This window comes from Gobius niger (genome assembly GCF_951799975.1).
Source record: "Gobius niger genome assembly, chromosome: 6".
NCBI lineage: Eukaryota > Metazoa > Chordata > Actinopteri > Gobiiformes > Gobiidae > Gobius > Gobius niger.
Window position 1 is genome coordinate 27,861,161 of NC_136857.1, and position 144,179 is coordinate 28,005,339.

The 144,179-nt window shown below is 40.8% G+C and overlaps 6 protein-coding genes across 8 annotated transcripts; 1 reads left to right on the forward strand and 5 right to left on the reverse strand.

The window, feature by feature from the left end:
• Window positions 1-11,282: 11,282 nt before the first annotated feature.
• LOC306965032 (microtubule-associated protein RP/EB family member 1-like) lies at window positions 11,283-18,814 on the reverse strand. Of its 2 annotated transcripts, none has more exons than XM_079559245.1 (7): window positions 18,648-18,814; window positions 16,313-16,446; window positions 14,859-15,004; window positions 14,118-14,316; window positions 13,692-13,795; window positions 13,414-13,563; window positions 11,283-12,219 (listed from the first exon to the last, which is right to left on the reverse strand). In XM_079559245.1, exons 2-7 carry the CDS (start codon window positions 16,431-16,433, stop codon window positions 12,166-12,168), a joined length of 774 nt encoding a protein of 257 aa, XP_079415371.1. In that variant the 5' UTR covers window positions 16,434-16,446; window positions 18,648-18,814; the 3' UTR covers window positions 11,283-12,165. The 2 variants fall into 2 exon arrangements, with proteins under 2 accessions (XP_079415371.1, XP_079415370.1); XM_079559244.1 differs by having other exon boundaries at window positions 11,284-12,219; window positions 16,313-16,443.
• Window positions 18,815-23,248: 4,434 nt separating this feature from the next.
• Window positions 23,249-43,157, reverse strand: LOC306964849 (uncharacterized protein; the record flags this gene model as incomplete). The annotated part of the gene is made up of 20 exons (XM_079559018.1): window positions 23,249-23,498; window positions 24,576-24,697; window positions 26,529-26,598; window positions 26,737-26,822; window positions 26,909-27,057; window positions 27,885-27,975; window positions 28,133-28,278; window positions 29,395-29,479; window positions 30,147-30,330; window positions 30,676-30,788; window positions 30,868-30,947; window positions 31,020-31,064; window positions 31,316-31,642; window positions 32,935-33,070; window positions 33,133-33,240; window positions 33,334-33,471; window positions 34,328-34,455; window positions 38,966-39,185; window positions 41,344-41,514; window positions 41,934-43,157. The coding sequence occupies 20 exons, from the start codon at window positions 43,155-43,157 to the stop codon at window positions 23,249-23,251; spliced, it is 3,873 nt and encodes a 1,290-aa protein (XP_079415144.1).
• Window positions 43,158-49,044: 5,887 nt separating this feature from the next.
• Window positions 49,045-108,357, reverse strand: LOC306964110 (DNA (cytosine-5)-methyltransferase 3B-like). 2 transcript variants are annotated; one of them, XM_079558012.1, is made up of 21 exons: window positions 108,075-108,357; window positions 92,757-92,862; window positions 82,302-82,452; window positions 80,133-80,212; window positions 79,881-80,015; window positions 78,455-78,589; window positions 73,658-73,816; window positions 71,771-71,878; window positions 63,241-63,382; window positions 62,951-63,073; window positions 62,633-62,677; window positions 62,466-62,545; window positions 60,171-60,283; window positions 57,450-57,633; window positions 57,264-57,366; window positions 54,503-54,648; window positions 53,267-53,357; window positions 53,028-53,176; window positions 51,675-51,830; window positions 51,474-51,592; window positions 49,045-50,006 (listed from the first exon to the last, which is right to left on the reverse strand). In XM_079558012.1, exons 1-21 carry the CDS (start codon window positions 108,080-108,082, stop codon window positions 49,865-49,867), a joined length of 2,475 nt encoding a protein of 824 aa, XP_079414138.1. In that variant the 5' UTR covers window positions 108,083-108,357; the 3' UTR covers window positions 49,045-49,864. The 2 variants fall into 2 exon arrangements, with proteins under 2 accessions (XP_079414138.1, XP_079414139.1); XM_079558013.1 differs by having other exon boundaries at window positions 49,046-50,006; window positions 57,264-57,348.
• A 1,913-nt stretch (window positions 108,358-110,270) lies between these two features.
• Window positions 110,271-119,854, forward strand: commd7 (COMM domain containing 7). Its single transcript, XM_079558110.1, has 8 exons — window positions 110,271-110,435; window positions 111,470-111,527; window positions 113,215-113,313; window positions 114,213-114,269; window positions 114,366-114,403; window positions 115,935-116,025; window positions 118,660-118,758; window positions 119,531-119,854. The coding sequence occupies exons 1-8, from the start codon at window positions 110,355-110,357 to the stop codon at window positions 119,605-119,607; spliced, it is 600 nt and encodes a 199-aa protein (XP_079414236.1). The 5' UTR covers window positions 110,271-110,354; the 3' UTR covers window positions 119,608-119,854.
• Window positions 119,855-127,795: 7,941 nt separating this feature from the next.
• LOC306964850 (tripartite motif-containing protein 16-like) lies at window positions 127,796-129,095 on the reverse strand (the record flags this gene model as incomplete). The annotated part of the gene is made up of 2 exons (XM_079559019.1): window positions 127,796-127,867; window positions 127,941-129,095. The coding sequence occupies 2 exons, from the start codon at window positions 129,093-129,095 to the stop codon at window positions 127,796-127,798; spliced, it is 1,227 nt and encodes a 408-aa protein (XP_079415145.1).
• Window positions 129,096-130,925: 1,830 nt separating this feature from the next.
• On the reverse strand, window positions 130,926-137,692 carry LOC306964851 (uncharacterized protein; the record flags this gene model as incomplete). Its single annotated transcript, XM_079559020.1, has 3 exons — window positions 137,648-137,692; window positions 135,591-137,147; window positions 130,926-132,556 (listed from the first exon to the last, which is right to left on the reverse strand). The coding sequence occupies exons 2-3, from the start codon at window positions 137,143-137,145 to the stop codon at window positions 130,926-130,928; spliced, it is 3,186 nt and encodes a 1,061-aa protein (XP_079415146.1). The 5' UTR covers window positions 137,146-137,147; window positions 137,648-137,692.
• Window positions 137,693-144,179: the final 6,487 nt, after the last annotated feature.

Here is a 144,179-nt window from a genome sequence, read left to right on the forward strand (position 1 = left end):
GTGGCTTTCATGCAACTCTGACAGTAACCTGTTTTCCGCTTTTCTGGGATAACCACTCATTTTCCATGGTTAGGTCAAACTTGCGCTGTAGGCTGTAGATTGTCATCAGGAACATGTTTAGGCCAACCCGTCATAACATAATGTTTAACTTTTGAAAGCACTGGGTCCCTGTCCGTTTCCTGACTTATTGGTTAATTGTCTAAATAAGAAACTCTGAACACTAGATTTGACGTTGGAAAGCTTTTGTCTGCCAATATGAGAGCCCACCTCTGCATCCTAGCCGCAGCTAAGGGAGGTACCCCTGTTTTTGGACCTAAAATCTTCAGTAAAGGTTTGTGGTCTGTTATCAAAGTAAACCTCCGACCAAACAGATACTCATGAAACTTGATTACTCCAAAGACTAAGCCCAGTGCTTCTTTTTCGATTTGCGAGTAATTTTTCTCTGCTTTGGTTAACATGTGAGAAGCAAAAACTATTGTTTTTTCACTGCCATCAGGCATTTTGTGTGAGATCACTGCGCCTATCCCTACAGGGGATGCGAATATAAGAGGTAAATCTGGATCATAATGCACAAAAACTTTGCTTGAGAGCAGCTGCTTTTTAGCTCCCTCAAATGCCCTTTGACATGGCACTGACCACTCCCATTTTACATCTTTTTGTAACAATGTTGTCATAGGTGCGATTATGGTCGACAGGTTTGGGGTAAACTTGCCATAGTAACTCAAAAGTGACAAGAATGACTTAAGTTCAGTCGTATTCGTTGGAATGGCTGCATTAGCAATAGCCTCACATTTCTCCTGTATTGGGTGTATACAGTACCCTCTGCATCAATAACATGTCCCAAGTAAGACACACTGTGCTGAAAGAAAGCACACTTCTCCTTTTTTACTCTGAGGTTGTGAGCTTTTAATCGTTTCAGAACCTCTTCCAAATGACTCATGTGGGAATCTGTGTCCTGTCCCATAATCAGAATATCATCTAAGTAACAGATGACACCATCAATGCCCTGTAGCACTTGATCCATTAACTTTTGGAATTTTGCATGGGCACTGGCCACACCATATGGAAGTCTGTTCCCTTGTTAGAGTCCCTTATGTGTGTTGATTGTCAGGTACTGCTTGGAACCATCATCTAGCTCTACTTGCTGGTTCGCTTGTGACAAGTCCAGTTTGGTAAATCTCTCACCTCCTGCAAGCTTTGTGAATAGATCCTGTGGTCTAGGTGTAGGGTACTGATCTACCCCAAGCCATGGGTTGATAAACACTTTGTAGTCCCCAGAAATCCTGGTGTGATAACTCCATCAGCTTCTATTTTCTTTGACTGTCCTTCAACTGCTTCTCTGAGAGCATAAGGCACAGTGCGATGCTTACAAAACTTTGGAATGGCCCCTGGCACTACATGTAGTTTTGCTTTGATTCCTTTTACTTTACCCAGGCTTGGCTCAAATACTTCTGTGTATTTTTCACAAAGTTCTTCACAACTCTGGGGTGCTACCCTGTTCACAAATTACCAATTCAGTTTTAACCTTTTTATCCAGTCTCTTCCCAATAAAGCTGGACCGTTGCCCTTAACCACAAGTAGATTACGTACCTGAGTGATCAACATTTAGCAGTAACAGAAATACTCCCTCTCAGTCTCAGAGACTGCTTACTGTATGTTCTCAGCACAGTTTCAAGGCATCAACCTTTGCTTCCTGAACCTACGTTTGTACAGACTTTCAGAAATCACAGATACAGCTGCTCCTGTGTCTACTTCCATTTTTAAACGTTTGTCATTCACCCTAAAAAACACATACTGTAATAAGGTTTTACAATGTCTCCTTCAGAGTCACTGTCCTCACCGTCTGCTTTCACTGAAAACAGCTCTACATCTTTGATGTTACCTGCCCAGTACTCTGTGGCAAACCCCGGCTTGGGCTTGGCCTTCTCTTTCCTGGCTGTAGGCTGTGGCTCTGCAGGTGAGGTGGAAGCCTCCCTCTCTGAAGAGTTGATGTTTGCAGGCTGATCTTCCGGCGGTCTGGTCCTCCCGGACTGGATCTTGCTGTCTTCATCCTGTCGATCGCGGTCACTCTGCTTCATGGCATCCAGGTGCTTTGTCCACTTCGTTGGTTTGTCCTTTTTATCATCTTGCTGGGACCTGCAGGCTTTTGCAATGTGTCCCTTCTTCTTACACATCCGACATTCCACGTCTCTGAATCTGCAATAAGATGGCGCGTGTCCATGGTTTCCCTCACTCTTCTTTATTGCTTGTGCTCGTCTTAGAAATAGCGTTAGATTTGTACGTTTTCTGGGACCACTACTGGGCATTTTGCTTTGTTACCTTGTAAGACAGTCCCATGTCGTATGCTGCTGCAAACGTTAGGTCTTTAGCGTGAGCAGAACCCAACAAGCGGTCATGGAGCTCATTACTGTTGACCCTGCACACAAATATATCTCGGAACGCGTCATCTAGGAAATTCCCAAATTTACACGTGGCTGCTAGCTTCCGTAGGCTTGCCATGTACTCACCTATAGATTCGTTGTCTCACTGATTTCTTGTATTGAACTTGTATCTTTCTGCAATAAAAAAAAAAAAAGTTGGTCTTCGGCACAAAATGTGTCTTCATGAGCTCAATTAGCTCCGCGAGTTTCTTCTCCGACGGCCTTAACGGTGCACACAAGTCCATTAGCAGCGTGTGGTTCTTTTTACCAACCACTGTCAAAAACACTGCCCTTGTTTTGTCATCGTCTATTTTCAGGTCATTCGCCATGAAGTACTGTTCTAACCTTTCAAAATAGGCGTCGAAGTTTTCTTCGTTTTCACCAAAGCTAAGGTCTTCACCTTTCCTGAATGCCATCGCCATTTTTTATGCACTTTTTCTTTTGTCTCGAAGGAGTTTTTCAGCAAAAGGTGTGTTCGAGATGCTGTTGCGGCTCGCCTGGATGATCGGCGAGAGTAGCCGACGCAACGGGGGGCGGAGAAAAAAGTCTGACGCCGGGCTCACACCAAGCGGAATAAAACGCTTTCCGTCGCTCAGCTTGCTCTACTTCCTTCGCCAGCCCCCCTTGTGCAGGAGCGCGTGGAGGTGGGTTTGAGACGCAGCTTTTGCGCATGAGCCAATTACGCACAGGTGTCTGTCAGATCTTGTTCTGTGGTCGGTGGTCGCTGCTGGAAATGGCTCTGTCATTGCATAGCGCTGACATTTTTTTAACACTCGTCTCCGCTCCGGTCGCCCGTATCTCGCCGCTCTCCTGTGGATTTCCGGAGGCTTCTTTCCGGTCGCCAGGCAGAGGGAATGAATGGAAGCTCGCCACTCTCCTCTCTTCCGACGCTCTACTCTGCGTTCCAAATTATTATGCAAATGCCATTTTTCTAAGATTTTCTAAATTGTCAACTCAAATGAGAGTCAGCATAATTTTTAAGTCTTTAACTGGTAGAGGATCATTTAAATGTGGTGGGGGGAAAATTCCTAGTGATAACAGTATTTTTTTTTTTAAATAAATATAGTAAAAACCTCAAAATCCACTGTTAACCAAGTTATTAAGCAACTCATCGTTTCAATACATTTTAAAGCTTGTAATTAACTGAAAATGGTCATTTGTTGTATTTGTAGCATTAGGAGGTCATATTTACAGAAACCAAAAGCTATTTCAATCAAAAAAATATTAACAGGTCTAGTTATATTTTACCATAGGAGCCCTTGTGTGATAGCAGCTTCAAAATTCTTAAATCCATTAAAATTGTGAGTTTTTGTAGAGTTTCTGCTTGGATTTCTTTGCAGGATGTCAGAATAGCCTCCCAGAGCTGCCGTTTGGATGAAAACTGCCTCCCACCCTCATATAAGTTTTTTTTGTTGAGGCTCCAAATGTTCTCAACAGGGTTGAGGTCAGGAAAGGAGGGGGTCCACATCATGAGTTTCTCTCCTTTTATGCCCATAGCAGCCAGTGATGCAGAGGTGTTCTTTACAGCAGCACATGGTGCGTTGTCATGCATGAAGAGGATTTTGTTAGGGAAAGCACGGCTCTTCTTTTTGTAGCATAGAAGACAGTGGTCAGTCAGAAACTCCACATATTTTTCAAAGGTCATTTTCACACCTTCAGGGAGCCTAAAAGGGCCTAATGGGGCCGACCAGCTCTCTCACCATGATTCTGGCCCAAAACATGACTCCGCCACCTCTTTACTGACGTCACAGCCTTGTTGGGACATTGTGGTCATTCACCAACCATTCACTACCCCATTGATTTGACCATCCAGGGCTACACGGCGCTCATCAGTGAACAAGACTGTTTGAAAATGAGTCCTCATGTATTTCTGATCCACTGCAGCCGTTTCTGTTCATCAGCTTCAATTAACAGTTTAGGGGAGGCCCGGATAGAAGGTTTCTGCACAACTGCAGCCTCTGGAGGGTCCTACACTTTGATGTTTGGGGGACTCCAGAGGCACCAGCAGCTTCAAATACCTGTATGCTGTATGCTTTGTGGCATCTGTTCTCCTAATTTGATGTGTTTGTCTGGCAGAAACCGTCCATATTGTGCCTTTATCGGCACAAACCGGAGTGTGCTCTGAATCATCCACAAATCTCTTATCAGTATGATGATTACGCTTAATCTTTCATGAAATATCGAAGGTTTTCATACCTAGACCAAGGCATTCAACTATTTCACGCTTTTCATCAGCAGAAAGACCCTTTTTCTTTCCAATATTGCTTGAAAATGATGATCTGCGTAATAAAGTGGAACACCCTTTTTCAGTAGTTTTTCCCTTAACTGGACTTAACCCGACAACTAATCATCCCAGGTCTCTGAGATTAATGTCAGTGATTCATAGAGCCCCGAGACACGATACCATCCATGAGTTTCATTATTATTGCTTTTTTTTTTACCTTTTTGACACAAAAATCCAATTTGCATAATAATTTGGAACGCAGTGTAGGTGTAGGCCCGGCGTCATTCATCGCCTCATCAGCAAACTTCACTAATCATCCAATCACGGCCCCAGCTCAAGCCGCACCTTCACGTCAGCCAATCATCGCAGCTGCTTATTATATTCCTGCTTCAGCCATTCATCGGTCAGGGTCCCCTTCTTAAGCCTGCGCTGCAACCCTCTAATAATAGGTGTGTTCGAGATGAGCCAGACGGGCTCTGATGTCACGGGCACGTGGGGCACAGAAAGATCGTGAGATCCCAACAAGACCAGCCGACTTGATCAGCCGCTGCATCTCTCCAGAGGCAACTGCAGTGGCTCCACGGCCCCGTGCATGATGGGAAAACGCCCACCTGTCCGCGGCTCACGCTCAGGTGATTGGATACGAGTCTGCTGTGATCAGAAACGTGCTCCTCGCCCCCTCCTCTCTCCTCTATAGAGGAGGAGACAAATAAACTATGCCTGAAAGTTATGTATCGCCCCTAAAATAGAGCTCATGATTGATGCTCTTACAGAACAATGCCTATGGCAAAACGATACCATAGGCATTCATAAAAAACACATTTTGCCTGACGAAGGCCACTGGCCGAAACATTACCTGAATAAAGGAACACTGGTGTTGCAAGTATACAGTGTGCAAGAGATTGTTCTATGTTTGGCCTTTATGCCTTCTCTTAGGCACACAAGAGATGTACGAAGTAAACCGTCTTTGATGAATGTTCCTTGAAATGTCTTTAGCAGACATGACACAGACCAAATTTAGCCCTACACATGTTTCCATTGCTGAGCTACAGCTCTTTCAAAGCGCACACAAACACAAAAGGCACCCGGGAGCAGAAAAGGTGGGACTTACACATGTGGACAGACTGTGTAATGATCCAAATCTGAGAGGGTCCTGGGAATATTTTGAGAATTTGGGTGGCACTGAATTTGGCACTGAATGACCCTGAAGTGTGATAAAAGTGTGATAAAAAGTGACAAAAATGCAACAAAAATGTGATAACAACGTGGCAAAAATTTGAGACCAAAGCAAAGAAAACATGATAAAAACGCAAAATCAGTTTTGTAGGTCTTAGCTTTCAAATGAGGCGTGACTCTGGCCTATAGGCTCTAAGCTCCAGTTGTGAAGCGTTTACATTTCGTTAGCCACATAGCATAACTGCCTAAGTCATTTTGTATTGTTAAAATGGCAATAAGAGAAAAACAATGTGTTTCCTATAAAACGTCTTTTTACATGTTTTCCAAAATCAAAAAAAATATGAGTTAGGCAATTATGCTATGTGGCAAACGATTTGGGAAAAACTGAGCTGGAGAAAATGCGCTCGGTGAAGGCAGGAGATAAGAGTTTAAAAAAAATAGCCCAACGTTGTATTGTTCCAATAGTTTCCCAGGAGCCTAGTTGGGTTATTTTTACCCAGCATTTTTTTGTGTGTATGTGTATAGAGATATTCCCAAGCGTAGTTTATTCAATGGCACTTATCTTATCTGTTCTGATCAAATCAACTCTTCAAATGTACTTTTACACTTAAAATGGCTCATATTTTCTACTGGAGATGAGATAACCTTTAACTTTTCTTCATGACAGAGTCTTCAGCCGTTTTATCTGATTCTTATGAAGCCGACACAGTTTAGTCACGTAACGCGTCATTTCCCTTTCCTCTGGGTCATGTACAAAACACTGGTGGAACCGAGTATTAGACTAAAAAGTATAGCCTGTTGATCTTTCTAATCCACTACATTACTGAATATGCGTGAAGGTATACAGTAATATTGGTTTAAACACAGTTATTTACTTTGTGATGAACAACTGTTGAATCTAAAGCTGTTACTTTTTACTCTGAAGTCAATCTGTTGCCCCATATCCAGACTTTCACTCAAGTATTTCTTCCACCACTGCAGAAGTATAATATTAATATTAACAAAGTCACTCACCGGCTACGTCTTCATCAGACACTCACTTCAGCAAAGTTGATGACATGAAGTGTATGCATCTGTAACGGTGAGGTTGAAGGAGTGAGTGAGCGGGCGGAAAGTGCGAGTGTGTGTTAGAGAGATAGAAAGATATGAGCGTGCATGCAGAGTGCAGGCATCAGCAAAATCAGCAAATCAACAGTGGCATCAGCAAACACAGTGGCGGAAAGTAACAAAGTAACAAGAATACATTTTAGGTAGTTTTACTTGTGAGGAGTAGTATTTCCATCTGATACTTTTTTGAGTAAATGTGTTGCCCCCCTGATGTCTCCATCAGACTCCAGTAAAGTTTTACTCGCCCTGTGCTCCTCTTGTCCACAGTCCGTGATCCAGCGTTGTATTCTCTGAAGGAAAATCTTTAGCTTCTCAAAACCACATGACTCCAGACCTCACCAAGGTAAGTAATATTGTAGGAGCCATTTATTATTGCTAGGGCTGGGGAAATTTGATTTAAAAATCGAGTTGGTAGGTCAAATCGATTATAAATTATAAATTAAATAAATTATTAATAAATTATATATATACACTCTTCAACTGCAATGATGAAATGTGTGATCTCTCAATTACCACAAATCCATGAGCAGGAATAAGGTTAAATCTGACATCTAGTGGATGTCGACTGAAAGTACATGTTGACAAGAATATCCCTACATTTGTGACAAGCGTGCAAAACTACCACGGAAAGTTATTTTAAAAAATAAACAGCTGAACAGTGCAGTTACAGGCAACACACCAACCAGAGAGACAAACCAAATCAGACCCTACAACTTGGCGCAGAAGAGGATTGCAAACCCTTGAGTGAATCAATCTGTTTCGATCTATATGTGCTGCTATGGGCACTGGGAGAGCAAGCATGACTAAAAAGTTGCACTGTCTTATTAACCCTCGTGTCGCCTTCGCGGGTCTTTTAGACCCGCTGTCATGTTCCGGGCATTTGGATGCAAGGTGACACAAGGGGGCGCCCTTCCAACCTTCTCAGTATAAATGTGAGTTGACTTTCTTCAGAGTGAGACTTTAGGTCAGACACCATGAGTGACAGTAACATGACGCTAAATACAGTGAGCTCTTTGTTTCCAGTAAAAAGGCTGAGGCCTCATTGCTCGTCAGTCACAGACTGAGAAGAGAAGAAGGAAGTCATGGAGCTTCTGCTTTAGACAGAACTTCTGCTGCATGTAGCGGTCATATTACATCATATCAAATGTTTGTAATCTGTAAAGCACTTCGTGATACCTTTTGGTATGAAAAGTGCTTTATAAAGTTTGATTGATTGATTGATCATATTCTGAAACTAAAATCTTTAGTAGAAACAAAATATGTGGAAAATTATTATTACAATTACAAAAAGAAAAATATTTGAAAATCATGTATCTAATCAAAAAAATTGTTTTTTTTTTATTTACCCTCATTCTAAAAAAAAACAGAAAAACAAACCCAGGTCATTTGTATCTGCTGTAGAGTCATGTTTGTCCCAGTTCCTCTGAGTCGTGCTGCAGCAGGACTGATGTGGACAGATGTTGCAGAAGAAGCTCGTGAGGTTCATTTCTTCAACAGTTACTGTAGTAACTATTTTCTCCAAAGTAAAAGTAGATCTACCACAGTCCTGTCCCCATCTGTCATGGTCCACCATGACCCACCATGACTCAGAGGAACTGGACAAAACATGACTTTACAGCAGATACAAATGGTTAGGGTTTGTTTGGGTTTTCTTTTTTAGAATGAGAGCAAATAAAATAAAATAAAAGCTTTATTTGATTAGATACAGGATTTTCAAATATTCTTCTTTTTGTAATTGTAATAATAATTTTCCATATATTATGTTTTTACTACAGATTTGAGTTTCAGAAAATAATATGACTCTTAGATGCAGAAGAAGCCTGAAGTTCTGTCTAAAGCAGAAGCTCCATGACTTCCTTCTTCACTTCTCAGTCTGTGACTGAAGCCTTTTTTACTGGAAACAAAGAGCTCACTGTATTTAGCGTCATGTTACTGTCACTCATGGTGTCTGACTTAAAGTCTAACTCTGAAGAAAGTCAACTCACGTTTCCACTGAGAAGGTTGGAAGAGCGCCCCCTTGTGTTTCCTTGCATCCAAATGCCAGGAACATACCAGCGGGTCTAAAAGACCCGCGAAGGCAACACGAGGGTTAAACAGAGTCCGGATACTGCGAGCTGCAATTTACCAATTGTACAGATGAATTCAGAGAGTCATTAAGGTAGTAACCCTGAAGTATAGAACCTGGTATTTGGAGACAAAAGGTTTTACAGCAAGTTGATCATGTGGCATCTATATCAGTGTTGGGTAGTAACTGAATACTTGTATTCAGAATATGCATTAAGAATACTCATTTTGAGCAACTGTATTCTGGTAAAGCTGGTAAGCTACGCAGCGGCGGAGTGATCTGCTAGAAAATGCTGTAATTCCAATGGCCGCTGGCTGCTCTGCTTTATGCCCATGACACTAGAGGCCGCCATTGCTGTAGTACCTCCATATCGCCGCTAGTCACCCATTGAAAAGCATTGGACTTTAAGACACATTAAAAACAACTTAAACGCCGTGTTTCTATTTTTTCAACACTAGCCTAGGCTAGATATTCCTTCTGAGATAACGCTGGGTTAGTCACAATTAAAGAAACCAGGCTGGTTTTCGTAAGAAGAATATTACAAATCTCGTACTTAAGGCGAGACACTGCAGGTGAATAGGGCAAAAATGTATATTCACAGATATCAATTTGAACCTTTTGCTGTAGATCACCGGCATAAATGTGAGAAAAAAATACATTGCAAGTTTTCTGTTATTTTGTCTTTTCATATAAGAACAAGGTGTTTTATGCCTAAAAATGCCCCAAATTTCCCATCTTTTCGGCGACGAAATCTGAATAATGGATTGAGCTACATTCAAATTTATGATTTCATTTTATTGATAAATGAGTTACCAAGACTTTCTCAGAGGGGATTTAGGATTTCTTGTTTAGTTTTAAAATAAGCTGTTTTTAGTGGGAAAATGTGTAAAAAATGTCATTTTCGCCTTATTTTTTGACATTCAAAACTCAATAAATGGGGCTAAGGATTAAATAATAAAAAAACATTCTGAAAAAATCTTCCAAATATTGTTCAGTCCAAGGCTGGAAAATTTGAAGTCTTTAGGTCCGACTGACGTGGACATAGTGTCGCCACAATGACAGAAAAATGTGTTTTGAGAAAAAGGCCCTTGAAATTGCATTGTCCCATGTAAGTCTATGGGGGAACATTGAATCAGCGCAATATTTAAACATGTTATTGTGAAGATTAGGCATATTTTCTGTTTCCGGGTGAAAGCTTGTATGTTCAGAGATCAATTTGGCCCAAAACCTGAAAACTGAAAAAATTGAATTTTGCCTGTAGTGTCTCCCCTTAATGAGGGTCGAACTGTTAGCATTGGAGCAGCGTGAGCTACACGTCACACAAGGGCCGAGCCTAGAGTGAAGATCCCGCCCTTATGTCCTTTATAAGAACATGCCTCGTCAGAGCTGGGGAGGGAGGAGTGAGCAGAAGCTGTCCATTATATATACAGTCTATGGGTAATTCATGTGATGCAAGGTTAGTTATATTTAAAAAATTATCGACAGACATTTATATGGTTAGTCTGGCGTTTTAAGTGATTTGGCTCAGGTGCACTGTGCTTGGGTCAGACTGGCAACTAGTAGCCTGCTTTAAAAACAAAGGCATGCGCTAGCACCACTAAACTCTTCAAATACAAGGAATGCATGAATTAATAAATACAAATCTCCAGAAAACAACACCACTCTGGATAACTAGAAATATCCCTTTAATGTGTCTGACACTCTTGGTTTAATCCTTGTGTTTTATGCTCATCCATACAAACTTGAAGAAAGGAAACTGGATTATGTATATTATAAGAAAGTTATTTTAATTTATCAATATATCCCATCCCACTGGGGTAGCCACAGGCACCGAGCTGTAACACCGTAAAAAAAAAAAATGTAGGTAAAAAACAAAAAGCATCATCACATTGGGCCAATCTAAAACAGTACAGTCCATGTACCCCTGGCCTGTTTGAGGAATGGTTAAACCCACGAAAGTGCGCACCAGCACGGGAGACAAAATCTAAACTTTCGATAGCCTGTCGCGGCGGCCATTTAATGTGATGATCAAGTTCATATTTAGCATTTCTATTTACGCAAATGTACGTTGTTACACACATCCACATTTTCTGCGGCACCGCCAAAGCTTAAATTCTGCCTACACCACTGCGTCCCAGGCAACATGCATAACTCCAAAATCTCTGCAGAAACTCCCAACGTTGAAGCCTAAATATAAATGAAAAACAATAAAAGATTACTCATGATTCTGTGCCCACACACATCTGAAACTTGGGCCCAAAAATACTTCTTATTTTGTTTATTTTAACACATTAAAAGTTACATTACAAACATTCGCCCAAAATATGAAAACACATACAGTATAATAAAAAGAGTGAAGTTCAGATTAAGGCCATTGCAGAAGAGCAGTGTGCACTTTTGACAGGAAAAAAAAAATGCTTTCAATCAAAAAAACAGTTAATTTACTTTTATATTAAACACACAGTCGGAGTTTAAAATTGTTCAGTGGCAGTAGGTGACGACTGATAATAGGACACCGGTCTTGACATCCCCTATTTTTAGGCAATAAAAAAAGAAAAGAAAAAGGCAAACAATCACAGTGTACCATGACTAGTCTGGTGAGCCCAGTCAGTTCAAAGACTTAAGGACCACTGGTGTAGACAGTGCAAAGGATTACCCGCGTTCGGAAAGCTCGCTGGGAATCTTTTTTTTTTTCAAACAGACGAAGCCGTTTTGGAGCACTTTACATTGACCTTTTCTGGGGGAGAATTACTTTTTTGTTGTTGTTTCGTTTGGACAATCCCAGCCACGCTTGCACTCACACTCTCACTCACACACAAAAAAGAAATGTCATTTCGCTGCGTTATCAAACCGGAGTCCATTTCCAAAAAGAAAAAAAAAGCCGGGGTCTGGTCTCAGAGGTTAAGGCAAAGACATTAGATGTAGGAGAAGCCAGACTTGTGACCATTGTTATATCTAAAAACTGGATGTGGCCCGTTTTTTTTTTTTTTGCGTCGTTTTTTTTATGCTACAAATGAAGGCTAGCGAATAAGAGTCTGAACGGATTGAGGGTTTGGAGCGAGGGTGCACCGGTCAAGAAAGGATTTGAATTGTGTTGGGACAGTCCTCACTCGAGCCGTGTGTGAAAACGGGGCATACCGGGGAGGGGACAAAAAAAAAAAGTTGATATAACATTAATATTCCTCCTGCTCTTCTTGGCCCTCGTCTCCTGGTATGACAAAGCCCTCCTGGAAAAGAGAAAGATCAGTGTTGTAATCCTGCATTCAGTCAAACTTCTGATGTTATGTCAAAAAAAATGTCAAGAGAAGCTTCTGAAACTACTGCGGACACCTCAGCTCTATCATATCTAAGACTACTGTTCATTTAGCAGTGATATTTGCCATGACTTTCCGATGACAATGCACCAGCCTGGTTCAAAAGTCCAGTGTCCTATAGTGAGCAGAGTGACATTACTGCACAGGAATTTAACAAGGCACTGGCAGTTGTTAGCAGCCGGCCCATGGCTTCACCCATGTTCACATTCAGGATATGCAGTTACAAGGGAGATGCGACACGATCTTTGCAAATAATCACTTGAATCACCAACGCAGATATTTGAGGGCTTTTCCATCAAGACCTGCTTTAAAGACAAACTGTAGCTCTTTTGTTCTCATCATTTGTGTTTGATGGATTCTATTAGTCTTAGTTTTACATCATTATCTTAATTGGGTAATGAGATTTAAAATAAAAAAACTAGAATTTGAGAGGTATAAAGATCAAGTGGACATAGATACATACAGTGGGGAGAAGAACTGCTTTTTCACCTTCTACTACCTTGACAAATGCTGAATTAATGATGCATTTTCTGCCAAATAAAGATAGAGTAATGGAGAGGGGAAAAGTGGTTCAACAGCCCATAAATACATAAAGCACGGAGAATGCTAACCATGATGCTAACATTAGCTGCATGCTAACCGGCTAGCTTCAAGTGCCAGTTTTTTTTTTACTTATCCCGGAAAACTGTCTCCTTTTCTAATGCAAGAATGAGATAAAACATTTGTGTCACATTCATAACAAACTTCCTTCCCTCTCATTATCAAATGTTCATCAAATGGAGACATTTTGTCCAGCCCTACATTGGTACAGTAATGTCACATGGCAAATCTACCTCACCCTGTGCTCAAGGATCTATAATGAATCAGTTAAAAAGGTAAAAACTAAGTCAAACATGTATTTCAACATAGACCTTTTTGTAGGTTTTTATTTTTACTTATTTTTAATGTTGTGACTTAAAAGAACTCCATACAATTATACTGCACGTGTTCCCCAATGACCCTACCAACAAACTATGATTAATACTTATCCTTTCAAACTTCTAAAAAAAAAAACCCCACCATAGGCACTGTGTTATCTAAATATGAATTTGTCACGGCTGCACTCACGTCTGTTGCGTAGAGGATGTCCATGATCATGCGTATTGTGCCGTCGTCCTCTCCTTTTTCCTGACAAAGCACCTCGATTTTTCTCAGCTTATCAAAATAAAAGTCTCTCTCCTTCTCCATGTCGTCGATGGTTGTTTGCAGCTGATCCACCTGTAAAGAAAACAAAAAAAACAAAACAATGAAGTTTGGAACGTGTGACATTGATGTAATGGATATGCCTGCCCCTCCATTAAAAATCATCATGGTCACCAAAGTTTGATTTATGTGGACGTGCTGACCTTGACTTTCAGCACATCTCGATCCTCGTCTCCCCCCGCCGTTTTCCTTGCACCGGGGGAAGCCATTTTGGGGGCGACTTTGGCAACAGGTGGCCTCTGGGGAGCTAAGATACAGCAGCATTATTTTTCAGCATCATTCTCCACTTTAAGACAAGGGCGCCCTCTGCTGGCATTTTGAATAACTGCATTTAGTCACAGCAGGATATTTTTGAGATTATCTATCACTTTAAAAAAAACCAAGCAACATGAGGACCTTTAAACTGCTTTTTGACGTTTTAACCTTGATATTTTTGTAGCATTACTTGGAAAATACTCCTGGTACTACAGATGTTATAAAATGTATTTTCACAAAACACCAACAGAGGGCTAAATAAACCTCCACAACAAAGTAACAGCTCAGAAACCCCCAACATGTGAAGCACAAACCTTGACTGACGGCCTTTTTGGGGGGCTTGTTCAGCGCGGAGGCGGGGTTACCGGAAACGGGGGGTTCCTGGCCCTGTCGCGCACCCTCCGGGTCGTATTCTGCTCCGTCATAGTTGGCGTCGAAGAACTTCTTGAACCACTGCACGAACTCAAAGTTGTCCTGGAACTTGCCCTTTACCAGTTTGTCCACCGGGATATTCTTTAGAAGAGAGAAAGGAAAAAAAAAAGATCAGACTGAAGACAAGTGCTACAGAAGTGTTCATAGCGTCACTTTAGGGACTTGACTTTGGGGCTCTTTGACTGACAAGGCATTCAATTTGAAGCAATGTCTATGTAAAGAAAAGATTGTGAAGATTTAGAGAGGTAGCAGTGGGAATGTCATTATTAAACAGTAAAAACTTTCAGCTTGCGTCATGCTAGCAAATCGAGGGCGCCGTAATGAACACACTTAGAGCGCATAACTGCTCAGTATGGCCAGTCCTCTTTCCAAATGTGTAGGACAGTTTTGAGCTCCATGAAATAGAGAATCCCAGCTTTGATGAATAAAAACTGTAGTTTCCCTGGTGGCCCCGGCATTTTCCAAGATGACAATGTCAGGATTCATGGGGCTCAAATTTCTCATGTATCCGGAAAGTAATTCAGGACACATGAAACCAGACTGCTTCATGAAATACTAATTCTCATCATTTTTCAACTTTTACCATTATGTAACATCCTTTAAGCAACTTGTGCGGTGCTTACCTTATCAACCCCGATTTTTTTAAAGGCAACTTGTAAAAGCTTGAAGTTCTGGATGAACTCGTGCTCCAACTTGGCAGCAAACTTGACTTTCTTCAAAGGCAGTGAGTTGGGGAACAGCATGTCCATGAATTGACAGTAGGCAGCCCCTAAAAAGTAAAGCATGTGTTAGCAGGTCATACTGAACTTATGAAGAACACTTTTCTTATGTCGCGGACAGAAAAGGAGAGTGGACTTTTGGACACTACAAAACAAAAAGAGGACAGCACTTTCCCAAAACACTGTTTCCCCGAATCACATCATTGGTTTTTAATGATCACAATGAACATCACACAGTCATGCTGAATTTCTCCCGAGTTCACTTCATTTTATCAAACTGAACATAGTGTACCAAGTCTCCCACGATTCTGATGGCAACAAAAATAATGATGCACAACATTAGAAAATTGAAAAGTGAATCACTTTCAAAAATTGCTCTGCTCATTTCTGCGTCCAATAGATTTTTAAACTATTATTTTTCTGTCCCAATTATAATCATTCCCTTTTGATTTTTCTTTCTGCTGATTTTATGAAAAGTATTAATTCACACTAGAGTAAAGACTCTTGAAGTAGAGACCAAGTGGAGAACAACATCTAATCAAACGCACTGCTTCACTGCCTTGTGCAGCAAAGACAACTGCAACTGCAACTTCATTTATAAGACACTTTAAAAACAGCCAGGCACAAAGTACAAATACCTTAAAATATTTAAAACATATTTAAAACCGTTAAAGCTACACTCAAAGCAGATTTTAAAACGTCAACTTCTTAGGGTGGACCAAACGCCAACTTAAAAAGCAACGTTTTAAGAAGAGATTCAAAAACAGGTACAGACGGCCCCTGTCTTATAAACAAAGGCAAGTCATTCCACAACTTAGGTCCTGCCACTGCAAAAGCTTGAGACAAAGTGAGAGGGAAGTAATCTCATATCAGCGACTGTTCAAAAGATTAAAGTTTGCATGTCATGTGACTGGGAGACAGCTGCCCACTTCCGCAATGGGCTGGTTTGTGCAAATCCCAGCTTTGTTTGGCCAAAAACAAAAACTGCACATGGTTGGTGAACTGGCTTGTATCTAGCTTCTCATTGATGCCCAGCTCCTCTCGCTCCTCACAGACTCCGGGGCTATCCATCTTTATTTGGCGTTAGTGCACTCAATTTACAGGAGAGCCAGTGGGGTGTCCGCAGTAGAGTTGTATTTTGTCATTTGTTTTTGTTTTATTCTTTCCTTCACAGGGAGCAGTTACAGCATTGTTCACTTTTCAGCAAAACATGTGCAGAAGTCCACTTGGGGAGAAAAGCAGCAGCTTCGTAATGTAATAAACAGATCAATATGATTCTGTATAAATCATGTCAGCTGAAAATGATCTGTGGTCTTTATTGTGCACCATAAGAAAAGTAAATAGAAAGGAACAGGTACCTGAGCACAGCTGTTCTATTTTGGTGAAGTTCATATGCAGCGACTCGTTGATCCAGGTCAGCATGTCGTGGCGGCTCAGGTTGTCGCTGGTCACTGAGGTGGAGTACACGTTCACAGCCATGTTTGGTCACCTGCTTAAACAGAGGTGAGCAGTTAAGATCAGAGAGGTGCTTGGTAGGGAAAGCTATTTGACTTTCGGAAAAGGTGCACGGACAATAGAAATCATGTGCGTGTGGACTAGTGTAATAATAATAAAGTGCTCGACAACGATGTTTCCAGATTATACCATCAATTCCAAAAAAGATACACTCAAATGGTAAATGGTCTCAACTTGTAAAGCGCTTTTCCACCCACTCAAAGCGCTTTACAGCAGGACCCATTCACTCTCTCATTCATACACCAATGTACGCAGACACTGGTGGCAAGAAGGGTGAAGGGTCTCGCCCGAGGACACAACAACAATGTGCAGCTTAGGAGGCGTGATTCGAACCCCCAACCATCTCCACCGCTCTACCATCTGCGCCACTGTTGCCCGGGAGAAAGGAATTAGGGAAGGCCAATCCATAATGTCAGATGGAGGGCGGGGCTAATACAACTCAATGGGAGAAATACATTTTTTGTAAGAAATCTCCAAAGCGAAAATTAACAAATGTTTTTCCTCTTCAGTATTTGATCGTGATCGGATTCACAAACCTGTGATATTATTGTTATGTCTGAAAGTCCTTCCTATTGGCCAACATCACGCTCTTGTTTTTGAATATTGTCTCCACTTTTGGACGCCTTTATGAGGAAATAATTGGACATTGGTTTACGTGTGTGGAAAGAGGAGACAGTGAACTTTGAAACAGTTTTTGTTTCATGTGGATTCTTCCAGTGATGACTTAGATATTTGCCAAAAACGAAGAGAAAAATATCTGCAATTCGTGAGTTACCACAGTTACCACAATGGAATTTTCAGTTGCCCTCCACGTCAGTGTTAAACTATAGGCTCTTCAGAATGTTGTGATGTCACGTGAACGCAGCCTATTGTTACTAAAGTGGTTGACTTTGTAGTAGTCTACTCTTAAGAATATCTGACTTGGATATTTAACAAAACCATAGAGCCGTGTGTTGTTTTGTCACATGAGAGGTCAAACCGAGGCCTGACTTTCGGAACAAGGCATGACTACAGCTGCACAATATAGACAGCTTTCAGTTTAACTGGGCCATATAGTGATAAAAATCTAATAATGATTAGAGGTTGGCAAGGTTTGTCATAATTTTGCCTGCTTCCTGTCCTGACTTGTTAAACCGTAGATGTGCCCATGGGCTGTGCAATACAAGGGAAATACTCCCAAGACTCTCTTGAACATAGCGAATTTGTGATATTACTACATTTTAACAAACCGTTTCAACACAGTGTTACAATACCCAAGAACAAACATGGTAAGTATTAACAACACATATTAACCTCTTAACCGAGAGCATTTTCTCCAGTTCAGTTTTACCCAAATCTAAAAACTTACAGCCTAGTATAGGCCAGAGTGACGCCTCATTTGAAAGCTAAGACCTACAAAACTGAGCTTTTAGATTGGGATATGCTCAGTTCAGGTGGGCTTAAGAGGTTAAAATTGGTTGCTTTTTTTGTTAAGATGTGTTTATGTTTAGCGCTATTATTAGGTAAATACACTGTATTGAGCAAATTTAACCACCTTTTATATTCGATCAAATTGTGGCAAAAATAAAACTTGACAAAAAATACTGAAAACAGCTTAAAGAAGAAAATCTTGGCTGGAGCTAAACTTTTGCACATTAGTATCTGTTTAGGGCTGTATTAGAAGAGCATGTACAAATCTCTGTCAGATGGGCGTCCTCAGTCATTTTGCGACATGTTGTGGCTTCCTGCGACATAGAAAATGTGTAACCTGATAGTTGAGAATTTGACGATAGCTACATTAGTCCTCCCCAACCAGAATGAGTCACTAATCCGTCACTTGGTGCACACGCACGGCTAAAGTAGTGCAGGCAGTCTCCCGGGGAATGCGGAGTCTCCCCGCCCTGAACTGCTCCTGCCTGGTACACTAGCCTCGGTCGGCTAACGTTAGCACACATAGCGACTGTGACGTACAAACTTTTAAATTAGCGTTTTGGCTGGACACTGTGGCGTTTAAACCGGCGTCTGCGCTGCGTATTGTCCAGGGGCATAAACGGGTGCACTGTTTTATTCATAATTAGCAAAATAATGGAAGATACACCACTTTAAAGAGTGCTGAAAGACCGGCTAACAGGACTGGACCGTGCTAGCTAACCGCCGTTTCGCACGCCGTAAATGGGTTGGAGACGTTTTTTAGCTTACCTGATATTAACTTGTCTGCGGGACTTGGGGCTTGCCTGGTGTCTTGTCGTATCGGCGTTTCAACAAAAGGCCACTGAAACCTGTCGGTGTATTCGCTGCTTCTGCTTTTTTTCTAGACTTCTTTTTGGCACTTCACGATCAGTTACCGGCAGCGGAAGGAGCGGCGCGCTGACGTCACACGTATAGGCTCGACGTAATAGGCATGACACACACACGCGCACAAAAACGTATTCAGGACAATCACGCGTTTTATTATTTAGTAACCGCTTATCCCCACACCTGAACATAGTACTTTTCTCCAGTTTGGTTTCACCCAAATCTAAAAGCTTCTTGAAAAAAAGCGATTAAAACGAGGATAAGAATGCGATTAAGAAAATGACAAAAGAGCGACAAAAACGTGCCGGTAAACGCAACAATAATTTTAAAAAAATCAACAAAAACACAACAAAAACGTGACGAAAAACGAAAAAAAAACGAAAACCCCGCAACATGTGAATTAGCCCAGAAATTACAGAGAAAATAGCAATAAACTAAAACTAGAAATTTGCATTTTGGCATTTACTATAGTTAGACCGTGGAATTTTCAGCTGCCCTCCATAAGTAACACTCCACCTCAATTTTAAAGAGGGGGTATTATGCTTTTTTCAATCACATAGCACCAGTCTATAGCACACTACAATGATGACGCAACCTTCTGTTGGTCTGTAAATGCAGTAAATTAGAATAACTGCCTTGTATAAAATTGCTCTCTCAAAATGGCTGTAGCAAATGTCTTGAAATAGGCCCCTGTCTCTTTAAGAACCTCTGACCCTTTCCGACACGCCCCCTCCACACGCTGTCTGTGGCATCAGTGGGGAGGGGGTTCTGCTGAGGAGCAGTGGTTGGTTACTCGGCTGGTGACGAAAGCTCGGAGGCGTCTCCAGGAGGCGGGGGCGTTCCTAGGAGGACTCAGGCAAACCTATCCCTAAAATGGCTGCCATCAGAGTTTTTACAGATTACTCAAAAATACGTGAATGTGCCAAGGCAACACTTCAGGCATGTTATCAATGAGGGAATGACATAATAACATGATGTAAAGCTTGAAAAAGTCGATTTTGCATAATACCCCCCCTTTAAACTATCTAGTTCAGGACTGTGATCTCATTGCTAAGCAACATGGGATTTGCAGCAATAATAAGCTAATGGAGATTTTAAAAGTTAAAGTATGTAAGTAATTGTTAACATTAGATCAGTTGGACACTTCAGTAGTAATGGGCTAAATGAGCCGAGGTATCGACACATGTATCGACACATCAAGCACAGTGTGTTAGATGTATTTATCAGTAGTGACTCAACAGCTAACAGAGTTGTTCCATGGCTTTTCTCTCCAATTTTTATACAGTTTTCAGCTAATGTAGCTGTAGTCTACAGAAAATGGCAACAGCCACAAACATGGCGGATCTCCATGGTAACAGAAGGTGTCACGTGAACGCAACCCCCTACTTTGGGAACCACTGGACTAAAGGAAGCAAAATAGGACATCTAAATAACTTAGGTCCTCATCCAAACAGATTCTTTCTGATTTTTCACTGCAAAAATATATGCATAATTATCATTTTATTTCAGTGAAGCAGCAATTTTCAATGAAGAAATGTTGGGCAGAAAAGTAATTTTTATTTGAGCTTTTTTTAAGCTGACAGGAAGTGACATAAAGGTAAAGTTCCAGAGCAGTTTGACTCATTTCCCATTGACTTAACATGCGCGGCAACAGTTTACAATTGTTTGCCTTCATCTATGTCACTTCCTGTTGGTGTCTAATAAGAAAGTGAAACTATGAACATCACCAAAGCCGCCAAACTCAAGAAAGCTGAGTACAATCTTTTGCAAAATCTTAAATATAATTGTGCTATGCTTGTACTATGTTTTAGCAAAAAATTGTGACTCATGTGTCATAGGCACTTTAAGTTCTGCATCTTCAATAACAGTTTGAGAAACATAACCACTCACATCCACAGTTAAGATTTAGTTTTATTTCATATTCAAGAGTACTTTTTCAGTTCCAATGACAGTTCCAATCTCCCAAAACAATATATACACATTAGGAAGAATAGATTAGTCATGACTTATGTTGGCTCATGTGCAAAGGAGGTTGTGCGTGATTCAGTATGAGCACCGTATACAGTAAAACAGGGAAAGTTTAACATTTCACTTTTCCAAAATTCCAGAAATGCCAAGTTTTCTGCACATTCACAAAGTCAATATAAAGAAAAACAAAATGCAGTAAAGGTAATAAAACTGGACTTTCTCCTCGACAAATTATCATGTTTTTGTCATGATTGTTTTAACGTTATTTATCACAAAATCCTAAAAATCCAAAGATTATATTTGGTTAAGAAAAGTATTTAAAAAAAAAGAAATAAAAGTGGCAAAGAGCACACAATTGCAACAAAAAGTACAAATTATGTAAACAAACATAAAAAAAAACAAAGGTAAAACAAAAAACGTATAGCAGCGACTGCCTGAAAATAATTTCTCTCTTACCAGTCAGTGATGTATAATCCATCATTTGAAGTGGTTAAAATTAAAATTGTGCCACACTTTTCCTATTGTCTTCTATGGTCACAGGTTGCATTTTACACGCTGTTCAAGCTTTTTACAATTTAAAAATACAAAATCTAAAAAAAAGAAAGAAAGTATTCCTATCGCATGAAGCAAAAGTCACAAAGATTTACACAAAAATATGACACGGTTCAGTTTAAACCATGAATTTCCTAATGCAGTCCCATTTTTGAGATTGTTTTTGGTGGAGATTTTGTATTTTTTTTTCTTGTCTTGTTTTGACAGAAGTTGATGAGAAAAAACTGTAATATATGATTTTTTGTTTAAATTTAAAGTAACATACTTTTGCAGTTTTCCCTCATACTGTGCTGCCCTAGTTATAAAACATAAAACACAACTTTTAAAAGCCAATCTTAATTACATTTCTGAATTTAAAAACGCACATAATTCATTGCTGCTAAGTAATATTGCACACTGGTGGTTAATGGTTGGTAGCAGCGCTGTGGAAAATACAAAAGAGGCAGTCTTTTCCATTGACAATGCAAAGTGTCTGTAGTGGCAGCAGTGAATTCGCAGTGGACTTGAGAAACATATGTCACTTAGGCCATGGCTGTGTAGAGGACAGAGCGCCCAGTGTGCGCTGAGCGGAGAGTCACCAAAGCATGTCTGCCTCTTCCGTGCAAAAAGAGGCCAATTGTGCTTTATACAACATTCTTATATAAAACAGTCATACATGGTGTTTAAAGTAATAGTCATCTATAGGGCTGTAGTATACAAATTACAATCAGAAAGTATTAAGGTTACCATCTGTGAAGAGTCCTGACTCTATTGCAGTTCATACCACTGAAGGCGAGAGACACTGCAGGTGAATGAAAAAATGTACACAGCTTTTGGCTCATGTTATGCATTAAAATGGCCAAAATGGTTAGTTTAAATTTATGGTTTTATTTTTATGGCATATTAATTAAAAGATTATTTTCAGAGGGGAATTTGGATCTTGATCAGTCAGAACTTTGGGGGGTTCAAAGGTCAATAAATGGGTGATTCCTTTGAAAAAAAAAAACTTAATATATTGTAATATGTCCAAGAATAGACATTTTGGAGTCTGTAGCTACTAAAGTGGATATTTTGTTATAAGACTTGAATGATTCATTTTGAGAAAATGGGGCCTAAAGTTTTATTTGCACATTCCTGTATATTTCTCATGTGTTGAAATGACCATATTTGGACGACAGCGTCATCTCGGCCGCCCTTTGCAAAAAACACGGATACAAACTATGTCAATATTTGTGAATGAATACGAGTGGGAAACCGGCCATTGCGACAGGATGCTGTAGTTCCTGGGAATTTCTGGCTCACTAGCAGAAATGTCATAATTTAAGCCTTGCAAAGGGTAAGTTTTGTCTTTTTAAAAACTCTGACAACTGAGAAAACTAAAAAATCTCAGCAATGGTCACTGCGTGAAAAATCAATGTTTTCACCTGCAGTGTCTCGCCTTCTAACAAATTTTGTATTTGTTGCTTTCCAGATATTCCCTCAATTTTCTATCATTCATGATTAAAATATGCATGTCGTGAATTAAAAAATATGAAATGTAAATATCTAATCCATGGGCTCTTTTATATAAACCTGCTAACCCTGAAAGTCTGCAATGACTCATTCACTCAAGTTGACTATTGACAATAATCCACCGCTATAGTAATCGATCATTGTTTTTTGTCGTAATAATGTCAAAATTGCATTAAGAAACACTTCGACTGAGAAGCACGATATTACTTCTCTTTAAAAATGGCTAAAATTTGATGAGTAACTTTGAAGGCGCATTAAAAAAGAATAGTTTGCATGTCAAAGTTTGACTCGTCGACTATTAAAAGATTGGGTTGCAGCCCTGTCGTTTAGGCCTCTAGAAACAAGCTCCGAAATGCATGTGATTCTTGTATGATTTCAGCAGTTAGTATCTCAGTCTTTTGTCATATTTGTTTTGCTAAAGCTCTTTTCCAATCGTTTTCCCACAGAGCTGAAGAAGCATATTAAATGTCTTCAAAGCCATGTTTTTCTGCAGATCATCTGAGCTGGTGTTTCTCCGGAGTGGCTGGGGAGCCACAGGGGGAGCTGCTGGACGCTCCGGAGACGTCGGAGGTGGACGCGTTAGACGTGCTCAGCGGAGGCAGTTCTTCGCAGGCGAAATAGTCCTTGAGAGGAGCGAAGAGGTGGCGGATGACGGGCACGCTCCAGGCCTTGCCGAGAACCTTCTGCCTCTGCTGTCGGTTCATGTTCCGCACGTCCGTGTAGTGTTTGGGGAAGCCGAAGATCCTGAAATGGAGCGAGGAGAGTCAATTACAGTGGGTAGTAACTCTGACCCCAGAGGCCATAAGCGCAACTGCAGATGTTGTAGCATGTTGCGATTTTTTTACTTATTAATTGTCCGTGAGAGTAAATACTATGCTGACAGAAAAGACCAAGGGAGAGAGGGATATTGTACATCCAATTACACAATGGAAATACTTTTTTACACTCAAACCTGGTTGTAAATACTGTTTAATGTGGCGCGAGCCCGCAGTTAGCTTTGTCCGTTAGCCTGTTAGCTTTTTCTTCATGATTCTATTAGTGTGTATTGGTGGCTCCGGTCCAGTGGCAGTCAAGTTGCAATTGTGGTTTTCTGGCCAGAGACACCAGGGGGAGATAGTAATGCAGGAGGAGGTGACTATTGCCAGTGTCATAATATGAGGTAAGGCACGGCCGTAATCTTCATGGAAAATGCGATGATTTAGCCACAGCACAAGGTGAACACGAGCCACGCATTGAATCAGACTGGATCAATGGCAGTAATGTAGTGCTCTCTAGTGGTCACGCAACTAAACAGTAGCTGATAAATTTTACATTTCTCAGAGTGAAGAAGCAGATCTTACGCCATAGACGCAAACATTCATATTTTTCAAGACCCTGTAAAGGACTATTATTATTAGTATGTTTTTTAAATATAATAATGTGGTGTAATTTTTGTTATTTGAGGATGATTAGTTGAGTTCAGACTGCTACGTGATCAAGTAAAAGCATAAATGGAGAATATAAAACATTATTTTGTTAATCACTCAGGTGCTTTCAAACTTTTTTCCAATTAATCAATTAAAACCAAACAGCAAACGACCAGCAGAGGGCAGCTGAGAGCAATTCTGTAATTCTGAGAACACAGTGTGCTTAAGTTAATAAGCACACCCCCTGCCAATTGTCTAATCAGAAGTCCCTCAGGTAGGCTGTAAGCTAAACAGTATTTAGAATTCTATATATAACCCAATTTTAATCAACGTATATGACAATCAATGAACAACATGCCCTGATTTTATGTGCTCCATGTACATGGGAGTATAAAAATATACATCAAATGCTTACTTTTCTATTTCAGTTATCCACAGCGTGTCTTCTATGCCATTTTGGACAACAGGGAGCAGGGACACATTTTTACCCTGCTTTAGTGAGTTGGAGTTGGTGGTGATGGTCCTTACTTTGGTCATCTGAAAAACAAAACAAAACTGTTGATACTGTCCCCCAAAGTTATGAAATGTGCGTTAAAACCTATCTCTGTGGAAAATATGGGATGTTTGGAATGTCGGAAAAGGAAGGATTGAGTTTGGATAATATAAAACAGAGTCTAACCCGAACCGCAATATTGTTTCTATCTTTCCAACCCGCCGTGCTAACACTAAAAAGTAATGCATTCTAAATATGGTTTGAATGAACCACGGCTTTAATTACGTCCAAAAAGGTTCTTGGAAGTTGCCTGAATCGAGCAATGACATGCAAATCTGCAAGAGGCAACAGTATTTGGAGTAATCGGGAAAAATGTATCTTTAGTTTTGACCACGAGCAGGTGGAGCAGAGGGGACGCAAACTTACACTGGAATAAATAATCATTCTGTGACCTGAACTGTTATGCAAGCAACTTGCGTGTCATTACCAGCTATAGCTTTGTCATGGTGTAAACACAGGGAAAACTGGATGCATCCTTCTGCCATGTCATAAAGTTTCCAATGGGTTTTGTCACCCTGTGGGACTAAAACCAATCCGGCTTCACTGTAGTTGTTCTGATCATCTCAGCACTCAAACTATCTCCACTACAAGGCCTGTCTGGTGAATCAAATCCATTGTTTTTTAGTGCTCTAATGGTGCTTTACTCTTCTCTGTGCCAGTAAAGAACAAGGCAGAGTTCATTTTCTGGGTGTATGGGTTTGAGACTGGACTGGCACCAAACCCTGAGAGAGTGCTGCAATAGAGGTCAACGGATATTATTATTATAACATTTGGGGATTTTACAATATCGGCTATTGGTGATAGAGACTTTCATATTTGGACGACAGCGTCATCTTGAAGCCAGGGCTCTAAAAAGAGCCCTCCCACAAGTCCCTTGGCCTCAGGGGAACAGAGAAACATCGCAATGAAAATTGGTTAGCTACAAGTTTGTTAAATACGAGTTTTACTAAACCTCAGTGAATATGGACATGCTGCATGAAGCACAGAACCAGGAGAATTCAATCTCTAAGTTAGTTATTAATGCTAATGCTAACGGCAACTAATCCGAGCTGGGACATAAACTATGATTGAATCACCTGACGCAGGGGTCTACAACAGGTGGCCCGCGAGCCAGAGATCCAGCCCCTCACTTGTAGTGAACAAATTCCTGAGTATGTCCAAAAAGTCTCTAGCCCCTTCCTTTGCGGAGTTATGCATTTTTAAATGAATGAATGCTCAGAAAGGAAAGAATTCCACACGTGTCCAGCAGAGGACACTGACATAATTAGAGATCACGATACAAACAACACATTATAGCCATGTGGTAAAATGGACTGTCTGCCCTAGGGCTGCTGTGGCAACAATAGTAGCTTCCCACCACAGAGTGTGGAGTACATAAATAATGACTACAATGTAGCAGAAACTTGTGACAGAGGCTTGTGAAGTGCAATACAAGTGCAATCTGTTTTTAATGAGGCTACAGACCGGCTCATTATTATTTATTTATTGAAAAAAGTTTCTTCAACAGTATTTTTCCAATTAAAAAAATATTTTACTGGAGCTTTTGTTTATGGACCCCGGCCATACACTCTCGATATATTTTGGCACCCAGGAAAATTTACTTGGAGACCCCTGACCTAAAGTAAGAAAATAAAATCGGCCGGTGATGGAGTGGCCAAGTATATTGTTCTTACAGGATTAATAGACCAGTCATTTGGAAAAATTGGCCAATAAAAAAAAAAAAACAATCAGCATCGGCCTTAAAAAAAACCATATCAGTCGACCTCTAAATTATTCTTCAATAATATATTACATGAAAGGGAACATGTTACTAACCCTGGCAACTCGACCAATCTCCAAACAATCCTGAAGGTTCAGCTTGTCTGTCTGAGAGGCTGCAATGGGCCTAACAAAAGGGAAGACAAAGAAAATTAACATGAACCGTCACACCCCAGTCACACTTGGTGCCAAGATACTTCTGTAGCTACATTTGTCCAATACAAACTCACAGTTTCAAGCAAGAAAAGATATTTGACCAAAATACCTGTTCATGCCAGGAATGTTCCCCCAAAAGTAGCGCGATCTGTTGGCCGGGCTGACTTTCACTGCGTCCACCAGCACTGGGTTGCACTGTAACACGACAACATCACACTGAAGCCCGGTAAAAGTGATCGAATAACAGGCTCGGGAGGTGAAATGGTTTATAAAGCGCAAACCTCCAAGAATCTGCAGATGTTGAGTCTGTCGTGCACGTTCATGAACACCACGTTCTCAAAGAGCCAGAAGAACGGCCTGGGGTCATCCTCTTTGGGCTTCAGTAACTGCAGGATCCGGTAATAGTCGAAGAACAAGCGGCCAGTGCCCTCTGCAGGACAAAACGTGGCAAGAAAACAAATCTTAGTGGCAGAAGTTAAGGATCGGTATTATGCAACATTCACTGTTTAGAACTTCCTATCACATTCAAATGTTCCCTTTAGGTTTTTCCATACATTTTTTGCTATTTTACACAAGTCCCTCTCAAGGCCCTAAGCAACCAAGATGTTCTCTGCTGACCTTCTGTAACACTTCTGTAAAGACTCCCATCTGCTGCTCTGTTCTTTCAGCTGCTACTGTCTGCACATGCTCAGTTGAACTTGAAACTGCCCTAAGATTACTTGATCTAATTCACACTGACGTTGCGTTGTATTGTCTTGTTTCTAATAACTTTTTCCATTGTTTATTATTTGTAGGGGTGGGCCGAAAAAAAACAAATTCAAGAGACATGAGATTTTGACATAATTTATAATAATAAAAGATTAAATATTTCGTTTTACTCAACAGTGTAACAAAATGTTAATGCTTTTTTCTTTTAAACTGAAAAACAAGTAGGGTTTCTATTTATTTGTAAGGCTTTCCTGAATATGAAATGATGTCTGTTACTGAAATTTTCTGATGATTTTGACACAGAACTGAACTATTCATTTTGATTTTATATCCTTGAAGAAGATCCAGAAAATACTATCTAAATATATTTATGCCCAAAGTGGTGTATTTTCAGTTCAACTTGAAATCTTTTCGATGTATAGCTTCTGCCATTGAGACAAGGCCAACTCTTATTCATTTACATCAGTTTAGCACACAATAATACTATGTGGGTCTGAATGAGTCCACAAGATTTGGGAAGTTTTCATGTGGTAAAAGAGCGACACACACCGTATATCCCTTTCCTCAGAGGATTGACAATAGACAGGTCATTGCACGGGCTTCCACCGATCAGCAAATCGAATGGCCCCCACTGGTCCAGCTGTAGAAGGAGCCATGGGAAAAGATAGGATAAAATGAAAGATAAATAAAACCTCAATGAAATACATAAATTGAGCAAAGAATGATAATTTGACAAGCTGATGAACTGGAAGTGCAATCACTATTAATGAGCGACTTCTATTCCCTCATAAACCTACGTGTTCCTTGGTGATGAGCCTGGCGTCTCCCACATGGATGATCTTCCCGTCATGGTTAACGTGGGCCACGGCGAGGGAGTCAGTGCAAATTTCCGACGCAACATACGTCTCCACTTTGAAGCCCAGATCCTTGAGCACCAAGTAGCCTGAAGACGTAAAACAAGTTCAAGGAGCAACACGTAGATTGGGAATAGGGGAAAAAATAAACAAGAGGCTCAAAAATAGTGTAAAGGAAGTTCTTGAAATGAGAGTTCGATATGTAGGATGCCAACATGAAACATCAACCATAACATTATGTCCAGGGGAAGAAAATATGATCTGAGAGATACTTTTTATTTTATTTTTAATCCAATTTGGGACAACATTGCTCAAATATGGTTTGAATACTAATTGGGAGGAATTGACCTTTGACCTTAAGAAATGGAAGAAGTAGAGTCAGGATCTTGTCCAACTGGGTATGTTCTCTTCATTTGTTAGTCTAGTATTGATATAATATGAGCGTTATTGTTAAGTTGGCTAGCTTGCAAAACCTACAGGTGCAGAGTGCACTTTGGACTTTAATCTGAAAGTTACGACTTCCCCATTGTTACGACCTGTGACCACTCAGGCTTAAGCCCTCTGTGCCCTACACCCAAGAGTAACTTTTACGGCCAGTCTGGGGCGGTGTAGGCTGCAGATTTAACATGACATGTGCAGGCAGCGGCTGACAGACGCCTGTGGAGACAGCATTAACAAAGTAAACGTGCCAGATATTCCAGCAGCAGAAACATATTGTGACGATGTCCAGCAACAACAGCTCATGAAACTCTTCCCTTGGATCAAAAGTTAGGAGGCTGTTTTTCAGCTTGTTTTTTGTGTTTTTGCTTTAAAAGGGGGAACAGGTCACTTATGGTGGCCTGGTTAAAAATCAATCACCTGGAGGAAATAATACTTGAAGGAGTAGTTTGGAAGAAGAGTGTGTCTTACACCACCACCACGTGTCATACAGAACAAAATTTATTTTTATTAAACTAATAATTATTATATACCTATATTATATACCTAGACCTATATATCGTTAGCAAACGTTTGGACCTCATAGTTATACCAGAATATACTCTGAGCTTCAAAAAGGTCCATAGGAAAATGTAAGTTACATTCAAAACAACAAGAGCAGAACTGTTGGCATGTCAATAGCTACTTTAGTTAGTACATTAATGAAATTGTAACATTGAAGGTGAGGTTAGTTATTAGTGAGTTAGACTTAGACTTTTAGGCCACACCTGTTGCAATCCCATCGAACAGTGACAGTACTCGGACTGGCCGCCGCAGGTTGGCTGATATGGATGGGTAAACTCGGTGTGGCTCCTGTTAGACACATAAATGTAGTGTATGTTTTTGACTTTTTGGAAAATAAAATCCTTTCCCTCTTGTTATGGCACATTTATCAACAATACTAAAGTTCATGCTGATCAAATAACACTTAAAGTGATAGTTCGTACATTTGCAAAGTGAGGAGAGGGAGAGAAATTTGAAATCAAACGTTCAAATTCCTCCCCTTGGACCAGAAAACCCTCATAGTTTGGAAAATGAGGAGAGCAAAAATAAACAATCAAGCTCCTCCTCCCTCCTGATTGGACCTGACAGGCCAGGTTACAGGAAAAACCCATCTCATCACCCATGGTCAAAATGGTATCCTGGGGATTCTGATTAGTGTCTGAGGTCAGCAAGGGAGGGGCTACAGAAAAAATATGATTGATTAATATAACTTATGCTACCTCAAATTTCACACCCAGGCGGTCAATGATAATCAATCTGTTACATTTGTAAAACATATAAACTTACAGACTATCACTTTAAGTGCAAAAACAATATCAACTGCATCCAAAAATAACAAAACTTCACATGAACATAAGATTGCATAAAGGATAACAAAGTGAAGTAAAGCTAGAAGGTCCAGTATGGTTAAAAATGTGACGGCCCTAGTGTTAGTGTTTAGGTCCCCCCTCCAGTCCAGAATAGGGTAAGGGCTTACAAACTCCAAGGCGCTGTTGTTGGCGAAGAGCTCCTGCACGCGGATGCTCCAGTCCTGCCGGGGCGTCAGGGCTCCGTGAGTCTGCTCCGCCTGGCACAGGTAACAGATCCATGGGTCCAAGTCTTTCAGGGAGTCAAATGTCCCGTTGCTCACCAGGATGTTCAGGCAGTCCGCACAGTACGACCTGCCCAGAAAGACACAGAGATGTGAGATCGCTGGAAAATCAGGAAGTGAGACCAATGTTTCAGCAGTTTTAGATCAATATTGCATTTTCTAACCAACAATGTGTAAGAAAGTGACACGTGTTTGAGATTTTAACCAAATAGCTGTAATAATACACGCTCTTTAAAAGCACAAATGAGACTAAACAGTCTCATGGTAACAACTGACCATCGCATGATTACCAAAAGGAACAAAAACGCAAATACTTGAAAAGGTTAGATTGATTTGGATGATTATTCTGATTAAAAGTCAGTGGTTTGACTTCCGGGACCAGACTGTTGTTATTAACAAAGGCAAAAACACAAACCTGCAGCAGCTGTCATGGCCGCACAGTATGACCTCCATCCCGTAGCAGCAGATGGTGCAATACGACTGGTACCCATCTTCATCGTACCGGTACAGCGTTTCCGTGAAGTTATTCTGCAAACGCGGGCAAATCCTGTTGAGTTACACACATTTTCAAAGACTTTCTCGAGGTGTGAGTTCGATGGCCACTTACTTTACACTCCAAGCAGAGGCTGCCTTTGAAGAGAGGGTGGGACGTCACAGTATCCTTCGTGCCGCAGCATAGACAGTATTCTGCGTAAGACAAGAGCACAACATGAAGTCGCTCGATGGTTATTGTAAAACATGCTCTTCTGCTAAACTCACCTTCAATGTCCAAGTCAAGCGCCAAAATCCTTTGTATGATGCTCTCTGAAACAAAGCAAACGTTTAATATTCTCCTGTGTAGGTTTTACAGAGCACTATTCAAAGCCACACTGCGGAACATTCCAGGTTGATGATGGTCTCTAAATTTTGGCTGAAATGTTATGAAGTGTGGCTGTAAAAAAAAAAAAAAAAACAGGATGGACTTGAATAAGGCATCATATAAAGGTTTTATCTGTGTTTTCTGGAGGTGAAGGCCACAAATGAGAGTTTAAAGACTGCGATCTGAGCCGTCCTACCTCTTTGCTTCTGGTCCGGTTGATTATAGACGCTTCCTATCCGGCCCTTGTTCGAATGGTCCACTTTGGTGTGCGGCCTCTTCTTGTGGGGCACAAAGTCTGGCGACATGTCGTTGTCTTCAAAGAAACCTTGTAGCAAAGTGCTTTTCCTTTTCGGGCCCTTCCCCTTCCACACAGGTTTACTTTTCTTCTTCATTGCCTTTTCAGATGAATCTGCCCCGGTGACCTTTTGGGGCATCTTCACCGGGAGTTTGTAAAGTGACACGGACACTTTAGGTAGGTTTTCAGGCCTGATTTTACCCTGGCCAGTGGTGCTCTTGATTTCATCTGGAAAATATAAAAATAAGACATTGTAACAAGACATGTAGAGAAAATGACAAAAACAAAACGAGAAATTTACACTTTTTTTGTTTTGTTTTAAATATGTTTAGTTTAAGTCATTATGTTTCTAAGATAGTTCCACTGTATAATACAGTAATGATAATTATGCAATACAATACAATATAATATAATAATAATCGCAATAGTTATTGAATAGGGCTCTTTTTCATATAGTACATCCCTCATTGTCACTGTAGGTTAATAGGTGTATATCAGGGGAGTCCAAACTTTTTTCATGGGGGGCAACATATTGGAGCGTACACGGGGTAAAGGGCCATGGGTCGGTGGTTAGTTCCACGAATCCTTCGAGTAGCAGAGGTATAAATTGTGCCTCATGCCTTTATTTATGCTTAAAACCTTAATGCCAGCTCTGTCTCACAATAAAATGCTAGTTGTTTGGTTAGAATTGTGTAGAATTATTACATATTAAATAAAAAGGACTATCTCTGATGATGTGAACCGATTCAGCAAGCAGCCCGAGGGCCACCAAAAATTTGTCTGAGGGCCGCATATGGAATATGGAAAATGCTGCAATCTGTTGAGCCACCACTAGATGTCATTAACATTCTGAATTTACCATATTTACATATTTAGGGTATTAAAGGCGGATTATGCAACTTTTTAAGCAGAAATAATTAACATTAGTGCATATTTGACTTTTCAGTGACCCAGTGGCTGTATGGGTGGTTAGCATGGCAACACAACAGCCCCAGGATCAGTTTTTTTTAGATTAGATTTCCTCTGCTGATTGAACTATCTCAATGGTTACGTATACATCCAGAAAACCAACCAGAGACCCTCAAAAACCTGAAATAAAATTATTAACCGTAATGGAAAGTAAATAATAATCAAATATTAACTTTTATTCCCCATAAAAAGCTGCATTATGCACCTTTTGCCTCTTACCACCCGCCTGAACTGAGCATATTTTCTCCAGTTAAGCTTTACCCTAATCTAAAAGCTTGTTGAACAAAGAGTCAATATAGCAAAGAAAACAAGGATGCCCCAGTCGAGAAGCTTTCAGATTTGGGTAATATCAAACTGGAGAAAATGTGCTCAGTTCAGATTGATGTTACCCAATTCTAACAACAACAAAAAAGTTACAATCAGTTTTTTTTTCCATTGAGGCATTACAGAGTTGCTCTCCGGTCAAGAAGCTTTATTTGGCTAAAGTCGAAACGATGCGCTCAGGGTAAGAGGTTAAAACAAAACAACTTTCGGCAAGGAAATGATGATACCTAAAACAGCGGGTGCGAATCCTTGTGGACCCATTGGTTGGAAGCCGCCAAAAGCCCAGTCCAGCATCTCAATCAGAATTTCCTCTTTGCTGTCGATCGTTGCTAAAAACTCCCTCTGACAGCGTGCACTCGCCTCCTAAAAGCAAAAGTTTAAGTTAAATACTTTTCGGCTTTTGCTAATTTGAATAGCAAACTAACCCTCAGCGCCAGAAACACAGCCTCTTTGTACATGGCGACTGTTGCAAAGGTGTTCTGGGAGAAGTACTTGGCAAAGTCTGCAAATGGCCGCAGATACTCGACGCAGACCTAAGCGCCCCCCAAAAACACATGTTTAGTTAAAAACAAGCTCATCTGCTTAACTACGAAGGATTAACTGTATGTGTTGAATGAGACGGGCACCTCGGAGGTCATGCTGTGTCCGTACCACTCCACCTTCTTCATGTCGGGCTCCTGGTTGTCCTCCAGGCTCGGGACGGTGACTGCGGGCCAAGAGACTGACTCCTCCAGGTTTATGAGCACGAGCTCGCCTTGCTGCCTCTGTGACAGGAAAGAGGTCATACGGTTACCAAAAGTCTTGATCGTTGTTGTGACCAACTAACCAACCCTTCTGGATCCAAACCATAGATATAATATAAAACAGATAGCCGATGTTCCATTCAGCCCCATTTATATTAATGATCCAAAGTCAGCTGTGAAATTAATATGGCTGCGCCATCTCCTCCTATAAAGCCTGTTCCTTAACAGGGGGCGGACGGGCGCTTTTTATTTCTAATATACAAAAACCAGCGTGGTTAAAAATATGAAACATAGCAGTGTTGTCACATGGGTCATAGCATTTTTTAGAAGAGGAGGCAGGCTTCTCAGCAGTCCAAACGAGGTCAAAGTCTTCAGAGAAACGCTGTTTATCAAGTGTCTTGTAGAGTCGCCCCTGGTCACAAAGGGTTGGTACTACAGCAATGTCAGCTCCCCGCCACGAGGACAATAAAGAGGCACTCACCCTCCTCATCCATTGGTCCCGACCCACCAGTTGAGAAACACTCTTTTAAGACCATAGTTTATTTGTGCTTTTGACCAATGTATGCAGAACAAATAGTTGAGCAGTGTCATTGAGTGGGTTCTAAAAATGATACTTTCCAGAAAAGTTTGATTTAATGACAATTCCTTTGAAGACCTTTTTTTTTTTTCTTAAAAAACAAAACGCAAACCACTCATAACAAATCACTCTGTGTTGTATTTGACCATTCAGCCTGGAATTCAAACTGGAATTTTGTATGGATTTGCATGGATTCCAAATCAATCTTTACATTGTTGCATCACTTTGTTCCGTTTTGGACGAAGAAGCTTCGTGCCCAATGTCCAGCATGTAACAGTAAAGATACTGAGAGCATCTTACTCGTGCAGGAGCCGGGTTTGTTGCTTTGGCTGTTGGCTTTTTCACTTTGGGCCGATCCTCCACGTCGTTTAATACCAAGACCGACTCGATGACAGGCTTTTCAGCGGCTGGTGCGATGCCATTTGAAACTGTTAAAAACACAGATAGAAAACCGAATAACATAACACTAGAGGCCATTAAAAGTAGTAGTAATAACAGTTTGGTACCTGTTAACGGTGTAACTTCTTTTGGTTGAGCTTCTTCTAACTGTGCAACAGTTAATCTGTAATCTTCAGTCACATCAACCACATCTGAAAGGTGGAGAATTTAAGTTGTCTTTCATTGACTTAAACACACAGTGCAGTGCCTGGAGCAGAGGTTCCGCTAGACTTTTTTTTTGTCGGCCACTTTGGCCGGCTGGGCCCCAAAATGTCGGCCATTCACAAGAATTACCGGCCATTAAAAAATATATACATAATGGACGTGGCTTATTATCAATAACAATCTACATTTAGACAGAGCGTTACACGAGTGCTTTAGTGGGTCCAAAAGACGGCTATTGTGAATGAAAAAATTACGTGAGAAAATGCAGCTGCAATCCAAATATAAAGTTGTGCGCGTGGAGACAATTGAGAGTGGCAGGTGTCACGCGGACAACGAGGCCTACTCATCTGCACTTGAACTCAGACAGAAAGTAGCCGATATCTATGACCCTCCTTATCCAGGGTTGGGCTTTAACGTGACATCAGGTGTAAAATAATGATTAGGTCTGTCACCGCTGAAATATTACGGAGGGACAAATCGACTGAACATGGACCCAGCTCTGCCGAGCTCTAGAGCAGCTCCAACACCAGTAACTAAGCCGAGGCGTTTGCGCAGACCGACCAAGGGAGGCGCCTCTAAACCCGGCCACTGTCTGAGCGGCTCCAACACCAGTAACTAAGCCGAGGCGTCTGCGCAGACTGACCGAGGGAAGCGCCTCTAAACCCGGCTTCGCTCCCAGGAAGAGCCAGTGCAGGACAGCGCGTCAGTCTGACTGACCACACGCTCGTTTAAAGAACATCCTAATCAAAAGTATTGCTGAGTTCTTAACACACTTTTATAAAAGTAAATGTACCTGTAGCCTAGTTCACTGTTTTCTTGGAAAATGTGACGAAGCACGAAGAGAAAATCCTTTCATTTCCAGGGTGACGATGGCGCTTCAACTGCGCTTTGTAAAATGGGCAAAGGACTTTTTTGATAAAAACATTGAACCTTTCTTTAATATTTGGGGCTGTCTCAAAAACACTTTTTGGAAATTCCACATTTTAAAGCATCAAACGGATGCATTTTTTTTGCAACCTTGGGAGAGCTGGAGAAACTTAACTTCAGCCTGGAGTCAAAAACATGATGGCCTCCTTACTTGGTATTGCATTTACAGTATAGGAGGCACAATGTATAAGGGCACCACAAATGGCTTAATGCATGACCCCCACAAGAGACGGTGGACATGCTATAACTTAATCGTGATTGACAACCAACACAATTTTATGCCATTCAGATTTTAATACATTTTATTGGCAAAGACTACCTAAAAACACAATAGCGGTTTCCAGCACAGTGGAGGAGCTCTACATATGGACCTAATTTATTTCCAATTCGTGCAAACACTTAATATATATATATATATGGGAGGAAAAATACAAGTATAGACCAAAATGTAAAATCAATATTTTGAAAAGAATCTGGTAAATGAAGGATTGTCTGTACATGTACAGTCCATGTCACAGGCTGTTGGTGAGATTTGGCTGTAGCTCTGAGATTGAGCCCAAAGGAAAACTTAGTGCTTGTGTCCAGTGGGTCAAGTTACACCGGCTCGCACTGACGTGCGCGCGAGCGCATCCACACCTCTGTGTGCTCCGTTTGCTGAAAAAATAGCCTCTTAGCTCGAGTATTTGTGAATGAAGAAAAATGCGAGGCTCAAGACAGGGTTAGCGGCAGCAGCTCTGGCGGACTTGTGTGAAGTTAGCCCCCCCATAGTGTTCGATTTGCTTCAAAATAGTGTCATTCGTTTGTGCTTCGTTTGTGCGCACTTCGTTTTTGAGGTATTACCCAAACGGCACATTTGTCAACAATGTGTCCTGGAAACACAAAATAAGATGGCAGCTGACCAGGGACACATTTTGATGATGAAAAAGTCAACAAAAAAGTTACGTTTTTATCATGTATCGTTTTTAATCCCTGATCAATTACCAATCAATGATCAATACCTCAAAAACGAAGTGCGCACAAACGCTAAATTTATGTGCACAAACGAATGACACTATTTTGAAGCAAATTGGACACTATGGGGGGGCTAACTTCACACAAGTCTCCGGCGGGGATGAACAGATCCGAGGGAGTGCATCTATGAGCGCGGAGAGCCTTTTCAGTGGCGGGTGATGAGTGCTGCAACGCAGCGGTACGGTTGGAGTGACCGGTCCAGGTGGACCGGCACACGTGGCGCCCAGGCCGCTTTGATACCACATTCGGAACCTACTCATCACTAGTCACTGTGTAACGCGGGCAAACGCGGACTGAATCTATCAAGGCAAACATAATGATAGCAACGAGTGCGCTAAAGAAGTCAGTGCAACAGCGGCACATTCAGCCCGACTTTACTGCACGGAATAAGCATAGAAACACTACACTCACTGTGGACTCCATCTCCTGGGGATCAATAGAAGTTGCTGCTTTTCACCTCTTTATCCAATGATTGTCACTCGTCTGGTCAGTCCATTTCGCAAACCTCAACTTCTTTAGCATAATCCATAACAACAGGCCTGTCTTCACCTGCCCCGCGCCCATCGCCGCTTCTTTTACATATCTAAAGTTGTAAATAAGTCATTAACACTGGCTACTGTAGCCGTGTGGTCATTGTTTTGGTTTCCGAGAGAAGCACGTTAGCGAAGCTGCGTGAGAGATGCATTCAGGGACCTAAGATGTGCGGGAAAGGCGACAAATGCGCGGAAAATCTGGACAAATATATAACAATGTAGTTAGTTCAAATATTTATATTTATCTACAACGGCACAAATAAATCAAGCAGAAATATTTTCAAGGATTACTTTTTGTTTCAAGGACATTTGACGTTTTTTCTCATTTTCCATGCGTTTTCCATGACTTGATAAGACATAAAGAGACATTATTTTCCAGGTTTTCCAGATTTTCAAGGACGCGTGGGAACCCTGTCCTTCTGTACTCAAACGCCAGCCCACAATCTGACATACAAAATTTGGAGCGCCTTAATATGCACTGCAGTAGAAGAAGCAGCATTAGGTAGCTGAATGTCAAATGTAATTCCTTTTGATGCCCTTTTAATGCCCACATGCAATAGGAGACATATTCAATATCAAATCAAATCCTATTTTGAGCCATAGGGCAGTACAGCGCAGTGGTTAGCACTTCTGCTTCACAGATAGAAGGTCCCAGGTTTGATTCCCATCTGGACGGGGCCTTTCTGTGTGGAGTTTACATATTCTATCTATCTGTCTGCGTACGTTTCCTCCGGGTACTCCAGTTTCTCCTACCACTAAAAACATGTACAATAGGCCAGGATGAATGAGAGTGTGAGACAACAGATACAAATCAGCCCAAGGCTACAAACTGGAGTGGTGTGTTTACATGCATGAGTCCCCTGTTCATTAACGTGCACTGTCCTGACCAAATAAAAAAATATATAGACAAAGAAAGATGTTATAACGTTGTTCCCTTAGCAAAGACATAACTGGAGCAGTATTTCTCACCATTCACACAGCTTTGTAAACTCCCCAAGTAATCCTGGTTGATTTAGCTGTTTCTTCTTCTACAGTGTCAGCCCTTGTTCTGTACCGAAAATCCTGAAACTGTCCTCCACATTTTTAGAGCCCATAATTGTAAATTACATTGGTTCTGCGCTCCAGTTCTTTGCTGGTTCTGTGCTGAAGCTGTAAACCATGGCGTAAATAAACACAGAAAGTTAGTTTTCTTAAATAAGTGATTTCCACAGCTGGAGGAGGCACTGAACTTCAGAGTTTATTAAAAGGGACAACATGGAGTTTAAAAATGTTAAAATTAAATATTTTCCACCACCTACATCTTCCAGCCATGTCCTAATGTCGAATGAGCTCAGACCTATTCACCACAATTGCCTCTAAAATCCTGCACTGTCAATCAAAAAGGTGTTAATTCAGGTCTGAAGTGCAGTCATGCACAAGCTTAATATAGAAGCTGCAGTTACGCCTAAGACCTGAGGTGGCAGTAGTGAGCATAAAATGAAAACTTGCATCTAGTCTCTTTAAGTCCATCGGTGACATTATGTTCAAAGAACATTTCGATTTAATGCATGCTGGAGTCAAATGCCATGCTTTTTAATGACATTTCTTGACTTATTTCTGACAAAATTCTTTGGTAATGCACTACAGAAACCCTGTAGGGGTATTTACCAGACATCTTTTGACCGTTCTTATGCTGAATTGCTCAAATAAACAAGTATGTTGTATCCTCGGGCAAGACACTTTCCACCCCAGGTCACATACAAAGCGTACCAGAACTGAGAGCACAGAGTGAATGACATGTGCATTAAATCAGAAAAGTAACTTCAAATGCCATGGAAAGCACTGTATTCAAGTCAAATACGAAGATGAAACGATATCTGTATACCTGAAGAGTTGTCCGTACAATCCTCGGAGTCCTCTGTGACCTCTGTGTCTTTCAGTCGTTTTGGACCTGGTCTCACTGCGAACAGTCTGGGTCTGTGAGGAGGAGGGCGGTCTTCATCAGAGGAGCTGTCCTCATCTCTCTCGGGTCTGTTCAGGAGATACCCCTTTTTGAAGCCATTTCTGTGCACAGGAGGTTTGGGAGGACCAGCTCTCCACTGGGACTGTCAAAAACACACACATCATATTGTCATATTTAGAAAAATTAGTGAAGTGAATAACACACACATAAGTTCATGACATACTACATCCAACCCACCAAGGAGTAGGTGGAATATATTAAATTATTTAGACATTCTAATTAATAATTGATTCATATTTTAGCCGTTATAAGTCAAGATGTCAGCCTTTTATACTGACAAGAGGAGTTTGATGATTAGGGATGCAAATGTGATAATGAACTGTTACAAAACCGGTACTTGATACTTGTTTTTTGATACCTACTAAAACGTTTGTTATCTAGAACCAGAAAACAGGACAATAATGTTTGGAAGATCGACAAATTTACAATATTAGGTTCATCCCAATGTCAAGAAATGTGTGAAAAATGGGGAAGCATTTTGGGAAAAATGCAGGAAAATGGGGAATAAATGGGGAAAATATTACTTATTGAAAAATGAGCAAAATGAAAAATGGGGCTAGCATTCAGTTAAAAAAAAATAAAAAAATAGCATCACTTTCATTTTGTCGATACCAGTAGTACCTAAACCTTTTTCCGATGCCATACTGGATTTGTTTAACAGGACTGAGCCCTTATGTGCACACGTGTGAAATAGATAGTACATGCTAAAGTGGTACATAAAGTTGTGCTAAAAGGCCACAGAGCAAACTTGTTTACATATCACATTTTCACCACTAATAATAATGTAACAGTTTTTAATGACCATCAGGTGCAACATGCTATGAAATGGCATGTGCTCACTTTCAGTAGTGCTTGAAATCTACCAGACTGAGTAAATGAGGCCCTTAGTCTACTATTTGCTAGTTTAGTTTTTAGTTTAGTTTATTTATTTATTTGAACAGGGACAGTGTACAATATACATTAACCTCAAAGGGAGAGATGCATTGTACCAGGTTATAGCACTTGTGCTAATTTCCACCTGTAGTCCCTGGGCAGACTGATGTCAACAAAGTCATAAAAATACTAATACAGAATAATACATTTCCCCAAAAACAGCATTAAAATCGACACACACTTCATTCATTCAAAGCATTAGATTTCACGCTCTTGCATACACACCAATTACAGGACATTATGGGAACAAGTTTGTTTTAAAATAAGCCATTTTTTAGCCTGGTGTGAAAAAGTGTTAAAATTTACACATGTGGTCAGCTCTGTTGGCAACATATTCCACTGTTTGATGGCCACACTGGAGAAAGCGGAGCTGCGGAGTGCGGATTTACACTGGGGCATCCTACACTCGCCCCGAACAGTCGACCGAGTGGCTCGAGATGAAATTTCTGAGCTCAGTGAAATAAACTTTTTTAACGGAGGAGCTGCTGTACCATTAATTATCTTGAACAACAGACAGAGATTTGAATATATGATTATGTTTTCAAAACTTAATATACTATGTTTTTTAAGAATATGACAGTGATGATATAAGCGAGATTTTTTGTCATGAACTTTAAGAGAACTTTTGTACAATGACTCCAGGGGCCTTAATGCTGTTTTACAGGCCTGCGACCAACTCGTCATGCAGTAGCGAAAGTGCGGGATTATCATCGCATTTAGATAAAGATTAGAAGCATCTATAGTCAAAGAGTTTCTGATACATCTAAAATTCGCTATGTTAAATTTCAACGTATTGGTTAATTTTTTTATATGTTTTTTGAAATTTAAATTTGGGTCCAGAATGACTCCTAAATATTTAATTTGGTCTACATTTGAGATTTCCTGACCTTCAATGGTGATTTTTGGTCCAGTCTCACATAGTGAGGATTTAGAGCGATTAGTGAAAAACATAGAAACCGTTTTGTCGATATTCAAGGTTAAATGAGAGTTTTTCAACCAAATAGAAATGTTTTTCATTTCCTTGTTTGTTGGACCAAACAAAACTCCAAAGACAAAAACAGCAAAAAAAATCAAAACATTGATCATCTTTTGAGGTTAGGAAGTTCAAAACTGACCTGAAAAATGTGCTTCAACTGTAGGGACCGTGGAAAAGCCAGGAGTGTGAGGACAAGCTTTAACAGGAGAGGAAACTTCTTCAAGCAGTCCAACACCTGTAAAGCACGTTCAATCGAGATCATGATTCATACCTTCACAGTTACAGCCATGCACAGAGATCTTGAAGTCAAGGGAGTGTTTTAGGATTGTACCTTCAGCCATCGGAGACCCACTGGCTCGCCCTCCATACTGTCACGCCAATCGTTGGCCTTCTGGATGAAGTTGACATATTCAGAGGCCAGCTGAGAGTTGGACGAGTCGGTTTCACACACTCCCAACTGACAACCCAACTCCGCGAGCTGGACAGCGGAGATCTCTCGACTCTGAACAATTATTGACAAAAGGTATAATATCAATGTCTTCTGTCAAATTGTTTGTGCCTAGTCTGTCTGAAAAAAATAAAATATTAAATACTGTACATAAAAATTGTGACTAGATTATCCTATCTGTAAAGTGCTTTAGACCAGCGCTCCCCAACCAGCGGAGCGGTGGTGTTTGGACCCATATGATATATCAGTTGACCTCTTATCTGGACTCTTTGTTTTTTTTATGTCAATTTGATTCATTTTATTGATTTTACTTGGCCTTTAAGTTGTTTCCATCCACTTGAATACATATATTTTATGTACAAATTGTGCTCTTCAAATAAACTTGCCTTATCCTCTACTTTTTGAGAGATGATACCCACCTCCTCATATAAGCACATAATACATGCTGTGCAATAATCAGTATCAAATCTTACCTTGAGACTATGTGGATGTTTGAGCAGTGTCCCGATATTCTTCATTGACACAGGGCTTAGTTGTCCGGGAAGACTTTCAACTAAAATCTTCAGTGTGGTCTGGTAGAACAGCAGAGCCTTTGAAAGGAACGTACTCCTGTCCTCCTCCCCGAGCTCCGCAAAAGACAGCGATGACAAAGACCTCCTGGCTCTAATGCCCACATTCACACAAGACATTGGGAGAAAATCCTTCTTGCTCAGCAGCATCTGCATATCTTTCTTTCTGACAAACTTGTCTGCGGCCGCGGGGGTGAAAATACTGGAAGCGTAGACGTTGACCAACGTAGCGGTCAACTGCAGGTCCATAACCATGTCTCTCATCTTGCTTTTCTGCAAATCCTGGAAACTTCGGAAGGAGTCCAAAGCGTGAGAGAGGAAAATGAAGTCCAACCTTATTTTGTGCTCTTGAAATTGATCAAGAATTCGTAAGAGCCGGCTTGCCCCGACATTGCTTTTCAGGACTTTGAAATAGTCCTCCAGTTTTCGCCAGTTATGGGACATGTACTGTATCACTCCGATAACTGCTGCATATTGCAATGAAATCGGAATCGATATGTCGTAGTTGGCTTCCGTTAAGCTTTCGGGTAATCTAAAGTAATGAATATCGTTGATCAGGTCCAGCACGTGGCTATAGCAATCCAACAACCCAGTCTGGCAAGCGCCACCTACCATACACGCCAGCCCGCCAAGAGACACTACATGCGGGTTTAGCTCCTTCAGCTTGACCACTATCATCCTGTTGACTTCCGGATCGGGAATGTTGCAATAAAACACTTTGAGACTGTCCAGCGGGAGCTTGTATTTCTTGAGCAGCGCGATTAGGAGGTCCCCGGCTGCATTGCCGGTGTGTTTAGTGATCAAAATTGGCGCCTGTTTCCCGTTTGACAGCTGATTGATGCTGAACGTGTCTAGCTTTTGTACTATGCTAACCCCGGACACACGATCGAAGAAGCCGATGAGAACGGTGCAGCCAGTTTGGTCCAACTCCATTCCCATGTCTACATAAACACAATACGGAGTTTGGGAGGACAGCTCTTTCAGCAAGGCAGACCTTTGAGAGGTGGTGTAATAGGCGGTTCCCGGTGACACGGGCGGTTTGTGATCGCCATTATCCGTTTTTGTCTTCAGAGCCTCTGGTGGCCCTTCTTCAGTGTCCGATATCAATATGACATCGCTTGTATTCATTGTGGACACCGGGGCTGGTTGATTCACAGGAGTGGCGGAAATACAATTAAGAGGTTGGTGATGGATTTGGTTAAAACTGTTGGTGGAAACTGTGAAAACGTCAGTGTTTGTATTCACATTTCCCATATCTGCAATTTGGGGATTTGCGCATGATCTGAAATAATTGTCCTTCTTTGGCGTTTCTTCCACACGCTTGTTTACATTAGCGATGGTCAAGGCAACATTGTTTTGACCTAAATTGTCCCTTTTGACTCTTTTGGCGTCATGAACTTGAGGCACATTTAGGTGATTGCTAAGATTTGTGGGTTCTAGTTGAGGTGGAAAACTCTGTAAGAGCGGGTTGCTAACATTGATCTCATCTTCGGCGGACTGCAAGTGAAAGTGATTTATACGTAAACTGTCCTCCCGCCATTTCTCTGTTTTCACGACTGGCAAAACTTGGAGCGGCTTGTTTTCAGGTTTGTTCAAATGGTTAAGTGTCTCTTCATCTAAATTTGGTTCTGGCTTTACAATTAAATCTAGTCTCTTGTCTTCATTGGGTGAAACTTCATTTGTTTTTAAAATGTCCAGCTTGAGATTTTCTTTGTCATCCCCTGGTTCGACTGGACAGTGAGGGTCATCCTTAATGTTAGCTATAATTGAAAAAAAGACAAAAGAAATACATTATGAGCACACTGTTGTTGATTAAGATTCACTGTTGTCTGTGCTTTAATTTACTCTTTGTTACAACAAAATTGGGAATCAAAACTAGATTGCTCTTTGGCAAATGCATTTTCTCATTGCAAATATTAAAGGAGCAATTTGCACGAATAAAAACTATAAATTAAAGGGATATTTCAGGATTTTTGACACATTTCCTTGTGTTGATTTTTTTTTTAATTAATGCAATCCTTACATTTATTTATTTAGTTAAGATGGGACAGTGCATATTAATTAACATGACATAACAAGTCCACATGTAAATATGCCAGAGTTAGACACAATGGCTAATTTTCATCTGTAGTCTCAGGGCAGGTTGCTGCTCTCAGATAGGGAAGGCCACAGAAAAGACATGAACAAAAGACAACAGACACATGAACAAAATACAACAGACATGAACAAAAGACAACAGACATGAACTAAAGACATATAAAACAGTTTAGTGTTGCTAGGCAAGTGCTAGGCTAGCGCATGTCTATGCCTACCAAATAATTTTGTAAATATATTTTATGTATTATTTTATTAATATATTATTTTTTTTAAATATAACCATCTGAAATATCCCTTTAAGCCCCAATCCATCTATTTGTCCTCAACACAAGCTCCCAAAAAAGAAGATTAGTTACCAATTCCATAGTATTATCAATTTTGAAGATGTGAAGTCAAGTTATTTGGGTAATGCTTTCACAGACAAAAGTCCAAAATCAGACCATAATATTCCCACACCTCTTGGATCTAACCAGGGCTGAACTTGCTTGGCTTCTAAGATCAGATGAGGTCCTCATGGTAGTACAGATAACTTCTTCTTAAAACATTGTATAAACTAAAGGTTACTTACATGAAACAGAGGTAGTGTTTGGCCGCTGAGAAGAAGCAAAGAAATTATAGTGCCTCCCTTTATTTTTCTCAAAGAAAGCTCGAAACCACTGCAGAAACCCCAACTCTGCTTCCTTCTTCTTTATAAATTCATTCACGGGGATGTACTAGATAATAAAGCAAACAGTTTAGACACACGGGCCTGAGAGACATCACCATATCACTTAAACCTTTCTAAGAATTTAATGCATTGCTTACCCGACAAACCCCAACTTCATCAAAAGCCCTTTGTAGCAGGCTGTAGTTGTGCCTCCAGTCTTCTCGGTCAGCGCAGTGAAACTGGACTCTGGATAGGTCGATTAAAGGTGGAAACAAGATGTGCATCAACTGGCAGAAAGCTGCACCTGAAAATACATATTGGCAGTAATTCCTAATGCAGTGCACCACATACTTTATAAAGCGGACCTAGAATCAGAAGCGCTGTTTACAACATTTCACAATATAAGGCAGGACTGGACACTGATAAATGTCTTGCATTAGCAACCATAGTGGACTCTGCTTTTCCATTTGACACAACTTTGAATCTAATCCATGATTATCCAAACGACATGCACAGAGACACTACACAATAATAAGTAAAATCAATCAATACAACCACATGCAGCTGTATGTAAGTGTGTGAGCTGCAATAGCTGCTTATTTACCTGTTGCCAGTTGCTCTATGTGTGTAAAACCCGAGTGTAAACAGGCATTGGCCCAGCGCAGCAGTTCATGGGTCTCATACCGACGGACATCAGACGCAGATACATTCAGTGCCACGGGGAAATCCATCTTTCACCAAGACTGGAGCAGCCTTGGGACTGTGTGCAGTAACTGCGCGCGACAACTTCCATAAACCCGTGTAGATATATTTTCATGTGCTGCTAACCCTACGTAGTTACAAACAACAGGTACACGTTCGGCTTTCTTTTGCACACACATACATGAACCGCTAAACAAATGCATCCGTATTATAATAGATCCATGATTGAATCACAGTCTAATCCTAGCATGCAGCGTTGGCTTCTTGTTTATAGCTTTCCGCGCCACCGCGATGTGTTCAATACTGTAGGAAAACCAACGTATAAGTTGTGTTATGTTGTTATCTTGGAGATTTAAAAAAAACAACAACAAAAAAACAATCTTGTTAAGCCTCCAAGTTGATTAAAAGTATTATAGCAACCACGTCTGTTGGCGAAAAACTAAACTGCCCAGAAAGCCTGAATTAAATCAGTGCGAGATGGTTTATTTGAGCAGATACGAACGCAGCCTGAACATAACATAACTACGTAATTACGCACGTACCAATCACATTTAGCAGGTAACAGATAGGACCAATCACAAACCAACAGTACAAAGACTGTAACACTAGAAGTTTTCTTTACCCTTCTGTAAAAATGAAAATATAACAAGTAATAGAGACAAACCACAAAGTGTCTCACAGTGCATCATCAGTCGACTCACACCAATACATAAACCACGCAGCTGAAGCGAGAAACAAAGCAGAAGAAAGTCAGACAATATGTTTTACACACATTTTAAGGGCACTGATTGGCAGAGAAGCCGAGCACGACAAATCTGAGCCAAGAATGAGTATTATAATGTAAATAACACATAGCTGGGGTCCTCGAACCAGAGGATACTACACAAAATCATAACGAATAAAGCAATGTAACCTCGGCCGTAAACTGCTGTAAAATGCAGCGAGTGTGTCACTCGGTTGTTTGCAAAGGTGTTACAAAGGAAGCGGAACATTTAACCCCGATCACTAAGACCAGTTTACTGCAGGAGGCCGAAGATGGCGGAGTTTCCAGAAAACCCACATGACCTGAGGGTGACGATAAAGAGATTCGAGAATGGTCGTGCTCACGGAACCAACGTGGTTATTATAAAACAAATGGAAAACCATTGACGGAGAAGCTGTCTTTTCTAAGTTTAGCAGGGCCTGTCCACTCTATATCAAAACATTAGCTTGTGCCGCTACCAAGTCGAAATCCAAGAAGGCAAACTACAGCAATCGCATTTGTAAACAATGTGTTATAACGCAGTAACGCACCGATTCTGATTTGTCTTAACTACACAAATCAACAAATGTCTGTTGTTCAAATTGTCGTAAACATGCACATAAACCGCAAAGGGTCCACCTTACCCGTGTGTTGTTTGCTAGGGCTTGCCTCACACTGTGACCCTAATGGCGGTGCGGACCCTCCCCCTGAGGACTCATCCTGAATGGTCCCATGCATGGCGGGATAACAGCGCACCATTTTTCGCATTACGTTTTTCTTTTCTTTCTTTCATTCTTGACACAGTGCACGTAAATGTTTATTTCCACGTGTGTCTGTCTGGGTTGATATCACACACAATAACGCCTATGTTGAACATCATGTTGTGTCCTTCATCAATGTCAAGCGTTCAAAGCTAACTCTCGTAGCTAGCATTAGCTTGCTAGCTACGAGCTAGCATTAGCTTGCGAGCTAATCTTACAACAAAATAATAGTAAATTTAGATTGTTGGTCATCTGCAAGCAATGTGCCTTACTCCGACAACTAAACTGGTTTAAAAGTAAAATATCTTCAGAAAACTGACTCTGGATTTCTTTTTTTCTTTTTAGCTAAATAGTAGCCTAATGCAATCACACAATTTAGTTTTTTGATTGGCTTTTTCATTTTTTAATACAATTAACATTTTCTGTCTTGTTGAGACCACATTTACTCCTGTTTTGTCGTGACAGGAACTTTGAAACTTGGGGCTTTTGTCCTGGGCTGACCCAGGGCGACTGTGTACAGATCACACACACCTGCACAAACAGAATGTGTCAAAATAACACTATTCTAAAGGAGTAACACACTGGATTAGAGCCAACAAATTAGTAGTTAATGTTGAAGAAACTAAATGCACGGTAACGACACCGATGTTACATGTGACCTTACATCTGATCAGTAGTTTGGTCAAACACAAGTGAAACTAATCTACACGGTACAAGTAGCTCGAAAGAAAGTGGCACAAATAGTATGTATCAAATGTAGATTACAGTACTTCCTATTAACATTTCTTAGGAATTTTATTGTTACAAAAATAGCCTACCTAAAATTATACATAATAAGTTGTAATTTTTCTCAGATAATCATAGTTGTGGTACATGTCAGACCAGTGGAACAAGGTGTGTCCATACTGTCAATGGTCCAACCCTGCTGTAAAACTAATCAAATGCAGAGAGCAGTTTGTTACAGAGCCATAGTTGCCTGGAGTGCTTTACCAAGCGACGGCACAATTGGTAGAGCTGGTCGTCTCATGATCGGAAGGTCAGGGGTTTGAATCCCAGCTCCTGAAGGTGCTCACTGTCATTGTGTTGTTTTGGGGCAAGACACCTCACCCTCCAGTGTCTGCTACATATGAATGAGGGTGTGAGTGGGTGACTGGTTCTTTGATGTGAAGCGCTTTGAACCTAATGAAGGTATATTTAAGTTCAGACCATGAACCAATTTTTGTTGTTGTCAGAGAACAACAAAAGATGTTTTCAAAATAAGATGACAGTGTTTTTGCTTAAACAAGAATGAATTATTGTTGTTGGTTCATTAAAATTATTACCGTAATTGTTAATTTCACTTTGTCAGTGATTGCTGATAAAATAATAACAATGTTGCTTTTACTGTTTTATTGTGATTTCCATATCTTTCTACAGTTCTGTTTTTATGATATGTCTTTATTTGGTTTCACATTGAGCTTTCACTGATTGTTTTGTGTGTGTGTGTGTTGCTTTTTATGTAATATTGTAAATATTCGTAATGAAAACGAAGGAGACCCCAGGCAGAATAACTCTGGTCAGGAGCTAATGGGGCTCTTAATAAAAGGAAAAAAAAATCTATCTAATATATTATGATTTGCTCCTAAGCGACAATATTTATGTAAGTTTAGAATAATTCAACATTAAACATGTTTTTCCAACTGGCTTTATTCACTAGAAGTTACAATATAGGTTATAGTTTGCTATTAAAAGGTACAAAAATGTTTTTTTTTTTCCTAATAACAATTCTAATGAAGTATAAAAATAGCACATTATGAAATGTTTGTTTTTGCTAAATCTTATATAAACGCTCGGATAATAAACAAAAACTACAAAAAAAGTTTTTTTCAAAAATACAAGCACATAATCAACAAAACACAAACGCTATGTCTGCTCTATCACACTATATTGTTATAGCAAGCTCAGTGTTAATATTTTTCATGACATTTGAAGACAACATTCAGTAACTCAGAACAGTTTTAGTGAAGTATGTAAACAATCACTTTTTGGTATAAAAACAGACGGCTAAACAGTCAAAATGTGCGGTTGATGTTACAAATATAGTACACTGCTTAAACTATACATAAAAAATGCAAGATTTACAGTACGATTAACAGTATAAAAACAGATCCAGTGATTAAAAAAAACACACAAACAATACTTACAAAAGCTATGTTCTGAGGTAATGCCCTTTGTTTTGGTTGTCAGTAAAATGGTTTGGATTAATATAAAATTCGGCACGTAGGAAAATATTGTTTCAAATTCTTCGCGCTTCAATGATCATTTTGAATTACTTTCTTAAAAAAAGGAAAGAAAATATTTGTTTCTTTTGTGGCACTAATAAGTACAAAAAAACAATAAACACAATCAACTAGCCTACCAACAGCTGAGAAACATCGTTTAAAAGAAAGGAAACGTCGGTTTATAAAACTCTTCTTAAAGACTCAAAATCTCAGAACAAGATGTAGTCGTACAGTTACAGTAGGCTTCACAGTGTTTTGCTTTGGCTTTGTTCAAGTATAACGTTTTGGGAAGATAAAGTTGACTCTATAAAAGTAACTATATAAAATCTCTTTAACTATTTAACTCTTAAAACATCTCTATCATTTATAATGGGTGCACATCCCATTTGTCCAGTTCCAATGTTTGACTAAAAACTGAGTTAAACCATTTTTGCTTTGAAAAATAAAAACTGGCACTCCATGGATTTGCAACCAGGGTCATACAACATAAAATGAGTTCAAACACCATGTTGACAAGTACAGAACAGTCTCCATCGCTGGCCTACACTGTAAAAAAACAAAACAATAGAACACTTTGGGTGGTGACAGTGTACTTTCATGTATCTGATCCAGGTTGTGTCCAGTGTCTATTCACAGGCGAAGTAGTCTTTGAGGGGTGCAAACAGGTGCCGTATGACAGGGACACTCCAGGAGCGCCCCAGGAGCTTCTGCCGGGCTCCGCGGCCCATGTTGGACACGTCTGTGTAGTGGACAGGGAAGCCGAAGATCCTACAACACACAATGTATAACAGGAAGCACATTTTGATCATTCTGGGAAGGATGATTTTCTACATTTTATAAAATTAACTCTAGTTCGGATTAGGATTGTGCCATGGAATTATAATGGTATTTGTCTTTATAACACAAAAGATACCGTCATTCTGGACTATTGAGCGCACGTGAATATAAGCCGCATCAACATAATGTATAAAGAAAATCAAAGTACATATACAGGCCGCACTGGTCTATAAGCTGCAACGCATTTAAAGCACCATCATAACACTGGAAATACTGGACTTTATGTTGAAAATTCATCTAGTCTTAACTGTAGTGCTTTGCAATGACCACAAGAGCCAAACATGTGGCTTCATGTATTCAGTCATTCTCTACATGGCTTGGGTGCTCCCGTGACACAGTAACATATGACTGGTGGTCATTAAGTCAATTCATTTAAGTACTGGACTTAACCTCTTTAGTTCACGTGAACCAAACTCATTTCCTCCATTTTGGCTTTACCCAAATCTAAAAGCTTCTTGGAAAAAGGGTCAAAATAGAGTAGAAACCGAGGATGAAACAACAATGTTATTTTGTTGTTGTGTGACAACTGAGGCAAAAGAGCGACAAAAACGCGCCGGAAAAGCAAAAATAGCGCAATAAAAAAGCTGACAAAAACGTGACACAAAAGTGACACAAACACGTAAAAAAGCACAAAAAAAATTTAATGAAAAATGTGACAAAAAACAATAAAACATGTGACAAAAAATAATAAAAATGTGACAAAAAATAATGAAAATGCAACAAAAATAAATAAATAAAAATGTGACAATAACAAAACAAAAAAATGTGACAAAAAATAATGAAAATGCGACAAAAATAAATAAATAAAAATGTGACAAAAACAAAACAAAAAAATGTGACAAAAAATAATGAAAATGTGACAAAAAAAATAAAATAAAAATGTGACAAAAAAAGAATGAAAATGTGACAAAAAAACAACAAAAATGTGTCAAACTCTGGCAAATATCAGATGAGAAAGAATGTGAAAAAGTGACAACAATGAGGCAGCAATGCGAGGAAAAGGATGTGTTTTGTATGTCTGGGCTATGAGGCGTTACTATGGCCAATATGCTGTAAGCGCCAGATGAGAACTTGTTAGATTTGGGTAAAGCCGAACTGGAGAAACTGCGCTCGGTTAAGGCGGAGGGTAAGAGGTTAAGTTAACTTTTGATTGAGCTGTTGCTTTTATTGGGGTACTTTTTGGCCAGCAGTATCAGTGCTTTTACGACCTGGAATGTTCTGCAGTGTGCCTTTAAATCCTCATGAAAAATCTTGAGTTGACCTTTAGATTATGATGTTTTTTTTTTACCATTCACGTCACAAGAACTGACACTCACATTTATAAGTTCTGTAACTTACTGCATGTGGAATGAACTGTACAGGTTTACAAAACTCAACAAAACCAATGAATCAAATTACCGCTCCAGCTCCGTGCACCACAGTATGTCCTCCTTCCCGTTCATCAGGACGGGGAAGTGCTGGTCTTTGCCCTGTTTGATGGAGTTGGAGCGAGTCGTGATAGTGCGCACTTTTCCGAACTGTCGAGAAACAAACAGGCTCATTGTTGTCAAAAAAAAAAATGCAGTCGAAGTTTTAGGGTTACACATTTGGATAGAACACCTTTGCCACTCTCCCGTGATCCAGGCAGTCCTGCAGCTCGAGCTTGTCCATCCCGGTGGCGCACAGGGGCCGGTTCATGCCAGGAAGGTTCCCCCAGAAATATCGCGCTCGATGGGCGGCAGAGACCTCAATGGCATCGATCATCACTGGGTTACACTGCAAGCAATGGCATTAAAAAGTACAGATATTTACTTGAAAATGTGTGTAAAAAAAACAAAAAAACACATCGGTCTGTAAATCTGCTGTTTGTAAATGGCTAAACTTCATTGCGCTTGAGCCCACAGGCTAATATCACTGGCAGATGACTGTTTTGTTTTGTTTCCAAAAACTGAAATAATTGGCCTCCGAGTTTTAGGTGGATTTGAGCTTAAACACGAGACAACATGGTGTATTTCTGCAGATCAGTACATCGCAGCTAGCCCCAAAGCAGCAGTTCGGGCTGAACACGCCTCAACCTAATCAGGGCTAAGCGTCACAACAAAAATGAGCCAGGCAGAGGTTGGAGCTGAATCTTCAGTGTCATCACAGTATCTATCACAAGATTTTTACTCATTTTTTGCTACCACAGCCTAAAATAAACAATGTTTAACTTAAAAATGTGAAAAAGTTTGTCTGTTGGCACGATTTTTCCTATCTAGTTTAATTTTAGCCTTGTTTTGGTCCAGATTTTTTTTTTTTTTTTTCAAGTCTTGTTTTGATACAATTTAATGAAAACTAAATATATTTGAGGTAATGCATTGTGTTGAAATCATTTAGTAAAATGTTGCAGTAATACTGTTAACACCATTTTCAACACAGCTATTAACCTCTTAACCCCTGCCTTAACCAAGTGCATTTTCTCCGGTTCAGCTTTACCCAAATCTAAAAAAGCTTCTCGACTGGAGTTTACAGCCTACAGGCCAGTGTAACGCCTCATTTGAAAGCTAAGACCTACAAAACTCATCTAAGCTTCTTCCTTGTTATGATTGTCACGTTTTTGTCCTTTATGGTTGACTTTTCGTCACGTTGTTCACGTGTTTTGGTCATATTTTTGTGTCATGATTACAGTTATGTTACACACAAAAAAAGAAATGCAGCCAAAAATGAAGCTTAGATGAGTTTTGCAGGTCTTAGCTTTCAAATGAGGAGTTACACTGACCTATAGGCTGCAAATTCTCCAGTCAAGAACCTTTTAGATTTGGGTAAACAGGATAAAAATGTGCACGGTTAAGGCGGGGGTTAAGGGCTATCGCACTTTCCCCTTATATTCTACATACCTAGACTGTATGAACTGGTCAGAGTTGGAATTAAACCGCCAGCCACCCTCATATGACCAAAATGTCAATTACCCATACTGTAGAAAACAAATCTCACCTCGAGGAAGCGCGAGATGTCCCGCTTGTCGTTGACCCCCATGGCCACCACGTTTTCAAACATCCAGAAGAAAGGGCGGTCCTCTCCTTCTTTGGGTTTGGCCTGGCTCAGCAGACGATAGAACTCAAAAAACAGCCTCCCTGTGCCTTCTGGGAGACGAGACACACACACAGCAAATCAACACAGAAGCTCATTCCCATTGATATGCAACGGATTCAGCGTTGGAACTGCCCCCCCACCATATAGGCCCTTTCTTGCAGGGTTGACAATAGACAGGTCGTTGCATGGACTTCCTCCGATCACCAAGTCAAAAGGACCCCAATCCTGGAGCTGGAACACAACGGCATCATTTAGTGTCAGCAAAAAGAGCCTCAAGTACGTTGGTATTTTGCATATAAACAAACGAGGAGCATGTGCTGTGGGGGGAGTGAGAGGAGCGGGTGATGATGATTTAATAATAGCACAGCGGTTAACTCAACGGGCGAGGAACGCGCTTCTCTTTGGTCCTCATGGCAGGGAGCTGACATTGCTGTAAAATCACCTACTTGTGGCCAGGGGCGATTCTAATGGGACTTCAAGAATGGCTTAAAAGCCTGGCTCCAAAGAGTTTCATTTTTTCTAAAAATCGCTATGACGCATGTGACAATGCTGGGTAGGTCAAATATTTTTAACCACGCTGGTTTTTGTACATCAGCCCTAAGAAGTGGAAGAATTGTCAGTGCATTGACTGACTCCAGAGCCTATCAATCAAGCTCTGGAGCTCTGTGGAGGCTCCACCCGCTCCGCCTTTTTGCCCTTTTAAGGAACAGGTTTCGTAGGAGGAGATAGAGCAGCCATGTAAGCTTCATAGACGACACGGGACCTTTACTATGAATGTGGCTGAATGGAACACCGGCTATCTGTAATTATTAAATCTATGGGTTAACTACACAAAGCGAACCAAAGGAACCATATGTTTACACTTCATAAAAAGACACATTTTCATTTTTTTTCCCTGACATGAAACCAGAATTAACTTTTCTTTTTTTTTTTTTAGGTCAATCAGAATTTAAAAAAATATATTGTTCTATTTGTCAAATGCCAGAATAATGAGAGATTGAATTTTCTACACATTTTTTTAATACGTTTTACAAAGTCAGAAGTTTACATACACTGTCTGTCCCTGCAGCTCAGGAGGTAATAAAGTTGTTTCTCTCTTTTTATCGCTGCTTAAGTGGAAATTCTACTCAACACACGAAGTATCATGTGACGCTGCTGCGGCTTGTGTTGCTTTCTGTGCTGTTTTTGGATTTTCCCCTGAATGATACTTTTTATACACGTTATTTTAATTCAATTAAAATAACACAAGTATCATTAAGGCATCAGTACCAAAAAGCAAGTATCGTAAAGAAAAAAAAAGAATGGTACCCAGCCTTCGTTATAAAACATTACAGAAAATGCAAATACACTGAGATTTTCAGTGTTTTTGCCCTTACATTTTTCTTGGATATTTCGCGAACATCATGGACGTATCTGATCTTTCCTTCATGTCGGACCACTCCCACGGAGATGGAGTCTTCACACACTTCTGAGGCCACGTACAGGTCCACGTTAAAACCCAGATCTCGGAGCACCAAATACCCTGAAAAACACATCCTTACATTCAGATTTTTTTTTTTTTTAATTTTTTATTCAGGTTAATCCAAAGGTGGGGGAATTAATTTGTTAAGATACATTTACACAGACAAGAAGAATATAGTCCTGATTTAAATGGCCCATCAATAATCGATGAACATCTGATTTGAAAAAAGATTTCAGTGAATGTTGTATGAGGATGATCTATCACTATGATGATTGATGTAAAGATGATAAAAAGAAAGAAAGAATGCATAAGATAATGGCAGCTGTTTCTGTTTTGCTTCTGCCTATTCCATTTCAAACTCGATGTATAATTTTTCCTCTTTATTTGGAAAATGTTTAAACTGTGCATATTATGCACAATAGGATTGCATCAATTGCATCGATAATCCTATCGATGCAATCGTACATCATTTAAAATACTGTCATTGTAAGGATAAGACAGTGACACAGACACAAGGCCAGGGCCGGTCAGAATTTAGTGTTTAGCTCCCTCTGCAGGCAGCAGCGTGAATGACAGAGTGGAAATAAAACTTTCCATTTCTGCTGACAGCTTTGTGAGCAGCTCTGAAACTGAAGATGAGAACTTCAAACAGTAGTGAAAGTGGGACAGCAACTTAGATCACATCAAGATCAGCACTGAAGCGCCTCCTTTACTATTTCGGCCAAAACTCACACACACAGATGGAAACAGGTCACAAAACACTCTAATCCGGAAAATTACGTTTTTTTAAATGCCTTAAGGCGAGACACTACAGGTGAATAGGGAAAAAAAATAAATGTAGAGATATCAATTTGAAACTTTTGCTGAACATTACAGATATAAATATGAGAAAAAAATGTATTGCACTTTTTCTGTCATTTTATGTTTTCACATAAAAATAAGGCATTTTGAGCATTAAAATGGCCAAAATTGCCTATATTTTGGGCAACGAAATCAAAATAATGAATTGAGCCAGATTAAAATTTATGGTTTTATTTTATTCACATATTAGAAACTAAGATTTTTTCAGAGGGGATTTTGGATATTTTCTTTAGTTTTTCAATAAACTAATCATCAGTGAAAAAATCTGTAAAAAATAAAATTCCGCCTGTTTTTTTTTTGTTTCAAAGTTGAATAAATCAGGCTAGGAATTAGATATTAAAAAAAATCCCTCTGAAAAAACCTTCAAAATATTGTTAGGTCTCAGACTGGAAAGTTTGGAGTCTGTTGGAGCGACTATAAGGGCTCACCCGCTGCCCGAGTGCGGCTTTCTCTCATTCAGAGAAAACCAGAAATTTTGTAGCGAGTGCGCATGCGCGGCCCGTTCTTCGACTTTTCCGCACCAGGCCTGACCAGGCCTCTCGTAGGAGGAATAATACCATATTTGGGTGATAGTGCCATAACGTGGACCCTTAGCAGGACACGTGGATGTAAAATCGGTCAATATTTATGAATGGATACCCGCGGGAAAGACAGACTTTCTACGCGGCGCAGCAGCTACTTCCGGGTTACCTCCGCCTCGCAGGCGGACAAAACATCATAAAAAAAACATCATGCGGGGTGAGTTTTGTCATTTTTATACTCTGACATGAAAACTAAGATGTAAAGGGAGGAAAATAGATACAAATCTCCACTTCGACCACTACGTGAATAATCAATACTTTCACCTGCCGTGTCTCGCCTTAAATGCAACAAATCTATGCATTTGTCATTTCTAAAATAAACTGACCATTTACCACATGGCTATAATATGCTGTTTATATTCTGATCTCTTATTATGTCAGTGCCCTCTGCTGGACACGTGTGGAATTTTTTCCTTTTCTAATAAATCTTTGTGGCTGGAGTGAGCAAACTGGTTATTTCTTTAAAAATCCATAACTCCGCACAGTAATGGGCTAGAGACTTACTTTTTTTTGTACATGCTCAGGAATTCAAGCTCCTCAAAGGGCCACATTAAATCATCTCACGGGCCACATGTGACCCTCGGGCATTGACCTTGACACATGTGGCATAAAAGATCAGGAATGACAATTTAATCTCTTAGCCCCCGCCTTAACCGAGCACATTTATTTTTTCCAAAAATAGTGACAAGAATGAGACGTAAATATGGATGAAAACGCAGCAAAAAATAAAGCATCAAGTCGAAAAACAAAACAGTCGACAAAAAGGGATGGAAAAAGCAAGAAAAAAGCAGCAAACAAGCACACACAAAAAAAACGGGGACCAAAAATAAGCACCAAAAACACGACGAAAAAGTGACAACAAAAATTTTAGATGAGTTTTGTCAGTCTTAGCTTTCAAATGAGGCGTTACCCTGGTCTAGAGGCTGTAAGCTTTAGTTGAGAAGCTTTTAGATTTGGGTAAAATGTGCTCAGTAAAGGCGGGGGTTAATCGAAACAAGTGCCATCGAAAAGGCCTTCATTTTCGATGGCAGTTGAAGGATTCGTCATTCTCTCTGTAAATATCACTTTATTGAAAAGTGGGACAAAGGTCTAAAGGACTGTGCATTGTGGCCAAAAGAGGGACAGGTGGTCACCCACAGGACTGTAAAGAAACGATCTAAAACACACTCTTTTCCCAGGAAGTACTGATGAGAATCTCACACCACAGTTTGAGAAGCACACTCTGAAACAAACCTGTTGCAATGCCGTCGAACAGTGACAAGACCCGGATCGGCCTCCTCTGCTCTGCTGGAACTGCCGGGTAGATTTGTGGTTTCTCCTGAAAGCAATGTAGCCACTTGAGATTTAGATAATACGATGCACAACCTTAACCAGATGGTAATGCGTGCGAGTCTCCAGAAAACATCAAAACAAACATACAAACTCCTGCCCGTTGTCGTTGGCGAAGAACTCCTGCAGCTTGAGGTTCCAGTCGTGTCTCCGTTTGAGGACGCCGTACGACTGCAGGGGCTGGCACATGTAGCACATCCACGGGTCCAAGTGACGGGCGCTGTCGGACGCACCAGGGTCCACCATAATGTCCAGGCAGTCCACACAGAAACACCTGCAGAAGCAAATACATCCGCTACTTCAAATAATATTGTGCAATAAAAGACTATTCCCACAACTCACTGACAACATGTGAGTTATAACAGGCAACATCAGTTATGGGCCCGCTTCTCCATTGCATTTGTGTCACTTTTCCATACGTTTTTTGTCACTTTTCTGTAGCTCTTTTATGGCTTTTTTGTTGCATTTTCATCCTTGTTTTCGTTTCTTTTTGGTTGCTGTTTTGACACTTTTTTAATAGATATGGGTAAAGCCAGACTGGGGAAAATGTGCTTGGTTCAGAGGTTAACTAACAGCCTGTCAATGATAAAACACACTTTTGAAACTTAACCATTAATATTATTTGGCAGATTCTTTTCCTTAAATGTTTTTTTTTTTTTTTTTTTTTTTTGAAGGCATTATCATGTGAACAATATACAGACATGCAAACGTATACATAGTTAAAAAGGTGACAGTTCACGGGGCCGTGGCAGAATGCGCAGTTTATGGGAATTTTTTAACAGAACACATAGATTCTAGGATTAATGAACTCAAACAATCCAGTTTTTTGTTGTGCATATGATTGACAACTATATTGTTTGTAACACTAAACTTGGTAGGCTTTCATTTTGTTTTAGAACTGTAGTTCTCCTTATGGCTTCAGTTTCACCACAGAGTGGACAGAGACAATATAGGATTTGTACATAATGTGAAATGCCAAATCAGGTTCTGTACATCGGAAGATACTGTCTTCTATTTGATTAAAAATAATAATAGGATTAGGGTTGTGCCGATGGACGAGCAACATCACGATGGAGAGCCACCATCGTGATGCCACAATCTGTAGGCCTTGTAAACCTACAAACTGTGCAGGGATTGCACTGTAAATTAAATCACGGATATAACTAATATCCGCGCTAGTTTCTGTGGCCTGCCAGAAGCCATGATGTGTTTGCCGTAATTATTAACGCAAAGACGCAGCGCTGCTCTGTTTGTTACGCGCAGGGCTCTCTCTCTCTCTGCAGCTCAGAGTTTAACAGCGCGTGGTTTTGCTTTGCCTCGTAGGCTACGGAAACTTAAACCGCTTTAAAATAACGAGATAGCTCTCACATCGGAGCTAGCATGGGCACGCATGGGTTTGGAATATTCTCACGAAGAACTGAGAGAGGAGAGGGAGAGGAGAGAAAGAGGCGGTGTAGGAGGTACGAAGTTACGAGCACATGGAGCGGGCGGCGCGTGGAGCGGCTTCAAAAACGTGAGCTACGACGCAAACGTGTATATATTGTCCCGTTCACCCACTGTTTCTTAAACATTACGTTAAAATTAAGCAAATGCAAATAATAAGCTCCGATTTACATTTGTATTAGTGTGATGAGAGCCTTATTGAGGAGGAGTTGACGAATAAGTCGTTCTCCTCTCAGACTTTTAGGCACGAGTTTTAACACATTTCTTTTGCAAAAGTCGTGTTCCGTGACTCTGTTCAGATCATGTTTAGTTTAGATCCATTTATCCTGCAATCTCACATTTTCCTAACATACATAGTAATATGCAGCATATATATAGGCTATGTAAATGTATTTAAAAATGCTTATAATGAGAAATGGACGATATCATCGTCCATCACGATGGTTCACTGTAAACATCGTCAACGGCCAATTAAGGGAACATCGCCCAACCCTAAATAGGATAGAAATATTATTACATTTATGATTTTTAAATGTATATTTGAAACTTTTATTTACTCTTCTGAGGAGAGGAGAGGTCAGCCCTCTCCTCACTGACCGCAGCAGTGCATCAAACGAGCGCAGAGCGTGCACGGAGCCACAGGCACCTGCCCAGTCAGTTTAGCATCACAGTATATGATAGCTCTCCGTTAGCTTTAAAGGTTAGCTTGTAGATGCTCTCATGTTTCTATTGTCAAATATGTAAGCTACATACATAGCAAAACTTGGATTAGTGGTGCTCAGTCTCATGCATAGTTGCACACTGTGTTGGCGTAACTTTGTTGTGCAGACTGATGCATTATCGCGCTACCACTAGCTACTAAGCAAAAGCAGTAAAATGTCGTAAACACATGTCGTAAACACATGTCGTGAAATACAGCAGTATCACTTTCACCTCAGCGTCAGTACGCCGTCTCATGCGGTTCATTGCCCTCAGTGGTGCATCAGTTGGAGTGAGGTAAGTGAGTGGACGGTGGATGCGGGCTGCCCAGGCGAAGAGCATGTGCGGGGCTGGAGGCTCCTGTGGCTGCAGCCTCGGGGTCGGGGAAATGGCATATTTGGCGTAACAGCACCAGTGAACTTTTACAAGCCTCAGCCAGTGCATGGTTTATTTACTTGCCACACACACCCCCCATTTTTTTTTTAAATTGCAGATCTACACGATTCACATGAATGGTGTTTTCCGAGGTCAAAGCAGCAAATTTCGCCAAAAGGCGGCAGATTTGCATGTATGGATATATCGGCCACCACTACTTGCAAAGTAATTGGGCTGGTTTCCTTTCTCAGATCTAACAAGACCGGTTTGAGCCACAAAAACTTGAATTCTGACCGGCAGCAGTTGGCGTTCCCACAAAGGAGCACCTCCCGGCCTCCGCAGCAGACTGTGCAGTAGGACTGGTAGCCATCGTCGTCATACATGTAGGACATCTCGAGGTAGTTATCCTAAACATAAAGAAACAAAATAAGTAGAATGATGACTAAGACAACAATGCAACCAAAAGCACTGTATTATATTGTATTGTAATCTACCTTTCATTATTCAGTTTAATTTGTTAAAACATTTAGATAAAACCTCCCATTATTCATTAAGTGTATGCACGTCTATGTGAGGCTCCACTGTTCGGTGTACTACTAGTAGTCACAACATCAGCAGCACTTGTATTAGTAGTTGCAGTAGCAGTAGTTGGAGTTAAAGTATTAGTTTTATTAGTAATAGTAGCAGCAGTATTTATTTTTATTTTTTATTGGTTTATTTGACAGGAACAGCAGAAGAAAACATTAGTGGCTGATGTTATGTACAAAAGGCATTTGCAGCCCCGAACCGATTTCAACATAGTACGTTAAAGACTTAAAAACAAAATCATAACCAAAACAAAAATGAAACAAAATGAACTGAGGCACATTGTTGAGTTACCAATAGCTATAATAGCAAAAGGAAGGATTAGGATGAGCTCTAATTTTGCTACGTATACTGTACATATATACAGATATTTGTTTATTTGGTCGGGACAGTGCATGTTAATGAACACACATGGGTCTCATGCATGTAAACACACCACACCGGATTGTAGCCTGGGGCTTATTTGCTTCCGTTGTCCCACAGTCGCACTCTCACTCAACCTGACCTATTGTACATGATTTTAGAAGGGGAGGAAACCTACACAGACATGGGGAGAACATGCAAACTCCACACAGAAAGGCCCCGTCCAGGTGGGAATTGAACTCGGGACCTTCTAGCTGTAAAGCTTGAGCACAAACCACTGTGCCACCTCAACTTGGCCACTAGGCATGCACGCCTGCTGAGCAAATGATCTATGCCATGGTTTATACATGAGGACCCTGGTCTGGATGGACCCTACCCTCCTGTCAGAGGGGAGAGGGTCATCAGTTTGTGTCTCGGATCACACGGTGGCGCAGTGCGCTTCACAGCTAGAAGGTGCCGGGTTTGATTCCCGCCTGACCAGGGCCTTTCTGCGCTTACAGCCTGATCGCCTTCTCAGCACCACTTATAATGCAATGCATTCTGTGCCTGTACCTGGCGGGACGTGAGGATGGACTCGATGTATAGAATTGCCGACATCTTGAGTTTCCTTGGATTGTGTTATTCCTATTATTGTGATAATGATCATTTGCTGATGATCTATTGAAACTCCTTAAAGAGGGGGTATTATGCTTTTTTCAATCACATAGCACCAGTCTATATCACACTACAATGATGACGAAACCTTCTGTTGGTCTGTAAATGCAGTAAATTAGAATAACTGCCTGTATAAATTTGCTCTCTCAAAATGGCTGTAGTGAATGTCTTGAAATAGGCCTCTGTCTCTTTAAGAACCTCTGACCCTTTCCGACACGCCCCCTCCACACGCTGTCTGTGGCATCAGTGGGGAGGGGGTTCTGCTGAGGAGCAGTGGTTGGTTACTCGGCTGGTGACGAAAGCTCGGAGGCGTCTCCAGGAGGTGGGGGCGTTCCTAGGAGGACTCAGGCAAACCTATCCCTAAAATGGCTGCCATCAGAGTTTTTACAGATTACTCAAAAATACGTGAATGTGCCAATGCAACACTTCAGGCATGTTTTTAATGAGGGAATGACATAATAACATGATGTAAAGCTTGAAAAAGTCGATTTTGCATAATACCCCCCCTTTAATAGTGATGACCTTGCGCAGTACCTTATATCCAACATGTTTTGATTTGTAACCAAAGAGGAATTTCACACCTGCTACTGTTCCCCAACAAAACCTGGCAGGCACCTACAAACCTGTCATTTAGATGGTCTTTAAGTAACCGAGTAGCGCGTGTAAATCATCAACTGTCACTTGGCAAAACAATCTGTGCTCGTCTCACCTGAAATATATCTGATGACAGAAAGGGTAAATAAAAAATATTATAGCACTTGAGAAAGTTTGAAAAATCAAAGGCACTCATCCAGGGTAAGTTCAATCAGCTTGGCTCCGCACTAAGGCAGTTCTAAGCCACATGTGTCAGGTTTAGACCAGGCCTTTCATCGAGACACCGGCAGTGTAACCTATACCCCACTTTGGGAGCCATTAGCCTACTTGCTTGATTGCTCGAGGGGTCCTCGGTAAAAAAAAGTTTTGAGCCGTTCAAATCAGTTTTCCTACCTTGCATGTTTGGCACAGGCCTCCTTCAAAAAGCGGATGGAAGGTTGCTGCTCTCATCTTTCCACACGAGAGACAGAATTCTGCCAAGAAAAAGACAAGCGCAGGTATATCAGTCCATACCGAAATAATAAAGTAGCATTACTCACTGTCAGCAAGACTACTCCTACCTTCTATACTTCGTTTTTTCTTCAGGACTTCATTCACCATTTGTTCTGGGGAAAAAAAGATTTGGTCTAAAAAAGGCCATCGAAATGTGTGCGCCTACATAAGCAAAACTCTTGTTATGTGGTTATTGTTGAGATATTGGCCTCTACAAGAATCAATTAATTGGACATGAAGCTGTGTACATTTTGTTTTCATTTAAGGCCAGGCCCTGCAGGTGAAGAGGGAAACTTTTTAAATTTAGCAATATCAATTTGAAACTTTTGCCGTCGATTACTGATATAAATATGAGGAAACAACTGTTGAGTCAAACGCGTGTGTACCTCTGCTGTAGGACTCCTCGGGGGCTGCTTTGGCCTTACATGAGCCCACTTTGGGGCGTTTGGCGCTGGGGATGTACTCGGGGATGGACACGTCCAGGACATGGTGGTGAAGAGGGTTGTTTTCTATCAGAGGAAAATACCAATAGATTAACAATACGGTCATCAGTACATTTATATTTTACGTAGAAGTGTTGAAGACTTTTGTCCCCACTGTACAACAAGAGAAACAACAACCATGGCTCCATGAGTCCTGGACGACAACTTTCAGCACAGTATTATCAAGACAATACCTGCGTTGTGTGGGGGTTTGAGTCCCTCCTCTCCTTTGGGCAGGAAGCCACTGTTGGCCCAGTCCAGCATGGGCTTGATCTGCTCCTCTGGACTGTCCGCCTCACAGGGAGGGAAGGTCTTCTCCGCTCGGACACTGGCCATCTGACGGAGAGAAAACATTCAGTTCAGACAAGGTTCACGCCCCGTTCAATCATTCAGTCCAATTCGACACCTTTTTAGATTTAGTCCTGATTTGATTTGGATCTAGTTAGGGCAGCAACGATTAGTCGACATTATCGATAATAAACAATTGTCAACACGTATTTTTCATTACCAACGAATTGCTTTCATAAAATGTTCAGTTATAGACCAACACTGACTGGAACAAATCCGAGCCGAACTTCCGCATCACAGCAGCACCAGGGTTATCCACAAACACCCGGGAGCTGCTGTGTCTTCCCCAAAAACACGAGGTGAAATGTTGACATGGGGGTTTGATGAAAGCAAACATTTTCAGGCCCGAGGTAGGCCCCTTCACACCCACTATGAGACACGAGACACCTGCTTTAAGTGTTCTGGGAGCTGCTGTTTAGGTCGACCTAGCCAGTCCCATTATGAAAACCCTCTAAGACTCAATCATGCATCATGAATATACTTTATAAGCTTTTCTTACATTTACATTTGCTCTTTTAGTCCTTACTAATCGATGTTTGGGGTTATATTATGCTCAAATTAACCTTCCTGGTTGTATTTAATATGGTAATTGTGAAATGACTGAATTTAATGTAAAATACAACTTAAATATAAAATCCCAATGGGATATATTTGGTCATTCAGTCCTAGCAGCTTAATTCCTTAAATCCTGCGGGTATATATCTACTTGTAAGTACAGAATGTGTTAAACTATTATTTTTGTTTATGAGAAATAATGCAGCAAGTTAATGTGGGAGACGCACTTGAAACTAGGGATGTCCCGATCCGATCACGTGATCGGAAATCGGGCCCGATCAGGACTCGGATATTTATGCGTGTCCATTCTCGTTATTTTTGATCAGATTTCGAGCTACCGCGAACCACTTTCTGTCCTCTCCCCCTGGCCCAGCGCCTCTGTCACTCACTCCACCTGCTGCGTCAAACCACTCGCACCATCGCTCAGTCCGTGTCCCCCCTTCGTCTGAGAAATCCCCAAATCCACACAAGTGCCAGCGCAGGAGAACAATAACAACATCTCCGATAACCCGTGCAGAGTTTACTGTGTAGGCTAAGAGGAGAGAGGAGTGAGAACGGACGGGAAGACAGGGCGCGGAGAGAGCGGTAGGAAGTAGCAAACAGCTGTTTTTAATCGCTATTACTTTAAACGCTGAAAGACGAGGGGAAACTTCGTCTCTATAACCTGATAACCACTGCCTCCTCCTCCATTTAGCTTTTGGCCAAATATATTGTGTTATTTAACTGCCACATTACTGCAGAGTTACTCTCTATATCCAAAACCATGAATAAAAACAAGTTGAATAATTTTTTTTTTTTTCTTCGGGACTCGGTATCGGGCAATTCTCAAAATCAAATGACTCGGAGGCAAAAAAAACCTGATCGGGACATCCCTACTTCAAACTGAAGGCACTTACTCTTTATAGGGCCAAGTTACTGTGAGCAAAAAAAAAAGTATATTATTATAAAAATAGTGATTAGATTAGTCGACTAATCAAAAATGTAATCGTTATTGATTATTGAAATAATATTTGGTTGCAGCCCTAGATCTAGGCTTCGAAGCAATAGGAAGAGGTTGAATATTTCATTAAGTGAGAACATTTCGTTAACCACTTAATGATAGAAAGCTGAGGAGTTCACAGGAGCTTGTCGACACAAAATGAGTCATTGTTATTATAGAAGAGGCCTTTGTGTTACCTGACGCACCTCCATCTCAGTTTGAAAGCAATTCTGAGGAATTATTTAAAAATCACAGGAATATGTACAAACACTTACAGTAGAAACACCACAAGCCCACACCAGACTTTTATTTGCAGATTTCTCATCGGCTTTTAACACAATGCAGCCTCATCTTTTAATTCAAAGACTATTCAATTATTTTAATATTCCACACCAACTGCAATGCAGAAGCTCCCACGAGCACAGCTACTTGGTAAAATTGTCCGATGATACAGCGCTGTTGTCTCTTCTCTGTGGTGAGGAATCAGGTCATGGAGACGCCCTCACTGAGTTTATCTCTTGGTGCGACAAAAACTTCTTGGACCTGAATGTTGCTAAGACAAAAGAAATTGTGGTTGATTTCCGAAAGGAAAAAGGTTCCTGTGTCTGAGAGCGTTGTGCACAATGACAATGTGGAAATTGTGACTTCTTACAAATACCTTGGCACGTTTTTTGATGATAGGTTAAAATGATGTGAACACGGCTGCCCTTGTAAAACGCGGTCTTTACCTTTTACGCAAACTAAGTTCTTTCTCTGTCTGTCCCACAATTCTTGTGCGGCTCTATGAAGCATTTATCGAGAGCCTTTTGTGTTTTTCTTTCGTCTGCTGGTTTAAAAAGCTTTCACTCGCAGACAAAAATAGTCTGAATCGAGTTGTAAAAACCTGCTCTAAAATCATTGGAGTTCAGTTGAGGGATCTGTCTGTTTTCTGTGATCTCTTGGAAAGCCTAGACAATTCTTGCTTCACGAGAGCATGTTCTATATGGTGAATTCTCATTGTTGCCTTCAGGGCGTCGTTATGCCTTGCCATGCGGTAAGAGGAACCACTACATGAAATCTTTTGTCCCGGAGGCCATACGACTCCTGAACTCTCCTTAATTTAATTTGCGGTTGTCACCTGCCTGTTATTCAGACAGACTGTATCTATGTGTGAGCTCCACTTGCTTGCTTGGATATTTTATGTTTTCTGCCCCTTGTGGGATAAATAAAGTTTACTGAACTGAACTGAATGTTAGTCACTGCAGAATATGGTTAAAGGGTTGGGTTTTACAAAATCAACGTTTTAGAAATTTTTACCTGGGGAGGGCCGAGATACAAATCCCACAAGATGAGACAAGATTTTGACATAATTAAAAAACATATTAGGTTCATATGTTTCCATTGTATTGAGACGTGTTTTTCCATTGTTTTTTAGTAACAAAATGAACAAACTAACAGGGATGATAATTTAGAGTTTAAAAATGGAGCTCCCAGAATTGTATTATTATTATATTTGTTAGTTATTCTTTATTTAACCAGGAAAGACCCACTGAGATTAGGAATGTCATTTACAGGGGAGTCCTGGCCCCAGAGGGAAACCTATTGTACATGTTTTAGTGGTAGAGGAAACTGGAGTATCCGAAGGAAACCTACGCCGACACAGGGACCAAACCCGGGACCTTCAAGCTGTGAAGCTCAAGTGCTGACCACTGCGCCATCGTGCCGCCCTAATAGAAATATATTACATTTATTATACAACTACATTTTATACTACTATAATATATTATATTATTACATCATATCAAAGCTCTTTGGCCATGCGGATCCTTTTTACATTTTAAGTTCATCAGTTTTGGATCCAGCATGCCTATTTCGTTTTAGGAAGTACACGTCTTTTTGATCTAATAATTAAGAGTTTGACAATCAATTCTCTATAGCCTATTTTTGCATACATGTAGTTGGGCTAATAAACTGGGCTGAAGGTGCATTCTGATTGCCACACGGCCGCCATGTTTCCTTTTTATTGAAACAGCTGTGAAGTGAAGGGGAGCAAGAGAAAGGAGTGGGAGGGCTTACAGGGAGATTGAGTGAATTACCAAATACCTGAAAAAAGACCGCCTCTTTAGGCTTAAGGCCAAAGCGTTTTGGCCAAGTACTGGGTGTGTACAGTGTGTACAGTGTGTGAGTGATTTTCCAAAGTCTCGTGTGCCATTCTCGGGAAGTGCAAAGACATGCCGAGCCGCGCGCGCTGCCAAGAACACGTCGGTTCACAGGGAGTGCATCTGAGCATGTTTACACAACAATCCCAGGCTGACTGTCAGTGTAAAACTGCGGATTCCTCTGCCTCGTGGTGTCAGTACATCAAGTGTAAAGATGTGGGGATGGATAGAGACAAACTCAAGACAAACAATGGCCTGTCAGGATGAAGATGTGGTGAAAATGCAAACGCTCAAATGGTCATTTGAAGATTAACCTCTTAACTCCCGCCTTAGCGGAGCACAATTTCTCCAGTTCGGCTTTACTCAAATCTAAAAGCTTCTAGACTTGAAAGCCAAGACCTGCAAAACTGATCCTGACTTTTTGTTGCTTTTTAATCACAGTTTTGTTTGTGTTTTCATAGATTTATTTTTTCATGTTTTTGTCGCTTTTTCGTCACTTTTTTTTATTGCTTTTGAGTGGTGTTTTCGTCACTTTTTAAATTGTATTATTGTTGCTTTTCTGGCACGTTTTTGTTGCTCTTTTGTTGCGTTTTCATTCTCGTTTTCCGTTGCTATTTTGACGCTTTTTTTCAAGGAGCTATTAGATTTGGGTAATGCCGACCTGGAGAAAATGTACTTTGGACGCCAATATGAAAATGATCATAATACTGTAGGTTGGAGAACTTCAGCAGAATTGTTGGGCATGTGTAGTTTACTTGAGCAACCTGTTAGTAACTTACTACTTTCTACTCCACTACATATCAATAAAAAATGGCAGCACATTTTGTCCCAGTAACAGGGCTGCAAACTCGGGCATGGTGAAAAAGGTGACAGTTTACCGGAAAGACACCGACGGGCATGCACCTGCACGTGCCATAGAGTATCACTGGGCAAAAAGAACTGGTGAATCACTGGGAGTTGCTAACAGTGTCACACACATTGCAGTCTGATGTATCATTATGAATCAGTTTCTATAATGTGCTTCTCCAGAATTGTGTGTCTGACAGATGTGACACTGTCAGATCGTTAAAGTGGGAGGGCAGGATCATTTTGAGCTTATCATCCTAATTTTCCAACATTCTAGCGCAATTCAGAAGGTAAAAACTTCAACCACTTTAAAAGGAACATTTTAAAGTTTTACTTTTGAAACAAAACATTTATTCACACAATGTCACTCACTAAAGATCACACTATATAGGCACTATATAGCTCCCAGGTTCGATTCCCACCTGGACGGGGCCTTTCTGTGTGGTGTTTGCAAGTTCTCCCGTGTCTGCGTAGGTAAGTGGTAAAAACATGAGCAATAGGTTAATCCTCCAGCCAGGTGTTTCTGACCACCAGCCTGGCTCCATCATGGAGATGGGTTCCTGACTGCTCCTACAGGTCGCCCATCGACATTGAGGATGGGTCAAATGCAGAGAACTAATTTCTCTACAGAGATTAATAGAGTAACTTAACTAATTTAGGCTCATTCATAGAACGTTTGGTACTGCTGTGAGCTGTTCTGCCATTTGACTTGAACTTGAGTAATGATTATTTATAAAGAAAAGAAAAGCGCTTCTGCTAAATATTATGGTAGTGCCAAAATGGCAACAATAACGCAATAAAGAAGCAACAAAAACACAACTAAAAAGTGACATAAATGTGACAAAAAGGGGGAAAAAAAGAGATCAACAAAAACACGAGAAAAACAAGACCAAAAAGAGACAAAAAAAGATGAAAACAAGACAAAAACGCTTCAGAAATGCAGCGACAACATAACGAAAAAATTTCGATCAGTTTTGCACGTCTTAGCTTTAGATTTGGAAGAAGCCGAACTGGAGAAAATGTGCTCGGTTCAGGTGGGGGTTAAAAAATGATATAAAAAATATCTGTAATATAATAAATGCTTGATTGATTGATTTGATTTATTTGAGTCATTATATTTACATTGTTTACATTATATACATTACTTAGTCACAGAACAGAAAAACTCAAAGGGAGTAGGCCGAAGCAAGAAAGCTTATAGGTGCCTACCCCGAATTCAAGATTAGTTTTACTTTCCAGCTGCAGTCCCCAATGGGGTGATAATAATAGTGTTACAACACACATTACAACACATTATTACTTATGGTTGTTATTATTGTTTTCATGTTTCTTTCCCATTCACGAAATACCATAATCAGTCATTACTTATAAAATCCCGTCACCATTCTATTGATTTACATCATTCTTTCAAGTATTGCATTTCTTATATTTTTTTATAATATACATATATATGTGCATACATACATAGACATATATACACACACACGTATACATACATCACTGGTGCCTAGTATTTTACTATTTTCACCATCACCTTAACAACAATGATGGTGATTGCATTCTCCAAAATATCATGTTTCTTCTTGCTGTCATTTCCATTACCACATTGCCATTGCAATAGTGATTTATCTACTTATTTATTTGTTTTTATAATTATTATCATTATTACTTTAACTTGTTTTAGTGGTTTTTGATTGTTTGCCTTATTTTGTGAGGTGCATTAAAAAGCCAGGGTGTAATGTGGCCCATTGGTTGAGGGCAGTAGCCCCCCATCAGCGTGCTCCCACCCAGCTGCCCTAACCAGGTTGTTGATGTGAGCAGTTTAGTAACCTAAGTAACCTATACTAGTGCTTTAAAAGACAAGGTTAATGGACCTGTTGAAAAGAGGGGAGTCCTCCAACTGGTCCATCTCTCGCCTGCCCTAATAATATGTTGTTAAATGGTATTCCGTGGCAATGAGCAATAACAGCATTTGGTTATCTTTCGCAAGTAAATTCTCTCAAGTTCCTGCAATACAGATCAAAAGGACTAAAGGGTTGGTGACATTAGTTATATCAGCAATGCTGTGGCACTTCACAAATTCACAATAATACACAATTACTTGCTGAGTATGATAGGAAGACAAGGTCACAGGTCTTTAACATATTTCTCAAACACACTTCTCTTATACAGTTTTTTAAAATGCTGTAGACTGTCAGCGCCTTTTAAGTGTTCATCTAAGTTGTTCCACAGATGTACACCTCTCCGAGTGATACAGTGACTTTTTAAGGTAGAATGAACACATTGTACTTTCAAATTGTGGGTTCCTCTTAGATCATAACTTCCCTCTCTTTTACCAAACATTTGTTGTATATTGTTAGGGAGTTGGTTATTTACAGCTTTATATATTTGTAACAAAGAGTTTAGTTGTATGATGTCATCAAGTTTCATGGTGTTAGATTTTAAGAACAGTATATTTGTATGGTCCCTACACCCAACATTATGCACAATTCTAATGGCCTTCTTTTGGAGTCTAAATAAGGCCTGTAAATGACTACTATAGGTATTTCCCCAGACCTCTGAGCAATAGTTAATGTACGGTAAGATTAATGAACAGTACAGGGTGAAGAGAGCCTTTTGATCCAGGAAAAATCTGCACTTACCCATTATGGCCACATTTTTTACCACTTTCCCACGAATATTATCTATTTGTGGTCTCCAGCTAACTTTGTGATTGAGGATCACACCCAAAAATGTATATTCCTTTACTTGTTCTATTCGAACATTGTCAATATTGATTTGAATCTGAACGTCACTATTCCGTTTACCAAATAAAATCATTTTTGTTTTCGATATGTTCAGCGATAGTTTATTTCTATTAAACCATTCTTTGACTTTGTATAGTTCCGTTGTGACCTATGATATGAGTAGTTGTAGATCCTTGCCGGAGCCTAGTATAGTTGTGTCATCAGCAAATAATATAAATTTTAACTTAGTTGAAACTTCACACATATCATTTATGTATAGCAAAAACAGTTTGGGTCCTAATATTGACCCCTGAGGGACTCCACATGTTAGGCTCCTCCATCCTGATACATATTCATCAATTTGTACATACTGCTTTCTTGCAGTCAAATATGACTTCAACCAATTGTTAGTGATCCCTCTGATCCCATTGTTATGTAGTTTATTTAATAGTATTTCGTGATCTATAGTATAGTATTGTATTTCATTCTATTTATCAGGTGAAATGCTACAAGGTTTGGCTTTAAGTATTTTCTAAGGCAAATTCTTCAGTACTTCCCCTTAAGTTAAAATTTGACTGGGCTAGGTTTGCTTGTCCCCTTGGTTTCCTTGACCACGGCTGGTTCAAAGGTCAAAACTTGTGATGAATTAAGAACAATGTAAATACTGGACACCATCTCAACAGAGTGGCATCATCTTGAAAAAGCTCAAGACAAAGAGTGGTTCTAAATTGTGCAGAGGTGGTGATTTGAACAGTCAGGTGAAGTGAGGGTGAAAGGGAGCTCTTAAGTCCTAGTTTACTTTGTGTCCCCTGAAGGCAGCCGATTGCACAAGTCAAAACAAGTTCCCCTTCCTCTAGCACAGGATATAACGGACACACCACTTTTCCCTCACCTAGAGGACGAGCGCAGTTCACAGTCATCCCAGACAAAATCATGTTATTTTAGCAATTTACAAAACCTTCTGTGACGTGGAATGATAAAGTTAAAGACACAATAAGGGCTCAATGTATCAACTCAAAGCTTTTCTTGGCCAGAAAAGCAGGCAGGTCGAAGCGAGGTGGAGACATTTTTTTTTCTTTTGAGCAGGGAAGCAGAAAAATCCCATCCACCAATTCAAAAATACATTTCTTACCTCAAGAGCTTGGAAGATAGCCCTGCGATATGAAGCCAGCTTTGTGTACGACGCCTGGCTGAAGAACTTGGAAAACGCAGTGATGGAGTCCAATTTATCCGCAGAAACCTTTGAGAACAAGAAGAAAACATGTAATATTTGGTTTCTTTTTTACGCCCTGTGTTCCTCAAACATTGGTATGTGTATGATATGGGCTTCTTCAGGGGGCCTCTGCATTTGTTCACTTTAATTAGAGATCGCTTTGTTTATGCTTTAGCACTGCTTGGTGCTTGTTTGGTGTTTTTCTAGTGTAGACATGGTTTAAGTGAGGTTTACCTATAGTCAGAGCCGATACTGGGAAAAAATACGGTATTGGCTACAAATATCCAATACAGAACCGATACTTGCTTTGGCTCTCACCCCTTTTCACCAACTTAATCTAAGTGAATATGGACATGGTCATTTTGAAGCTTAGAACCTGGAGGATTCAGTCACCGAGTTAGTTTTAACCTCCACATTCACGTATTAACGTATGGCTGTGCAATTAATCGAAATTCGATTACGATTTCGATTACTACACTAAACGATTACAAAATTAGCACAAAAAAAACAAACAAAAAAAACACTTAGAATTTAGATTTTTCTTTTTCAAATTCTTTTTTTTGCAAAGCAGACTTGCGTTATTTCAGGCCGCTGGGATTATTTTCCCTTCGCATTTCAGGTGCCATGGCTCATGCTTTTGCCTGACTTAAAAACAAACAGCGCTGTGTGATGATGTCATCAGGCCGCGCTGCTCAGTTTGCTTGCGCAGGTGTGAGGTTAATCAAGGCGTACATGAAATCATTTATACTTGTATGACTGCTCAGAAAACAGAAATATCATCATAGTTTTTTTATTTAGAAATAAATATATTTTTTAAAGGCAACAAATAATCGTTTGAATAATAATAATTTCAATTATGACTAAAATAATCGTGATTATAATCGCTTCAATAATTGAGCAGCCCTATATTGACGTATTTTTAATGACAAAATGCTGTAGCTAGTAGTGCATGATAGCGGCAGCATGCTAATGCTAACGTCAACTTATCAAAGCTGGGACAGAAACTATGAGGGGATCACCTAATAAAATAAGAGAGCCACTGCTGGAGTGGCCAAGTGTTTTAGTTTATGAAATGCTGTTAAAGAACAAGAACAGCTGTTCCAACACTTTTATTATGCACAAGTTGTGATGGTCAGATGATTTTATGTGAGTTTTTTTTATATGAATGCAACCTAAAGCCTGTCATAGTGGCCCACCCAAATATATGTAGTTTAGCAAAGTCCAGTGATCCTTGTGTAATGTTTTTCCATAGTTTATTAATAGATATAATTGATATTTAACATCCTGTCTACAAACAAAGATAAGACTTTATGATCTCACACTGGAGAAAAGTGAACCATTGATTTTATTCATTCACAGCAGCCAGTTAATATCAGATATTGGCAGACACTCAAACCCCAAGTATCACTATCGGTATCAGACACAATAAAGCTGGATCGGTGCATCTCTGGTTTAAACCCAGTTAAAACACAACCTCTGTCCAATTTGTAACAGCTGATTGACTCCTGACTTTGATTTGTGTGATTTCAGTAAAATAAATATTTCTGCTGACAATAATTAAAGGATCAAAAGGAGTTAATAATTATGGCTAAACTATGACTAAAATGTCCACATAATTTTGTCCACTAAAAGCTAAAAAAGAAGGGACTAAAACATCCTGAACATTCAGTGGCACAGTTTGCTTTGTCCACGTGGGAAATGCTCCACGAAGCAGCGAATGTGATGTTTGAAAACATAAATGTGAATGTAAGGGTGACTAAATTCATTTTACATTTAGTCGACTAAATTATCTTGTGTTATCTCCACCTCAGAGAACTTGCCGTCTCCGAACCACTGGAGCCACCTCATGCCGTGACTGGCCTGGCGTTTCCCGGTGGCCCGCCACGTCACCACGATCCCGGGCCACCACGAGAAGCCCTTAATCTTCCCCCACACCAGCTCCCCGATGCCGAAACCCTTGTTGTCCTGTTGAAAGAAAGATTTCATTCATTATGCCCTTTCTAGAACTGAACTGCTTTGCCTTAGATTGTACACAGTTTACACTAGACTCATTTTATTTAACCCCAAGTTATTGTAATGGACAAACCCTAGAACAGGAATGGGATGTTGGCACTTTTTGGGGCAGATGAATAATATATTTGCTTTTTAACTTCAGGAATATACATTTTCTTATTTCTAAGAGGTCCTATATTGTGCTTTTTTCAGTTTTCAGTTTCAGTTTTCAATGTATTATTACGAATATACAGTAAAAGCACTTATTCATTCATTCATAGATGATAATGCAAATCATAAATGGGACACCCTTGGAGCAACATTTAGCTTATATATGGGGCTTTTTACGATTACTTTATACCTCTTACTCTTGGTATTATGACCAGCTCTTGGCCTGCGGGCCAAATCCGGCCCACGAAATAATGTTTGTTGGTCCCCGACATGTTTTCAAACTTATATTACAATCGGCCCATTGATAAATTGTAATAAACATGTTAAAGCTACATTTCCCACAAGCCCCAGGGCAGAGGAAGCATCGATGACGAGACGCTTAGAAAATGTGGATTGGTAATCTGCAGTCTATTTAAAACCATATTATATCAAATACTAAACTAACTAAAAAGTAGTCAAGTAATTATTACTCTCAAAGTCCGTTTCGGCCCCTGACCAACACTATGTCCACACTCCTAATGAGCTCGACACCTCTGGTCTAAATAATACTCTTACGTTAAGTCATATGATAAAATGCAGTTGCGCTTTCAAGTCCATTCCTTCTCTGCCCTGACGGCAAGTTATTCGACGCTCCACCCTTTCCCCTGAGCTCCTTCCTGGTTCTACGTAACCAGGAAGCGCTAACTTTAACCCCTGCCCACATCAGTCGATGTAACACATTATATTCCTCCTCCAGAGAATCGAGAGACAAAAACAACAACACTAGCCAGACCCAGAGGCAGCGGAGTTGTGAGGTTCTAAAAGGTGGGGTATACGATTGTTAAGTTTCATTGCTCTACTTCCGGGTCCAACTGAACTTTGGCCCTATTCACTATAATTTGCTTATTTGAATGTGCTTCAGAGGCTCTTTTCAAACACCTGATCACCAAAAAATATTATTAAGATGTTTACTTTCTTTGAAAAAATGTTATTCCCTTGTCAAAAACATACCTGGAGTCATTTTTCCAGCCACTAACTCATCTTAGAGTGATCTTTGAATCTTCCCCTGTGGCTATTTTTTAGGGATGCACCGATACCGATACCAGTATCGGGTATCGGGCCGATACCACAGGCTTGTACTCATACTCGTACTCATTCATGAGGTCCCGATACCAGAAACCGATACCATTTGACGTGCGGTGAGCGCACCTACGAGGCGCACCTCTCAGCTGAGGAGAGAAAATAGCAACAAACTGGAGAATTGTTTAGTGTAAATACAATATTTCACTTCATTACAGACTGCGCTCTCTAAAGCAGAGTCTGTGCTGGATTTAACCAGAGCTTAATGTTGTTGGTGCTGCAGCGTCTGCAGTGTTTACAACATACAGGCTAACGTTGCTAACTCGTGGCTAGCGCAGTTTTGGCCATTCTGACGCTGTTTTATGCCCAGGGGTTTATTCTTCTGAAAAACTAACCCAGCGACTAAACAGTCCTCAGAAAATCCAACGTAAAGACATACAGCATGTCCATATTGAGCGAAAATGAGCTGCAGCAGAACAATGAAAACACTGTAGCTTCTCGCTAAGTTGCTACAAAACACACGAGAAAATCCACACGGAGCTGAAGTAAAGACGAAAAGAGACCATTTAAGTAACATCTCAATACTATTGTTAAATAAAAATACATAAATGAATAAAGCTCAGGCATTGGGGAGCTTTTGGATATGGACTTTTCTGTCTATGATGGACAGTGCAATAAAAATTATATTGAATGAAAATAATAATAAATAAATGGCATCAGCACAATTCTAATATAACTGCTCTTAAAAGTGTAGCAAATTAGTAAATTTAGTAATTACAAACCAATCTGCTGTGAAATAAGTAAGAATGTTGAAGAAAATGCCTTGTACTCGTATCGGTATTCGGTATCGGCGAGTACTTAAATCCAAGTACTCGTACTCGTATCGGTTTTAGAAAAAGTGGTATCGGTGCATCCCTACTATTTTTAGCAGCTCATGCAAAGCTCCTGTTTTCTTTTTTCTTTACAATGATTGCATTTTCTAACAAACAAAATGTAAGACAGTGTTCAAAATGTGTTTGAGATTATTACCAAAAACCTTTACTTATACATGTTAAATAGTTAGAGTGCATTATACGCAGATTCTACCGCTTTTATTGCCTTTAGCAATGCAACTTAAAAGCCTTTGAATCCTTTGTAATAAAATCAACACTTGAAGAGGATGTTGTTGAAAGGCAGACAAAATGACATTAGAAATGGACGTGTTGGGGCGTGTGCCAGGAGTAGCCAGCACACATCAGGCCTCCTACGTGAAGTGAATTCCAGCATTGATAAAGCCCACAGCCCTGCTCTGTGCTAGTGCATGGGGCAGCTGCACACACAAGGCCAGGTGGAGGAGGAGCGCTGTCTATCGCTGCCAAAACCACACTTCCTCCTTTTCAGAAAAAATAAGTAGACACTGAAGCGAGGTCTTACTATGACGAGTAGTATACTAACATAACATTTTTTAGATAAGGCTGTATTTAGTTCTTTTCAATCAGAAACACAAATTACAATTATTTTACTAGGTTAACCAAAGAATAAAATTCAGCTTAGATGTCTTTGGTCCGGTCTATTTTTTGATCCTAGGTATTTTACAATTATGAATATGCGCACTGTCATTGTCACTGCTACAGTATGATGCCATAGTAATCTACTTTAAGGTATTTTATTAAAATGAATTTTATTTCTGAAACCACATGACATATTCTAAATGTAGAGGAGATCATTTCAACCAGTACACGTATATAATTGTATTTTTCCAGGGACACGTGATGTCTCCAATGATTCCTTTGGCATATAACACACCTGTGGTGTACACATTCATAAAATCGCCCTGATGAAGACACACTAGAGTCGAATCGCGTTTTTTTTTTTTTTTTTAGACCTGTCCATGCCTGAATAAAGGACTTTTGACTTTTTCTACGACAGTGCCTCAGAGTTTTTGACTGCATACACTTATCCATGTTAGCAGCCAGTCGCCTTTCTGTTGTCGTATCCTATTGCCAGTTTCCTAAAAGAGCACCCGTGTATGCATGCATTGACATCTTCGGGACCCGCAGTAGTGCGGGCCCCCCCCCCCCCCCCAAACCTGCATAACTGCTGTAAAAATAAATAAATAAATAAGACCAAGACAAATTAAAACGCAGCAAGGGTGGCTTATGTTTTTTTACACGTAAAAATAAGCTTTGCCAGAGATCGTAAGGTATGGAAAGCATTTCCTGGTTACGTAGGGCCTGAGGAGGAACATTATAAACAGGAAGCGCTTTGTGCAAGCTGCTGCAGCGGAATTAGGAATAGTCCCAAGAGCAGATTCAAAGATTCCTCAGATGTGGCTATTTTTGTTGAGGGAACAACATTGCAACATGCTAAAGAGCTCCAGAAAGTTGATTTTGAATGATAAACCCCAAACCCCTTGGGCCAGATCTTGTGCTTGACGCAAAGATGGTCTTAATAGTCATAGTGGGTTTTTGAGCGCAAACGCATGCTTTGCGCCTGTGCCTTCGCCGGTAACCTGTGGCCGTTGCTTATGGAAACAAGTAGACCTGCAGAGGTGTGGACGACAAGCAGCGCTGACTTCAACCAGCGCTTGCTGCAGTGCATTCCCTTCGCTCGATCTGCTTTAAGGCGCTCTTTACACTTTCATATCCATCCAAGATACAGATACAAGCAGCTGATATGAGCGGCTGCATTTGTTACATTTAAAGGCTGTGCTTTCAACGCGTGTCAGTGCCACTGCTGATTTACCTCATGATGAATGAAGAGCATCAGCGCTGGTCGTCGTAATAAGCCTCAGTCCAAAACAAAAGGAGCATATTTCACAAACAGGGTGCATAGCAAACTTTCATCAATTCAGCCGCTCCAAGAATCCTGTAGCTGTAGCTAAACTGTTCCAACAAGTTTCCTTCCAACGACTGCATAACTCTGCATGTTCTCTGCAGCTAATTTGACAGTTTCTGATCAATTAAATCCTTGTCATTTGGTAAATTTGCGTATGCGAGTGGTGTCCAACGCCGAGGGCTGCAGCCTCTCTCCCCGCCCGCATCCCGCTCATCTCGGAGCGAGTGTCTGCATACAGCTGAGCAAAGGGACAGTTTGATTTCTTTCAGCTTTATTAAACATCACCCCCTGCTATGTTTTACGCATGCAGGGCATTCCCCCTCGCACCACCCGCAACCCACTGCCGTCCGCAGCAGCTGTCTGGGGAAAGCATGGGGAGGAGGCGCAACAACATCTCCACGTGAGTCTGTCCACCCCCTGTCCTGCCCACTTTCTGCGCCAGGTATGGCACTAAGATTGCAAGGAGCGCCAATCGTCTGCGCTATCGTCTGCTCTATGAACCACAAGGTCCAGCTCACATCCTTTACATCCAGTATTTCCTTGAAAAGAGCGCATGACACTTACATTATACTCGGGCTGCGTCTCGGAGCTGGTGGTGCTGCTGCTTTGGGCCGAGTCTTTGGAGTCCTGTTCTATCAGGTCCAGGCGTGGCACTTCAGGGACTGCAGGGGGCGCCGCCGTGGGCACCCTGCCTCCACACTGCCACAAAGCAACAAGGTTAGTCTCAGTGCTTTTGCCTCGTGCGCGGACCAAAGTCTTTAAGTCATCATCTGTACTTCGTAGTTTAAGTGTTGTCTTAAAGATCTAATGTCATCGGAAGTGCTTTGTCCTCATGACTGTGATTACATTTGATTTGCAATACACGCCATTTGTTAAAGATGCATTACAGAACTTTTAATTGTGAAACAAAAATACTTTACATTAGACCCAGTGTGGGTGGTTAGCATGGCGGGGTCCATGGTGAAGCACTTGAGGCTGGCTTTTGATGAATTAGCCCACGCTGCGCTTGGTCCCTCTATTATATTTCAACAGAGAATTAATCCCATTTATTTTGCACCTAAAGCCATGTTACAGGCACGGGAGGGGCCCCGTCCCAGTGTGCAGCAAACACTGTGGGGGGGAAGCTACTGTAGAACAGGGGTGCCCAGCGTGGCCAAATCTTTGCTGATTTTACAAACATAAATATGAGAAAAATGTATCGTTTTCTGACATTTTATGTTTTCATATAAAAATAAGGTGTTTTGAGCATAAAAATTGCCAAAATTGTCTATATTTTCAGCTGCAATTTTTTTCAGAGGGAATTTTTGTTCTAATCCTGACGTAATTCAGACAATTGGTGAAAACCAGCCTATGGTTTGGTAACAAGTGTGCATGTGCTCTTGTATATCGGCCGTCTAACAGAAGGAAAAATACCATATTTGGATTAGAGCGTCATCGCTGTAATACCCGTGGGAAAGACGGCTTTGCGAAGAGACGTAGTTGCTACCTCCAGGATATCTCTGCCTCGCTCTCGGCCAAAATGTCATAAAATAAGCATTGTACGGGGTAAGTTTAATCATTTTTATATTCTGATATGAAAACTAAGATGTTAAGGGAGGAAATCTCCACTTCAACCAAAAATCAATACTTTCACCTGCCATGTCTCGCCTTAAGATGGTAATCATATCATTTTTAAAGCAGAGGCCGATATAACTCCATTGCAAAGAAACCCCTAAAAAGAAAATGTCCAAACATTTTTCCCTGAACATTATTTGGACCTGTTTCGAATGTTGTGATGTCATGTGAATGCAACAACTGAGCAGTTCTAATACTCCGTGCTGCTGAATTTTGCCTGGAGACTCGCTCGAGATCAAACCAGGACCACACAGGCTGCAACAACAGACACTCGACTCACAGCGGCTTCTTCACACCTTTAATACAGCAATTAAGAGCCTGGGATTCACAACAAACAAGTGATGAGTGGAAACCCCATTAGTGGGCATGAGCTCACCTGTAGCGCGCCTGTGTCCTGTTTGCGGTTCTGTCGACGAGGTTTGCTGTTGGTGCTGGGCGTCTGTCCGGCCTGAAAGATGGTCCTGGGACGAGGGGTTTGCCTCAAGCCACGCTGGGACTCATCTGATGACTTCTAATGAAATGACAATAGTGCATTAGACATACAACACATACACTGCTTGAAGTTTTTCATTCATGGTCAATGCAAAATGTTAATAAACCTCATTCTTCAGTTTAGCGTTGCTCATACCTGACTGTCGGAGTCCCATGTCGTGTCGTCTTCCGCACCTCTCTTCCTCGCCCTCTTCCTGCTCCCGCTCGTGTCTCCATCTGCACAAAAACAGTGCCAGATGCTCGGACAGATGCTCAATATCGACGAAGGAACACAATACTTTCCATGTAATCGTTGTTGTAGCTTTGAAACCAAGACTCACCGAATAACCAGTATCTCTCAAGCACAATTTGGTTCTTTGAGCGTTTCAAACATGGACGCAACATAGATTTTTATCAATATCAATATTATGACATCACTGTTGTTGTCAGGTCAAAATGTTGATCTAGTTTTTCACAAGTCACACAAGGAAATAAAGTTCAAATGTTTTGTTTTTTTTAATGGAAAGACAACAGCCCACACAAACTTTTAAATTCTCATTTCTGAAATACTTGTTAGGTCACTCACGTTTGACTGATTAAACATCTGTCAAACATCAGCGTAAATGAGCCAGAATTGTAGAAATACTTGTGTGACGGGGAATCAAAGTCTAATCATTTAAATTCATCATATTGGGTCATGCTTGTAAGACCATACCATCTCTGTAGAACAGTCAAACCCTTGATTCACTAATAAATAACTCAATCAATGAATGCATCTAAATAACATAATCACAACGCATTTGCTAATGCTGACATGGCTAATGCTAACACTATAACAAAATTGGTTGGATTTTATGTACAAAGCTTATTGCTTTGTACATAAACCCAAAATCCAACCCAACGGTACCCGACTTTTTGATGTTGTAGAGTACATTTTTTGCCACCTAGTATGCTGTAAGCACAGCATACAGTTGCATTGACTTCATCTAAATGTTTACTGAGCGATGGACAGATGTAGAATCTAAATTAGTGCATATTTTGAGGGTGATCCCCGCTGCTTCACTTTGTCACTGATCAAAGCTGTTAACGGGCGTGAAACGTGCATATAATTAATTTACTCGAACAATTGTGATGTACACTGCAAAAAGTGGATTCTAAGCAAGTAAAAAATGTCTTACTTTAAGAAATCTAGCCATTTCTTGTTCAGATATATTTGCTAAAAAACATGATATTTTTTCTTGTAACAAGAAAGAAAAACTTTTTGAATCTTCTTCAGCATTAGACAAAGAATATTTTTTCTTATTTTAAGACAAAATAAGATCACAGCAACTCTTAACTTAAGAACTGATTCTCACAGATAGATAATACATTCCATTCTTTAAAGTGGGCGGCACGGTGGCACAGCGGTTAGAGCCTCAGCTTCACAGCTCGAAGGTACTGGGTTCGACTCCCACCCCACGCGTACACGGGGAGCATGTTCTCCCCGTGTCTCCCCGTGGCAAAGGTTTCCTCCCACTAAAAACATGTACAGTAGGTGAATCTTCCAGCCAGGTGATTCTGACCATTAGCCTGGCTCCACATCATGGAGGACATTTTTGCTTAATTCTAATTTGCTTAAATTTAGTGTTTCTTTCTTGTTTTATGATAAGAAAAATATTCTAGAAATAAGAAATCTTAGCAAGAAAAAAATGCTTACCCCATTGGCATCATTCTTAGAAGACCTAATGAACCTAATTGCACAGTTGTGTTTCACTCACACAGAATCACACATATTTCTAGAGACTAGAAGGTTTTGGCTTTTTAAATTACGTGTCACACTGGCATATAGGCTGTAAACTCTCCAGTCAATACGCTTTGAGATTTGGATGTAAATAATTGTTAACCCTAACCCTAATCCTAAGCCTAAGGTGGAAGTTAAGTGGTTAAGTTAATCAAGAATTGTTCTAGCACCGTCACTTCAGGATCATTTGGTTATTGCCGCCAAATAATGAATCAATATATTCTTATTAAAAAATGATGGGCAGATTAATAGTGGTTTGGCTGGAATAAACCAACCGCACCTCAAACTTGATGAGCATGATGTATCTGCTTGGGGCTAACTAACCCTATGCTTCCTTGTCTAGGCAGGTGATCTTGTTCTTGTCTTTTTAGTGGTAGTAATAGTAGCCAGAGTTGTATTGTCACCTGATACCGATATTATGTTCACTGTAGTTTCACATTTTTATTCTCATCCATTGCATTCCATTTGCGTAGGTAATAGTAACAGCAGTAGCAGTAGTTGTTGTTGTTGTAGTAATAGTAGTAGTAGCAGTGGTAGCAACAGTACCCTGAGGTGAGGAGGCCCCCCCGGTCAGCTTAGGGCAGAAGGGTGAGGCCGGTTCTGCAGCAGTCAGTGGGCTGTTCTCGTTGGTCAGTTCCACACCGCTGTCGTTCTCGGAGAGGGCTTCGGCTGGAGAGGTGACCCCGTTTACCGCAGCCTGGGGGGGAAAAACAGAAAAAAACATATAAAAGTTAATAACAAATAATGTATTATATTTAAAGAGCGATTTCTTTGCACAGCGGAGCCAAATACGGCAGTTGCAACACGCTGCCTGAAAGGCTTTGCCTTTCATTTTCTTCATCGTTTTAGTTTGCACATTCACTATGCATTACAGTAAAACATGCACAGTGGGGTAATCCTCAAGCTAGTAATCCTTGTCAAACCCAAGTGAGTCATATCAAAATACGCATTTCCACAGAGTTTAGAAATCATTTACTTTTCATGAGGATGACATCCAAACTACATGAGATGTTTTGAAATGCATCATGTGTAGAGGTCGACCGATATGGGTTTTTCTAAGGCCTTTGCCGACCCTGATTTTTGGGGACTTTGACCCGCCAATACGCACTGCTGATATTTTTGGCTGACATTTTCAAATGCTTCTGTGTATGATGCGTCTTCAACTGTAAAAATGTGACAGTGTTGATCCGATAAAATACATCAGCAACATAAAATATACAATATACGATCAGAGCCTCCTCGGTTTACAAACTTGTGACCGATTTTCACAGTAATGTGTCTCAGCTCCCCTAAGGACTAGGAATTTGGTGGGAGGGCTCATTTTAAGGCTCTGACTGGGCTCTCTCTAATGCATGTTTGGCTCCGGAGATATTGTCCATTTATCAGCATTATATCAGCCGAAAGCCGATAAAGTAAATCTAGTCCAAATCTGAGGTTGTAATTGTAATGAAGATATTTTTCCCATTGTGCAGCACAATATATTACATAATAACATTACTAGGAAATCATCTGAAATGAACTGATACTCACCTATTCTTTCAACCCTAGCAGACTTGTGCCATGGCAGTACGTCATTGACGTACTCAATCTTCTAATCCTGATAAATAAGCTATTTATCTGTCACAAAGCTCTGACTTTCACACTATCTTTAAGAGCTCTCAAAAAGTTTGTACAGAATATTTATTGATATGAAAACCTGTCAGTCCGTCGTCACTTTCTGCCAAAGAACAACGGCTCAAGTTAAGGCTTGTCAGAAAAAGCCACAGGGTAAGATTAATTTTATATCAGACTTTTTTTTTAACTGTCTTTCTTTGAAAGCTTGGATTAGTGTCTGCGCACTCAGCCCGCTACAGTTGGAGTGAACCATATTGGGGGGAATAATAAACCATCAGAAGAAATTTCCATTTTTGCAACATAATCCAAACAGATAACAGGGCTCCGTCGCAGTACAATGATCATAATAAATCAAATAAAGGTGTTGACTTTCAAAACATGTACTTCAAAGGTTGTGCGTTGTTAAGTTTCGAAAAAGAAAAGATGACTCCCCATTTGACAAGCTGCTCCTCCTCAATGTTACCATGGAGCTCCTTTCCATCAATAAATGTTCAGAAGCATTGAACAAAATTCTGCTCTGATGCTGCAAAATATTAGCCTGGCAAACGCCAGACTAAAATCACAAGTGATATTTAGTCTGGGGACCACCAATTCATTTTCTCGTAGGAGAGGTGTGGTTTACGATCGTCCATAGCGGTTTATTGGGCGCTATGAATGTCTCTCATGCGTCTGCACGTAGCTACAGCCAATCGTATCATCGTATCCGATGACGTATGACGTACCCGCTGTAAACTTTCGAGCTAAACTATTTAGAACACGGCCTAAAGCTTGGTCGAAATATGGAGTCGCTGCTGTTATGTTTGATCCGTAAATAAACTTTTTTGTAAATCCGTAAACAAACTACAAGCTTCCGTATATCGAATAGCTCGTCATCTGTGATTGGTTCCCAAATCCATGCGAAAATTTCGGCCATGGTCCCCAGGCTGCTGTGCAGTTCCAAATGGTTCGAGCGCACACATGGTGTTAGCCAGGTTAGAAAAATATATACTTTTCATTGTAATACATACCTAGTATGGCATTAAAGGTGCACTATGCAACTTGTCATGTAAAAAAAAAAAAAAATCATATTGGTGTGTAATTGAACTTTCAGTGACCCAGCAGCTGTGTAGGTGCTGTGTAGGTGGTTAGCTTGGCGCCTTCGCGACAAGCTAACCACATGTGCACATGTGCAGTCGATAATACAATAGAGTCTCCAACGTTTTTTTTATTACCCTGGGCTACTTTTATGTAACAAAAATAGCACAGAACTATTCAATCTTCACCGAAAAATGTGCAACCATGGTCTTCGGTGGAGTTCACTTGCAGCCAAGACGATAATTTAAGTAGTTTCTTCTTTATACTAAACTATATTATTACTATTATCTAAAATTTTACTTATGAAGCACATGTAGAGATGTAGAAAACCTTTGGGGAGCGTCTTAGAAAGGGCTGGCAAGATCCCTGCTGTAATCGATATCTATGGCAGTTTGCAGTGACAAAATTGTCTGCACACCCCAATCTAGGTAATATCATCAGAAAAAAAGACATTACTATTTATCATAAAACATGCTAAGTTTAGACCTTCACAAATTCACTCTGAAATACAGAAATGTTGTATTAGTTTTCCAGCTCATACTATATTTCAGACTACCCTCAAGTGTGAAGTGACGTCTTAAATCATAAATCGCAAATCCAATTGCAATACTAGTCAGACAAAAGCAGAACAGCCTTTTTTTAATTAAATTTATCTCAGTCCAAATACTCATTGCCACAGCCCGTTTAAGAGCCTGCCAAACTGTATGCAGATGTGCAGCAGATGTGTGAATGAGCAGCTTATGAAGGAAACCTAGGGGCCAAATTGAAGCGTATCTCGAGCTGTTTACGATTGCACGGTGTCGTAAAACAGGAATTGCGGGCAGTTTCATTCAATTGGATATGAACCCGGTGAACTTAGCTTTTCAGAGAGGAGAACTTGCTGAGGGAGCAGGGTTGGAGAGTTCATTTTAAAGTTGTTTGCTCAAACATACGCTGATGGATTGCAAAATGTCTTTTATACTTTAGACCTGTCCTGGACCCTACACTTCGAGGCTGGTTGAACTTGTCCCGGATAGGTTACCCACGTAGACTGACCCAGACATGAGCGTCCCTGGAGGGATGGTACTATGAAGATAACAAGGGCCAGTCCTCTCTTGCTGTCTCACTGGATCCTTACTGGCAACTGAGGCTATATCCACACAAAGACAAAACACTTTCAGAATCTTTCTCCGCAAACACAGAGTCAGCTCAGTTAATGTGTGCGTCCACGTGGATGGACTCAGGTCTGTGAAAACGCCACAATTCATCTGCCAAAGAATTCATTTGCCAAGAAAAAAGAACAAGACTGTAGATGGCGCATGCACAGTAAACTTGTTCAACAGAAACGCTGGTGAATATGAAACTTCTCAATGGATTTAAGATCTACAGAAGACATGAGGAGGTGGATTTATTCTTCAGACGTCACGGGAACAAAGCAGAAAAACTGTCGGTGAACAGACTTCTACTGTCATTCCAAAAACACAGACTGGATGGAGGCCAACTCTTCAGTGTTTTTTCTCCGTGTCACCTGTGGCTCGCCGTGGGGTAAAGGAGCAAAGGATTGTGCAGTAAAGGGAATAATAAGGTCAGTAGATTATGGATAACAGGCACAACCCTGGCGCTGTGACGTCATCGTTGTAGAAAAAGTTGTGGAGCCCCTTTTTGAGATCTTTCCACTCTGAGACCTGGTGTTTACAGAATGCCGGTTTCATGTGGATGACGCTAGATTGATGAAATATTTTTGCGCTTGGTCCTTGCGTGTGGACAGGGCCTGAGCAGTTGAGAGTTTGTCATGATGAGCCGTGCAGTCCAAGAGTGACAATTAGACTCTGGAAATGTTCTGTGAAGGACTCTATACGACTGCAGGAAGACAACATTAGGCCATGAGAGAATCAGCATGTAAGTTAAGGACAAATCCTCGAACAAGCGTCACCACAGAGACCGTTCACCTGTCTGAACCAAGCTGTGCATGAAGACGAACAACCGAATGAGAAAGGAGCAATCTCACTTTTTAATGATCAAATCATTATTACAAATTTAAAGGTCCTATATCATGCAAAATCGACTTTTTAGAGCTTGATGTTATGCTATTTCCTTATCAAAAACACCCCCAGAGTGGTTTGTGGCTTCATTCATGCAGCTCTCAGTAATCCTCCTGAATCCTGCTCTCTGAGCAGCTGCCCCGCCTCTCCTCGTGAACGACTGAGTGTTCAGTTGTGTCGACACAGCGGAACGGAAGTGCTCGACGTCTGTAACGTAATGTCTTAATTCTATGCTTACGGACGGATTTTAATTTGTAAACCACCCTTTTCATTATTTCTGTCATAAGAGAGAAACAAAGAGAAAAAAAAAAGGGGGAAAAAAAATAAAAAGGATGTGCCCGAGAGGTGCTTCCAGGTCAGCTGTGGCCAAAACAAACACATCCCCTGAGCGTCTGAACAGATCAGTCATGTTTGCGCTGCAGCTGTGAAGATGGAGCTCGTTGCAACTTATTCTGGTTGTTTTCTGTGACTGTCTCTGATGGATGTTTGGTGAACCTTCGCCTGAATCAAAGTGGATTAACTTTTATAACCAACGCGAGTCCCATAATGTAAACAGCGATGGACCAGAGCAGTGAGTCAATCCAAGCGCGGGTTAGCATATTAGCATGTGTGTTAGCCATTTATGAAGCTGTGTTGCAGATGTCAACTCCTTATAACTGCATTGTGAAGTATCTTCACTTATTGCTGTTTATTTATATTACGGTAAAGTATGCGCGGAGAGAGGGGACGGAGTTAACTGAATCGAAGCGTTGTGTCTTCCGGGTTTGAAAAATACCTCCAGAAAACACTTATATTTATCACAAAAATGAGTGCTCAATAGCGGTAGAGGTACAATATATCATATACATGCCTATACTTAACTTTGGAGTGGCTAAAATAGCATGATATAGATCCTTTAATGTAACCCTCATAATCTAGAAATTAGCCTGCTTTGTGTAGTCATCTAAAACCAGGACCAGCTACACGTGTAAAAATAGGTGCTACACACAATGTTGCAAGTCTATAAAGATCTGTGGTGCATTGACATAAAAGAGTTCACAATCTGACAGAAGATTCTCCTCTCTGATTGGTCAAAGAGATGCCTTCTTTTCTTACTCAAGACCTTAACAGGGTTAGTGTACTGTTACTGTAGAGATCTGCCTTTAGAGAAAGCGATCCAGCGTCATAAAACCACTAAACTTGAACAACACACAAATCCAAGCCCAAGTCCTGGCTTAGTGCCCAGAGTCAGATGGAAGACCTCAGTGTATTTGCAATATGTACATTGTGCAATATAGATATGAAAATTATAAATTGTGCAATCCAAGTAGTGTGTGTGAGTGGGACACACAGAATCCAAGTGTTCCCTCCCTAACTGTCACCCTAGATACAAATAGGCCATGAATTTTTGTAAACATCTCCGAACTAAAAAACGGAAAACCGCAGACAAGTAAATTATGAACAACAAATCTCTTCCTGTTCCCCGAAGCAACTCATTATATTTGGGGGAAACAAGCTGAGACAAGCACGGACAATAATCCCATTCACAAACCCAGGACACACTTTCTTTAGACAATCATTCTGGTGAATTTTGAAATGTCCAAAATGGTTTAAAAATGCAAGAAAAATGTAGATATCTATTTTCTTTCATGTCAAATCTGTCAGTTCATTGTCCAAGGGTATGACGCTTTATGCAAGTAATTTGGTAATAATCTCAAACACATCTTGGGCCCGATCTTGTGCATCAAAACGCAGACGATAGCGTGACATTGTGCGCTCAGTAGGAGCGCACTTTGTGATCTTGCCACTCCAGACTTGGCGCATTTAAGTGGGTGGAGACACACATTTTCCTCCAACCAGATCGATGCCGCATCCAGGAGAGTGGTTGTGTGGGGTGAACATGTGCTTTTGTTTTGCTTCGCGTTCACGCCAAGCGCGGGCCGATCCGCACCACAGCGGACGCTGTAGCTCTTTTTCTCTCGAGACGTGAACATGGTTTAGCTCACGATGGGGTAAATAAAGTTTTTAGTTTGACCTGTGAGAGCCTAAGGCGTAAGAAAGAACGTAAGATAGCGCAATGTAAACGAGGAAGTGAATGTCAGCCGTGTTTCAGTGCAGTCACCTCCTCTTGTGACGCCCCCTCACAGGTGGCGGAGGCGAATGGCACATATAGCGCCGCCACTTGGAAAATAATTCGCCAAGAGCCTGCGCCGCCCCGTGCGCCGCCACAAGATCTGGCCCCTTGATCTTTATCTTACTCTTTGCAGATGTAAAATGGTTAAGACAGCAGCATACTTCCTGGTTTGCCGAGAGCTCTGGTTGTAAGCCCCAGTTTGCATGACAATCTCAGTGAGTCACACATTGACATATAAACCTGCTCTCCTGCCCTCTTCAGCCCCTCAGGTGGATGTGTGTGTGTGGTATACTGGAGTTCTGTCTGCAGACCCAATGTGAGCAGGTTTTACGTCAGCGCACATTCCTCTGAGAGCTCCAGTCTGTCCCGAGGCACATCGACCTCACTATCAACACATCTGACACTGGCACAGCTCCGATGACTGCTGCTGCTGCTGCTACTACAGCTAGGTGACTGGTCCAACAGAGCCTCTGATCCACCTGACTGACAGTAGTTTTATAATGTAATCACTTCTCAAGAAGAAAACTATAAAAAGACGACATCAGAAATCACATGGCGTTATAAAGCAAAGACTCAGCAGCGCCGTCAGTCCAGCTGTAGCAGGATTTTGCCAAAGATCTGCTTCCACTCCGAAGGCTAAATGAACACATGGGAGAAGTCACAGAAAATCTTTCTCTGTGATTTTTACTCTCTGTAGTGTCAGCAGGGCCTCAGTCGGAATCATTACACAGCCAGCGGTTTCCAAAATGACCTACAGAAGTCGCGTGACTGAAAGGCATAAAAACTGTATGAATGCTAGAATCAGAATCAGAAATGGTTTCCGATTCAAAAACGAGTAATTTTCTTTGGTGCAATCGTGCAAAATGAAAAATAAACTGTTAATAATGATAAACAATAAGTGTAAAAGGGCCATGCAATCAAAATAAAGATAAAAAAGTACAGTAGCAAGAAGAAACTGTATAAAATAGCATACTTTATTGGTTTATTTTCAATCTGTGTTTCAAAAGTAGATAATGAAAAAAAAAAATAGAAAAAGGAGTTAAGATCTTTTAAATGCTTATGGCAATTGGGCAACTTATCCCCAGGACAAACTGGTGGGGTTCAAGGAAAGAGGGATGCTTACTGGCTTGGACACACCATTCTGCTCCACACAATATAATAAGTAAGTAAGTATTTACTTAAAATATTTCTACTTGCTTCAAATTAGTTCATGAAAACCAAACCAGTAGCTTTTTGGTCATCCTTATCCACAGGTTTGGACAGGTTCTCACAGTAAAGTAAACATCTTGGGTTTCCCCTTTCCGACCCCAGGGTATTGAAACTAATGTGTGGACCCAAGTGCAATGTTTTCTCTGTAGTCAAATATATCCCAATGACACTTCTTGTTGTTCATTTTGTTGCCATTGCTTGTCACTGCTCTCGCTAATGTTACTGACACGCAACATCTACTAAACCGCATCACTGAAGACCACAAACAGAAGAAGAAAATTAACCTCAGCCTCTTGAGCTTAGGTTATTACTACTTACTTCGCCTACTCCGCCTACTTACTTACTGACACGCAACATCTACTAAACCGCATCACTGAAGGCGTGAGGCGGTAACTCCACATTTTGTTACAACACTGTCTTAAAGAAACCCGGTTCCGTATTCTTGCACCATTCACTCACATGGTTTTCACTTTGGTTGTTTCATCTTCTCCTCCCGAAGAGGACAAGTCTGTTTTGTATGAACTTTTTAGAGCCCATAATCCATCATCGGACGCGTTCTGAGCAGCTGTGTGTTTGAAAAGTACTTGCTCACATGCTGTTTAATAGTCTAGTCTTTTCATTACATTTATGTCACATTTTAAAACTTAAAATATCAATGCTGATGTAAATTTTATTAACCAGGTTATGTCCACTTTACAATGTATGTCCTTGGGCTGTATGATGTTGACCAAAAAAAAAAGAAAAAAATCAGCTTCATGTAGCAACAAGACGCAAATCTGCAAGAGGCAGTAAAGAGGCAATTTAAAAACATCCTTAGCTTTAATCATTGCCAAATGAACGCGTCTCGTCCCTCTCTTTTTCCTTCCTGTGCTCTGACAGGTGCTGCTTTGTGCATCGGGGGCCTGATCTTCCACCTGGCGCAGCAGCGTCGGTTTAAACAAGGCCAGTACCTTGCGTGCACATACCTGCTGTCAGTGCTTACGGCCAGTGGCCTGAGGGCGTCGCTTAGAAAAAAAAGAGGTCAACTGAGGCAAAAGCTGCTGCTTCTCATTTCTACCTTTACATGATGCCTTATTTTCTTCATTCAGCATTTAGGCTACATTCTTTTTACTGATCATCCAGCTCTTGTTATTGAAGAGCACGGGACTCTGTACACCTGTGCTTTCACCCCCCCATCCCGCCATTGTGTATAATAAAGGATATGGGTTTTTGTAATGCCGATGCCGATATTTTGGGATTTTATTTGGCCGATGCCGATTTTTTTCTCATTTCTAATCCTATGAGGCTTCTAAACTGTAAGATGTGTTGAACTGTGACAGCAGAGGGCGTTCTGTTAGGGTCATAAGGCTGATTTATTAAAAACATTCCTGTCCTGGTTTTCTCTGAGTGAAAAAGTAATTGGTCCTCTTTTCTCCAGTATATACAATCTTCATTTTTTTTGCAAAAAAAAATGAAGATTTTTTTTTTAATCGATTTTATCAATCGATAAAATAATGTAAAAACATTAAACAAGGATCACTGTTGCACTAATATTAACTTAACTTCTTGTGATATTATGTTAAATCAGTTATTTCATAAAATAAAATACAAACTCTTGGCCACTGCAGCAGTGGTTTTAGTTTATCTCTTTACGTGATCCAATCATAGTTTCTTTCCCAATCTTGCTTAGTTGACGTTAGCATTAGCATTCTGCCGCTAGCTTTAGCACACTGATGCTAACCGCAGCATTTTGCGTGGCGATCAAAAATACAATAGTGGAGGTTGAACTCAGTGATTGAATTCTCCAGGTTCAACATGAGCTGTAGGTTTAGTCGGTGAAACTTGTGTTTAACAGGCTTTTTTCAGACCGATGTACATAACAAGCCATTTGCTATAGGTGTCAGTCCAGCCCACCACCGGCCCACTGACTTTCACAGAGCGAAAAGTCTTGTCTACAGCCTGAGTTTAGAAACACAAGATTGGGCCCAAGGAATTACATGCTACAGAAAAGCGAAAAGGAAGCAGGCTCGACAATTCTGACCAGCGAACATGTCTATCACTAAAAGGTGGCAGCTTAAGCCAAGAGAAAAAAAACCTCAGCCTTTTGCGGTTAGGTTACAGCGGTAGCTAAAACCTCAATATCGATGTGATAAAGGTTAATCATGTATTCATGATCTGAGAGAAGTTTCTAGTATTTCTCGTTATCAATCTAAAATGGTCATAGTTGTTCTCGTAAGATCCGTATCATCAAATCCTGAATCATACGCCCAGTTGTGCTGTCAGTAACACGCTGTAGCAGAGGCAGGTGCCGGCACAGCTCTGCCAGCGCGTTTTACGGGTCTAATTTTGAGAATGCATGTTACCAAAGCCCAGCTGCGAACTGCTGCGTGTAGAGGCGGACATGAGGAGCCTCGGAGAGTCAATGGGGAGGAAAGCATTATTCATGAAATAGGTCTATGTTCTGATTGATTCAATAGTAGTCATCTTAGTTTAGAACTTTTGTCCACGATACTAGAAAACTCCTGCATGGTTCAGAGCCAACACAACTAATATTTACCAAGAACGTTAGAAACCAAATCATCAAAAACCACAACGACAAGCGCGAGGGTGTGCACAGCCTGTTGAAGATATCGAGGCCCACAGTAGCAAACAAACACCGAGTTGCAAGGTGTGTCCGTTACTACTGCTTCCTCTTTTTCATGTATCGTTTCTTAGTTACTAGACACAAGCTTCCTTTCCCCACCATCTGTTTTTGCATTTGACCTTACTCAAGCACTTTCTTCCCTTATTGTGAACGCATAAAATTCACAGATATTTAAAATTCAAACTATGTGGACACAAGAAAGTAGTTATTTTCTATTGCTTTGATGCTGGGAATATAAACCACGAAAAACCAAGAACCTACAAAAAACAGTGAAGAAGCAAGTTGTTTTGTTGAGCTTTAAAATAGTTCAAATAAAGGCTTGAGTGTCTACATTGGATAAAACTTACAGTGGCTGCCATTTTGTTGCCGTCTTCCATCAAAACGTCTGCAAACTTGTTGGAAGGCATCGCTGTGAATGTGTGAGAAAGTGCTTGTCCTGATTCCTTTTCCAACCTGGAAGACATAAGACAACAATAAGCTTTGGTGAAATAAAAAAAATAAAAAGTCTGTTGCTTTATATGGAAGCACCTTACATTGAACACATTTATAGAATTAATATGTCAAGTCGTATGTTAATGTCTTATGTTTTTCAACACACACAAAAATCGGGTCAAGGTGGGTGATATGGCAAAAACGGTAACCATTTGATTTGGTGATCTCTCTACACAGGCTCCTGTTGTTCAGAGAATAGCTCTGCTGGTGAACATAAGATCATCAGGGAGGGGTCTCCAGCTGGGTCCCAGAGAAAGGACTAAACACGGTGAGGAGGCGTTTCAGTTTCAAGCAGCTAAAATATAGAACAGTCTTCATGAAGACGTGAGACAGGCCTCAACACTGACAATGTTTAAATCCAGGCTGAAAACAGTTCTTTTTAGTTCTGCATATGACACTAAAGATGTGTTATCTGCACCTACAATGAAATGAATTAATGACATATTTTTAAGTTATGTGGTCGATTTTGTTAAGACTGATGGTTACTGTCTTGTTACTTTGAACTGCCATGTCTACAAATAAAGTAGCTTGTTTATTCCATGTTTAATTTTCTTGAGTTGTGAAGTGTCTGCTAGCAGTTGATGACTTTTAATGTTTGCATTATGTCACCCTACAATTGATGACAATGAAAGCTATTTATACAACACCTGAATCAAGTCGGGTGGCTAGGCAGGCAAACAAAAAACAAAATAAAATGAAAACTGGCCAAGTTTTTGGTAGCGATTCTGGGACATGCGGTAAGTAAAGTAAGACAGAGCAAAACCCGCAATGGATACAAGCTCAATGCTCTCTCTTCTTATGGTTCATGTATTTGGGAGTTGGTTGTGGGGGGCCTATGCGCACATAGCTGGGTAGAATTACATGAAGGTGACAGGTCAAGAGCTTTGTCAAACAAGCCCGAGCAGGGAAAAGAGGCCATTTGTGGACAGCTTTTTGAGGGAAATTGTCAAAGACTGTAAAGTTTAGTTTTAGTAGGGCTGGGCAATCAAATTTTAATCTAATCGCAATTTTAATAAAGGTCGATCTTGATAATCGCGTGGTGCGTTTTAATTGACAGGAGAATTGGCCAGTCCTGTTGCATTCTGAAAAAAAATATAGATGGTGCAATGCTACAGCGCCTGTCAGGTCAATCCCAGGGATCACTCGGCCCACACAAACAGGACGCACAGGATGGCACATGCGGCACCAAGAGGAGAGGAGAGTCTGCAGAAAACGTGCTCAGCCGGGATGAATCAGCGCCTCCAAATCCGAGGCCATGGATTTCCATCGGAAAAGGCGGCTTCGCCTCTACAGGTTGGTGGTCTCAAGTGGAGGAGTTCAAGTATCTCTGGTCTTGTTCACGAGTGAGGGACGGATGGAGTGTGAGATCAATAAATGGATCAGCGTCAGCAGTGAGGAGCTCAGTTTCCCGGGAGAAGCTCTGAGTAGAGTCGCTGCTCCTTCACGTCGAAAGGAGCAGCTGAGGTGGTTAGGGCATCTGTTCCAGATGCCTCTTGGTCGCCTCCCGCGGGAGGTGTTCCAGGCATGTCCTGTTGGGAGGAGGCCTTGTGGAAGACCAAGGACACAAAGGGACAGCTGGAGGAGGTGTGCATGGATTGGGAAGTCTGGGCATCTCTTCTGAGACTGCTGAAAATGGATCACAGCCATTTCTTTGCCAGAAAAAACTCCTAGTTTCAGAGTTTGGACGAGTCAATGGAAGATTGTTGTGAGTTACATGAAATTGGAGGAAAGCATTTGATTTGTCTGAGCTGAGGTTTGTATAAAAGATATGTCTAAGGGTATTTATCAGCTACATGCATTTATTTTTATCATGAAAAACAAAATGAAAAATCGAGACAGATCAATATGAGAAAGAAAATTGTGATTCATTTTTTTTGCCATTTCATCCAGCCCTAATATCAAGCAATACTGTACTTGGGCTAGGATTCTCAATATTGATCCGATACTGAGGCCAATGTGTTTTACAATAGATGCAAATACAGTGTGGGCACAGATACCAACTGCATATTTCAACAGAATTGTCTATGTAGCCATAAAACACTTGGCCATCCTAAAAACATTGTTATTGTACTGGTAAGTTCAACAGTACAATAACATAATACCCTGGCTCCTGCCTTCATTGGGCCTTACAACTCATTTTCATTGACTATTAGTTGGTGCCCTTTGCGGTCAATAAGTGGTCAATGGTCCAGGGACTGCCGTGGACTGTGCTCCATTTTGACAAAAAACCTCATTGTGATTTTTCTCACAAATATTGCGATTGGGATTTGATTTTCAATTTCTATATTGATATATTTAAATGCATAAACCACTAAGATGATGAGCGAAGGAAGTCATGTTTTTAGACTTTCAAACAACATATTCTTATTCAAATTGTCCCACATTAGAACAATGCACAATAATCTACTTCCAACAATATTTGGTTTTAATGTGGACAGTGCTGATCGGTGAACATCTATCACTCAAATACCCACAAACAGAAGAAGAAAATTAACCTCAGCCTCTTGAGCTTAGGTTATTACAGTAGTCAAACCCTCGATTGCGATTCGATATCGATAAACCTTGCAGGCCTGGTCCACAGTGTGCAATTGGGCATCACTTTTCTCTGTGGTTCACGTCTCTTGTTTCAACATCTCCTGCAGCCTTCAGTTCAATCTGTGCTGGACATGTATCTATCATGAGCCTGTCGCACTGTTGATTCCGCCTGCGCTTTCTGTTACAAAAACAATCTGCCTCTCGTGAAGAGGTAAAAGGGGATGAATGGATGTGTGAGTGGAGCGTGGAGGAGATAGCCAACTGTCAGCTGCAAACGGAGCTTAAGTATTTCCAAACATCTGAAATCTTGTGGAAAAAGATAAAGACTGCAATGTAGAAAAGTAAACTTGTAAGAGGGAGGAACTCCAGAACAAAACTATTTTACAAGTTCACACAGTGGAGCTGACAGTTAACAGGGAAAGGGGCCCTCGACAAGTACGCATTTTCCCACGATCCTGGCATCTGCAAACAAACCAAAAACTGTTCCAAGCCTATAAGGCCTCAACTATACCATTTCTACAGCGCATGACTGGCATTGTGTAAGTGGTTTCTTTACAGTTATTTCACGCTAGTTTCCTGTCATCCATCACACGTTGGTTCTTATGGCCACTTAAAGTTGTAACGCTGCTAATCTTTACCGCAGGGAGCTTAAACACAATGCGCTCTTAATGGTGATCCACAGGTGCATCCTGGCTCCGAGTCAAAGGAAACCCGGCTTTGCACCTTCATCCGCGGGCGACAGGAAGCCAGGTGGGGGGCGTAAAATGAGAGAAGTGTTCAGAAAAATGACACCATGCAAAACATTGCAGGTTATATGTTGCATCGTCAACGAAATAGCTCAGGGACATCATGCGAAATTCCTACGTTAACCACCGCTCCCTGTCATTACAAATAAATGTTTAAACAGCATGTGGTAAATGGTCTCAACTTATATAGCGCCTTCCCACCTACATTAGGCCCCCAGGCAAGGTGGGTGAAGTGTCTTGCCCAAGGACACAACGACAATCTTCAGGAGGCGGGATTTGAACACCAGACCTTCTCATTTATTCAATTCATTAAGCGAAATTAGCATTTTTGGACACAGTAAATAGCTAATTTTCAACTCAAACATGCTCAAAAGGATAATCTTCCAGCTACGACTGATCAATATCCTGGCTCAACATCTGCAGAAGAGACCTTGGATTACATGATTGGTCAAAAGCACAGGGCAAATTTCACTTCATCAAAAGTCTTAATAATTCCTTTTACTTTGTTAATTTCTTCTACTGCTGAAACACTCACAATCGGTGTTCCCCCGGATTCATCTGTGAAACTAATGAAACACAAAACTGTCCGCCACATTATTACAAAACATAATCCATCACCAGACCATGAGGAGATCTGCATTGAACGTGGATTCATCGCAGTGCTATGGATTTGCCAGTAGGCTGCTAGCTTAAAGTGAAAGCTTGCATTCCCTGTCTTTCAAAGAGAAAAAATGCAATGGCCTTAGTGCTACTGTAAGTCCACTGTAATATGTCGCATTAGGGGATATTGTAATAAAAAAATTTTTTGAGAAAAGTGTTCTTGAACATGCAAGTCTCATTTCTGGAGGCCATTCTGGGGTGAAGTTTATCAGTCAGGAATGCTTGGCCTTTCACCCGTAGATGTGAAGAATGGTTAAGCTGCGTGTCTTCTTATAGACTCCTCAACATGTAAAGCTCCTGTTTAGGACCCCCACTCAGAAGAAGGAGTTAGTTGTTCGTAGTTCTGAACTGAAATGGGCGCATTTCTTATAGATATGGCACAGCACCACATTGGCATAGAAAGAAGTTAAATGCTAAGGACTGCAGTTACAAGTAGAGAAAACTTAACAAGTATTCATATTTGTGTCATTAAAGCAAGGCAAGGCACACTTTTATTGTCCTTGAAGGGCAATTTGTCCTCTTCATCATTCACTGATGCGGCAACATGTCTTGAGTGATCCTGAGCAACTGTATGTTCATTGGCACAAGGTTGACGCAGAAGCACTAGTTACTTGCTCTGTGCAAAGATATCAATTTAACAAACTTTAAAGGATCTATATCATGCTATTTTAGCCATTCCAAAGTTAAGTATAGGCATTTATATGATATATTGTACCTCTACCACTATGGAGCACTCATTTTTGTGATAAATATAAGTGTTTTCTGGAGGTATTTTTCGAACCCGGAAGACACAACGCTTCGATTCAGTTAACTCCGCCCCCTCTCTCGCACATACAACTTTACCGTAATATAAATAAACAACAATAAGTGAAGTCACTTCACGATGCAGTTATACGGAGTTGACATCTGCAACACAGCTTCATAAATGGCTAACACACATGCTAATATGCTAACACACAAGCTAACACGCGTTTGGATTGACTCACCCTCTGGTCCATCGCTGTTTACATTATGGGACTTGCGTTGGTTATAAAACTTAACCCACTTTGATTCTGGCGAAGGTTCACCAAACATCCATCAGTGACAGTCACAGAAAAACAATATTTTGGTGATAGTCGCTGAATCCAGGAGAAAAAAACAGCTGAGTGGCCTCTTCTTGAAAAAGGCTGAATAAACTCCTCATCCTCGTAGCCAAACGCGCTTCTTTTTCTCCGTGACATGATCGTTAGTTAAGAATGAAGAACAGATGTGTCAAGAGTAGGTAACGAGCTCCATCTTCACAGCTGCAGCGCAAACATGACTGATCTGTTCAGACGAGATGTGTTTGTTTTGGCCACAGCTAACCTGGAAGCACTTCCGGCACATCCTTTTTTTTTTTTTTTACTCTTTGTTTCTCTCTTACGACAGAAATAATGAAAACGCTGTTTTACAAATTAAAATCAGGCCGTAAGCATAGAATTAAGACATTACATTACAGACGTCGAGCACTTCCGTTCCGCTGTTACGACACAACTGAACACTCAGTCGTTCACCAGGAGAGGGAGGAGCAGCTGCTCAGAGAGCAGGATTCAGGAGGATTACTGAGAGCTGCGTGAATGAAGCCACAAACCACTCTGGGGGTGTTTTTGATAAGGAAATAGCATAACAACATGGCTAAAAGCAACAAAAAGTCGATTTTGCATGATATAGGACCTTAAACAGTCTACGTATTTCCCTACATATCATTTTATGTGAGTTGTTTATATTAATGCAACCAAAAGCCTGTTATATGCCCAAGGACATTCAATGTAGAAAGGTTCAGTGATTCTTGGGTAATGTTAGTCCACTAGTTTAATAGATACAACTGATATGGAACATCTCGTTTAAAAGTAAAAGAAGACAGTATTGATCTCACAGTGGAGAAAAGGACAATTCATTTTTTTCACTCTCAGCATCCACTTTTTAGAAAGTCTCTTAGTATTGGTCAACATCGGATATCTGTAGATACTCAAACCCCAAGTATCAGTATCAGAAGCAAAGATTGCTGGATTGGTGCATCTCAACCTTTAACCACGTAATACGTTGTTACCTGGTCAAAAGCAGTTGTGCAGTAGCATTTTACTTCATTTATTTAGTTTTCAGTAATCGTGTTTTTACTTTAGTTGCTTCTTCTTCTACTGCTCAACATCTGTAATTCCTGGATTTTGCTACATACAGATGAGATGTGATGAGAACACGAAACTGTCCTTCACACAAGGCTATAATCCAGCTCTGAGCTGAAAGTGTGTTGATCACTGCACCATCAGTTTGCTAGCATGACATTAGCAAAAAGTGAAAGCATATAGTCTTTGTTTTAATGCGTGTCATGCCCGCTGCTGCCTGCGGAGGGCACTCCAGGCCAAATCGAGCTCATTGACTTGCCCAGTCTCTCACACACTCCTGTCTTTTTCAAACATAGACATTATTTCAAATTTGAACGGGCAAAATAGCAATGCTGAGGTGCTCAAAGTAATGTTTTTTAAACCTAAATAAAGTATACAAACTAATGAACCAACTGCGATAGACCTTAAGCGTTAAATCCTCAAGATGTCGCAACAATGAGAAGTTCAGTTATTGCACAGTGTTTTAGAATACCTGGCTATCGAGTGTTAGCAGCAGCTCAAAACCACGTTGCGGCCTTCAGAATGAGTGAGTGAATGACGGCTGGGAGAAAGGCTTGAGTGGAGCCAGAGGGGCCTTGCGTGGGGGACAGTGAGGACAGAAATGGGGGGGGACTTTTTTTTCCCTCTCTCTCCCTTCACATCAAAGTTGAGTCTGGTCGCCGGAGATTAGGGACCGCGCTACAAGAGGGGGATTTTTCACTCCGCTCCTCCCCAAGACGAGCGAGTGTGTGCGGGGAGGGGTCAGGTCCTTCGCTGGAAGGGTAGGGGGGTATACATTCCTCGTCTGTCATGTTGCACTTGGTGGCCCCTCCAGCTCCGATGGGACTCTTACAGTGAAATACATTGTCCACATTTTGGGGCCAATTGTAAAGAATGAGCTCAGACGGAATGTTTGGTGTCATTATATCATTCTGTTTCAAAGGTCGGCAATCAGTGAATTCTGAAATTCTTGATGCGGTCCTGCTGGTGCAAAAAGAGGAACTGGAGCTGCAGTTGATGGTAAACAAAGGAATGGCCGTAGATACAATTATATGTATAGTATCAGTGGTGAAAGTCATGGGAATAAAGAAAACATGTGCATAATTGAGGCTTTAAAACATTATTTTGTACGTCAGCATTGACATTTTACATTTAAAATGAAAAATAATGTCTTTGTAAAGAAGAAATAGTAGGAAGTGGCAGACTCTCTTGGTCAGGATTTCCACAAGGCCTGGAGTGCCCTCTGTAGGCCATGCACGGGCTTACTTTGGTACCGTAGATCAGCGCACACACCCCTAACAGTTTTCTATAAACAAACCACACACGTATTTAAGTGCCACCACACCAAATCTGCGTTTGAAGGTGACCACCGTGAGCCAGATGTTGTCAGATCACATGATTCCACTTTGGGGAAGTCCTGAAGAAAAGTCCTATTTCCCACGTGTTTCCCGGTGAAGACCAGAAGTAACACTGATGTCCCTCAGTCCTTCTCATCGTATCCAGAACAGCGTGTCCAGTGGCACCAGAGAGTGGCCTGTTAGCTGCACGTGCCACATCAGCCACTGCTCCAAAACACACTCGTGAAAGTAACTACAAACTAATGAAGACTCAACAACGTGACGTACTTCATACGTGATAGTACGATGTAAACAAAGTGACAAAGTGAACTGTTTGGGGGTTGTGCGCGCTGATCTACCTTGCCAAACAAAATCACTCTCCCTTGCCCTCGGAGCCTGGTTGGAGGGAAATGTTGCTCTACAAGGTAGGGATGCACCAACACCACTTTTTCTAAAACCAATACAAGTACTTTGATTTAAGTACTTGCCGATACCGAATACCGATGTGAGTACAAGGCATTTTCTTCATCATACTTACTTTTACACAGCAGATTGGTTCGTAATTAGTTAATTTGCTCATTTACATTTCCTTAAGTAAATAAGCTACACTTATAGTTATATCAATATTGTACAGATGCCATTATATTTTTTTCATTCAATATAAATATTTTTTTTATTGCACTGTCCATCATGGACAGAACATTTCATGTCCAAAAGCTCCTCAATTCCTGTGCTTTATTCATTTATGTATTTTTATTTAACAATAGTATTGAGATGTTACTTAAATGGTCTCTTTTCGTCTTTACTTCAGCTCCGTGTGGATTTTCTCGTGTGTTTATAGCAACTTAGCCACTAGCTTCAGCATTTTGATTGTTTTGCCGTAGCTCATTTCCGCTCAATATGGACATGCTGTATCTCTTTAATTTGGATTTTCTGAGGACTTTTTAGTCGCTGGGTTAGTTTTTCAGATGAATAAGCCTCTGGGCATAAACGGCGTAAGAATCGCCAAAACGGTTAGTCGCGAGTTAGCAACGTTAGCCTGTATCTTGTAAACACTGCAGACGCTGCAGCACTAACAACATGAAGCTCTGGTTAAATCCAGCACAGACTCTGATTTAGGAAGTGCAGTCTGTAATAAAGTCAGCTCCATGTGGAATATTGTATTTCCACTAAATAATTCTCCAGCTTGTTGCTATTTTCTCTCCGCAGTGGAGAGCTGCGTCCTGTAGGAGTGCTGGCCGCACGTCAAGTGCTATCGGTTTCTGGTATCGGGACCTCATTAATGAGTACGAGTATGAGTACAAATATGTGGTATCGGCCCGATACCCGATACTGGTATCGGTGCATCCCTACTACAAGGCATCGTCATTGACCACGGGAGTCTGTCCTGCCCACGTATTGCACCAGGACTGATTCTGCAAGATCTGAAAGTGCGCCCCGACAAAGTGCAAAATGTATATAAAGTCTATATATTTAGTAGTATATATAGCAGACTATATAGTCTGCGCTTAGAACCACAACATCGGGCCCGGTTTGTTTTTGAAATACCACCACACGCTTACATCTAGAATAAAACAGGTCTGTCACACAACTGACTTCACGGTCTGCATGAGCACAATGTTGAGACGTAACCCTTCAGTGACTTTTAGCACGATCATTTCTTTGGTAAATATCTAACGGGCATGTTTCAGCCAAAGTCACTGGCACAGTCCCCGCAAACGTAAAACTACACTCCATTAAATCCAAAGCATGACGCACTAATGTAACAATCCAAATGCCAGCCTGAAATCAAAAGTCATTTTTGATAGAGTGTCAAGATTAGTCTAAGCAAAACAGTCACTGCATTTCTAACTGGATGAACTTCAGTTTGCTCAACATGACGTCCACTGCCACATGAATGAATGAATGATGGGCTGACCCCGCTTGGCCGTTTAGTCGAGTAATTAGTTGTCAATTTTCATAGATTGACTTAATCCATGCACTTTTAGTACTATTTATTACGATGGTCTCAATTTACATAACACCTGAGGCTTGAAGTCGTTTACTTACGGCTAATAATTCATTAAAAACAGATTTACAGACAGTGAAGGCATTATTTTTTCTCTGAAACACTTTTGCTGAATTAAATATCATGGATAGGGACACGGGTGCAAAGGACCACGATGTGGCGCATCAGCAAAGCTCTGCAGTTTTGATTAGGCTCCACCTGTTGCCTTTTATAGGCCAGACTTCTACAGACTGTGAGTTGATTAAAAAATGATTGAAAATGATGTGAGGCCTGTGTGATCATTTCAAACACTCGAGTTTGGTTTATTTTGGAGAATGATCTTTTTAAATAAGTTTATGTCGGTTTAACTGTGTGAAAAAATAATTTTGATAGCAAAGTTAAAGGTGCATTATGCAACTTTTTATGTGGAAAAAAAAAAAGTTGCTCTTTGTGCATATATTACACCCAGTGGCTGTATGCGTGGTCAGTTAGACGCGTTAACGTTTCATCATGTGGCCTCTACAACGGTCCAGGATCAACTGTTTTGTAGGTTTTCTGGTGAGAGGGTCCGTCAGCAGTGAAAACAAGACCAATTTGATAGACAGTAAAGGCGCCATGCTGACCACTCATACAGCCGCTGGGTCACTACAAGGTCAAATACACACAAATAGCAACTCTCTTCTTTCACATAAAAGTTGCATAATGCACCTTTAAGTAAAGCTTTACACGATGCTTGCCCCTAAACATCTTGCAGGAAAAAGAAAAGTGAAAAAGTGTCTGTTCCGTGAAAGTAAAGTGGGATTAATTTAAATGTATATTATTAGTCGCATTAAAATTGATGTCATTAATTAAATGTCATTCATTTTGGCCCGGCTTTTAACTACATCACACAGTGCTAAAGTTGATAGGAAGGCTGACGTGGAAGCACCGGGCCGGCGCTTTTCACAATAAAGCACATGCTTGTGTTTACATCATGGCAAAACAGAGACTTGTGGCACACGGAGATGTCGTTGGATATTTGAGATCATGTATGATGATGATGGAATAGGAGAACTGCTGCTTTATGATGTATGAGGACACAGATGTACGGCAGTAGAAGGCAGGAGTGACCTGGAGTCCGAATGGTGCGTCTTTTTACACATAAATGCACTGTTTACTAGTTTTTCTTAAGGCTGCAACTAACGATTATTTTTCTATCGATTAATCTATCGATTATTTTTTCGATTAATCGATTAATCTATCGATTATTTTTTCGATTAATCTATCGATTATTTTTCATGTTACCGATTATTTTTTCATTTAAAATGAAGAAAAAAACATTGATGTGTCCAAATGGCATGGCTTTTATTTATTTATTTACTACTAGTCTATTTTCCCCACTTTTTAAAATAGTAAATGGCAAATGGGCCCGTTCTCTCACTTCTGGCCCTGACCCACAGTTTGGGAACCGCTGATTTAAAACTAACTGAAACCTGCACCTGATGGTTATTTCTGTCTGACCACTGAGAATTAGCCTGTGAGTCGCCCAACTCGTAATAGACTGTGCACATTCAGAGAACCAGAGTTACTGTAAGTTACTGTGCTCGTGAGAACCGTGTGGATTCAACTCCTCTTTGAAACAAAAAGGCCACGGACACGGCTTTACTCTCGTCTATCATCAAACTACTGTCCTGATTCTCCGCTAGACACAACAACAAGAGAGTTTAAATGAGTGTGTGGCCGATGCCCCGAGTCCGCGCAGAGAAAACATGAGAACAGCGCCCGGGACACGGGGACGGGATGCAGCCGCGCATGAGGGCAGCATGAGGCGAAGCGAGAACCGGGAGACAGACGGCCGAGCGGGGCACGAGCGGAGAAGTAGCCTACTCGCGTGTTGGGAGAGACGGGGAAGGCGGTCGGTCTCTCCTGCTCATTCACTTCAGCAGACTGCTCCGTTTTGGTTTTATATGCGGCAAAGTAGGCGGAGAGTGAGTGTGCGCTGTCAGAGCCTGTCCCCGTAACAACGCGTTGATTAATCAGTGAAACAACACCGTAGTTTGACTGAGACGCGGGGCCCTTGCAGCCGCGGGTGTTTTCGTTTCACATGTTCGTTCATAGCCGTTGTGCTGTAGCCTGGCTAACGCCAGACTAAAATCACAAGTGATATTGCAGTTCGAAATGATTGGAGCGCACACAGCAGTCTGGCGTTAGCCAGGTTAGTTGTGCTGCTGTGATATGACATTTCCGCTCGACACAGCGTGCAAACAACAACATTATTAGGCCGTTTCTGGAAATACTCCCACACTTTTGACGACTTTTGCCGTGCTTTTCCCCCCTCGGTCGCAGCGTTTGCATTACGCGCAGCCACGCTGGAAGTGAAATGTAAACAAGCGACGCGTCGACGCACAAAAACGGCGTCGACGTATTTACGTAATCGACGACGTCGACGACGTCGACGCGTCGTTGCAGCCTTAGTTTTTCTATGTATTAACAGTTATTACAGCATGCGCCACTGTGATTGTAGGTCTTATAAGTGCAGTTTGGGTCAGAGAAAATGTTTTTTTCAGCGCCATGTCACGCCTCCTTTAAGTCGACTAATTGCTGCTCAGGGCATGCTTTTAGTCAACAAAGCATTTCTTCAGTTGGGAACAGCCCACAGATACAATACATTGTAAGGGAATCATTAAGCAGCTGAAAAGATGGCAGTAAAACCAACTTATAAACTTGTTTGTTACCCACTAAAGCTCCAAAGTATTTTCCACTGTGAAGTCCAGGTTACAGCATTTTGGATTTGTTGCATCAGTACAGGAAAATAAAGGCAGATCACTTTAGAAATGAATTAAAAGCATACTAAAATCAGGGTTCAAAGCCAATACTTCAACAATACAGTCACCACACAAATTTGTGTTTGAGTAATTTGAGTACATTTTCCTGACAACAGTTCCCAGTGACAAACAACGCTCCTCCCGGTTTACCCCGAGCTCTTCCTGTGACTATGCGTGACTGGGAAGTGCTTATACCTCATGATTTCTTTCAAAAAATGTTCAGTCTGACATTTTGATGAATTTGAAATAGTTCCAAGTACCCCCGTTAAGTTCTTGAGTGCCCCAAGGGGTCCCCGTAATCCCGGTTGGGAACCACAGCTCTACAGTACAGTATCAATCGAAATAGAATGAGTTTGCACTGGCCAAAAATTGCAAGCTCGTAGTGAACACAGTGGTTTTGTCACCGATAATTCCACACAATTGAGTAGTAACGATTGCTGCTATAGCTCGCCACAATGTCTGTGCATTAGTTTATATCCAAGCTTATCCAAGCAAACATGGACTGAAGTGGGTAGTACTCAGTTACATTTACTTAAGTACATGTACTCAAATAACTTTTTGAAGTAACTGTACTTTTGCATGTAGTTTTCATCATACAGTACTATATATACTCGTATATTGTGCTTTTCTACCGTCATTAGGGCCAAAGTGCTTTATATTATATGTACGCAGACACTGGAGGCAAGGGGGGCCACTGTCGCCCCAATGAAGTATCTGTGCTCGTGAGTAAGAAAAAATAGTAACTCGAGCTACTGTGTGTAAATCATCACGTGACAAATCTTTATTTTAAAGCGTAAAATAGATGTATTTTGTTTTTGTTAAAGGAATAGGCCACCGTTTTTACATACTGAGATATGCTTTTACCTCACTTTAGCCAAGTTAATATATCCCCGTCTGGTCTTTGTCCGTGCGCTCTGCTAGGCAAACGGAGCACATACGCAGCCTCTCCCACATGTCACATAGCTCCAAAAAAGCTCACGATAGAAGCTACCAAGCTCTTCCACGTGTTCCCTATTTAAATAAAGTTACGTGAAGTGTTTTCATGCGAAGTATATTTACACAGAAATGTAGCATGTCGATTTTATAAGCAAATAAAAAGGGGGACTATATTGTGAGGCGTAATGATACGAGGAGCAAAACGTCCGCGCAGTAACTCCTAAAGACTTCCCCCGCTCACTTCCGTCAATAACCTTTAGGAGTTACTGCGCGGACGTTTTACTCCTCGTATCATTACGCCTCACAATATAGTCCCCCTTTTTATCTGCTTATAAAATCGACACGTTACATTTCTGTGTAAATATACTTCGCATGAAAACACTTCACGTAACTTTATTTAAATAGGGAACACGTGGAAGAGCTTGGTAGCTTCTATCGTGAGCTTTTTTGGAGCTATGTGACATGTGGGAGAGGCTGCGTATGTGCTCCGTTTGCCTAGCAGAGCGCACGGACAAAGACCAGACGGGGATATATTAACTTGGCTAAAGTGAGGTAAGAGCATATCTCAGTATATAAAAACGGTGGCCTATTCCTTTAATGATTTATGCTATATATTTTTATAGGATCTTCTTCGAAAATATTAAAATGTTCACATATTTTCATGATCAGATTTTACGCTCAGTTACTCAGTACTACTCACACTACTCAAGTAACATTTTCTCTAAGGACTTTTTTACTTTTACTTGAGCAAATATTTGGGCCACTACTTTATATTTGAAAAAGAATATTTGAAAGTAACATTACTCTTACTTGAGTAAATATGTTGGCTACTCTACCCACCTCTGAACATGGACACCATTTTATTGTAATGTCTTATTGAGGCATATTTCTAGATTTAGTTATTTCATTCTTTGTGCTTGTCCAATGGCCAATTCAAGAGCTCGAAGTTGCACCAAATACATTGGTAATTCCACATAATAAACACCTTACTGAGCATACATTTGCACCGTGTCGCCTCCAAAAGCTGGTACACACAAAGCTCCACACCCCCCCTCCCTCTCCATTTTCTCCCTGTGTGGTGCCGGGGCCCATTACGCACACGCCTCTTAGACTCTGTGCACTTTTCCAAAGGTTGAGTGACTTCTATTTATCTGCGTGCACGTGTCCGTTCTTGCACCACGGCTCGCAAGAACGCAAGTAAATAATCATCAACAAAAACACAACAGAGCCAGTAAACGCTTCAACGATCTGGCACGACGGGATCCCTGCAATGGAGTCGGTGCATCTCGTCCTTGTCCTTCAATAATTAAGCACGACCGGTGAGACTGACTTGGTGCTTAGGCTTCTACTCGGGGTCATCTGCGTCTTAAACGTTTTGTCTCCATCGATAATTTCATTTACGCTTAAGTAATGCCTCAAAGTCATGCGTTTTTTTGGGGGGTTCAGACATGTTTGATTTGCTTTCAGTCCTTCTTTTGGGTCGAGACCCGGTGGTCAAATATTGATGCCGTGGTTTGGGAAAGTTTGAGAACCACGTGGGCTACAGGAATCTGATCTACAGTATTTTTTGACGAGACCTTGACGAGATGAATGAACACGAAATCACAAAATAAACTCAAAACGTTCCCATGGACCGGTATTTGACTTAGGTTGGTAGTTTAACGTAGGCTCAGACCAAATGTGGTGTAGGAATAGCCTTGTAACTAAGTAGTAATTAACCTATAATCAAAAACGCACGATAGACAACCAATAATTCCGCTTTAACGGTTACTATATAGAGCAAAATTGAAAGACTAAGTAAGAAAATGTTTCAAAAACGCGTTGGCACACACGCACATAAAATGTCACCTGTTTAATTTCCAAATCAGACTGCACACACCTTCTGCCACGACCGTGCACATGGCCGAAATCCCGACCGAAGTGTCTCGAATATGCGAAGTTACCTTCTTCCAAAAACCCGCCGTGCATTTTTACGCACGACCGAACAAGTGCGTAAAAAGCACTCGATGCGACTCGCGTGATCTATGTGTGAAATAAATCAAACTTACATAACCATCCACGCGTGTTGACTCTAATCCCGGTGCAGGAAAAAGTTGTGAAGGAAGTAGCTTTGGTGGCGGTGGCGGCGGTGTGCGTGCAGCTGCAGCGCGGGATCAAAGGGAGAAAAGTGTCGAGCTGAGTTGAGGAAGCCAGGCGTGAACTTGATTCGCTCTCTGTCCGTCTCCTTGTTTCTGTCATGAAGTGTTCACGCCGCATGCACACCTCTCTCTCGCTCTCTCTCTCTCTCTCTCTCTCTCTCTCTCTCTCTCTCTCTCTCTCTCTCTCTCTCTGTGGTGTGGTGGCCCCTCGCCGCGCTATAACGAAGGCTCTGAAGCGTGCACACGGTGATTTGACGTGAAGAGCTGGAAGCCCCCACCCCCCACCCCCCCAGGTAAGAAGTTCCGCCCACTTGCCAGACACGTGAAAGCACACACACCACCACCACCACCCTTCCTTTCACAAAAATAATCACCCCCCACGACGTTTTTAACATGTTAATCAAAAGGTAAATGTTTCAACGGGAGAACAGCAGGCACGAGCCGCACATTGGTCAATTTGTTGTTGTTTTTAAGTCGAGACAAAAAGAAATTTGTTTTGTGACGTTATTGGATAGCTACTAAGATTTTTCTGTGGTGATTTTGGATAAGTTGTTCAGTTGTGTAATGACCACTGCTGGGGGCATTACAAAAGTAATGAGTTACAAAAATATATTACTTTTTTCAGTGACTAGGGAACATAACTTATTACTTACACAAAATGTGGTTATATTTTAGTCATTACAATTCAAGTAACTCGGGTTACAAGCGCATTTAAATGTCACAAAGAATGCCAAACTCCCCCAAATAAAATGCAGTCTGCCTAATAAGGTGGACACTGGTGTGTGTGAGAATGGGGGACAGCGATGGAAAAGGACATCTTTGGTTGCACTTTTGCTTGGTGACATTATTACTATTTCAGTTAATATTTGCCCAAAAGCAACTCAGAAGTAACTGAAAGTAGTGTAATTCAGTTACTTTCTGAAACCGTAATATGTAGTACAAACATTTTACATTTTTAAAGCTGTTACTACTGATATACAATATATTACAATCTTAAAGTAACTTGCTGAACCCTGGTGATGACAGTGGCTCATATGGTATGTCCTAACAAGACACTAACTTCACCGACTTTATGAATGCAGAGTTATATTTCCTCAAGTACATGTACCTGAGTGACTTTTTGAAGTAACTGTACTTTCTTAAGTATGTTGGTTTATCTCATTTCTGTGTGTATCGGATCATTTTATGTTTTATTTGTTGGATTACAACATCACTAAAACCTCTACACTTCTACGCACGATTAGCATTATTTGGGTCATGACTTTTACTCAACTTAAAGTGATAGTCTGGGAGTCAGAATGTTTTTTAAATTGTATAAAATGTGCTCAATCTTCCACCTGCTCCTGCATTTTGATGTGAAGTAAGTAATAATATATGTATATTATTTTTTTGTAAAGTCCCTCCTTCCCGGATCCCAGCAACTACTCAGAGTTGAGTATCCTCCCACGTTGACCAATGAGACGAGCTTTTCCTGTGAACCAGCCTGCCAGGTCCAATCAGGAGGGAGGGGGGGAATTGGATCGTTTACTTTTGTAAATTCTGTTCCTGCTCTCCTCATTTTGCAAACTAACACGGGCTTTCTGGTTAAAGCGGGGAGAGGAGTTTCATTGTTTACTTTAAACATTTCACTCTCTCTTCATCGCTCCTCACTTTGGAAACTTACAGATTATCGCTTTAATAACATTGAGAAGATGCTTTGCCTGTATGTGGTGTGTGAGAGAGTGGTTGATGGTGGTCTGAGGGCCCAACGGCACTAATTGACTTTCTATTACATATCTGAAAAAGAGTGAGTGGAAGTACACACCTACTTAATTAGTCTCACCCACTTGTTTTTAAAATCTCAACAAACAAAAAAATCTATAGCTAATAAAACAATTCACAGACGAACAGATTTTATTTATTTTTTTACCAAAAGACTTCTTCTAAACTATAGTTTCTTCGATTGATACAGCGCATGGCATGAATTATTTAAAACAGTATACCGAAAGAAAAAGACAAGAAAGAAACAATGAATGGGTAAAACGATAAAACTAGTAACCTCAGTAAACAACCTTTGGCGCAAACTGCAGAACGTGATGACAGCGTGACCGGACTGCGCATGCGCACATGGGACCAGGAAGCAGGCTGCAGCAGAAACCAGCTTGTGTTTATTTTCCATGAATGTCGCGCTTTAAACTTTGAAATCAAACCATGCAGCTCCACTTCACGAAAGATGTCTTACCGGACTCCGTCAGCAGCGACTTTACGAACCTCAACAAACTGAACGAGCAGGTAAACACGAGGGGGAAGAGGGCAAAGTGTTTATTACGAGCTAGAATTGTGCTTCACTGTATTATATTGGTTGATATTTGCGACATGGCATAGTTAGATGGAGGGGATCGGTGTTAAGCTTAACTATAACACAAGGATTTATTATGCTGTGTTTGAAAAAGGGAAGAAATGATGCTCGAAAAACAGTGGGAGAAATCATGTGACTGAGATGTGTGGCTGACAGGACAGTTTACTGCTTGCTTTGTGTCTCTCATGTCGCCCTCCATGTAGTTACATTTGTACACTACATTAAAGCTACAAGACAGTGGTTAGAGTGAAATGTTCTCTCTCAGGAGCATCATTCTATTCTAGAATAATGTCACTTTCTACTAGTAAGCAGAGTCAGAAAGCACAAAAGTATTTATCCAACTAATTATAATAGTGTGCACCACTTAACCCTCACCTGAACCGAGCATATTTTCTCCAGTTCTGCTTTATCCAAATCTAAAAGCTTCTTGGGGGAAAAAAAGCAACGGAAATGTGACGAAAACGCAACAAAAACTTGATAAAAAAGCAATGAAAAAGAGGCAGGAATAGCAATGACATACACGTTAAAAAAGAGATAGCACAACAACAATGCGAGGAGATCAGTTTTGTTTACGAGGTGTTGCACTGGCCTATAGGCTGTAAGCTCCAGTCGTGAAGCTTTTAGATTTGGGTTAAGCTGAACTGGAGAAAAGAGGTTTTGTCACTCAGACGGAGCTGGATGTATATCAAAAAGACATTGTTTTGATGATGGTGTCCAAAAACAATCCCATATCCAGGAGCTTTTCGATGCCTATTGATTTATGTGGATTTTACAAAATGATGAAGGCTATGGATCCATTTTGAGGAGTTTTGATCAATCCTCTTGTTGTACCGAGACCTAGAGCAGTGATTCCCAACCTCAAAACCTCACAGATGGATATAACTGTATTTGGTATCTTGAGTTTCTGACATTTTACGTTTAGTAGTATTGGTAAATAATTGTTTTGATTTGTTTTTCTCTCTTGCAGCAATTCCTGCACCTGATGGAGGTTCTGTTCCAGTTTCTGCTGGAGCCGAAGGAGGCGAGTATTTTGTGCGGGAGTTTGGTGATTAGCCTTGAGAAGTGAAGCGAGGCTAAGCGCGGCCGTCCTCTTTGTGTCCGTGTGCAAATGAATTCATGCTCCTCTCCGACTGCCTCTGTTACTCTGTGTAATGTGTGTTAGAGCTGCACAATATGAGGAAAACCGCAATAGTATTGTACAATATTATTAGATTATTTCTTCAATAATATTTGCCATTTCAACGCAGCTTTACAGTCAGGCTAAAGCAATTGTTTTTTTGTTTTTTTGTTGTTTTTTTTAAGTTATAGTGCCTTTCGCTTTAGGCTGTGTGACAATACATGTAAATCTCAGTCATTTTGCGATACATCACATGTATCTTGCGATATCAATTGTGTATCAACAATAATTTGGCGACATGTCCTATTTTATTTTATTATTTATTGTCAAATAAAAATGCACAAATCATGGAAAATACCAAATATCTTTCAAGCATTTAATTTCAGGCACGTGTCCTGCTTTGTGGTGCTACGGTGGAGTGGAGGATCCAATATTTGCAATTGAAGTTCATTGTGCTGATCTAGACTCTTAACACATTGAGGGCCACACCATTTTTGGGATTTAGCTGTTGAGTGCCAACAATCCAGATCATTTTTCATGATATTTGTAGCACCACAGCATATTCTATGTTTTAGGTACGGACACATGCTATGGCTCGTTTGAAAGACGAAACTCTAAGCTCTCCGTAGGTGAAAACAGTTTAAGTCTACGTGCCTCGGTTCCTAATATAACCTGAGATAATTAGTGTTTTATGCAACTCTTTCCTATCAGATTAACTCCTCTCCTCCTCTCTCCTCTCTGGACGGACACTAACGTTATTGGAAGAGGCAAATACCTAAATATCTCCGTTTCAAGTTAATTTTCAAGGACAACATTGACATGTTTTGAAACACTGCGTGTTTTAGATCGCATTCACTCGTTATCGCTTGTGCTTTTAAATAGCCTGGTTCTCGGATTGAAGACTTTAACAGGATGTTTCTCTGCCGTCCTTGGACCGATTGTAACTATTTAAAAACTCTTAGAAACTTTAAAATCTCAGCTGTTTCGATTTTTCCATCTGAAGCTGCTCTGCTCTTTCTCTTTGTTTTTCCATGTGTTTGAAATTAATAATATGAACAGTGCTTACAATCTGTCTTCTGCTACAAATCGCTGCGTTTACAAAATTGGTGTCATGGCACAAGAAATAAAATCCCCAGCTTTAAGTAATAGGACAAAAACCGGTAACACTTTATTTGACCCTACCCTTGATACATCGTACCTGCTACATTTAGTGCAATGTAATGTGCTCTGTAATTATGTGTAATACCTATGGACTAGTCCTGGCTTATTGTACATGTTTTTAGTGGTAGAGGAAGCCTACTCACACACGGGGAGAACATGCAAACTCCACACAGAAAGGCCCTGTCCGGCCGGGTATCCAACCTGTCAGGAAAGAGATTCAAGTTACAAGTCAAGAAATGTTGTACTTTGACTGAAAAATAGATATAATAATATAACGGAATACTTGCTTTTGGGCTGGTGCTTTCTCAGGTTCCTTGTTCCAGTCAAAAACTGGTAAAAACACAAACGTGGCTGGATTTTGCCTGTGGCTGACGGGGAGTGAATACTTCTGAAGCCACCGCATGTTTGTGATTGTGCTCTGTGTTTACAGACAGAGCGGTTTATGCAGCAGCTCGGGGAGTTTGCAGGGGAGCATGGTATGAGCGCTGGACCGCTCAAGAACCTCATGAAGAGTGTGTTACTGGTGCCACAAGGTAACCATATACATACATTTAATGACTCTTGTGTGAAGGTAAATTGTGTGGCTCGAGCAACGTACACACAAGCAGGAAAGGAAAGTTGCCAGCAGGGAATTTGAACAAAGGTAGTGCGTTGTAGTAGTAAATGTTCTCATATTATATAGCGCTTTTCTACCTTCATTAGGCCCAAAGCGCTTTACAGTAAGGAACCAGTCACCCATTCACTCTCTCATTCATACACTAATGTATGCGGACACTGGAGGCAAGGCGGGTGAAGTGTCTTGCCCAAGGACACAATGACAGTGGGCGCCTTCAGGAGCTGGGTTTCGAACCCCCGACCTTCCGATCATGACACGACCTGCTTGTGGTTCAGTCAAAGTGAAAGAATAAAAATATTTGCGAAATAAAGCACTTTTATCCTTATCAGAGTGCCTCAGACCTCTTTTGCCGCTTGTACTCCACTACCCACTACCCAATATTCACATCTCAGTGGGAATATTGGGTATTCCGGTTTAATAAAGGTTTAATAAAGGTCAAATAAATCAAATATGGATACATTTCTAGTCTAGTCTAGTCTGATTATGAGGGAAATTTCCTTTTTGAGCTGAACATTCACCTAAATTAAGACATTTGTGTGTACGTTTTTTACTCTTTGAAGAGATATTTCTAGATTAAAGCCCTCAAAACTGTTGAGATATTCATTTAATTCAATACCACCCACCTCTAGTCCAAATACATTCATTTGTATTCACACAGCAGAGCAGTCAACCAAGGTGCTGTACACATACGTATTTGTTAGTAATAGTCATTTTGGCTTCATGTACCAGACCTTTTCTCTGTATTGTTGAATCAAACATCCTGAAGTTTTGGTGTAGAAATGACTGTAGTTTTGTCTGTCCTGTGTTTACCCTCAGGAGCGATGAAGAGACATCTATCAGCCGAACAGATCAAAGAGGACCTGCTGACTTTAGGTGAAGTCATGTTATAAATGGTCAACCTTTAGACAGGGGTTAAGCTAAGCTGTGTCTGGGTAATGTTAACCTGGCCACGCCTGTGTTTTTGTGCAGGACTAAATGAAGACAAAGCGGCTCAGTTTTCACAACAGGTACTTTTACTGTCATACAGTCCCGATCAAAGGTTTAAGACTTTTGAAAAATGGCGTAAATACGCATTTTGCATGGTTGGATCTTATCAAGGTTCTAAGTAGAACTTCAATATGGGAGAAGAAATAAAATAATTAAACTAAGAGTGTGTTTCTGCAGCTGATCAAAGGTTTAGGACCACATGCCTTCCACATACATACGGGAGACGACTGCAGCCCGATCATGAGGGATGCTCTCTGCAACATCTGCACAGAGCACGTGACCTTTGCCCTGCACCACCTGAAGCGCTCCATTGTTCCACTGAAGCGGTTATGGCACCCCCTCCCTGCGGCGCGTAGAAAGCATCTCTGGTGGATCTGCTTGTGATGTCAGTAACGTTGGAAACCATCAGGATCATCAAGGTCCATCAAAGTCCAAACAGGCAGTTCTAGGCTCAAGGAGACGTTTTTTGTCTTTGAAGCTAAAGTCGCTGATGATGGTTATTGGGCTGCAGTCGGCTCCAGTAACGGCCTTCATTTGGGTCGAGGATCGTCCAGCGGATCCTCCGGCTCGGTGCTGGTGACATTGTTTTTTTTGGGTCTTCATCTCGACTTGTTTGTTCTATAACCTTTAGGATCTTTTAAGAAATTCAAAATGACTGCTTTACTGAGTCCCACCTCTGCAGCAATGGCGCGCTGCAGCTCGATCACCACGAGAATTCTTTTTTTGTCTTTGCCATCAGGACATGATGACAGTGTGAACGCCTGACAGAAAATGACACTGACACATTTTTGCCCAGATTTGGTCTTTTTAAAGGAATAGGCCACCGTTTTTACATACTGAGATATGTTCTTACCTCACTTTAGTCGTGTTAATATATCCCCGTCTGGTCTTTGTCCGTGCGCTCTGTCACGCAAACGGAGCACATACGCAGCCTCTCCCACATGTCACATAGCTCCAAAAAAGCTCACGATAGAAGCTACCAAGCTCTTCCACGTGTTCCCTATTTAAATAAAGTTACGTGAAGTGTTTTCATGCAAAGTATATTTACACAGAAATGTAACATGTGGATTTTATAAGCAGATAAAAAGGGGGACTATATTGTGAGGCGTAATGATACAGGAGCACAACGTCCGCGCAGTAACTCCTAAAGGCTATTGACGGAAGTGAGCGGGGAAGTCTTTAGGAGTTACTGCGCGGACGTTGTGCTCCTCTTCGCTCTTCTATCGTGAGCTTTTTTGGAGCTATATGACATGTGGGAGAGGCTGCGTATGTGCTCCGTTTGCGTGACAGAGCGCACGGACAAAGACCAGACGGGGATATATTAACTCGGCTAAAGTGAGGTAAGAACATATCTCAGTATGTAAAAACGGTGGCCTATTCCTTTAAGGCATGTGGTCTTAAACTTTTGATCAGCTGCAAAAACTGACTATTTCGAACAAAATTAGGTAAACATAACTTGCTCCTTCGTCCATGTCTTGAAAATGGGGAAAAAAAGGGTACAGAGACCTTTTGAAATGATCAAAATGCATAATACTGTCTTGTGCTCCACAGTGGGGGGAGCACTCGGCGGCGCTGTCCAGACTCGCTGTGCGACAGACTCTGATGGTCAACCAGCTCGTGGACATGGAGTGGAAGTTTGGAGGTAAAAAAAAACAAACACACATTAATGTTTTTTAAGTCCAGTTTCAACGGTTGGTTCTGGAAACCCAACGCACACGGCTAAAGTAACTGATTTCATTGCTTGTGTAAAAGTAATAAAAAGTTGCTCAGTCAAATCGGTGCTTAAAGTGCATATGACAGGTTTTAATGCTTTTGAAAATATGACTTATTTAGATGGATAACATCAGTTGGAAATAATAACTATCATTTTATTTCAGTGAAGCAGCAATTTGAATGAAGAAATGTGGGGAAGTAATGTTATTTTTTATCTACTGACAGGAAGTGACATAGATAAAGGTAAAGTTCCAGCAGTTTGACTCTTTTCCCATTGACTTAACATGGTTGGCACGGCAACAGTTTAAAATTGTTTGCCTCTATCTATGTCACTTCCTGTGTCTCATCAGGAAGTGAAACTATAAACATCTCAAAAATGGCCAAACTAAAGAAAGCTGGGTCAAATGTTTAATTGTCTTAACTATGTTTTAGCAGAAAATGTGGCTAATGTGTCATGTGCATTGTAAGTGAAAGTACTGAAATATTAGCTGTAAAAACAAAAACGTAAGTATTCAAAGTACAAATCTGTTTAAATAAGTGGGGCTTCAGAGTGCCCCTCTGTGCAGCAACACATCACTTCTTCCTTGTCGTGAGTAAAAGTACATCTGCACAGCGCCCCCTGCTGTTCTTAGAGTGTGCGCATTATTAGGCATTAACAAAACACATGGCCAAATTTGACTTTTTAGTTCTCTACAAAAATAATACTGTTACTAGCTACAAAACAATTAAAAAGATTGTAACTTTTAGCCCATACACATCGTCAAATAATCAAGTAAAATGCTGTTTTTGTCGTATCTGTGACTAAATCAACGTTGACAATTCTCACAGTAAAAATGAATCGCGATTTGAAAAGGGTCCAATTTTTTGAACAATTCCTCTGTGCCTTTTTAGTGAAACAGAACGGGGCAACCACAGACGCTCTTCAAGTCAGTCCATCTTCGCTTATCGTCACTGAAAAAGAGTCGGGAGTCTCCTGCAGATTGATGCCTAACTAACTCCCTGTATTGTTTCCCACAGTTAATGACCCGCGTTCATAGACTTGCTAACAAAACCAGAGGGGGGTCATTAGCATGGTCTCGCTAATGTCCAGCCGCTCATCGTGTTTACACTGTTAACATAGAGCTTTGGTCAGTGGAGAGAGTAAACAGGGAGGTCCCAAACTCTCATTGAGATGCAAACTGTCGTGTCTGCATGCGAGGCCACAGAGAGGTTCATTCAGGCTAAATTCAAATTGGATATTTGCAATGCGGGAGGAGACGATGGTCTTCTTTAGTTTAATCACATCATTTAGACAGTTTTGTTGGAAAGATTTGACATTCTTTTAAATGTCCTTTTCTGATTGTGGTTTATGATCTCTATTATCAGAGGATTCTCCATTAAAGGCCAGAACAAAAATATCTTATTGTAATTTTACTTAAATATATCGGAGCTGAGATTCATCTGCATCATTTTAATGGAAGAGCATTTACATTTGAGGGGAAAAACTAAATATGAGCTGATATTTTATTAAATTATATACTGTATATTGTGCTGTTTAAATCAGTGGTTCTCAAACTTTTCACATCGTGTATCTCCTTATGAAATATTTCACCTTCCAAGTGCCACCAGGCCTAGAACAAGATCACATCAGAACTAAAGTGGGTCTAAAATGGACATAAATGTGTCTAAACTGGGTATAAAATAGAAAATACATAAAAACATCACTGAAGCATCAACGAAATGATCTCTAATTAAATGAATGAACTTTAAAAGTGCAGATGACCCTGAGTTCCATCTGAAGGGGTGCAGTATCACCGGTGGTATATGGACCACAGTTTGAGAACCACTGGTCTAATTCATTGTAGTCTTTGCACTTTGCTAATTGAAACCGGTCACCGGTGACGAATTGTTTGGTATGATTTTAGTAGATTAACATTCTTTTCGTCATAATTGATGACGATAAATGTCGAGGGATTGAGATTTCAACTTAGGGCTGAACGATATTGAAATAATTTGCGATATGTGATACGGCTGTGCAATATTGTGAAAACGATATTATTGTGATACTTTACTAAACCATTTCAACGTATTTTTTACAAATTGTGTTAAAGCAAGACTTTAAAAAAACACGACGTCAGGACCAAAACAAGGGTCAAATTGAACCTAATTAGGAAATGTTTACAATTATAAGTTCAATGCATTGTTTTTGGTTGAGTTTTCAAAAAAAAAAGTCAATCTCAGATGAAGATGTGATGTTGCGATATGTTGTGGCTTCTTGCGATACGGATATTGCATCACCTAATATCGCGATATGTTGTGCAGCCCCAACTCATCAGTTGCATCATTCTCAAATGCGTTTGCTCTTATTCATATTTATCTATTTGAAGGTTATAATAGGTTATTGTCACATTATGAGTGCAATTTCAATGCAGTTCAGATATCCATCCATCCATCCATTTTCTTCCACTTTATCCGGGACTTGACAGTTCAGATATATTGCTATTTCAGTTATTTTGACATCTGAAGTTGTGAGTATAAGTCAGGTGTCGTGATGCTTTGTTAACCCGGCACTTCTCTCTCTCAGTGACGGTCGGCACCAGTGAAATGCACAAAGTTGGAAACATCTTTCTGCAACTGAAGTTGGTGATTCGAAAAGGGAACGCCACAGAAAATGTTTATATGGGTGAGTCGATACAGTGAACTGTTCTAGAAGTCAAAATGTGGCTCACACAGGTACAAAGGACGATGTTTTCAGACCTGACTTGGTTTTTATTATTTTGATAAAATCTTGTGACGCAGGAACATACTACAGTATGACCTGTTATGCTCCGCTTTTAATGTTGAGTTTGACAGGACTCAAATCTATGGTAGGATCTGCCCTTGAATTAATTAAGTGACAAAATGCAGATGTTTTGACTCAAGTTTTATGGTTACTTACTGGGCCTATCCACTACAAAAACACAAAAGTGATAAAAATGCCATAAAGATCGATTTCTTTACCATTAGCTCAAAATGCAATGAGGAGAAATCGATATCTGTCCAATCATTGTTGCACACACAACTTGGCTCCAAGAGTTAATAGGAGCAAATGGAGTAAAAAATTACTGCTTTTACATGTTTTTGGAGAGTAGTGTGTGAAAATGGGACGAGTGGATAAAACAAACACACAAACTCCCTGAGCAGTGCCTTGGACCACCGTGAGCAACATGCACTCACACCAGTGGCCACACCAGTGTGACCCTTCGCGGGGGTCAGGTGGTTCCCAATAGTGTTTTTTTTTCTCTTTAATTCAGAGGATTTCCTTTGGGTTTATTTTAAAACAAACTTAAAACTATTTTTGCAACTGAATGTGTGCAATTGCAGCTTAGAGGGAACAGTGGACAGTAGAGGAATAAAAGCAGACAGTGTTATACAAAGTATGTATTTGAACCCTTTTTCCTGTTTTGTCTCCTCAGAGCTGACACTTCCTCAATTTTACAACTTCCTGCACGAGCTGGAGAGAGCCAAGGCCAGTATGGACTGTTTCACATGATTCCACCGGCCTCAGTGTACAGAATGTCAAGTAAATATATTTTATTCAGTAATCTAATCAATGCATTGGCTGCTGTAGCATAAAAACACTGTCTGTTGAATAGAGAAAGTGGCACAGTGCGAGCAGTTGTTCCACCACACACAGTACATGCTTTTCTGTGTATTTCTATTTGTAAAGAATGTCACTTTGTTGTAGAGCACATACTTGATTCTATATTCAACATGAAACACCTGTATTTTATAATGAAATTTTTATAACCAAATAAAAAACAAAAAACATTTAGTTTGGTCTGTTTATTCAGGTATAGTAACATTTTGCTGGATTTGACGAACATTTCTATCAAGCTTTATCCTGAAAATCGCTTTTTTTCTTTCTTTTTTTTTACACGATGCACATTTAAATTCAGTTTGACATTTGCAATATGAAACCACTTTGGAAAAAAGGTGCAAGTAGCTCAAAGTGCGCTGTGAAACATTCACTCATAACATAAAAGATCATCTTAAAATAGAACAAAGCCACATAGATGAAGTTAAAGGAATAGGCCACCGTTTTTACATACTGAGATATGTTCTTACCTTAGCTTTGACGAGTTCTTTAGGACCTGTCTGGTCTTCACCCGTGCCTTCAATCACGTAAACACAGCGTAGACGCCGTTAGCATTTAGCCTCTCCTGCTCTCCACTATAGCTCCAAAACAGGTCAAGATAGAAGCTACCAAGCTCTTCCACGTTTTCCCTATTTAAATATGGTTACGTGAAGTGTTACACTACAAAGTATAATTACACAAAATTAAACAATGTGGATTTTCTAAGCGGATAAAAGGGGGAACTATATTGTAAGGCGTAATAATACCAGGAGTAATTTGGCATCCGCACAGTAAAGTGAAGATTACTGCGCAGTAAAGTGAAGATTACTGCGCGGATTTCGATATCTCAGTATGTAAAAACGGTGGCCTATTCCTTTAAGAAAAAAAGGTTACAATAGAAATTTAATAATAAAGCGTTTCTCTTCCCTGAAAATGGTGAATTTTAATTATTTAGTCATTTATGCATTTTTAGTACCCATTTAGGCCACACATCTGAGATCAAACCCATTATAGATATAAACATACGTACAGTAAACTGGCTCTTATACATTTCATTGCTTAAACTACCTTGACAGAGGATGCGCTGATGTTTACTTTGAAATATCCATATTTTCTATAATTCCTCTGTTTACTAGTGTAGATTAAAATCACAGATAATAACTGTGTATCTTTTTTGCTAATCCCACTCAAAATGGCACATTCTGAGAGTTTTTTGTTTTCATATTTGTTGCACCGTTAAATGCCACACAGCGAGACGACAGAGGCCCCAGGGCAGTTTTCTGTCATGTACTCCATGTACTCCGGTACATGTGTGTACTAGTCATCATTCCTTCATACTTCAAGCGCTACATGTAACGCTCTTGTCAGCCGTTAGCGTGATCAGTGATGGTAGCGTGACGTTAGCTTGATGGGGGTCGGACTTTCTGCTTCTCTGCTTGAATGCAACAGCACAGAGCGGGCCAGTTTAACGCCACCTAAAGAGGAGCTTTTGCCTCAGACATGGAACGCTTATTTGGATCACACGGGTACATCCTCTTAGAACTGGTAAAGCTGGATTTGAACAGAAATCAAACGAGTCGTTGTAGATGTGCGAGATAAGATGATGTGCAGTTGGGTTTTAGACTCGGTGAACTCAAATGAGAAACCGTTGATATTTGTCAGATGAGAAATTTGGGCACACCCATAACCGAACAACATACAGGGGGGGAAAAAAGTGTTTGGTCACTTCCCCATAGACTTTCTATTGGATTTGGGCCAAAATACTTTTTTCCCCCCACTGTAGCTGGAGTCCCCTCATGGAACCGCCACCTTAACCGTGGTGTAGGTTTGAGCACCCGAATGATCCTGGGAGCTGTGTTGCCGGGGGCTTTGTGTCCCTGGTAGGGTCTCCCATGGCAAACAGGTCCTCCTAGGTGACAGGTCAGACAAAGAGCAGTTCAGAAGCCCCTTATGAGAGACCAACAGGCCCGATTTGAACCATGAGGCCGTCCTTCTGTGGACCCACCACCTGCAGGAGAAGCTATAGGGAACTGGTACTATGTGCTATGTCATCCGACAACAGAAAAGTGGAAGAAAATGGATGGATGGATGTAGCTGTAGCATTGCTATTAGCGGCTAAAGCATGATCGCCGTTATGGAGGGACCGATACAAGACTATCAGCACACACAATTGATATAGCGTGGTATCAGTCGTGTGTGCTGATGGGCTAATATCGGCACCTTCCACAATGATGACGTGTTTTTTGACCGATTGGAAATGGGGCAGGTTTTGGAAGTTCCATTCTACTATGGACTTTCCATTTAAACTATTGAACACAGGCTTAATAATAATAATAATAATGCATCGGTTTTATATAGCGCTTTTCTGGACACTCAAAGACGCTTCACATTGCATTATTCATTCACTCCGTACTTGGTGGTGGTAAGCTACTATTGTAGCCACAGCTGCCCTGGGGTAGACTGACGGAAGTGAGGCAACCAGTCTGCGCCATCGGCCCCTCCGACCACCACCAACCACTCACTCACACACTACGTTCGCTAGGCTTCCTGGTGTTACTAAACGGTCTCCCATCCAAGTACCGACCAGGCCCTTCCCTGCTTAGCTTCCAAGGTCTGACGGGATTGGGCATCGCAAAGGCGGTATGACTTATGGCTTGTCATCCACCTCCACATAACAGCCACTACATCGTCCTATTTTCTTACTTTCATCATTTTTATTTTCATCCTATTCTACCTAATGGATGTGGCTCCAAAAACCCAGTCAAATTGCTAGCATGAATGAGCTTAAGTTAGCCTGCGCTAAAGCTTATGGGGGAAGCCACAGTCACTTAGTCATTGGCTATTCTACAGTCTATGGCAGGGGAGGCAAGTTTGTTTAGTCGAGGGTCGATTTTCTTCATCGTGAAAAGACCAAGGGCTGGACTCTCCAACTGATTAAATTAAATCATAAAAAACGTACCTGCCATATACACAATAGGGTTTCTGCATAGGTCTAACAACTCGAGTTTGCTGAACACCTGCAGCGTTCCCGTAACATCCACTGGTTTTGTTGACTTTATCTCTCCAGGAAGTCCCGATGTTTTTATTAACTGCTGGTTTTCCCAGACACTGTGTCCCAGACGTCTTCCACAGAACCATTAATTCACAGTACACAGTTGTGCCAATAAATCACATCTAACCATTGACAGAAGAGACAGATAACCTCTACGTCAAGGCATCATGTTCATCTCGTGTTTCATGTTTGATGCATTCGCAGATACTTCCTCTATCATCTCGTTGTTACCCAGACAGTAAGTTTGAGTCAAATACAGGGGTAATTCACCTAAGCTCCATTCTTTCAAAGTCTGTGATGCAATTTTATGTAACTTTTATGATTCTTTTTTTTTTTACAATTCTTGACATTTTCTTTCATTTGCTGGTTCACAACATTGTCCCGCAGAAGTGACTGATAAAGCCAAATCATGATCCAGCCAGAGCACATTGTGTCCTCAGTTTCCGTTGATCCTCTTTGTCTGTCATCATACCTTTAGATTTTATGTGGCTAAAAAGGGCGGATCCCGTTTCTAATCAGTAATGCGTCGTCTTTTGATTGATTGTGGCTCCAGGTTGTTTCTAGTGCGCTGACTTATTTTAATTGTATGCCTTCTTTATTGTATTGTATTTATGAGATGGATGGATGTGTGGCTTGGGAAGCTGCAAATGAATTGGAGATATATAATGTTTTCTGAAACCGAATGTTCTGAGGTGGCAAAAAAAATATTTACTTTACAATTGTATGAACACACGGAATGCTGCTTGTATCGCCGTTATTATTACCCCTATTGGGGATTACCTGCAGCCGGAAACATCCGTTTCAGTTATGCATAAGTCCTCCTGAAAGGACTTACAATTATGTTTTGTCCATCCATCCATCCATCCATCCATCCATCCATCCATCCATCCATCTTCTTCCACTTTTCCGGTGCCGGGTCGTGGGAGCAGCTGTTGGAGCTGCCCAAATCATATTGCACCAGCCCCTATGGCTCCTCCTGCAGGTGGTGGGTCCACAGAAGGACGGCCTCACGATTAACTGGGCCTGTTGGTCTCTCATAAGGGGCTTCTGAATTTTTTGTATTTTCTTTAATTCATCTGAAAAGCATGAAAGTAATCACTTTGAATAGGGAGGAGGCACTTATAAGTTTCCTTGCTTCGGCCGAATCCTTTTGAGTTCTCGATACTGTGTAATAATGTAATGATGCAAATTATGATTGTGAATTGCTCAAATAAACTCAAATAAACTAAATGTTTAAAGGCACACTGTGTAACATTTTGGACTATACTGTCGCCATCAGCATAAAACATGATCCTATTGAGCAGCTCAACACAGCATATGCTCTTACTGCAGTGGGTAATAAGAGAATGGATTTGGATGAGGATCTAACCTGTTTAAATCCCAACATTTTAAAACAACAGTGACTCGGAGTGCTGAACTACAATGCTACAAGGCAAAAACAGTAAGAAAGTCCAGTGGTAAATCATGATGTTGCTTTTGAGCCTCTGGAAAAGAGACAGGTTCATTTAAGAGGAGCTGTAATTCCTGAACTCTTTCTCTGATTTGGATGTGAACACCTTCACATTAAAGCAGTGAGTCTGCCCTTTACGCCCACATCGATTATTGTCCTGCAGCTTGGAGCTTTTTGATAAACAAATTGAAAAAAGAACCCAACAGACGTCTTGTCACCGTTACCAAGAGCCATGTCTTGACATTTCATTGGCTGCATTCTTTCTGCTGCCTGAGTTTATCGTTCCCACGTCCCAAACCAGAGGAACCAGCTGCTTGTTTCTCCGGGCGTCACATCTCTCACATCTTCCAAGTGTTCCTGGTCCCGTGCCAAAACAGCAACCGCACAGCAACGTGTTAAAGCTGCCAGAGTCCGCTTCGGTCAGGGGTAATGTACGTTTACTTTATGGCCAGTGGAGAAATGGAGGAGTAGCATAATGTTAGCAAAGGTTTGTAGCAAGTAACCGATTTTTATATTGTACCACAAAGTCACAATACTTTTTACTTTGAGTCTTCATAGTGAGTGTTCATTAAACAAGCGGTTGCTCCCTGTATTTTGAGAAGATTTAGAAGCGGCTTCATGATGACATTTGGAAAAAGAATTGACTTGTATTTAGGAATGTAATGATTTGAGATACTATTGTCATTACAGAATATTTTGTTCTGATGAGTAAAATAAAGTTTGTTCTGTGACTACATTATAAAAGAAGCAGACCAAAAAAGACCTGTGTGCGCTGTGCCACTTATTGTCGATGGTGACCAGTTGTTGTGAAAGATTTGCTTTGAAGGCTGTGAAGTGTGCCTTTAAACTGGGACGGAACTAAGGAAAGCATTGGGAAAGTTAAGACTTTGGACAACAGCTATTTATTTCAAACTGACACGCTCACCCTGTCTGTAGTGATTGTTTGTCAACAAAAAAAGGGAACTCAAACTTCGTCATAACCAAGCTTAGGATTTAACACAAATAAACACTTAGACGCATCACGGGTTTTGGTTTTATGCAGCAGCATTCAAAAGAGTGCAATGTCCAAACAAACTTAAAGTTTCAAAAAAGGGTTTATTTTCCAGGTTTGATGGCAAACAGCAAAGTATCATATATGCAAGGCCTCCTTGCTGCCTCACCCAGGTGTGTGCTGGCCTGTGTGTGTTACTCCCCATATCTCTTAGGTGCGCAATGATAGAATCAACAAACAAAATAAAGCAAAAATAAACATATTAGAATTAACCTAGCATATTGGAGAATATATTATTAAAAGAAAACATACTTAGGAAACTAAAATAATGTAGAAATTACACAACTAACTGAACTAATAAAACAAAAAATGAACTTAACTTTAACTTTGAACCAAAAAACTGACAAATTGCTCCTACACTGTTATTAAAGCTACACTGTAAAATTTGGGGTTAGACTAATGCCAAAACATGATCCCAAAGAGCAGCTCGACTGTGGGTATTCAAAGAAAGGATGAGGACAAAACCTTTTTGAATGTTATATTCAGCTGCCTTTAGTCAACATCTCCATGGAGACGAGATGGAGACGTCCCGCTCCCTGTGAAGTAACTGTCAAATCTTATATTAGGAGAGGCGAACTTCTCACATGTAAGTTTGTTTGTTTGGTAGAGATTTTTCAATGATAAAAACATATGTGGAAAAAATAAAAGCTCGTATTTGATTGGGTGAAATGTTGTTTAAGGAAATGTGTTTAATATTTTATGGTTAAAAAAACATCACATTTTAATCATGCATTTTTTTTTTATGATAATAAGCCGGAATGAGTAAAATTGGCATTAAATAATGAGGTTAATAGGTTAGTAGGACCACTGTCGCTGCACACCTGTGTCCTGTAAAATGACCGCCCTCTGCTGGGGAATAGATGCGTTGCACTAGGGTGTTGATGGCGAGCGCTGGAACATCTTAACCCCTTAACTCCCACCTGAGCACATTTTCTCCAGCTTTACCCCAACCCAAAAGCTTCTGGAAAAAAGGTGTGAAAATAGCAAACAAAACTGAGACGAAAACAAGGATGAAAATGTGAAAAAAGTGAGCAAAACTGACGAAAAAATTTACAAAAAATGTAAAAAAAAAATGACAAAAACTTGACAAAAAAGTGAGAAAAATTGGACGAAAAATTGAGAAAAAATTGATTAAAAAGTGATAAGAATTTGACAAAAAAATGCGAATAATTTGATCAAAAAGTGATAAAAAATTGACAAAAAAAATTTGACAAAAATGAGATGACTGCCCAACAAAAAAAGTGATGAAAAAAATCTGATGATGTAAGGAAAAAGATCAATTTAGTTTTGTAGGTTTTAGCTTTCAAATGAGGCGTTACACTGGCCTACAGGATTTGGGTAAAGCTGAACTGGAGAAAATGCTCTCGGTTCAGTCGGGAGTTAAGAGGTTAAAGCACCAAATAAAACAAGTTTCGTCCTTACACATGTATGTCTACTTGGCGGCATGGTGGCTGAGTAGCTAGAACCTTCGCCTCACAGAAAGAAGGTTTGAAGAGTTTGATTCCCAGAATTTGTGAGGTTTATGTGTGAACTTCGCATGGAGCGAGTGACTTTTGTTTTGGTCAGGCAGTGTGTTGCAGACTTCAAAATTATTCATTGACGATTTTTTGTGTTTGATAGTAATTTACATTTAAAAATATGAACAAATCAGTTTGATGTTGATTTGATTAACATACTCTACAACTACATGTTAGTCCACAGGTGATGTGACTTTGAGTGCTAGCAGTTACTCGACAATATATGGGCCAGAAAATATAATTTACTGAAAATTGCATCGGGGGCAGTATTAAAACTCCAGAGGGCCGGATTTGGCATTTGGCTCACCCAAGACAGCATTTATAAAGTAACATGCATATCTGTCAGGTGATTTAAAAGAATCAGTCACTGAATGATTTCCCAAAGCTTTATTTCATTATTTGTATATCAAAACAAATCATCAATCCATTGTCTGAATATTGAACAGGGTCTGCAACATTTTTAGGATCAAAGCACATCAGTTCAGTATACACAGAATATGTGAGCACCAAGCAATTTGAAACCAGTGTTGCAAAACGAAACTAGCAGAAAATCAAGACTTAAGGAGAACTGAACCAAGATTACACAAGAAGAATAAAAGACTTTCTAAACCAGGACTCGATCAAACCACCCTTGCGCAAGAGGCTAAAAAGGTGAGAGTTAAAGAGCCACAGACAACCATAGGCTGCAGACGCCTGTGCGAAATGTAACTAGACAATGTGTGTAAGTACCAGAGGAGCAGAGTTGTCACGATTGTCATTGCGATGTGGATTGAGCAGTGGCAGAATGTTCTCAGTGAAACAGCAGTCAGTAAAAGAGAAGATGAGAAATTCTTGACCGACGTCATAGAAAGAGATCAGACCCTCGTCATAATCTACAAACACTCCCACCTTCTCTGGAGTAGACCTCATGGGGAGAACAACCGGGGGCTCTTTGTTAATTTTATACACACCTTTTTCCAGAGTAATTAACCAGTGTCCATTCTGAAGAGTGAGATTGTTTCTCTCTTTTCTGTTCACTGACTCTTTGGCCAGTCCTAATATCCAGGCAGTTTTTCCTTTGACCTGAACCTCGAAATAGAACTTTCCTGATGAGAACTTTTGTTTTCCTAGAACACAGAACCAACAAGAAAACCTCTCAAGGCTGTCTGGTAGAGCCTTTTCATGGTCACTTAAACAAACCTGTTTGAGATCTTTGGACAGCTCTAATTGTGGCTGTGCTGTATTTGGATCTAGAGCAACGTCCACTGCAAACTCTTTTACATTTTCCATTTCAGCCATGAAGATCTGCTCAATCTGAGGATAAAGAATCCTCTCCAGCTCCGACACAGCCTTGGCCACTCTGCCCTCATACGATGGGGCCCTGACAGTCTCCCCTGTCCAGTCTTTGAGCGCTGGAGCAGGCTTGGTTGAAGTGAAGGTTTGTACAAACTGCAGGTGGTCTCCAGAGCTCCACAGCCGCTCCATCTCAGCTTCTCTCTGCTCCAGCGCAGAGATCTCTGTCTGGATCTTCTCTATCAGCTGTGCTGCCTCCTCCTCGCTCTTCCTGTGCTTCTCTTCAATGCTCTGTTTGAAAGAGTCCAGACCTTGTTGAACACACTCCATCAAAGTGTTGAAGACTCTGATGCCGTCTTGTATTTCTGAGTCTGCGTTTTTCTGACTGAGCTCCACTGAGCCTCGGATCTCCTCGATTTTCAGAAGCCTTTGTTTAATCTGCTCTTTCACTTCAGCCTGCTGAGCCTCACACTCCTTCTTTAACGGGACAGTATTATGACTCTGATCCTCTACATAACTGCACTCCAGACAAATGAAGTGTGAGTGGTCTCTGCAGAACAGCTCCAGAGGTCGGTCGTGTTGAGGACAGATGTGCTCCTCCAGGTTGGGCAGCGCCTCGATCAGCTGGTGCCTCCTCAGACGGGGGTTGGTGAGGTGGGGCTGGAGGTGGCTCTGACAGTAGGAGAACAGACACACCAGGCAGGACTTCAGGGCTCGGAGCCTGGGCTCAGGGCAGAGGTCACAGTCCACCTCTACTGGAGCAGACGACTGGGGCTCAGAGATCTCCTTCTCTGTGACTAAATCTTCATCTTCAGGTGTGACTTTGAGTTGAGAGACCATCTCAGCCAGAACAGTGTTGACTTTCAAGTGTGGTGTTGAGCTTAGGTCCTGTTTGCAGAGTGGGCAGGTGATGCTGTCACTGCTGTCCCAGTGCAGGTTGATGCAGGCGCTGCAGAAGCTGTGTCCACACGGTGTAGTGACTGGAGCAGAGAACACCTCCAGACAGATGGAGCACAGGAGCTGCTCTTCAGAGAGTGTGCAGCTCACAGCGGCAGCGGCCATCGCTATAATAGGAAAGAAAGAAAACGTGGTTCAGTCTTGATGCTTAACCTTTGAAAGTACTTTGAATCAAAAGTTACTCAGTGCCATTTTTGTCACCAACAGTTTTAGTCATGCAACCAAAACTGTTCTTGCGTCTTGGCAGTACTTTTAAAAGTGAAAGTAGACACAACTTGTCAGTGTTCAAAAGTCTGTCAGTGTTTTCTTTCTAGTTCTAGCCACTTTTATTTAAATGTTTTTCTCCCTGCATCCCCAACTTCAACCTACTCATATTTCACACTACAGGAGGAACCTACGTAATACAAGTGCAAGGATCACAAAGACACACTGTATGATATGTGGCTCATCCTGAATTATGTAACACATATTTAAAAAGCAACATTTCCACAATTATACCAGACTAATATCTTAAAATTAAGATGGTCAGGTCTGACTTGGAAATGGATTTATCAGTTGTAACACTCTCATGTCTATGCCAAAGGGATCCAAGTTTGTCCATGTGAGTAAATCTATTTACCTCTATCATTACTGCTCTTAGAATTGACAACATACAAAACACCTTATTATTTCACAATCCAAATGTATCATTTAACTCACCAGAGACTTTAGTTGGGCTTTACAGATGTAGAAAAGTAGTAGATTTGCTCCCTCTCTCCAGACACAGCTGCCTTCACTCTGATAGTTTCGTTTCATGTGAGGTTTGTGCTGCTCATGTTGCTCCGCCTCTAAATCCCTTCCTGGTTCAAATCAGGAGTAGCTCTACACCAGTCAGGGCAGTGTATCAGTCATTCTCACACACTGAACAACATCATGGATTATTAACTTGGACTTTAAATACAGATTTCTTTGTTGATTAAACACTTTACGCTACGTACTGCACTCATTTCTTTTAGTAAATTTCTCTATTGTAAGATCAATAAAGTATCTTAGTGTGTCTTACATTTGTCCGTGTCTTGATCAATGGCCGCTGGCCAAGATGCAGGTTGGAAGTATGGGATAGATAACGCTCAAATACAAAATTCTTCTTTTAGGGCAGTGATGCTGAACAAACAAACTGTCATGAACTTTGCTAAAGTTGATCAGGTCTAGGGACCGCATCCACATCCTGAGCTTATTCCACAAATGGATTTCTTCTTCCCTGATGGCACGGCTATATTCCAAGATGACAAGGACTCATAGAATGCTGTAATTAAAGCTTACAGCTTCTGTATGAATTGTGAGGTTTTCTTGTGTTATTATTGGTGGAATTAGAGCAAACTGACAAAAACATATTTCAGAATTAGCATTATTATTATTGCCGCTAAAGACCAAGACTAAATTAGACTAAAATTCTGTACAACTGCTCGTCTACATAATTTATTTGCAATCACATCTCAGTTCACAGTGGACACGGGAGGAGCTGCTGCTGGAGGAGGTGATGTGACTGAGAGCTGGTTACTCCACAAAAGAAAATCACATTTTGTTTATAACTCCAGGGGACGGGATTTGGCATCACTGCTGTAGTTCTATCCAAAACATCGAACTTAATTTAAAAAAAAGACTGCGTATCTGAAGTCATACACACTATACACATCTATTGAGAGAGTCATAGTCACTGAATCTTTAACCAAAACTTTATTTCATTATCTGTAAATACATTTTATTTAGTATGTTTAAAGAGAATGTGTGGACATTTTACAAGACTAAACGAGCACAAAAACTAAAACAGGACTCGACCAGACCACGTTTTACAAGAACAACATAGTCCAAGAGCTGCAAGAGCAGTATTAGAGCAGTGAGAGTTAAAGAGCCACAGGCAAAACCATAGGCTGCAGATGCCTGTTCAAAAACTAACTAGACAACAGGAGCAGAGTTTATACCATATTCATTGCGATGTGGATTGAGCAGTGGCAGAATGTTCTCAGTGAAACAGCAGTCGGTAAAAGAGAAGATGAGAAATTCTTGACTGACGTCATAGAAAGAGATCAGACCCTTGTCATAATCCACAAACACTCCCACCTTCTCTGGAGTAGACCTCATGGGGAGAATAACTGGAGGATCTTTGTTAATTTTATACACACCATTTTCCAGAGTAATTAACCAAGATCCATTCTGAAGAGTGAGATTGTTTATCTCTTTTCTGTTCACTGACTCTTTGGCCAGTCCTAATATCCAGGCTGTCTTTCCTTTGACCTGAACCTCAAAATAGAACTTTCCTGATGAGAACTTTTGTTTTCCTAGAACACAAAGCCAATATGAAAACCTCTCAGGGCTGTCTGGTAAATTATTTTTTTGGCCACTTAAACAAACCTGTTTGAGATCTTTGGACAGCTCTATTTTTGGATGTGCGGTGTCCTGATCTAGAGTCACTTCCACTGCAAACTCTTTTACTTTTTTAAGTCCAGCCTTGTAGATCTGCTCCATCTGTGGATAAAGATTCCTCTCCAGCTCCGACACAGCCTTGGCCACTCTGCCCTCATACGATGGGGCCCTGACAGTCTCCTCTGTCCAGTCTTTGAGCGCTGGAGCAGGTTTGGTTGAAGTGAAGGTTTGTACAAACTGCAGGTGGTCTCCTGAGCTCCACAGCCGCTCCATCTCAGCTTCTCTCTGCTCCAGCGCAGAGATCTCTGTCTGGATCTTCTCTATCAGCTGTGCTGCCTCCTCCTCACTCTTCCTGTGCTTCTCTTCAATGCTCTGTTTGAAAGAGTCCAGACTTTGTTGAACACACTCCATCAAAGTGTTGAAGACTCTGATGCCGTCTTGTATTTCTGAGTCTGCGTTTTTCTGACTGAGCTCCACTGAGCCTCGGATCTCCTCGATTTTCAGAAGCCTTTGTTTAATCTGCTCTTTCACTTCAGCCTGCTGAGCATCACACTCGTCCTTCACGTGGACAGTATTATGACTCTGATCCTCTCTGTAACTGCACTCCAGACAAATGAAGTGTGAGTGGTCTCTGCAGAACAGCTGAAGTGGCCAGTTGTGTTGAGGACAGATGTGCTCCTCCAGGTTGGGCAGCGCCTCGATCAGGTGGTGCCTCTTCAGACGGGGGTTGGTGAGGTGGGGCTGGAGGTGGCTCTGACAGTAGGAGGCCAGACACACCAGGCAGGACTTCAGGGCTCGGAGCCGGGGCTCAGGGCAGAGGTCACAGTCCACCTCTACAGACACTTCACAGTCCACCTCTACTGGAGCAGGCGGCTGAGGCTCAGAGATCTCCTTCTCAGTGTCTAAATCTTCATCTTCAGGTGTGACTTTGAGCTGAGAGACCATCTCAGCCAGAACAGTGTTGACTTTTAAGTGCGGTGTTGAGCTTAGGTCCTGTTTGCAGAGTGGGCAGGTGATGCTGTCACTGCTGTGCCAGTGCAGGTTGATGCAGGCGCTGCAGAAGCTGTGTCCACACGGTGTAGTGACTGGAGCAGAGAACACCTCCAGACAGATGGAGCACAGGAGCTGCTCTTCAGAGAGTGTACAGCTCACAGCGGCCATCGCTAAAACAGGAGAGATGTTTAGAATTTTTAAAGAATGTGCAGTTTCAAGTTGGTATCCTTAATACTTTGTGAAATAATTATGGTTCAAAAAGTGGATGAATCAGGCCAAAATCATAGCTGAGTGAAGCTGACCCCCCCTTTAAAGCAGTACTAAGTAACTCATGCCCCTAGAGGCCATAAGCGCCACTGCAGGTGTCGTAGCATATTGCGTTTTTTTGCTCATTAATTGTCCGTGAGAGTAAATACTACGCTGACAGAAAAGACAAAGGGAGAGAGGGTTATTGTACATCCAATAACACAATGTAGATCATTTTCACTCAAACTTGGCTGTAAATACTACAGTGGCACTAGCCCGATGCTAGCTTTGCCCGTTGCCCGTGATTCCATTAGTGTGTATTGCTGACTCCAACCCGGTGGCAGTGAAGTTCCAATTGTGGTTTTCTGGCCAGAGACACGGGGATATGATAGAACCCTCAGTCATACTATTAACACTTGTATTACCCCCAAGAGTGTCAACGAAAAGGATCTATTAAGGTAAACAAGTTACTTAGTACTGCTTTAAATGTACATTTATAGTAGAAATATGTTCATTGTTTGTGCTGTTATAGTAAGACGTTTATATTTATATTGCGCACTTCGTTTTTGAGGTATTGACCATTGATAATGGTCATTCACAATGGTAATTGATCAGCCCAAATGGCACATTTGTCAACAATGTGTCCTGGAAACACAAAATAAGATGGCAGCTGACCAGGGACACATTATGAGGATGAAAAAGTCAACAAAAAAGTAAAGTTTTTTTTATCATGTGCCGTTTTTAATCCCTGATCAATTACCAATCAATGATGAATACCTCAAAAACGAAGTGCGCACAAACGAAGCACAAACGTATGACACTATTTTGAAGCAAATCGGACACTATAGGGGACTAACTTCACACAAGTTCCAAAAAGAGAGCCTTGTCTGTAACAGTAAATCTATGACGGATTACAGCTTTTTGAATTGATAAGATACAACAAACTTTCACACATTTCACACATGCATCATTTTACTCACCAGAGACTTGGGTTTGCCTAAAGAGATATTGAAAAGTTTGAAGATTTGCTGTTTCCACACAGTGTTGCTTCGCGTTTTGTTTCTTGCTTCGTGCTGCAGATGTTGCTCCGCCCCTAAATCATTTCCTGGTACAGAAACCTTCTCTTTCAGTGCATAGATGCGCATGTCAGTGCAAAGCCTCTTTTCAAAGCCAAACTGATCATCACTCGTTAGAACATGCATTTTTATCATTGTGCCTGCTTTATTATAGACACAAAAAACAGTAATCATTTATATTTATACGAACCCAAGTACAACACCATGTGCATTTGTTACCTGCCTAAGTTTACTGAATAGAAAAAGAAAAAAAACATCACCTGCCCATGTCTGTAGTTGGAACAACAGGAACATGGCTAATGGCTAAGATTTACATCTTTTACATCCCGAAAAAAAATGAAATAAAATAATTGATGCTATTGCTCTTGAACTACTAGAACAGGAGCCTTTAACTTTTTGGTTTCAAAGGGACGATTTTTTACTATTCTCAATTATACAGTGGGAGGAAGATGTATGTAAACGCTTTTGAATCTCTCACATTTCTGCCTAAATAGGTCATAAAATGTGGTCTGAGCTTTATTAAAATCACAAGAATGAGTAAACGGTGACTGCTTAAACGAATACCACCCAAACTATATGTTATATTTTTAATGGCCATACATGTAAGTTGAATACCATTCAACTTTACCAGACTAGTATCACAAAGACATAATTTTGACTTAACTTATTTAATCATTTAAACTTTTCACTTTATATATGTTTTATCTGTCCTTTTACATCAATAGAAATAAGCAGTTTATGCCCGTTTACTCAGTTCTCAAGAGTTTTCACCAAGTGCTCTTTTTTTTTACTCTTCCTTGAGTTCCTATGTTGGATTCTCACCTCTGACATTAAGAAAACTGCCTTTGACGTTAGAAAAGCACAAACCCATAGAAATATATGGAGGAATGATCATACAAGTCAACACTTATTACTTACTATTACTGTTTCCTGGTGAAATTTACCCGTTAAGAAACAACTCCAAAAACCTCACACTTTACCATGTCCTAACATTACACACAGCACTGGCTTCAAACACTTTAACACCATTATACTCTGATAACTGTCACGGGCTGATCACACAGACGGTACATTTGAGACGATCACACAGGTGTTCACAAAGAGTCAAACAACTGAAGGTTTTCTCCATGAAGCTTTATTTCTTTCTTTGTTCAAAAGCAAAGAAAACCACAGAAGAAACATTGGAGGATCAAACACTTTACAGCAAGGCAGTTTATTTTTTCAATGGAAGTTCTCGTTTCTTTATTGTCATGTTTTTGGTGAATCTTTGACTCTTACTTGCTTTTGTCAGCACGTGTTGAACCCATTGGTGACCGTCTTTGATCATTCTGCCTGCTTTATTATACACACACACAAAAAACATGAATTATTTACATTTATAAACACAAATATTACACCATAGAAGTCCAAAATGTGTTACCTGCCCAACTAAAGCAACATAAAAAATACAAAATAAACTTGTATATTACATGCAATTGCTCTTGAACTGCTAAAAAAAAGGGGTCTGTAAACCTTTTGGATCCAAACAAAAGATTCTTCCCAAACGTACTCAATTATTATCTTCAAGAGGCATAACTTATTTTAATGCAAACTTTGGTTGAATTCAGGCCTAAAGGAGAACAGGCACCAGATGAGACGAGGACAAAAGAATCTCTGAACCAAGACCTTTCACGATGTCAAAGATTTGTAAGAGCAGGACTAGAGAGCTTCATGTGAATCTAAAACGGCAGATCCTGTTCTAGAAGTAACTCGAATTACTTGATTACAGGTGTAAGTCTCAGAGGAGCAGAGTTTGCACCAGTATTGCCGCATGGATTGAGCAGCGGCAGAATGTTCTCTGTGAAACAACAGTCAGTAAAAGAGAAGATCAGATTTGTTTTACCGACGTCATAGAAAGAGATCAGACCCTCGTCATAATTCACAAACACTCCCACCTTCTCTGGAGTAGACCTCATGGGGAGAATAACTGGAGGCTCTTCTTGTGTTTCATACTCATCAACGCCCATATAAATTAACCAGTGTCCATTCTGAGGAGTTTGAGTGTTTTTCCCTTTCCTGTCCACTGACTCTTTGGCCAAACCTATTACCCATCCAGTCTTTCCTTTGACCTGAACCTCAAAATAAAACTTTCCTGATGAGAACTTTTGTTTTCCTAGAACACAGAACCAAAAAGAAAACCTCTTAGTGTTTTCTGGCAGGTTCTTTTCATGGTCACTGTAATGAACCTGTTTGAGATCTTTAGACAGGACTAAGTTTGGATGTGCTGTGTCTGGATCTAGAGTCACTTCCACTGCAAACTCTTTTGCTTTTTTAAGTCCAGCCTTGTAGATCTGCTCCATCTGTGGATAAAGATTCCTCTCCAGCTCCGACACAGCCTTGGCCACTCTGCCCTCATACGATGGGGCCCTGACAGTCTCCTCTGTCCAGTCTTTGAGCGCTGGAGCAGGTTTGGTTGAAGTGAAGGTTTGTACAAACTGCTGGTGGTCTCCAGAGCTCCACAGCCGCTCCATCTCAGCTTCTCTCTGCTCCAGCGCAGAGATCTCTGTCTGGATCTTCTCTATCAGCTGTGCTGCCTCCTCCTCGCTCTTCCTGTGCTTCTCTTCAATGCTCCGTTTGAAAGAGTCCAGACTTTGTTGAACACACTCCATCAAAGCGTTGAAGACTCTGATGCCGTCTTGTATTTCTGAGTCTGCGTTTTTCTGACTGAGCTCCACTGAGCCTCGGATCTCCTCGATTTTCAGAAGCCTATGTTTAATCTGCTCTTTCACTTCAGCCTGCTGAGCCTCACACTCCTTCTTTATGGAGACAGTATTATGACTCTGATCCTCTACATAACTGCACTCCAGACACAGGAAGTGTGAGTGTTCTCTGCAGAACAGCTGAAGGGGCCAGTTGTGCTCAGGGCAGATGTGCTCCTCCAGGTTGGGCAGCGCCTCGATCAGCTGGTGCCTCTTCAGACGGGGGTTGGTGAGGTGGGGCTGGAGGTGGCTCTGACAGTAGGAGGCCAGACACACCAGGCAGGACTTCAGGGCTCGGAGCCTGGGCTCAGGGCAGAGGTCACAGTCAACCTCTACTGGAGCAGACACTTCACAGTCCACCTCTACTGGAGCAGACACCTCACAGTCCACCTCTACTGGAGCTGGAGACGACTGGGGCTCAGAGATCTCCTTCTCAGTGTCTAAATCTTCATCTTCAGGTGTGACTTTGAGCTGAGAGACCATCTCAGCCAGAACAGTGTTGACCTTTAAGTGCGGTGTTGAGCTTAGGTCCTGTTTGCAGAGTGGGCAGGTGATGCTGTCACTGCTGTGCCAGTGCAGGTTGATGCAGGCGCTGCAGAAGCTGTGTCCACACGGTGTAGTGACTGGAGCAGAGAACACCTCCAGACAGATGGAGCACAGGAGCTGCTCTTCAGAGAGTGTACAGCTCACAGCGGCCATCGCTAAAACAGGAGAGAAAACTAGATTTAGTCTCAATGCTCAATCACTGAAAACCTCAAGTCGCTCACTGCCATTTTTGTCACGTCAGCTGACAACAGTTTTGGTCGTTCAAGCAAAATTGTTCTAGCGTCTGGCAGTATAAGTGAGTGGATACAACTTGTCAGTGTTCAAAAGTCCAAGTTTCTTCTGATGCTCAAGTGTTTTCTTTCTAGTTCAAGTCAAATTTATTCAAATCTTTTCTGACCCTAACTTGACCTACTCATATTTCACACTACAGGAGGAACCTACGTAATACAAGTGCAAGGATCACAAAGACACACTGTATGGTATGTGGCTCATCCTGAATTATGTAACACATATTTAAAAAAGCAACATTTACACAATTATACCAGACTAGTATCGTGAAATAAAAATGGTCACATCTCACTTGGAAGTGGATTTATCAGTTGACAGCATACAAAACACCTTATTATTTCACAATCCATTGTATCATTTAACTCACCTGAGACTTTAGTTGGACTTTACAGATGTAGAAAAGTAGTAGATTTGTTCCCTCTCTCCAGACACAGCTGCCTTCACTCTGATAGTTTCGTTTCATGTGAGGTTTGTGCTGCTCATGTTGCTCCGCCTCTAAATCACTTCCTGGTTCATATCAGAGTCAGAGCAGCCCCTTTCAGACAATTCCTGCAACACTTCCCCAGTCAGTGCAGTGTAACAGTAACTCTCGAACATTGAACATCATCATTGATAGACTTCGACATTAAATACAGTTTTTTTAATTGGAAAAAACACCACTGACTGCACACATTTCTTAAAAGCATGTCTCTTTTGTTTTACTTCAAGTCTATTCCCCAGAGCACAAATCTAGAAGTGTCTTTGATTTGTCGCATGTGTCTTTGTGATGGATAGATCCACAAAACATTTCATTTCTAAAATGTTTTCAGAAAAGACACAACACATTTCAAATATTCTGTAAAGTTTTGTGCCTTGAGAGATTAGTTTTGTGTAGCACATTTCAGAAAATGTAAACCAAAACAAACCAATGTTAGGCTTATACTTCTAAGTGACTGCCCACCTTCGTCCTGTAACGTTGGCTCCCTCTGCTGGAGAATAGAGGCATCACAGTAGGTTTTTGATGGCGAACAGGAGCAATTGTGAGGCTTAAACAGTTTCCTCTACAAACCTAAACACACTGTTGGCTAATCCTTAATAAATAAATGAACAAGTGTCCATTCCGAGGACTTTGAATGAAACGTGAGTCTTTCCACATCACAAAGTAGAAACCCTCTCAGTGCTGTATGGTAGACTCCTTTTTTGATCACTGTAATAAACCTGTGTGAGATCTTCAGACAGCTCTTATTGTGGCTGTGCTGTGTCTGGATCTAGAATCACTTCTTCTGCAAACTCTTGCTTTTTTAAGTTCAGCCTTGTGACAGGGCGGTGCGAGTGGGTGGCCATGGGTAAACAAAACACCAGGGAGGCAGTCTGCTTGGTGGGCCACTTCTTTCGTTCTTTTTTTTTTGTTTTTTTTTACTTGCGCCTTCATTTCATTGCATCCAAACAAAGAAAAAGTCCTCAAGTATTGAATGGAAGATAAAGGGTGGTGGGTATAGGCTATTCACACAAACATGCAGTTTCTCTGTTTGTTTGTCCAAAGAATAAAGTTGGCTCCTTTATAATTATGAATTGAATATGCATGACTTTATGCACCAAAGGTTAGAGGAGGTTGTGCTGGGCATTCCCCACTGTCACTTATAACATAAAGCACTTATTGAGATGCCATGTTTTCTGCTGGGAGGGCATTATGTTTACATGTTTATTTATTTATTCATTCATACAGTTAGTTTAGTGATAAAATTGGATTGTCAGTGTGATCTATATTTTTAATAATTGTCTCCCCATTTCAGGAGAAAAATACACATCACTGGAGTAAAAAAAAAAAAATGCTTTCTGTTGGTGCAGACTAAGCCCATTTCCAACGGGGCGGACCTGAACGGACCGGTGCAGGTCACCACTCTGATTGGTCAGGCATTTCAGTAGTCGGCATATGCAAATTCAAAGTGATCTTTCTCTTCACAATTTTGGCCGTCTCTACACACAGCCTAACTGCCTCATTTTGATGTGAAAACGTTAAATAAAATAATACATAATAAGCCTACACTTTATGGGCATTGTGGTGTTTTCTTTTCTTTTTTTCTCAATAACTGTTAACCTGGTTTGCTTGAAAACTGCTCAAATAAAGAAATATAATAAAGACTTACCAGCGCTGGTATAGGTATTGAAGAAACAAATAAAAGCAGGCTATTGTTAGGGTTGGTGAGTGAACCCCAAAGCAGACACAAAAGGCAACTAAGTTGAACAAAAAATGTCTTTATTTAATAAGACGTCTCCAAGTAACAAAAAACTAAACAGGCTTGACTCTACACGGTCTGGCAGGGTGTCTCTGAGGCAGGAAGGATCTGCGCGCAAAGGAACAAAATAAACTTTAGCCACAAAAACAGATGACCAAAAACTTGACTACTAAGCTTGGGTACTAACCGTGAAGAAAACGGAACAATCTGGCAGTGAGTGCAGGAAAACCAGGAGTCTATGTACAGAGCTTGATTGAAGATGGATGTCAGCTTTGCCTGCTCAGAGACACTCCCACCAGCCAAGAGCCAAGCCTGAAAAACAAAAACAGAGAGGAACAAACACAAGAGGGAGACAAAGACACTAGTCTGCCTAGCACATAACAGCTATATTAGAGTTTTATTACATTTTGCTGTTCATGAATGTAAAAGACATAATATTGACTCATTACATAAGTCTTGTAGACGAGCGCTCGGTCCCTCTCAATGGCCACAGTTTGCAAATACAAAGGAGTTTTGATGCAGGACTAAAGCACAGTGATGTCAGGCTGTGCTTGTTGCCTGTCACATGCATATAAATGACCATGGCCACTCCCATCACGACCCAGACCACTTTACCCTAAAGTCACTTGAAACACAAACTTGCTTTTCAGTTAATAAAGATCTCAAAGATCACCGATGTCCTACACATTTGATCAGAGCCCGATGTCACACGCACATATCCTCCATGAGCTCTTTAGAAAAAAAAAAGGATCACAAACGTACCTCTTCAAATTAGCTTATAATCAGGTCAGCTAGGTAAAGCTCTAACCCACAGCCTGAAGTAAAGCTGCCATAGGAGGAACACTGCTGTGGGAAGTACGGTCCACTGAGCACTGTCCTCTTCTTCTTACTGCAGACTTTGTCTTATTGTGATACAATACTTAATTTATCTGTAGTCTGTTCATCACTATTTACATGGTGTCTCCTGTCCCACTCCACCTCGGGAGTGCCCGTCTAGATCGAATGGAGGAACCTGCATTCTGGAATCTGAGGACTGGACAGTCTGTCATCTTGGCCCGTCTGCTGAGGGATCCTTCGGCCATGGGTCTCTATAGCCTATCCGTCCATGGGAGTGGATCTCTCCTTCTGTGGTTCTCCCCAAGGTTTCTCTTTTCTCCTGCCGGGTTTTGGAGTTTTTCCTTGCCGTGCTGGAGAGTCTAAGGACGGGGGACGCCCACGCCGCTCGTCGCTACCTCCTATTGGACATTATACACTGCGTTCCAAATTATTATGCAAATGACATTTTTCTAAGATTTTCTAAATTGTCAACTCAAATGAGAGTCAGCATATTTTTTAAGTCTTTAACTGGTAGAGGATCATTTAAATGTGGTGGAAAAAATATAGTAAAAACCTCAAAATCCACTGTTCCAAATTTTTATGCAACTCATCGTTTCAATACATTTTAAAGCTTGTAATTAACTGAAAATGGTCATTTGTTGTATTTGTAGCATTAGGAGGTCATATTTACTGAAATCAAAAGCTATTTCAATCAAAAAAACATTAACAGGTCAAGTTATATTTTACCAAAGGAGCCCTTGTGTGATAGCAGCTTCAAAATTCTTAAATCCATTAAAATTGTAAGTTTTTGGACAGTTTCTGCTTGGATTTGTTTGCAGGATGTCAGAATAACCTCCCAGAGCTGCCGTTTGGATGAAAACTGCCTCCCACCCTCATAGATTTTTTTTGTGTTGAGGCTCCAAATGTTCTCAACAGGGTTGAGATCAGGAAAGGAGGGGGTCCACATCATGAGTTTCTCTCCTTTTTTGCCCATAGCAGCCAGTGATGCAGAGGTATTCGTTACAGTATGACATAGTGCATTGTCATGCATGAAGAGGATTTTGTTAGGGAAAACACGGCTCTTCTTTTTGTAGCATCGAAGACAGTGGTCAGTCAGAAACTCCACATATTTTTCAAAGGTCATTTTCACACCTTCAGGGAGCCTAAAAGGGCCTAATGGGGCCGACCAGCTCTCTCACCATGACTCTGGCCCAAAACATGACTCCGCCACCTCTTTACTGACGTCACAGCCTTGTTGGGACATTGTGGCCATTCACCAACCATTCACTACTCCATTGAGTTGACCATCCAGGGCTACACGGCACTCATCAGTGAACAAGACTGTTTGAAAATGAGTCCTCATGAATTTCTGAGCCACTGCAGCCGTTTCTGTTCATGAACATTCAATTAACCGTTTAGGGGAGGCCCGGATAGAAGGTTTATGCACAACTGCAGCCTCTGGAGGGTCCTACACCTTGATGTTCGGGAGACTCCAGAGGCACCAGCAGCTTCAAATACCTGTCTGCTGCTTTGTGGCATCTGTTCTATTAATCTGATGTGTTTGTCCGTCCATATTGTGCCTTATAGGCACAAAACGGAGTGTGCTCTGAATCATCCACAAATCTCTTATCAGTATGATGATTATGCTTAATCTTTCATGAAATATCGAAGGTTTTCATATCTAGACCAAGGCATTCAACTATTTCACGCTTTTCATCAGCAGAAAGACCCTTTTTCTTTCCCATATTGCTTGAAAATGATGATCTGCATAATAAAGTGGAACACCCTTTTTCAGTAGTTTTTCCCTTAACTGGGCTTAACCCGACAACCAATCATCCCAGGTCTCTGAGATTAATGTCAGTGATTCATAGAGCCCCGAGACACGATACCATCCATGAGTTTCATTATTATTGTTTTTTTTTTTACCTTTTTGACACAAAAATCCAATTTGCATAATAATTTGGAACCACCTGGTGGATTCACCTGAATTTTAAATTATCATATTTATTGCTCTGTTTTATTGCCTTAATGCTCGGTGCAGCCCTGTGAGGCGACTTCTGTTGTGATATTGGGCCATACAAAACCTTTAAACTTAAACTTAAACTTAAACAAAGAGATTACAGACTTGTCAAAAAGGATGCAAAAAGGTTGAGATGAATGTGCTTAGATTGTGACGGCTCAAGTCGTACAACAAAAGGGAGTAGATCAGACAGAGGAAGTGTGTGGGTGAAACATGTGGAGGTACAAAGGTCTGACGAAACAAACTCACTTTCTGTTTTACATGTGCGCAGAGCCCTGCCTGCTCAGAGGGGACTTCTCTTTTTTTCTGGTAAGACAAAATAATTTGTATTGGGACTGGACTTTGCAGAATTGTAGTTTGTTTTTTGTTTTCAGTTTGAATGTTTGTTGAGTGCTGGTTGTCACACTTTTTTTTCCTTAAGTTCGCTGCTCATCAACAGAACATCCCACAAGAGTCAACCATACACTGAATGAAAGTGCAAAGCCTTCACTTTCTTTTTACATTATTGTAATATATAGTTATTAACAGTCGAAAAGAGGAAAATCGACTGAGACAATATACTCCATCTATGGGGCAGGTCGTCACAATGTGTGGGGGAGGTTGTCCCTTCATTCTGCAGCAGCTGCAGTTCAAAGATGTCTCATTTCAGTGTAGTGATCCTTGAGGTTTTGCTAGATATTTGATTTTTCAAAAACGTATCACCTACAGGCTTTTAACACAAAAACAAAAAATTGTTGAGACCTGAAAAATCAACAAATCATTTCCTGATTTGAATGTTTTCTGAGTGAATGAACACAACGGGAGATGGACATATAACTGTGGCTGTAAAAAGCAATGCCAACCCTGTTCTACCCTACATTTGTGAAACAACAGTAATGTTTGTCCCTCTGTGTTCTTACAAAGTCTCGACCTCTTTCTGTTGTGAGATCTAAAGTACTGAACTTGCCTGAAAGCTTAAGGCCTCTACCTAACTCAGCTAGGACTAAATCTGGCAGACATGCAAAGGTTTGTTTTCTCACTTATTAACTGTAAAAGAATAAATATATAAATTCATCCACTTTTATTACTAAAGAAACATGCTCTTTTGGATATTTACCGGAAGTAGATTTCATATTTGCTATATTTGCTCGAAGAAGAGAGACAGAGTGCTTGCTGGATCACCACAGTAGGATAGTAAATGCTAAAAGGTAGCAAATACACTTACAAATCAGGTGTTCTTCAAACTTCAAGCTTGTATTAATAGCGGTCACACTATTAATAAAAGTTTATCTTCAAATTCAGAGTGCCTCAGCCCATTCTCTTTTGCTATTACATCATGTTTAGTTGCTGACTTCCTGCATCTTTCCTCTTGAATCAAGTGACTGATGTGTGGTTTGGTAAACCTCCAGAAACATCAAAACATGTCGAGGAGTGGACATGAAATCTGTCTGCTCTGCCAGTTCAAGTGCTTTACATCATTTTGGATAACAAAGACAGACTTCTTTTCAAACAAGATGAATATTAAGTCATTTTCACACAGGTACATAAGTGTTTCTTTTGTCATAGATTTGTATTAGCATTACAGTGCTTTATTTAGTCTCTATACAAGCTCTAAACCAGGATTTGGCGGGTAAGTCTGAGAGGGACACAGAGAAGGACAGAGAGAAGGATAAAACCAGGAATGGATTAGAGCAGGTCTGAATCAGGACTAAACTAGATTTAAACCAGAACCAAACCAAGGCAGGCTCTGCCTCTGCTTGTGTCAGTGGTTTTCCTGTCTCCTGTCTCTTAGTAATGAAGTTGGGGGTTGGACTCCTGATCTCTCTAACGTGTTTACACAGAGAGTCAGCTGAACGGATATGAGCTTG

What these genes read in the sequence shown, in the direction of transcription:
- LOC306965032 (XM_079559245.1), bottom strand. Translation starts at nt 16,433, where the DNA reads ATGGCTGTGAACGTGTACTCCACCTCAGTGACCAGCGACAACCTGAGC. An exon ending in AATAGAACAGCTGTGCTCAG is followed by an intron (nt 15,005 to 16,312) that starts GTACCTGTTCCT and finishes TTTACTTTTTAG; the next exon opens with GGGCTGCCTACTGTCAATTC. An exon ending in GAGATGTGCTGAAAGTCAAG is followed by an intron (nt 13,564 to 13,691) that starts GTCAGCACGTCC and finishes TTTTCTTTACAG; the next exon opens with GTGGATCAGCTGCAAACAAC.
- LOC306964110 (XM_079558012.1), bottom strand. An exon ending in ATCACGGGAGAGTGGCAAAG is followed by an intron (nt 51,593 to 51,674) that starts GTGTTCTATCCA and finishes GTTTCTCGACAG; the next exon opens with TTCGGAAAAGTGCGCACTAT. An exon ending in TGGTGCACGGAGCTGGAGCG is followed by an intron (nt 50,007 to 51,473) that starts GTAATTTGATTC and finishes TGTGTGTTGTAG; the next exon opens with GATCTTCGGCTTCCCTGTCC.
- commd7 (XM_079558110.1), top strand. Translation starts at nt 110,355, where the DNA reads ATGCAGCTCCACTTCACGAAAGATGTCTTACCGGACTCCGTCAGCAGC. An exon ending in TCAACAAACTGAACGAGCAG is followed by an intron (nt 110,436 to 111,469) that starts GTAAACACGAGG and finishes TCTCTCTTGCAG; the next exon opens with CAATTCCTGCACCTGATGGA. An exon ending in AGAGGACCTGCTGACTTTAG is followed by an intron (nt 114,270 to 114,365) that starts GTGAAGTCATGT and finishes GTTTTTGTGCAG; the next exon opens with GACTAAATGAAGACAAAGCG.